Raw genomic sequence first — 143733 nt, forward strand, 5'->3', positions numbered from 1 at the left:
ACATTTTAAGAATTAGGTGTGAAAATGATTTGAGGAAAGGGAAGAATGTGGGGGGAGCGGGGAGCAGCGATTAGCCTCACTAATGACAACCCTCAACCCAGATCAATACTATTCAATGCCCTCAGGATAGCACTCTCCAGAATCAAATCGATGATATGGTTAACACAAGTTACATAGCTAAGGCTAGGCGTCGAGCCAACTACCCGTCGGGTATTCGGTACCCGGACCGACTCAGCTCGATAAGGTTTTTTTAATACATATTTTATTGATTTTTTAATATATAATTATAATATTTTATTACAATTAATTATATTTATATATTAATATATATATTTTTTAATTTAATCGAGCTCGAGCTCAAGTTTTAAGTGTTAGGATGGGTTCCGGTTTTAGGTGTCAGACCAGCCCCAGCTCGAGGCTTCAGGTGTCACACTTCGGAAAGTGGCCGGCGTTGAAACTTTCCACAAGCACAAGCGGATAAATTAGAGAAGGAGAGTAATTGTATTTAAACTGAAAGAAAATTTAAGAAAACTTTGTGATCAGTAGTGAGTTCTCCCAACTTGACTCAAAATAAAGTGGAGTCTTATGTAGTTTTTTGAGGAAGCGATAAAGTCTCTCAACTGAGGTGCAGTTTCCTATTTAATAATTAAATAGAAACAGAAAAACTTCCACCAGTAAAAGTATGACAAACCCTTCTCCTCCCCAATCAGGTACATATTAATATCCTGAAACAAATAAAAAGTTGGGTAATTAAATGAATATTCAATAAGTGGCTCATCTGATGGGGGGTGACTAAAAGAAAGTCAGCAAGTTGACTGTGTTTTATAAGTTCAAAACTCTCATGCAATTTTCTTTTTCTTGCAAGAAGGCTGAAGCTGGTTGCAGTTTTCAATGAAAATGAGAAAGTTTTTAGGGATTATGATAACCGATGGCGGAGCCTATAACAGCCTCACAAAGTTACTTTAATATTATGTTAATTTTTTCATATATTTGAATGATTATATATATATGTCCCACAAAAATTAAAGATATTGAATTAATGCCACACCAGAAAAAATTTCTGGCTAGTGATAATAACTATTTTTTACCACAAGATCGAAGCTGACTGTAATTTTTAGTAGAGAAAAGAAAAAACCAATTATATATGAAGAGCTTGTTAGCTTATCGTTGATGGTTATAGGATTTTCTCAGTCAAAGTCAGATCCAATAAGAACGTTTGAGTCAGACTACTATTCAAATTCAGATTCAGTATGTGGTTTCATAACCAAATCCAAAACTGAGTCCATTATCTAACTGAGATAGAATATAAGTCCAACTTCTGACTGCATAAGACCGGAGTTTATCCAGAGCTGGCCCAGCTGGAGTTTGACTCGACTTAAATAACTCGAGCTCAAGCTCTCCTCAAACTTGAGTCGAGCACTATATAACAGGCTCATGCTCGACTCGATTATACTACGTCAAGCACGAGCTTGACTTGTTCAACTCGTTTAACTTGTTTCTCTTAACATGTCTTGTTTTTGTAGCTCATTTAACTCTCAACCCCTCGAGCTAATTTAACTATGATCGAACCCGTTTAACTTAACTTTGACTGATTGAACACTTTAAGTATAAATTTAAACTTGAACTTCACTCGTTTATAAATGATATAAATGAGTTGTGCTCGAGTCAAGTTTAATTTTTTGAGCGAATTCAAGCCAAGCCCATGTTGGCTCAGGCTCATTGTGCAGCCTTCCTCCAACCTCATTACTTATAGCTGACAAATTTTGTACTATTTTGATCCATGTATAATTTTTAAAATAGAGTTTGAATCTGAATTCGACTACATAAAATCTACTTAAATCAAAATTTGGTAGATGTTGGATTAGACCAAATCCAAAGCATTTTCATCTCTCGACTAAATGGTTTGGCGAGAGAGAGAAAGAGATGACTAAGGGGGCGAAACCAAGGTAGGGGTCCCCATGAGCCTTGGCCCTACCTAAAAAAAAATTAAATTACATGTAAATTTTAAAAATTTCACTTGTTTTATATAAAAAATTTTGAAAAATAATATTTCGGGTCCTAGTTAACTCAGTATGCCTCATATGAAAATTCGGTATGCCTCATGAAAAATTTATTAAGGTGACTTAACCTCCAATGGCATAATGTGCCAACCTACCTGCCCGGTAACTAGACATCGTTTGAGGGAGAAACGGGTTGAACAGAGAAGAGTGACGGAAAAGGGAAGGTGGTGGGAAGGAAAGAAGCAAGGAAGGCACCTGTTTTTTAGTCGGCTGACGACGCCGTTCAAAGCATTTCTCCAACCTCTGCACTCTGGAATACAAAATTCTCCATAAGTGCTTCTGAACCAGGAATATTTTGGATTTGAGCCCCCTCCTGCACCAAGATAGCTCTTCCATTTGCTTTTCTCAAAGGCAACTCAGTTGGTGACTTGAAAAAGAAATGGTAAAATCCTTTTAAGAACTTTTAACAGGAATCCTAAATTATTAGCTATAACTTTTTTTCTTTTTTCTTTTTTTTGCTGCAACTCTGGAAGCCAACAGTGGTTGTGTGCTAAGAAATTAGTAGGAAATGTCATGCATGGTTGTCATTCATATGTAAGCAAGGAAAAAAGAGCTGCACAATGACTTTATATCAGCATTTTTTCTATGTATTCAAGATTCGAAAGTGCCTGTATTACATATGTGGAAAAAGAATACACCAAGATAAATCAAGGAACAACTCTGTTTCCTCTGACCTCTCCATTCTACGCAGCCTCTTCCTTTGGCAAAGCAATGAAAGTTCATAACCCATACAAAGGATAGTCCTGGACAGAGTACAAAACCCAAAATAGGGAAGACAGAACTTTCTAGTTAGCTGAAACCCTGGTGTAAAAAAGCGGCCCCATGACTGCGAAAAACCGGACCGCGGAAGCCCTCTTGGGAAAACTCAAAGGATCCGGAAAAAACGTCGAAAAACAGCCATGATCGAGCACCTCTGCCCGGAAAAAAAAGATGGCCAACCCAAAAATTCTTCAACTGGCTTCATTTTTTTGTGTATGCCTAGTCAACCACATGTATGTATCCAGATCATGATCTTTACAAGAGAGCCCCTTTGGCTCAATCATCTCCGTGGATGTACCAGCACAATAACATGGTGGCGCACTGCCGGAGAATGTAGAGCCTAGCCTTTTGCTCCTTCACCAGCCGGCTGCAGCGCCGGGTGAAACACCTGTGCTTTGCCGAGCTCGAACTCATCGCCATCTTCCTTGGTAGGACTTAGTCTTAATTAGAAGTAGAAAGGTCGGCTCTTTCTCTCTGTGAGCCCCTTAATTTGCAGGACTCTGGATCAGAAAGAGACGATTTGAGTGCCTCTGGTTGAGATCATCAGCCTTATATACATATGTATCATATGGAAGGGTGCATTCAAAGTTGATGGGCTTATTTTGAAAGAGGGTTCCTTGGAATAGTTTATGTCGTGGGTAAGCGGGGAGAGGCAGAAAGGGAGGTGAATGGAGTCTGGTTAGGGACTTGCGCTATCGCTTGGCTGCTTTCGAGAAAGTGGCGGTTGCGGCGTCTGTATTCCTACGGACTCCCTCGGTCTTTGTTGTTTTTTTTATAAAACTCATGCAATTTTTTATAAAATATATGCAATAAGATACCTGGAAGTACTATTCTAATTGCACAGGTGGCGGTGGAGGAAGAGAATCCCGAGGTGTTTGACACATTCTTCATCAGCCGACTGCAAGTTCCCTTCTCTGCGCGTTTGAGTTTTTCCTTTCCAAGCGTGTGTTGTTAATATATATGAATTCATTAGCTACTCGAATGCACCACAGATTTAGTGATGCCAAATGTCATGTTTTCTGAGTTGTTAATTTTATGTTTTAAAAAATATAACATTAATCTTCTACTTATGCAAAAAGCAATTTCAAATGTTCTGGTTTGATGTAACCAATTTGCTAAATTCTTCTACACCATACGCATACGCCAAGTAGCCTGCTGGTTCAGCAGATAGGGACGGAAGGAACAAGATTTTTTGTTCTTATATAATTTTCAAAGTTTTCTCTGGGGCTGAATAGGAACTTTTTAGAGTTTTATTTGGTGATTTTTTATTATTTTCCACTAACCCCATCGTAACTTGAATTGCTAAGCTGGTTAAGTATGTCATACTGGTGCATGCATGAATTTTTCGTATGGTTAATGTTGAAAATACTTTGATTAATGTAAAAATGTATTTTTTTAAGACAAAAAAGAAAATCGTAAAATAAAAAGATTAAAATTTTAAATAATTACCAAAATGTCTCCCCTTTTTTGGTCACGCAACTCACTCTCGTTGAGTCGATCCCTTATTTTCTCTCTTCCTCTCTACCAGTTTTCTCTCTCTCTCTCTCTCTCTCTAACTCACTTCCGGTTCTCCTTTTTTTTTTAATTTGACACACAAAGTTGAACATGAACTAATCCACGAGAAAATTGCTTTTAGTGCTGCACAAGAGTCAAAATCAAAAAAAACTCGAGTCATGTTTGTTTGGCTAGAACGTGTTCAAGCTCCGTAAAATAGGCTCGAGCCTCAATGATATAGTGTTGAGCTCGAGCTCCTTTCTGTTAACTTGTCATATTTCTTTTAACTTGTTGTTAACTTGTTTTAACTGATTTCTTTTAACAAATTTAACTATGAACAACCATTTAACCGAAATGTCAAAAAAAAATGCACATATTTTAAATCTAAATATCCACTAAAGAAAACATTATCAATAAAAAATCTCTCATTCATGACATATTTACATAGTCTAATAAAGGTTAAACAAGTCGAGCTCTTATAAATCAACACAAATTTAAACTTGAGCTTGACTCGTTTATCAATGAGTACAATTCGAGCGAGTTCAAGTTGGGGCAGAGTTGGTTCAGTTCCTTCTACAGCCTTAATGCTTGTTATTCCAAGAGGGACAAAAATATTAGAGCCTTGAATCCAGATTTCTTGGATTATTTAGCCAATTGAGTTCCGTGTGGGCATCATTCGAAAAAAAAAAAAAAGTAGCTGAAAGCAATGGAAATAAAATTTCTGGGCGGAAATTTGAGGCAACAACATTATCCACGTACCAACTTCACGATACAGGCAAATTAAGAACTTAAGTGTCATGTTATCGACGTCAAAGAAATCTATTGCTTTTAGTAAAGGAATGTTTGGAAGGCTCTCTTTAATGAAATCAGTCTTCAATATCATATCTATCATCAGGAGCAAAGCCAGGATTTTTTTTAGGAGCAGATGAAACAGTCCACTTCTGGATCCGGGTAGGGCCAAACTGAATTCGAATCTAAACAATACATGACGCAACTAAAAAAATTTTATTTTTTCAATGTCAATTTTTTTTTTCCAATTAGCTGGGGTGGGGCCATGGCTTGGGTGGCCCTCCTCCTCCCTATCCACCACTTCTATGGTAGATCAAGAAGATGAAGTTGGATCTAATGCCAACCATGAAGCACAAAGGGGCTTCTTCAATGGGGAATTTATTCACCAAAAGGAACATTTTAAGAATTAGAGGTAAATGGTTTGGCACATGGTGAAGTGGTTTCATTACAAGGCATGTGAAGACAAGTTTCTAATTTTGATTAGGATCCAACGCAACAAACAGGATGGGTTGGTAGGCGGCCAATTTCTATTTCAAACTTATGTTGAAGCATAGTAGGGATACTTTCATCTTGCAGTATCGAAAGTAGGGATGTGAATATATCCGATTTGAATCGAAAATCCAAACGATCCGATCCAAAAAAATCGGTTATAGATAAAAATTTAATATTCGATTAAAAAATCGGATCGGATTCGGATACGAATTCGAATCGGATTCATTTTTATACAAATACCCTCTATCTAATACTTGAAAAATGGCAAAATCCGGTTCAAAATTTGGATTCGGATTGTAAAATTGGATTTCGGATTCGGATTCGGATATGGCTTTGCTTTATTCGAATTCGAATCCGAATATATGAATATCCGAAAAAGTAGATATGATTAAAGATGCATCCGATCCGAAACCGATCCGTTGACATCCCTAATCGAAAGTGGTCTTGAACCCTGAAGGGATAGGGGCAAGAGGGAGACTTCGGCCTTCACTTGGACAGTGGGATTTCCTCCCAATCACCAGAATATGATTCAAAACTCGTGGAATAATCAAGTAAATAGACGTGTGCCTCATCCATCTCATGAGCAATCAATATATATATATATATATTTTTTTCCTAATAGATTCTCGTGTTCACAAAGTTTTATCTTTTCTGAGAGGAGAAGTTTCAAATGTTGGATTGAGTCTCCTCCATGAGGAGGCCCGATGTTAGCTATCAAAAACCTGATTGCATGAGAGTCCGCAGGAATGAGAGTTTAAACTTTGGACATAATCAAGTCCAATAATTTGTTGGTGAGAATGTTACAATTATATTCAATATAAATTGCATTATATTCACTTTGGATGGATGACAAAACTTGAGCACGAAGAAGGAAACTCTACAGCCCACTACTTAAAAGAATTTCAGGGGAAATACTTTAGAGTCTCACACTCACCACCTCTGCATCACATTAAATGATATCGTTATGTTTATGCATTTAATTAGTCAAAACCGGCATTTTTAATGAACATGTGAAAGGAAAACAGTAAAAGTGTTTTTGTATAGTCACGTATTTTGGCTATGGAAAATAAAAAAGAAATAATTAATTTAAGGGAAAGCATGTGAAAGATAAAAATTGAAACAAATTAAGGGCAAGATACAAGAATGTATGCCATCATTATGGGTAAAAAGGTAGATGGAAAAAAAATCCAATTGAATGAAAATACAAGCACAAAGAATAGGATGAAATGAATATTAAAATCGTGATTACAAGTCTGTGACTATTAGTCTATAATCACAGTTAATTTGGCAATCGATAATACAATTTGGATAAAAGGCAATAGTCACTTCTCTCCATCATATTTTAAAATTTTAGTACTTATACTGCATGTGATTTCATACCATTAAAAGTGAACAATGATGACTTGTCTCAAGTTGGTGCCTTGTGATGTGATTTGTAAAGCAACGGAAGAACCACATGTGACATGTGTTAAATATTATATGTATCTAAAATAAATTTAGGCTAGAAAGCTTGAAGAATTATACAATAAAACATTAGTGGATAGTGAAAGCTTACTAAAAGTACACCAGTTGTGTCTTTTTACAAACAAATGCAATATATGCGATGCAGTCTAAGTGGTCTAAACCACTTAGACTACATGAGAAGAGGACAACAATGTCTGTTCTAAATGGTAGTTTTTTTTTGGAAAAAAAAATGCCAAATGAAAAAAAAAACTCCAAAGAATGTAAAAAATGAATTTTTAGCATTTTTATCATTTTTTAACACTTTTTATTACGACATTTTATTTTTGCAATTTTCACATTTTACATTTAGGTTTTCTAAAATATTTTAAAAAAAATTTGCCAAAATTTTCTTTAAAAAATTCATTTTGTGAAGCTATAACAAGGGAAAACCCGCCGTCTATAACACATAAATGGCATTTCTGACAGTGGTTTGGAACTCAATTAAAAGTTTAGATAAGAACTCGAAGATGTGTCGATGAACTGGCATGGCTAAATGAACATGGTGCATGTTGAGGAGGGAGCGACATGAGACAAGGCAAATTAAGAATAGCTTATCTACAATAGGATTATGAGCTTGACAGATGGGAATGGCCTAAAATGGCTTTAATCTCGAAAACCAGACGAAGTACGTTTTGGAAATGGTGTTAATGAGCCAGAAGAATTTTCTAGAGGAGCACTCATTCCCATATTAGGTTATCAAATCTTAATGTCTAATTTGGCACAATGGACAGGGTGGAAGCTCTTAGGCAAGTAGTATTTGTTTCGAATTTTCGTGACATCAACTCTCTATGATGTAAAAGATGGTACCACCTATATATAAATTGAAACATGGCATAGGTGTCATTTTGAGACACCAAAAACTGACCTCATACCTTAGAGGGATAAGGGGAATGTTGGGAACTTTGGCTCCCAACTAGTGGTAAGATGAAATATCCTCCTGCACACCCGAAAACTAGAGACTGCCAAACAGGGACAGTAGTAGGTGTGAACTGCGTGGATCATATGCCCCACGGAGCCCACTCTAAAATCTTGTTTTTAATAACTGGATCAAGGCAGATTTGGGTCTAATTATATGGACCAGCCCCATGAGACCTGAGTCATCATGAGACCTGAGTCATTGCTCCAAGTCCAATTAAAAATTTGTTACCTATATATTTAATGCTCCATAGACAAACATTTTTATTCTGCCCCGGCTGCCAAACTAGATATCTACTAAAACTAACATTAATTACGGATGTAAAGAAGCAAAGCAACTTAAATAACAAGAAGCCCAAGCCCAAGCCCAGGTGCAGTTTCCTATTTAATAAGTAAACAGAAACAGAAAAACTTCCACCAGTAAAAGTGTGACAAACCATTCTCCTCCAAATATATATTAATATTCCCCGAACAACTTAAGAAGTTGGTAATTGAATTAATATATAATAAATGGCTCATGTGATGGGGGTGATTCAAAAGAAAGTCAGCAAGTTAGACTGTTTTATAAGTTCACGATGTTTTATAAGTTCAAAACTCACATTACAATTTTCTTTTTCTTTTGCAACAAGGCTGAAGCTGGGTTGCAGTTCTCAATAATAAAAAATAAAAAAATAAAAAAATGAAAGGAGAAAGTTGAAGTAAAAAACGTGCTTGGGGGTTAGGCCCCCTACCTTTATTCCAACAACATGGTTATATACATGGGAAGGTCCGAAAGGACCTTAGCGATAAGTACAAAGGATTGACCCAACCCTTCACCCAACAAAAAGAAGACAACCAAACCTACAAGCTATGCATATACATTTTCAAGTCAGCAAAACAATCATGTGTAGCATTGGTGTGATCCATGATCAGCCATCCTATGTCAACTGTCGCAGCACCCTGCTTCACAAAAATTCTTTTCTGCAATTGGTCTAGATACCTATTCCAGCTAGTAAGTGGTCTTCTACCTTCCAACCTTTGTCGCGTTTTCCTTACCCAATCTTTAATAGGGGAGACAATAATATAGTCACCTCCATAATCCTTGTGGAATCTGAGAATGTGTTCCAAGACTTCCATTTCACCTTCATGAATGCTACCACGAACATTGATAATCACCACACAACTCATCTGGCCATTGTCCGCATAGCTAAGACCAGCTATTTTCGGGCCATGCCTAGTAGACGCTCTAATAATGTTGATTAACATGCCATTTCTATTAGAGACAATGGAGTCCACACTATCAAGACCAGTCTCCATCCAAATTCCCAGCTTGAGTTCAATTTCAGCAGGCCACTTAACAGAGGAAAAACTGTCCAAACAACTCCTCCAAACATCTTTTTTGAACCTACTAACATGGGGTTGAAGGTTGTCGTGCAGACATCTATTTCTGAGCCACCACAAATTCCAGCAAACAATTAAAAAGGTCATCCTCCAACACGGACGTCGCCACTTTCCTGTTATCTTAGCTTGAATCCATCTCTTGAACGCATCTGCAATATCACCTCGGAGATAATTGACTCTATCGAATTTAGCGGCAATGTACTTCCAAACTTCCTTTGCTATTTTACAGTTCATTAAGACATGAGCATTTGTCTGCTCCTCAGCACAATAACAAAAAAAATCAGCGGTTAGCAAGTTGAACCCCAGTCTTCTGAATCCTATCAAGAGTGAGCAATCTGCCTTCGCAAGCGATGTAAGAGTACCAGCAGCTCTTGGCTGGGGCGTAGCTAGCCCAGATCTTCCTCCTCCACGACTCTTTAACACCCTGAATACGACATTTGTTGATAATCTCACCTGCCTTGAAGCTCGCCCTACCATCATCACTCCAAACTAGACTATCCTCAGCATCTCTAATCTTGATGTTAGTTGAAGACACACCAAGGTGCGCAGCCATGGCAAGGGTCGGACTCTCCTGGTTAGCACAAGTTACTTGACGAATACTGATATTAAGCTCATTGCTCAGCAGCACATATCCATTCCCATCAACCCTATTGATTAGAACTTGCCCCGACCAACGATCCTTCCAGAATCTGACTTGTTCTCCATTCCCAATTTTCCATTCAACTTTGTTTTGAAGCCAACTCCAACCCCAACGCAGTCCTTTCCAGCCCCAGCTTGGATTAGGGGATCTCTTGAGTATCCATAGACTGTGGGAGCTCAAATATTTCTCCTTGAAGATGTTAGCCCAGGGGTCTTTACTGGTCAGCAACCGACAACGTCTACTGGCTAGCATCGCTTTGTTGACATCCTCCAGCCTTCTTATACCTACTCCTCCTTCATCTAAGGGCAAACACAACCGCTCCCACTTGACTAGATGCATGTGTCTAGACCCTTCTTCCTCATTCCACAAGAATTTGATACAAGCTTGTTGGATTCTCTTTAAAACGGCCTTAGGCAATCTAAGCGCCATCATCGAATAGTAAGGCAAAGTCATTAACACATAGCGGATGAGGCAAAGCCGGCCCGCGTAGGACAACATCCGTGCCTTCCATCCAGCCAACCTCTTCTCCACCTTAGTGAGGAGTGGCAAACATAGATCTTCTGTGAGGTTGCCCAAGAAAAGTGGTAACCCGAGGTAGTCCGAAGGTAGGCTCCCACTAGACCATGGCAATATGCTCTGAATATCACCCATGTGACAATCAACCATAGTCCTAGCAAAAATCATAGACTTCTGCATATTCACCTTCATGCCAGCGAGACAATCAAAATCCTGCAAAATAACTTTGATGGTAGTCATAGTTTTCTTGGTAGCTTTGACTGCCATAATCACATCATCAGCGAAAAACATAGCACATCCATTAGGCGTCACTCGCCGGATTTTAGGAACAATGATGTTATTGCTAATAGTTTCCTGAATGAGTCGTCTATTGAACATTTCCATAACAATAAGAAATAGATAGGGGGATAAAGGGTCTCCTTGTCGCAGACCGCGCCTCCCATCAAATTTCTCTTCCATCCTACCATTTACCAGAACTGCATAAGACACAGAAGTAACACACTTCATGACTCTAGCAATCCATCTGGGATGAAATCTCAAGAACTGCATACTATTGGCTAAGAAAACCCAGGAGACTCTATCATAAGCTTTCATCAAATCAAGCTTAAGACAATATCCTCCTTTGTCCCAAAAGTCCTTAGAGTTAATGATCTTGTTCACCCAATTAATGTTGTCATGAATGTGTCTCCCTTTCGAAAAGATAGCTTGATTAACATTGATAATACGGCTGAAGATGCCTCGCATATGGTTCACAATAACCTTCGCAATGATCTTATACGTTGTGTTGCATAAAGAAATAGGTCTGAAATCTTCAACTTTTTTAGAATTATCCTTTTTAGGAATGAGGCAAATCATAGTTTCATTAACACTTCTCACTAATTGCCCATAAGAGAAGAAGTTTTGCACAGCATGCACTACTTCAGTTCTAACCATCTCCCAGCACTCCTGAAAGAAATAATTAGGAAATCCATCTGGGCCAGCTTCACTGTCCTTATCTAAGCTCGACACTGTTGTGGTCACCTCTTCCTTCGAGATGGGCTTTAAAAGTTGTACATTATCAGCATCAGGCTTCTGATCTTGCGTTTAGTTTGCCTAGATTTAGCTATCGCATGAAAGAAGGAAGTGTTTTTATCACCTTCAGCAAGCCATCGTATACGAGCCCTTTGCTTCCACATTACCTCTTCCATGAGAAGGGCCTGCGAAAGCTGCTGCCTAGCCGTGTGCTCATCATCAAGTGCACCCTCAGTACCTTGTTCCACACGCTGCAAACCTCCAATCTGCTTTGAAGATTTGCAATGTTTTCAGCAAGGTTGCCAAAAGAATTCTTATTCCAATATAAAACTGTCATTCTAACACGATTAAGTTTAACAAGGAGACGCATCATGGGGCACCCTCTGACATCGCCTCTCCACGCTTCCAACATAACATCCTTTCCTCTTTTGTCCATCAACCAAGGCTTAAAGAATCTAAATGGTTTCTTACCTTTGTGCTCATCTCTGGTCTCCCTGATTTGATAGATATGCGCACAGTGGTCCGAACTAGCATAAGTCCGAACCTTAAGGGTGCCCTCCCCTCCAAAACTAGCTTGCCACTCATCATTCACCAAGCACCAGTCCAACTTACATTGCACAGAATCTTGACCATGTCTATGATTCAACCATGTGAACCTCTTATGTCTGTCATCTACCTCCTTTAACCTGCAAGCATATATGAAGCGACTAAAGGATAAACAAGAACTAGCTGAAGGTGCAGATCCCGATTTGTTGTATCTATTCAACATGACATTAAAATCCCCAATCAGCAGTACCGGCCCTTCAACTCTAGACACAAGGGCCTCAAGTTGGTAAAAACTTTGTAGCCTTTCCCCAAACCTTGGTGGCAAATATACACCAAAAACAACAAAAGCTTTATTGTTCGATAATCTACGAAAAAAGACACCAATCCAGTCTTGATGAGCGACCACACGAGACGCTTCCATCTCCTCCTCATTCCACATACATAAAACTCTAACAACACCCCTTGGCATTAGTCACAAAATGGTAGGTGTGATATCTTTCCATGATCACCTGCATCCTGTGAGTGGTAATCATGAAATCCAGAATAAACCCTATAGAGGGTTTGAACTTGTTGAAGATAAGACGCAATTCGTGTTGCGCAGGTCTCTTAGCAAGACCTCTAATATTCCAACTAAAGATTTTCATAGATGAGAGATGACGGTACCTCACTAGCAGTACTCTCAGTCTCGAGGACCAGATCCTTTTCATTTCATTCACTTCCACCATCTTGGGGAAGTTCCATAATGGAAGGATGCATAGTTTCAGTCACTTTTTACCACAAGATCGAAGCTGGCTGTACTTTTTAGTAAAGAAAATAAAAAACCAATTATATATGAAGAGCTTGGTAGCTTATGCTTTAGTTAAGAGTTGGTAGCTAATTGTCTAGATGAGTCATCACATTAGGCAGAGGAAGCATGCGCCATACATTAGTCGGATCGATGCTTTGAATCAGATTACTATTCAATTTCAGATTTTGCATGTTGTTTCATAACCAAATCCAAAACCAAGTCCTACATCTGACTGAGAAAGAATAAAAGTTCAACATGACTTCTTATAACTTTCAAACTTCATTCTAGTTTGATTCAATTATGATTTTTAAAATTGAGTTTGAATCCAAATCCAATTACATAACAATTCACTTTAATCAATCCAAGCCCTTACGTAAATGCATGGCCCACGGAGGGAGAGAGAGAGAGAGTCGCTACCCGCCCAGTTACATTACACATCATTTGGCCAGAGGGAGAGAGAAAAACCTGCATGATTGGTGAAAGTTAGAAGAATGTAATTGAATATTTAGAGATATATTTTAAAATTTTCAAGTTGGTGGGTTTTTCCATAAGTAGGAATGCGTAAAGGGAAAAAAAATTTAAAATGAAAAGAACATAAAGAAGAGAGGAAAAGTGATGAACCTAGGAAGAGTGATTGGGAAGGAAAGGTGGAGCAAGGAAAGGGGAAGGAAATGATCTTCCCTCAAACTTGGTGTACTCAACCTAGTTTCCATGCTTACCGTTCAAAGCACTTCTCCAACCTCATACTTCAATCCAAATGCATAAATGAATTCGTATTAGCAAGTATGGGTGGAGATAGGTGTGGATTATCTGTGGGAAATTGCTCATATGGATGTCAAATTTTTATTTTATTTTCATATTAATATTATTTTTCAATAATTTTTTTGTTTACATACTAATTCTCCTTAAAATTTTAAAATCTTATAACTAGTGCTCCTTGTAGAAGTTCCACTCCTGATAGCAAGAATTCATCAAGGTGGTCTTCATTATATATCTACTTCTACACTATATATATTTTTCTTTAACAAACACTATTTTTTATTTAGTTTAGATTTTGAATTTAGGAATAACTGTAAAAAGATTGAATTGTAATAATCACGATGAATCATTTGGAATTTTGTGCCAGTCTGTGTCGTGGATTGGCGTTAGTAGCAGGCAGTTCGGCAACAAACTAAGGCCTCAGGGGAAAAAAAAACGTAAAAATATATTTTGCATTTTGATCATTTTTTCACATTTTATTACTATATTTTTAGTTTTGCATTTTGATTGTTTTATATTTACGCCAAAATTTAAAAAAAAAACAATTTTGTGAAAATATATCCAGGAAAAACCTTGATATTTAAAACACATAAATGACATTTGTAACAATGGTGTGAAGTCATTTAAAAGTTCAAAGAAGAATTAGGAGATGCTCAAGTGTGTTAACACGGTGCCTGTTGAGAGAGTGATATGTTGGCACAATTGACAATATGGGGGTTTATAGACACAGCCAGACCTCACTTCTATTTCATGTGGCATCAACTATCTCTGCCTCAAAAAGAGAGCATTGATATGTAAGTTGAAGCATAGAATGAGCGTTACCCCGAGACATCGAAAGCAAACTTGATACCATATGAGAAAAGGGGGAAGATTATTGGCTTTGGCTCTCAGCCAAGCAGTAAGTAGGAAGAAAAACTTCTATTGTTCATCCAAAAATCCTCATGCTGAAAACTAGAGACTGATAAACTAAATATCTACCAAAACTAACACTAATTAAAGATGTAAATAAGCAAAGCAGCTTAAATAATAAGGAAAGATAGTAAAACTTGTTTTTTTTTTCAATTTCATCAACCTCTATTATAAAATGCGTTACGTCCTCTTTATATATATAAGAGAAAAGAAATGACTCTTTGCCTGGGGCCATGGGAATGAAAGTTGGATCTTTTGGATCCATTTGCAGGATGGTTTGGATTTCCGGTGCCAAGTAATGGTCCAAAACATAACAAAATAATCAAAACGACCATAAGCAACTTTCTGGTATACAAATATTCTGTGTAACTGTTTCTGAGCCAGGAATATTTTGGACTTGAGCCCGCTCAAGCTTCAAGACCCCCCCTTCCATTTGTTTTTCTCAAAGCCAACTCAGTTGGTAACTTGAAAAAGAAATGGCAACTACCATGTACCTCTTAAAAATATTTAACTGGGAATCCCAAATTATTGGTTATAACAGAAAATTTTGATTGCAACTATGCAAGCCAACAATAGTTATATGCTAAGAAAGTAGGAAATATCATGTATAGTTGTCATTCATATGTAAGCAACGGAAAGAACCAGCCAATGACTTTATATCAGCATTTTTTTCTCTACATTCAAGATTCAAAAGTGTCTGTATTACATATGTGGAAAAAGAATACACCAAGATAAATCAAGGAACAACTCTGTTTCCTCTGACCTCTCCATTCTACGCAGCCTCTTCCTCTTGGCAAAGCAATGAAAGTTCATAACCCATACAAAGGATAGTCCTGGACAGAGTACAAAACCCAAAATAAGGAAGACAGAACTTTCTAGTTAGCTGAAACCCTGGTGTAAAAAAGCGGCCCCATGACTGCCAAAAACCGGACCGCGGAAGCCCGCTTGGAGGAGTTCAAATGATCCGGCAAAAACGTCGAAAAACAGCCATGGTCGAGCACCTCTGCCCGGAAAAAAAAGATGGCCAACCCAAAAATTCTTCAACTGGCTTCATTTTTTTGTGTATGCCTAGTCAACCACATGTATGTATCCAGATCATGATCTTTACAAGAGAGCCCCTTTGGCTCAGTCATCTCCGTGGATGTACCAGCACAATAACATGGTGGCGCACTGCCGGAGAATGTAGAGCCTAGCCTTTTGCTCCTTCACCAGCCGGCTGCAGCGCAGGGTGAAACACCTGTGCTTTGCCGAGCTCGAACTAATCGCCATCTTCCTTGGTAAGACTTAGTCTTAATTAGAACTAGAAAGGTAGGCCAAGATCTCGGTTCTTTTTCTCTGTCTCTGTCTCTCTCTGGTGAGCCCCTTAATTTGCAGGACTCTGGATTAGAAAGAGACGATTTGAGTTTCTCTGGTTCAGATCATCAGCCTTATATATGTACACATGGAAGGGTGAGTGCTTGCATTCCATGATGGCCTTATTTTAAAATTGGGTTTCCTGAAAAGGGTTTTTGGCGTGGGGAAGTGGGGAATGGGAGGAAGGGAGGTGAATGGAGTCAGGTTAGGGACTTGGGCTGAGGGTTGGCCGCTTTCGAAAAAGCGGTGGTTGGGTCGTGTGTATTCCTACGGAACCTTCGGTCTTCGTTGTTCTTTATAAAACCAATGCAGTTTTTTATAAAATATATGTGAGACTATTATTGTAATTGCCGGAGGCCGACTGCTAGCTCCATTTGAGTTTTTCCTTTGCTAACCTGTTCATGGGTAAGCTTAAGTGCATGCATGCTTATATATATATATATAAGAAAATTAAAATGGTGACTTTAGTTTTTTATAGACACCGAGCTATCTAATTAGAGTTGTTCAATATAACACGATAGACAGCTAAAAGGAAAATAAAAGAAAAAAATTGATGGGTATTTTTGTTCGATATAACACAATGAACCCCCGGCTCCGCCACTGCGAGCAGCGTTTCTCTGTCTTCGTGAGGCATGCACAAATCGGGGTTTAATTTGATTACTAGATATAGACTTTGATAACATTGGTTCCGCTCACCCCATTGCAACTAGTGGAATCGATCTCTCTATTCCTCCCTAGCACTTTCCTCTCATTCTTTCTCTAACTCACGTCCCTTTCCTTCTTTTCTCAATTAATACATAATTGAGCATTAACTAATCCACAACAACATTGTTTCCTTATGCTATTTAAATATGCCTCATAAAACGTGTTTATGGTACAAGTCATGGGGTATTGACCTCTACATTCAAATTATCAACGCGTATGATCCGCAAGATTGTAGCAAAATCAGTCTCCTCTTGGGTGATATAGCGTTAACTAGAAGAGGCCACCTTCTTGCTTGAGAAAACCTATGCTCGCTGCATGCATGTTCCAAGAGGGACAAAAGTAATGGATCGATCTTGCATGGGTTATTTAGCCAATTGAGTTCGCTGCGGGCATCATTCGAAAAAGGAAGCAGCCGCAAGCCAAAGGAAATTAAAAGTTCTAGCTCTAAAATCATGGTGGAGCTATGATTTTTTAACTGTGGGGCACTTGAATTGGTTACACAAACTTGGTGTGGGCACTCTATATAATTTTAAAGTCGTAACAATGTGATGTTGAGACATTATAATGGGATTTTGGCTGGTGTAGACTGTGGCCACCCAGCCAACAAGTAGCTCTGCTACTACTTGGAAATCGAGGCAATGACATTATCCACGTACCATCCTCACAATACGGGCAAATTAAGCACTTGAGCGTTATGTTATCGGGGTCAAAGAGATCCATTTGCTTTTAATTAAGGAATGATTGGAAATGGTAGATCAAGAAGATGAAGTCATCTAGGATCGAATACCTGGCTAAGTAGAAGGGGCTTCATTTGAGAATTTATTCACAAAGATTAACATTCTATGGATTAGAGGTAAATGGTTTGAAGGGAAAGGGAGAGAGAGAGAGGAGGGGCTAAGACCAAGCCACATTTTAGCCTCAAGAACAGCAACCTCAACCCAAATCAACACTCATCCAAAGGACAGAAATACGTGAGGGAGCCCACTTTCTGAAACCTTAATTTAGTGGTTGGACTTTGATGGACCTAGGTAGTTATATGAGGCAACTCCACGAGACCCAAGTCACTCTCCCACGTCTAATTGAAAATTTTTTAACTATATATTTAGTTCCCTATGGAAAAAAATTTCTAGTTCTTCCCTTGCACTCATCAATACTATTAGAATAACACCCTCCATAATCGAACTGAACTGAGGACATAGTAAATGCCATACAACCCGACTAACTGGGGTGGCTTCACAACAAGGCATATGAAGACATGTTTGTGATTTTGAATACTGACATAAAACATGTTTGATGAAATACTTGTGTGAGGAGATCAACTGTAGAGCTTGACTCCATCTCGCCTGTTGGTGTTTTACATGTGCTTTGCTTGAAATGCCATCCTTTGTCCTAAGCACATGAAAGAAACTATTGCCTAATATACCTGAGTCAAAGGTCCATTCTTCATGAACCTACTGCAGAAGGTGAACGATGATGTTTCTCATGTCACCATTTGTTGCTACTATAATAATGCCTAGATACAAAAAAGTACAAATATAATTGCTCTAGGCAATCTAACTCTCTCTCTCTCTCTCTCTCTTTATAAAAAATTCAAGATTTATGCTCTTTGCAGGGCAAGTGTGGGTAACATGTGGGAAATTGCCCACACACACCCACAAAAGTGTTTGTTTTTATATTGACACCTGATCTGTGCTGATGTGAGATCCTTGAGATCTCAAATCCATGGATTTAAGGTCGAAACCCCCCTCTCCGACCCATCTGACCTTCAATCCATGGTTTTTAACATATAGCATAGATTTAAAATCCTAAATCCATGCTACTGAGATCCTAATCTCCCAAAACACACCTTTTTATACTACCCGAAGCTATCAAATCCAACCTTAAGGGCCCGTTTGATGGGTGGGTGAAATGGCCTGGGGAGAGGTAAATCTGTACGAGCGGATGAAATTTCACCCGCCCGATTAAAAACCCATCAAACGTGGTGAATTTTCACCCGTTTAACTCAAAAGGGAGCGGGTGAAATTTCACCCGCTAGAAAGTCGGAGCTCGGATTTTCGAGCGGGTGAAATTTCACCCGTTTTTGGGCCTCCGCAGCTCATGCTCCCTCTTGCCTTCACCCGCTCGAGTTTCACCCGTTTTTGGCCCTCCGCAGCTCCTGTTCCCTCCTGCCTTCTCACCGTCTTACCACAGTACCACAGTAGAACGAGCTCGCCTCTCCGTTCCGCCGTCGCCTTTCTACTCCTCCGCTAGCATGCTTTCTCCCTTTCTCTCTCTGATGCCTTTCCTTTCTCTCTTGCCCTAAGTTCTTCTAGATTTGGGCGTTTCATTTGCTGAGGAGTCTCTGTATCCCTCTTTGCCGGCTTGATGTTTTGTTCTACATAAACATGAAATCTTCATGAGAAAAACTTGATTTGGGCGTTTCATTTGCTGCCCTCTCCACCGCCAGTTGCTCCTTACTCCTCCTCTTCCCGCTCTCTGTCTTTTTTTACCATGGAGCACGATGATCGGGGGTTTTTTTACCATGAAATCTGCTCAATATCTTTCTCGCTTCTCCTGCTTCTAGATTTGGGTGTTTCATTTGTTGCCTTGTCTCTGCGTCCCTCTTTGCCGGCTTGATTTTTTTTTGCATAAACATGAAATCTTGATGAGAAAAAGTTGATTTGCTGCCCTCTGTTACGCCCCATGATGTTTTTTCTCTGATTGCTTCTTTTTGTATTGATGGAACCGTGAAGAATTCCACCGCCAGTTGCTCCTTACTCCTCCTCTCTCGCTCTGTCTTTTTCTGCTTAAATCCGAGATACTTTGTGGATTTTGAGTTCCCGTTCAATCGATTGCCTGGTGGCTGCCGAAATGAGGAAAGCACCAAATCTCTTGCTCGTCTTATGAGCAAGCCTTCTTTTGTTCATATCAGTGATCAACTCTTGCATAGGTTGCTTACTTGCTTTACTGACCATAGCTTCATGGCGATGCAGCAGGCATGGCTGGCACTTGGGGACATGCCCAAGGAGCAAGCCAGGGAAGAGTTCATCAATCTCCTGACCTCTCTGTTGCCGGATTGGAGAGATTGGTTTGATAAGAATGTCTGCTTTGATGGAGACGGTGGAGAGGTGGGGAGGATCATGAAGAGGTTTCAGCAGCAAAGGTGTGCACTTTATGGCTAAGATGTAGAGTTTGGTCGTTGAATTTTTAGGGTTTGGGGGAGTTGGTACTCGTTAATACAGAGTTTGCTGTGGATATGCGTTCTATTCTGGTTTCATGGCCGACGATATGTTGTTATTTGGTAGTATTGTACACAATGAAATGAAGTGATAATTTATTGGTAAACATATGTTGGTAGTATCTTACTGAACCTTGGGTTTTATGAATGCATCAAGTTCTGAATCGCTCTATATTCAATGAAGGTTTTTGTTGATTATGCGTTCGTTCTGGATGTGTTTAACTAAATTAATGGTGCGATCGATCGATGAGATGGAAGAGGGGCTTTCTAAGGAACCTTGATGTATTGGTCTTGAATGGATTCTGAACTTTGATTTCGATAGTTTTATGTGTTGCATAATTGATTGCTTATTGTTGTTAAGTGGAATACCTTTTGTTGTGAATGGAAAAGGTGGATAGTGGGAGGCAAATTTTGAACTGTCTATATGATTTGATTTTGTGGAGGGCTTCTCATTATTCATATGCCTCGTTGTTAGTATCACTATTTTTTTGCACCAGTTTCATTTTAAATTTATGAGCATCGAGGTTGCACCAGTTTCATATCTAATATAATCGCTTTTTGGTGTTTTCTGGTGATTGCCCATGTGCGACTTTCAGTTGTTCGCTTTTTGTTCAATGGAAGGCTGATAATGGAATCGGGTTTTGTGGGTTTTAGGTGTTGTGCTAGAGCCTTAGACAATAGGCAATGATAATTCGGTTGTCTGCTTTCGTGCCTTGATTTCCTGAATGCCTAGACAAGAAAGAGCAACCTTTTGATGTCTTCCTTTGTCATCTCCCAAGTCAGATTTGGAGAGAAGAAGACAAAAAAAACAACATTTACCATGTTAATTTCTTCATGTGCATCAAACAGGGTTAAATTTACCACGGTAAATTATTCCCGCACATCAAACAGGGCCTCAGATTGAAAGAAGGAGAAATTCATCCTGTAAATTTTTCCAGAAAAATTTACCATGATAAATTTACCGCGTTAAATTTTACCCGCCCATCAAACGGACCCTAAGGTAGAAGATCCATTGTCACATACTACACGCGATTTCTATCAAAACCTATTATCATGATCCAACATTCCTGACGTTTTGCTCCACTACTGGCCACACCATACATATCGGAGTTGTGGCCAAATATATAAACTTCTGTATCATTCCACTCTCGATTTGCATCTATACATGGCTTTAAACATTTGAATAGGGTTTTGTTATAGAATGTAAAACATGTTTCGTTGTGGATGATATAAAAGGTCTTGTTGGCAATAACATGTTAATAACAGTCTACTTTAATAGCACATTGTTGCACTGGTAAAGTAACATTTGTTTCATGAATCTGTTTCATTAATAGAACGATATTTCATTTTTTGTATTATCAAATGATCAGCATTTATACTCGTTTACTAAAAAATTTTACTTCTACCCGAAAATTTTTTTATATACTTTCAAAGTGGTGCAATGACCTTTTATAGTTTGAACAACCCTTGAATTTTGAAAATTTCCAAAAGACTAATGTCCAATGTCTCCAATTTTTATCATTCATGCCCATCAAACACAAAAACTTGTTTCTAAAAATGCAAATCTGCAAAATTCAAACAAACTTGTTTTGGAAATTGGCGTTTTCTTTCTCATTTCTCCAATTCTAGAATTAAGATGATGGAATTAGCATTCATGAATCCTAATTCCATGAGAGCAAAGACTATCTAAGTGTCTACTATCAGAATGTACCATTATCTCTCCTCTCTTGCCAATCAAGGTACATTATGAAGCTAGTTTGGCAAAAGTTGCATAATCTAAATTCCTGTGGATGTTATTCTCCTATTGGTATTGAGAGTTTATTGGTTTGACCTCTTAACTTTATGTTAAAAAGTGTTTTAGACAAAATGAGCAACTCTTAATGTGTTTATAAACACTAATTTTATATAAATCATGCTTTAGTTCAATTTACTTTCATTAAAAAAATGATCTTTTCTACTATCAAAATTTTGATTTTATAAAATCCGTTAATTTTTTATTATTAAAAAATTATAAAATAAAAAATGGTTAATTTAATATATGCTTCTCATTAAATCACTTTTAAAATCATATTTATAAAGTTTTAATAAATTTTTAATGGATTTGGTTTCTGTCTCTTACTCAAATAGTTTATTTTTTACAAAATTTCATATATATATATATATATATATATATAAGAGAATTTGAACTTAGCCAGCTAACATTCAGTACCGGATGGGTAAATTTAAATTATACGAGCTAAAAAAGTGTTGCAACTGCTGCGTGTATTCTCCACAGAAATCTTTGGACATGGTTTTCAGTCTGACAGTTTTTAGCATAAAAAAAGTTAAATAACGAACGTCGGCCGCATATTTGGGGCAGGCGAAGACTCAGCCAATGTTCATCTTCACCATCGGATCTGCAATAGATCGAACAGTGCCTTTTAGACTTTTCCCCTAATTCATGCTGCCCTCCTTCCCTTCCACTTCCCCTTCCCCTGCCCGTCTCCCTTTCTTCTGCAAAAGAATACATCGCCCTTCGCTCACTGTCGCCTGGTGGAGGTCACCGGCTATCGGCTGCCGTCTTTCAACTGGTCCCAACACTGCAGACCGGTGCCGGTGATGCGAGACTGTGTTGTCCGGCGGAACAGCTGCCTAAGCATCCACTGCCCTCGTCTCAACTGGAGCCGATGCCGCATAAGCATCCACACCAATCCATCACCGTGTCCCGGTAACAGACATACTGGAGTCACCGAAGACTGAGTGTTTGTTCGCTATTCGAGCCACATCACGGCCCCCTGTATCGTTCGCGACAACCCAGGTAAGTCTCTCTGCCCTTTTTGCACATAAAAAATAATGAGAGAAACCGTGATGCGCACTTGCTGGATGTTGGTTCAGTCGCCAGAAGGTGTACCATCATTTTATAAGTCGAGAGAATTTCACTCACAAACTTTTTCTTGTGCATCCAAGCAATTGCCCTTTTATTACGATTTATGTTGTTTCCATATCAATCAGAGGTTCTATTTACCTTCTGCTCACTGAACTTCTTCAGACATAATTTTTGTGGTAGAAGATGCCAAGATGGCATAGTGTACTTATACTGGGGCACCCAATTGAAAAATTATGCATGACAAAAGAAATTTGGACTTTCTGATGCATTGCACATGGCAGCCATTCAGCATCACCACGTTAACTTTCTAGTTGGAGATTTAATAGCATTCTCTAAAAGTGATAAGAGATTGTACTTTATGATGAAATCTAAAATATAGATGCATGGTCATATATGAAAAGATTAAACTACCTTTTTCGTTAAATGGGATAACAGATCATGATAAAGATAAACGCGTTCATAGGAGAAGCTTTTTCTTTTATTAGGTGTATAATTAATACTAGAACATGCCATGTCTGTCTAATTTGAAATTACTTACATTACGACTATCTGATTGTTTTATGTGATTGTTGAACTGGTATTTGTCGTCATGTGTTTTCTATCTGAACAAAGATGTAAGTTGCTAATGCTCAATTTGTTGATTATTCATGTATACCAATGTTTAGATACTATGCTCCAGGTCTGGAATTTTTTATGTTTATTGTTGGAGTGATTTCAAGTGCAAAGGATTTCCTTGACGCAATCACAAGGGCAGCTGATATTGCAGCCAAGTAAAGCCTACTTGGTTACTTTTGGGACCGTGAGCGTCGGCATTTTCAATCTCCCAAGCCCCGGTGGAGTCATTTATCCTAATCTAGCTAGGCTATCTTAAGCTTCTGCATCTTAATTTGCTTAATGGCAATTTTGTTTCTTCTCAATCTCTTACAGCTATGCACTAATTTATCAACTCAGTAACCCATCTAAAGATTTAAAGTAAAAAACTTGTCTAAGTTTTCATGCGATGAGGACCTTGAAACCTGCAAAGTTCAGGTAGCCAATCTACTTACCTTGTATCTGTAGTTAGAGAATAACTTGTTTACCAGGTAGCCAATTTCTTGTTCTTTAGTTACTCTTAACCACCTATATCACTCAATAGTGCATCATTTAATTGCTTCTATGTATTTTATGGTACAACATGAACCTAATGTAGGAAGACCATTTTATGGGTGCAAGAACTATGTATGTATTTAGCTTTATGATGAACATGTACAATGTAGATATGCAAGATCGGTTGATTAGCCATTTCAGTTGAGGTGTTCGACACTAAGTGGGTGCAGTACATCCCCAAGCTCTGCTTCAATAGATTCCAACTGGTGCTGAAAGACGTTCATGAAGATCACCCAATCCCCATTCTCAGATGGGGTTGGTAGTGGCATAACATAGCCTACACAGCTATCATCTGGGAAGTAGATAGATCCAACAGCCGGTTTCCCCCAACCAAAGTCCAGTTTCTTCACGTGGAAAGGCCTTCCATGGGAAACTACCAAAGAGAGCCCATCTTTTCTGCCCCTACAGAATACCTTTGGCAAGACAGGGTAAGGCCTGCTGGCCTCGAACCAATCTATCAGCCCCAGAAAATATTCTTTGGTCGTTGTAGTTTCAAGAAACTCATGAATTCTGTCTGCAACCCAACTCAAAGGCCTCTTCCTCAGCTCATCCGCATCTAATTCTCCATGTGGGCAGGAAAGAACATTGCCAAAGTATCTGTCCATTGCGGCCCTTGATCCTCCATCCTGAATCAATGCTGATCTTCCATCGACGCTTATTCCCAATTTGCATGTATCCCCAGAACTGGCTGTCTTTGCTACTGCCTTCCACAGGCACCCACTCAGTGCTTCTAGTTTGCTCCTCCTGGCCCCATGGTAGCTAGCAAGAGCCTGAATCTTTTCCATGTCCTGCGCTCTCATGAGGTAAATCCGGCTAACTTGATTGCCAACTGACGGCACATGGGAAACAGCTGGCGGCAATGATGGTGGTAGAGCAACATAGGTCTCATGATCAATCAATTTGCTGGACAATCCGGGACGGCGGGGGCTAAGAAGTGAGCGCCGGAAACTCGGCATCACAGATATGGTGCCTGTTCTAGCCATCTCTGCCCATGCTTCAAGAAACATGTTGGTGGAGTATAAATCACAGATTCTGTGGTCTGTGGTGCAAGACATAACCACACCTCCGCATGTCAGCTCAGTCACCTGCTTCAAATTAAAAGTGAGATGTACCATGATGTATCAGCAATGGTGCCAAGACTCATTGAATGCATAAACGTTGTTGTTAAGATTGTTGTTCAGTTTTCATTAGTTTTCAAACTGTAAATGTGCAACAAGGCACAGCACACACACACACATATATGAGAGAATGACACTCATAGACTTACAGAGTTGGAATTTGACTTATGTAAGCAGATGGATGCTTAGAATGTTTGGTAGCGCAGAGTTGACAAGTGGATTTAGGTTCTCATTTCTCAGAATTTTCTGTTTTCTGAAAACTCAATCAAATGTACACTATTTTGTGGTTCCTTAATTAGATATGTTTTCGATCCATACATGGAATGATTTTCAGATCAGTGGTATAAAGAGAGTTCACCCTTTCCACACTAAAACCGACTGTGATGATTCTACCAGATGTATGATCACAAGTGGATTATTTTGCAATACAGAGAAACATAGTGTGTTATAAGCTATCCTGGATCAGGGTGAATCAGACTATAGACCTAACACAAAAATTGAAAAGGGAAAGCTAATTTGGAATATCAAAACAAGTAGAGAACAATCCAAATCTGCATCAGAATGCCTCATGGGGCTGATATCCACTAATATTAATAACAAATATTAGACAGATCAGGTGAACTACGAGTTTTTACCTGCAGGATCACAACTGCCCCTTCCATTGATGCAGGTGCTACTAGCTTTCCCTTCAATGATGCCCGTGGATCATGGAGATTGAGGTTGCAAAGCTTGACATCAGCATAAGCTTCAATGAATTCGATTCCACGGTGATTGCAGTGTAACTCGTTCTCCCCAACAGGATTGGTGACCATGACTCCAGCCAGTGGGTAGAACGCAGCAAGCAATTTGGACAAGGCTTTCTTCAGGGTGCTGATCATCGCAGCCAAGTCACAGTGGGGTTTTGTGTATACAAAGAAGTAGCTGGGATAAGCAGCAGGCACTGCCAAGTCTATATTTGATAAAGGAAGCCATAACTCTGGCAGTGGTATTGCTACTGTGACCAATTCTCTACTTCTTATTTGGACAGAGAAGTTACCATCACCATATTTGCTAGCCATGTCTCTGTGTGTGTGTGTGTGTGTCAGAGGGGGAGAGGGAGAGAGAGAGAGCAAAATTTGTCCGTCTTTTTTGTCTGAACTAATGGTGATCCCTAACGTCAAGCCTTACAAGTGCAACACCATGGAAAGACTGAAACAACAAATTTGTAGGGTTGAAATTTGATTGAAGAACTTGTGTGTGTGTGTGTGTGTGTTTTTTTTTTGGCTGGTGGATGGATGTAGCCGCTCCAGCAACCTTTTCATTTGGGGTGAAGGTGGAGCTGGGTAGTGCGATGCTCCCTTCAACAAAAACAAGAATGCATAACTGGTTCATTTTTCATAAGGCAGGTAGTATAATAGACTTCGGCTGTGCCTTGTGTCTCTTAAGTTCTTTGACCCACATTTTTTATTGGAGGGGATGCGTGGTGCGCGTGACAGTCCTCCCTTTTTTTGTTTTTGTGGGTGCCATGACTGCCGTGAACAGTCCCTCTCTCTCTCTTTTTTTTTTATATATATTAAAGAAAAAGAATGCCGTAGTTGGAGGCTGCATCTTCTTTCTGGTGGTTTAGAGACTGCTACAGCAGTCCCTTTCTTTCTTTCTTTATATAATAGCCTCATTTAATTGCAAGTTAACGGTAAGAGATGGTCATTTTCCTCTTTCTTTTTTTATGGTATGCGAATGTGAATGCATCTGATACCCTTTTTTTTTTTTGCATTATATGTCTGTTGTTGACATGCCAACATTTAATTTTGGTATTTATTTATTTTAAGGCATGTCATAATATTCTTTTTTGCCTACATCCTGCCATCATACTATATGCATTTCACTTTTTTTTTTCATTTCTTAAGTGTAGAAATTTATTGCCTTGCCTCTATGGATGTGAGCAATGGAATGACGAATTTTTTATTACTATATTGTGATTTACGTATGTGTGGTATGAGCAATGAACATTCTGTGATAGATAAAATATTCTGTGATTCGGTATCCATATGTTATCTTTTTTTATATTCATGGTGGTCATTCAAATGTAGTTTTCATATGGATTTCGGATCAGATCTTGACTGCTCATATGTATATATAGTTATGATACAAAAATTGGTATCATAGAGGATATCATTTTTTTTACCTTGTTTAAGCGCGTATTGCCATGAATTAATATGTATGATCTGTCAATGTTTAATTTTTCTTATGGCATATAGTAACAATGTCAGGCAGTATAGTTGGATCGTATAAAAGGGATGAGATCTCCAGCCCACGAGCGTCACTGCAGTCAGCAAACAACATCAGTGAGTCTAGTGCATCATATGATACATCTCCATCCGAGCAAGTGCTTGATGGTTTTTAAAAGTGTGCAATACATTCAATGTGTGATCATATTGCGATCATGGATGATAAAATTGGTCGCATGAGGGTGAAGAATGGGATCTTTTTGACCCCAAAGAACTAAGTGAATGCAATCTTGAATTCCCTTTCAAATGATTGAGCACAATTCAAAGAAAATTGTTTGCTAAGGCATGGAAAAAATATTACGCTTCGTAGCGTGTTGATTGACATTGAATATGAGGTTGAGAGCCGAATAAGAAAGTATTTTGGTGAACCCGATTCCAAGACAATCATATGGAATACTCCATTCTTTGGAATGGAAAAATGCGACACCTGGCTTCAAGTAATGATAGGGAGGCGCAGTTGATGCGGCATAAGTGAGAATTGCAAGTGATTCTAGCATTCGAGAGAGTATTTGAGTACTGGCAAACTTTTCATGAGACTCCCCCCGTCTGTGCGTAGAGTTATATGGTCGTGCCTTAGATAAAGTTATAATTGACTAGTTGTTTGTTATTGGCCTAAGTTTGATGATTATGGCTTGTTTTTTTGTTTTGTTTTTTGTCATTAAGGATAGACTTATCTTGTTTATGGACTTGATGTGAATAAGATTCATACATTTCTAGATGTGTGACATTTATTCATTTTCGTTTGTATTATCATGATTATCTATGACTGTTATGCTTCTTTTAAATCATTATATGATATGGATGCTATCATAAGTGAGGTTCAATAAGGTTTGAACTCACTATAATTGTGTATTAAAGTTAGTGTTTACTAATTAATTACATGGTTTAGATCATTAGAATAGTGGGTGATGATTTTGAATATAGTGACATTTCAATTTCACATCTTATGAAATAAATCATGTTTATAGTCATGTGACCCTAATGAAACATAGATATGTTATCTAATAGTGAACATGCTTGGACAACACATTAAGAACATTGATCATTTTTTTCTTTTTACAAGGAGATGGCTACACCAAGTAAGACCATATTAGGCTTAGCCCACATTTAAAAACTGAATGGAGACAATTATGACATTTGACATCGAAATATCCAATTTTCCTTAGAGAAGGCTGAAGCCCTTGACGCCGTGAGCCATGTTACGACTAGACCTAAGGGGAATGGTTAGCAAGTGCCTAGAGACATGGAAACTTATAATGCATGGAAATAAGTGACATTATTGCTTGTGTCACAATGTTATGCTCAATGCAAGATGACATAATGTGTCAATATGAACATTATGAGATTGCACCTCATATATAGATAGCTCTCATAGACAAGTTTGGAGGCACTTCGACTACTAAGCTTAGAAAGTTTGCTATCAAATTTGACTCATATAGAAAGCAACATCAACACACCATGAGTCAACGTCTTAGAGAGATGGCCAACATATTAGAGAGCTCAATTTTGTTGGACATGTTTTCATAGATGAACAAAAAGTTCAGGTAGTGATAAGATCATTGCCAAATAACTGGGAACACATGAAAACTAATGACTCATAATGAGAGCATAAAGACTTTTGGTGACATTGTTAGTCATCTGGAACTAGAAAATGGGTGTCTTGAGGTTACTAAATCTAGCAATCAAACCTACATGGCTGAAAATTCCAAGAATGTTCTTTGTCGTAAGCAAAAGCTAGGATTTGGTCCAAAGAGGTTCAGGGACAACCACAGTAAGGCATAGGGCAAGAAGATGTATGATGGAAAATTGAGACGCCATGAAAAGCGTGGCAGGAAAAAGGACAAGGTAAAAATAAAATGTTTTAATTATGGTCATCTTGGTCACTTCGCGAGAGAGTGTGGTGCACCTAAGAAGGTATGTGAACCAGAAGGTTTGCCTCTCAAAGATCCAGTCTACGTATTCTTTTGTTTCTAGTTTTACCATAAGTAACGCGTGATCGTAGTGCATTTGTTGAATATCGAAAAATCTCAACTGGAGGAAGATGGTTGTTCTTGGAGAATAACACTCGTGCAGAGGTTCGTGATATATGAACCTGTCAACTGTCTCTATATAATGGGCAAAGTCTTCTGCTGCACGATGTACTACATGTTCCTGATATTCGACGAAACCTTGCTTCAGTTTTCGCTTTACTGACTTTTGGTTATAGACTTGTTTCTGAACAATTTTATTGTGATAATGTTCAAAAACTGTATGATTTGTTTTTAGTGTTCTATCTAATGATTTTTTTGTGTTGGATGCTTGTTTTAATTTCTGTTATGTGAATGGTGAATGTTTTAGTACGCATACAAATGTGAATGTGTTAACTTGGCATGCTCGCTGGGTTATATTGGACAAAAGCGAATAGTAGACTCGCACGTGAGAGATTATTGGGGTCCGTCATGAAATTTGATTTGTCTGTCTGCGAATATTGCTTTGTAGGAAAGTTGACACAAAAACCATTGGGTAAGGTAATTAGGGAAAGTGCTCCATTGCAACTAATTCATTCAGACATATGTAGCCTTATGAGTGTAACTAGTGGCATGGTGCGTCATATTTTATTACATTTATTGATGACCACTCTCCATATGAATATGTATATCTTATCTCTCATAAATCTAAAGTGCTGGATTGTTTCAGATGCTTTATGAATTTGGTAGAGAATCAACTTGATCAAAGAATCAAAGCTATTAGAACAGACCGAGGTAGAGAATATTTGTAGAATGGTTTAAGGAACTATGTGATGAGAAAGGAATAGATAGACAATTGACCACTCTTCGTACTCCGCAACAGAATGAAGTTGCTGAAAGGAGAAATAGCACCTTAATGGAGATGGTCAAATCTATGATGGTGCGAGCACAATTGCCTATCTCTTTTTGGGGAGATTGTTTATTGATTGCGACACATGTCCTTAATCGTGTTCCTATTAAATCTGTTTCATACATTTCTTATGAACTATGGACAAGTAGATGACTGACCTTAGCTATTTAAGACATTAGGGTCAGCAGCATATGTTCATGATTTTTCTCATCCACAAGGGAAATTAGGTCGAAGAGGGAAAAAGGTGTATGTTTATCAGATACTCAGAGCACTACAAGGGATATGTATTCATAGGAGAATACAGTTATTGGAGTATTAGTGATATAGATTCTCGAGATGCCACATTCTTAGAGAATGAATTTATTAAAAAGGTGATATAGAGAGGAATATTCAATTATATGAATTAGACAGTCCTGAACAAGTAAATAATATTGTTCATGAAACTGTGGCATAACATGAGATGCGTTGGTCACTCTTAAATAGTGGGAGTGAACATTGTATAGAACAAGATGTTAGTGTTGTTGCAATGTTTTGTTACAGTACAAGGAAGAGAATTCCAAGACGCAGATTTGACGTAGAAGGAAAAGCTATGATGGTAGCTTTTCATGACATTGACCTTCCAAAATTTGTGCGAGAAGCTCTCTATAGCCCAGGAAAAGAAAACTGAAAAAATGCCATGGATGAAGAGATAACTCCATGAACACTAATAAAGTTTGGGAACTTGTTGATCTTCCTCCAGGGAGAAGAGATATTGGGAACAAATGGATTCTCAATATAAAGAGAAATGCTCAAGGGTCTATCGAAAGATTTAAAATTTGCCTAGTTGCAGAAGGATATACAAAAAAAGAAGGCATAGACTATGATAAAAAAATTTCTCCAGTAGCCAAACTGACTTATGATCGCCTCATACTAGCTATCTTCTCAAATATGAATATGAAATTACATTATGTGGATGTGAAGACAACATTTTTTAATGAAGAATTGGATGAAAAAATTTACATGGAACAACCCAAGCGTTATTTTACCAAAAACTATAGGCATAAAGTTTGCAAGCTCAAACAATCCATTTATGGGCTTGAGCAATCATTCAGTCAATGGTAGTTGAAATTTTATGATATTATCATATCGAACAGTTTTGACATGATTGATGCAAACCATTGTGTTTATATGAAATGACAAAAGGACAAGTTTGTTATTCTCTTATTGTATGTTGATGACATATTATTAGCTAATAATGATATGGAGTTATTGAAATCAATCAACAATTGGTTGTCCATTCATTTTGAAATGAAGGACACGAGTGAAGCAATATTTATTCTAGGCATTAAAATAAAAAGATTGCTCAAAAAAACTTTTGACTCTTTCATTTCATAGGAATCGTACATAAAGAAGCTCCTAAAGCGATTCAATATGCAAAGCTGTAAACTAGTTAGTACTCCAATAGGAAAAAATGATAATCTATCAATAAAAATGTGTCCACAAACATTAGAAGAGAAAACCCAAATGTCAAAGGTTCTATATTCCAATGCAGTTGGCAGTCTTATGTACCTAAATGTGTACATCGCCAGACATGTGTATTGTGGTCAGTATGATTAGTCGATATTAGTCAAATTCTAAAAGTGCTTATTGGAAAGCGGTTAAAAAAATTATGCGGTACTTGAAAGGCACTGAAGATTTGGCTCTATGCTATCATGGTGGTAGGAGATTTGCTTATAGAAAACTATATAGATGCATATTAGGAATCAGACCTCAATGAATGAAAATCCACATCAGAATGTGTTTTGGCTAAACTATGGTGCAATATCTGAGTATAGTAAGACAAACTTGTGTAGCCCTGTCGACCATGGAAGTAGAATTTGTAGCTAGATCTATGGCAATGCAAGAAAGTGTTTGGTTGATGTGACTATTTAAACATCTTGGTATTGCGAATGCAAATGTCCCAGTAACTATTTATTGTGATAATCAAATGGTGATCACGTATGTGAAGAATCCAAAGTTTTATAGTAAAACTAAATATGTTAAGTACTGCAAGATGTTGTTCAGAAAGGAAAAATGTTGTTGCATTATAATCATATTAGTGAAATGGCAATTGATCCATTGACTAAGCTAATTACTGTTGATGTATTCAAAAACATGTAATGTCGATGGGACTTACTAGTATATAAAGGTTGAACTTTTGTGTGATAATCTTTTTTTTTTAACATGCTACATATCTATGTTAGGTTGTGCAACTAAGTGTATATTGTTTACTCACATGAACTAATCGCCTTTGGCGCTATGCAAAAAATGAGTTGACATGAGTTGAATAATACCTAGGGTCACTTACCGATAAGCGAGACGGGTTTTGTGTCTTGAGATGTCAATGAATCTGAGACATAGTACATTTGTGGGATCTTGAACATATTTATACTAAAATATCGTATTGATTGAATCAAGATGAAGTCTTAAACTAAAGATCAATAAGACGAATATGATCTTATAAAATCATGTATACATGGTAACCAGATCTGAGGGCTCAGGTTATCTTAGTTGGACTGAGAGGGATATCTTTGAGGACTCGAGTCAACCTCTAGGAAAGGTTGGACTTTTAGTGATATGTACAGCAAAATTTAATTATTTAGTTGCACACACAAATCTCACAATGGTGAGCAACTTTATCGGAATATGTGAGACATACCACATATGTTAGCACTATTTAACAAAATCTACCATATATGAGAAATGAAGGATGATCCCTGCTCTTTCATTGTGTGTGTCATAGATATTGAATTTGATATTAACATATGTATCCAATTTACTGCCTTTATGGACTCATGATTGTATTTTGCAATGGTGAATTAGTGATGCTCTTTTAGCATGTTGCTTTAAGATTACGAATGATTCGGTTTGATAGGACATATCTGGGAAAAGAACTAGTTCTGATTTAATAAGTACATGTAAGAGAAAAAGATTATTTATCATTTCACATATACTTATTATTTACTATCGTCAAAATTGAATAACCTAAAGGATCAACTAGATTCAATAGTAAATATATAGGAGTATAAGAGGCCTCATCTAACATGTTCAACATTATCATATGCAATGGAATTATGTTAAGACTTGTGAAATTGAAATATGATTTAGGGCATAGCGAGTTATGTGTATAGCTAAAGCCATAATTTTTTTTTTACAGGTTGAGCCACTAAGTTACACTAACTGGTACGCAATTGGTTATTCATAGCCATGATCGCGGGTCGCATGACCTTATCGCTAGTATGTTGTTCAAGGATAAATTTTTATTTACTCTAAGATAGAATAGATAGTTTACCCATCATGTGCGAGGGAGAATGTTGGCTTTTAGATCTAGATCCACTCATGATGGGCTGGACCCAAAATCTATATTATAACCCAAAAGGAAGTTACATAATCGTCCGATTTTGTAGACCATATTCTTGGGTGGTTACTGAGAAAGATAAGGTATAAACAAAGAGAAAAAAAAAATGGGAAGAACGGATGGTGTCGTTGCGCAGTAAGGGTTGTGGACATTAGGATTTATTCCAGAACACTGAAAAAAACTTGTTCCTGTCAAGCACAAGAGAAGCACACGAGAGAGAAACTTCATCACCTGAAACAAGGTATGCATACATTGTTGTTTTAGTTTGGCTTCCAATTTTTTATCAATATCAATGGCCAAAAATATGTTTTACCGCTTGCAAATCATGTCCACCTAGATATCAACTTACAAAGCTATTAAAACGACTTATAGCTAGTCAACTTCCAATTTTCTTTTAGCTCACCATTTGTGAAGGTGGGTTATATATCCAATTGCCAATATCCAGGTCATGATATGTGAATTAATTTGCCTCCTGACATGTTATATTCAATAACAACATCAAAGTTTATTGAAGAACATAACTTCAAAAAATAATCATCATCATTCAAACATAATTACCAAGCTCTACCTTTATGACCTATCAAGGCCTGAGGAGTAGAGAGTTCCAGCTTACTTAGTTATTTGCATAACTGATCCACAATTGGTTTTCTGTGTCAAACTGTTTCATAAAAAATTATCCAGTAGATCAAATTGATCTTCAAAAGAATTATTAAATTCATAATTGAAGCCCAGTGCTTCTTTATAATAGGTAAGTTAGGTAAGCATAGCTTATGTCATGAAGGGCATAGTATCAGGTTGTTGGACGGATGAGAGCTTGATGAACAATTCTATTCATATAGACACTACTCTTTTGGACTGCAAACAGTAGCAATGAGACATTTTAGATGACAAATGCATTAGGGCTTCGGCCCTTCTTTGATGGCTTCTGCTCACCCGAACTTGGATACACTTAGCCATTTTTAATGTGTACAGACTATTATTCTTAGCCAGTGTTATCAATATGGTATCAACGCTTATTTCATATAATACATGGCTTACAGTAGAAAATATATGTTTTTTATTTTAAATCAATTTATCATATATTAAAACCCTTAGAAGCTGATAAGCGCTACCCGTAAGAGTGGGCAATGGGCTGGGCCCCCGATAGGTAATTGGGTACCCAACTGGTGAAGGGCTGGGTTTGGACTGGTTATTTGACACTTTGGTTAGTGTGCATATATATATATATATATAGTGATTGGTAGAAACCATACCAATAAGCAATGGACGAAAACTAGACCCATTAAATATGATATTTAAAGTGTTTTTTTTTTTAATCTAACCTTACCCATATGTTCTTAATGATGGGTTGATGCAAAACATATATTAATTTGATCATTTTTTAAGTTTTAATAGTGTTTTTATAATAAGCAAAAAATGAACGGCTCTCATAGCATCAACATTTTGATAATGAAAAATCAATATTTTTCGTAAAAACAACTTGATTGTATGTCAAAATAGTTTTTGTAAATATATTAAAATGTTTGTATGTTGTTTAAAATAACTTTTTTTTGCAAAAAGTTAAAGTGTTTGGGTTTTATCCTGGACCTAAGTGTCTGATTTTTATCAATTTTTCTTACATAAATAATTCATCTCTTTACATTTTTTATTTTGTTTTTTTTTTCTCTCTTTATATACATATATATATATATATATATCATCTCTCTACATTCTTTATTATCTTCTTAAGCATATGACACTAGCAATCGGCTCACTTAAAAACTATTGGTGCATCGCCAATAACTGTCTTAAAAATTGTTCATGTGTTGCTTATTAAAAACTCTTCATGAGTTGCTTATGACACTTTTAAAAACTTTTGATATGTTGCTAAGGTTTTTGAGATATTAAAATATAAAATATTACAAATTACATTGAATTGAATACCCGGTCAACATAAAGTTGATGGTTGAATTCGACCAGGTAACTAAACGAACTGAGTTTAACTGGAGCTCGACTATGTGGTGTTTGGGCCGGCCGACCGTATTATTGACCGATAATACGCTAGTGAAATAAGTTGATAGCGCTTGCAAGAAGGGGCGCAGCAGCCAATGTGAGAGAGATAAAAGTTGGATGGATGTTTCCATGGATTCTGATGTAATTTGGAAGAGATTATTCAACTAATCGTCACCTGTAATCTTCGCGAAAGTGATCACAACCTGTACATTCTTTACGGTTCTCCCCGTCTCTCCCTTATTCAATTCATGCATATCGTATTGAAGATAATCTCAAAACTCGCAATACGATTCTCTGTTTGATGATTTATCATTTGTCATTCACACTGTCCCCCGCCATCGTTGCAGTCTTCCTTTCAGTGGATTAGGAGCATTCACCGGAAACAGGCGACTGCAGGCTCTTTCTTTCTCACCTTCAAGAAGCAACCGTGATGGCAGGTTCTCTCTCTCTCTCTTTTTCTCTCTCTCTCTCTCACACACACACACGTCCAACACAGAAAAATATCAGGGAGGGAAAAGAGGGAGGCCGCAGCTGACCATCGAGCGCCCTTCTTTGTCTCTCGGCCAAATGGAAAACGAGTAAGGAAAACGGTCGGCGACGGCCCTTCCTTGTCTCTCGACCGTATGGGAAAGGAATAAGGAAAACGGGGCCCGCCGTATGTACTCCCTCTCTCTCTCTCTCTCTCTCTCTCTCTCTCTCTGTTTGGGACTCCGGGTGAAATGCTGGTGGCGACTCTTTTCCTCCTATTTCCTGAAGAACAATGCCTCGTTTTTTTTCTTTATTTCATCCATGATTTGTTTCTTCAAAAGTTGGTGAAAGAAATTTCTGATTTTTCTTTTCTATATAATGCGCTCGGTCGTGTCTGTCCCTCATAAAACCCCACACGTCTTTTGCATGCTCCAACGCTTGTTTTTCTTCATGACTAATGGCACCTCTATGTTAGGGGTGAAGAGGTGGGCATTTTCTCTCACTACCCATTTGCGCTCTCGCCGGATCCTCCCCATGGCTGCATTGAGCATCACTCCCCACGCTTTGTGTGGGAAGAGAGAAACTATAGTGTGTGGGACTGCAAGAATGATGAGTAATGTTCCCAAGGAATCTGTCTATGGAGGTCCTAAGCCCCAAAGTCCTTGGGAGCGAATCACCCTGAAGCACCTCAATCTCATGTATCTCAAAGGGAAGCCGATCACTATGGTCACTGCTTATGATTACCCATCTGCCGTCCATCTTGATGAAGCCGGTATCGATATTTGCTTGGTTGGTGACTCTGCAGGTGTGCTCCTTAGTCTCCTTAGTTTCTGTTTCTGATTTGTAATGAATTACTGATTTTTTGTTGCCTTCTAATTTGGGGTCTGAAGCCATGGTTGTTCATGGGCACGATACCACCTTGCCAATTACTATGGAGGAGATGTTGGTTCATTGCCGGGCAGTCGCTCGAGGCGCGAAAAGGCCACTTCTTGTCGGAGATTTGCCTTTTGGAAGCTATGAAACGAGTTCTAGTCAGGTAAGCTCATAAGTCCGAGTTCTATTTTTCTTTTATACAGTCAGCTGGACCCGCACTGAGATCTGGATAGATCCTGATTGTAAGTTGGTTAAACATGTACGCTTAGGTCGTCGTTAGGCGATTGTTATAAATGAAACAACAGGGGCCTGCTATTTTCCCTCTTTCTCCAGAAACATCCTTGGGAATATGACATCAGCTGACCTTTAAATTGTTTTAGTTTCCAGTTACAGTATAATGTAATTGTGGACACTGCGCAGGCCCATCTCATTGACAATGACAACAAAGTATATAATCATCTATATTTGAGAAAGCTTGCTGGAGACTTATTTTTTTAGCATTTAAACAAGAATCAACTGAATTCATTTGAATCTCCCTGTGGTAGGTATCGGGTAGTAGTGATGTTTTTATGGAAGCACGTCACGTGAGCATGAGGTTGTGACTATTGACAATTTGACATGATGAAGATGCTTAACACGTGCTCTAACATATCAGTGTCTTAAGGCTTATAATAAATTGATCATTTGATCAAACTTTTGAGTCGAAAAGAACGACAAAATTCATTTATTTTTTGGAAATTGTTCATCTTCTCTTTTATGGGAGCTTGTGTGTGCCTGTACTATAGCGGCTAGCTGCCATGTCAAAATGAAATGAAAGAAGGGAACCTTAATAAAAGCTTAGAAGTATCGTAAGGTTAATCTTAGTATCTTCTGCTCAGGTAATTGCAATATGAATTCTGGGCAGGCTGTGGAGTCTGCAGTAAGAATGCTCAAGGAAGGAGGCATGGATGCTATCAAATTGGAAGGTGGAGCTACATCTAGGATAGCTGCTGCAAAATCCATTGTAGAGGCAGGTATAGCTGTTATGGGGCATGTTGGTCTCACCCCTCAAGCGATTAGTGTTCTTGGCGGTTTCAGGCCACAGGGTAGAAACGTGGCTAGTGCACTTCAGGTCTGTAGTTCGGTTAATTTCATTCCTTTCAGTACGATACATTTTCCTGTAGCTTTATCTACAGTTCTTCCCTATTTACCATTCCTTTGCTACTATATGATTTCCTTTGTCTTTATTGTTTTCCACTTCAAAGAGAGAGTTGAATTTTTAAGGTGTTGAATTTGTTGATTTAATGGATTACAGGTTGTAGAAACTGCACTTGCACTCCAGGATGCTGGATGTTTTGCGGTGGTTTTGGAATGTGTACCATCTCCTGTTGCTGCAGCTGCGACTTCTGCCCTGAAAATCCCAACCATAGGCATTGGCGCTGGTCCGTTCTGCAGCGGTCAGGTTATCTTGCTAACCATTGCTAGGTTACTGTACAGAAAAGTTGCTTTGTTCAGTCTCTGAACTTATTTACCTACCTGTTACAGGACTTTTAACAAAGGTTACCAATATATGAACTTTTGGGAAAGTATGCGATGGTTCTGAGCCATGGTACCTTATGGTGGTCCATAGTCTTCTTATTTGCATGGATCTAGATATCAAATACCTAACTGTACTGAAGTTTTTGCTGTAATCTGTTTACTAAGTAGGTTTACTCATCTTCAGTGCAATGTAAGAATTAAATTTTGTTATAGAGAAAAATAAGCTACTCAAATTTTGTGTGGGCGCTTAACTGGTCCAAAAAATCCTGGAGGACTCAACTTTAAGACACCAGCTTAGGACACAAATTTTACAAGATTATTTTCAAGATTAATTCTTCTTATTGAAGGCCAGGTTTTTGTGAACTGAATCTCATAGCGAATTAAGCTTCAGGGAATATAATTATATGTCATGCCTTTAGTCTCATCTACTTCAATTTCTCTGGGCTGGCATCTTGTATCAGATGTATGTCAAGAACATCTTTTTCTAGATATTGATTTTACCAGAAGTTTTATGTGGATTATTAACTCCGCATATTTCACCGAGCTGGATTTTGCCATTTAGGAAGCCCCGAGTAGCTTGCTCCTCAAGCATGAGTTTGTTAGCTTTGTCATTGGTGTAATTTAATTTGGAGCACTTGTTCTGTTTCAGGATAGCAGCTTGTATACGCTTATTTATATATTTCATGTTCTTGGGAAATGCTATTGAATCATCCTGTGCTGTAAACTTGGAAGGTGCGAGTGATTTATCCTTTGCTGATTTGTAGGACAGCAAAAATACCCCTTCTTCAGATGAATGATTTTCTTCAGGTATAGAAATTTCATATGATATAGTAAAACAAAAACTAGGTAAAACAGTCACTTTTTCACGAAAAGTTTGGAAGAACAACAGTAAGCTAGTTGATTTTTGTTTTCTTTCCTCTAGATTGAGATGGTTCTTTACGCTTGATCTATGTTGTGTATCCATTGTCACTAATGTCAGTGACATTTTGGAAAAGTCGTGATATTGCTTCCAAAAATAAGAAAACTTTTTATCCAAAAATATCAATTTCAGAATATCGCAAAAAATAAATATTGTGATAATATCTTGATATGTCTCCTTTTAAAGGAACTCCTTTTGATGTGCACTTCTAAGCATACGTTTTCTTTGTCTCTAACAATTTTAGAACACTATTTTATATCCTTACCAATATTTTTTTAAAATTTTGTAGGGAATGCATTTTATCATTTGTTATTATTTTTTATATATTTTGAAATTTTTAACTTTCTTTGATTTTCCCTAGAAAACCAAAACTTTTAAAAAGGTTGCAGTACTAAAAACCTTCTTGTAAACTTTCCATGAAGGATGTTTGTGACAATTCTTTTATCTAATAACAGGATTAACTGCTTCTATTAAAGAACCAATGAAATTCTATTTCCCTTGTCAAATATCCCACTAACACAATTAAACTTATGACTTGAAATGGCAAATTTTGTTTTCTTGAGTGAGAGGAACTACTTCTAGTTGAATTTCAGGCTTCCACCAACCACTGTCTTGCATATGTAAGGTTTCCTATGGTTAAACCTATGAAGGTCTACTGCTTTGCTGGATGGTCTGTTTCCATTATCTTTTTCATATAAATCAGTACCCAGATTACTTTCAACTTCACTTCATTGGTTTAAGTCATTTTATAGGTGCTGGTTTACCATGACCTTCTGGGCATGTTGCAACACCCACATCATGCGAAGGTTGGTACTGAGACAGATGAATGTAGAGTATGGCTCATCTACTCAAAGAATATGAAAGTTTGATTTGCCTAACCTTGCAGGTCACTCCCAAGTTCTGTAAACAATATGGACAGGTGGGAGATTCCATCAACGAAGCACTTCTGCAGTACAGAGAAGATGTGGTGAATAGGTCATTCCCAGATGCTGCTCACACGCCTTACAGAATCAGCGCAAATGAGGTTGATGCCTTCCTCGGTGAACTGGGGAAAAGAGGCCTGAATGAAGCTGCATCAGCAGCAGCAGAAGCTGCTGAGAAGGATGCAAAAGCTGGAAAACCAAGGATTGAAACTCCTGCCGACTGAACAAGATGGAGCTATTCAATTTGTAGCTCAATAATTTCCTTTGAACGGGCTTCTAGATTATGGGAATAAAATAATATGGATATCCCCCTTCTCTTATGGCAAGAATGGCTTTAAATTAATTGAGCTAGACGTGAGGAAGTTTTTAAATAATGTTAGTGGAGCGGCCAGTATATTTGGGCAGTTTAATTGGAGGTGAAGTCCTTGGCTTTGCAGATTGGTATTTGTGTACGTTCTTTTCACTAATATCGAAGCTTTTTTGCGCACATTTATGCTTTTTTTAGTTCCTTTTGGTTGTCAAGGCTTCTGCTTCCAGCATCAGATCAGAAACGGCTTCATCATATAATAGCAGACTGCAACGATCACAATTTCATTGGTAAAAATGTTCATTTAAGGGCTAATCTTTCACGCCTAACTGCAAAAGAAGGCCCATGCTCATAAGTTTTTTGACGCAGACTACTGGTTATCACAACAGGTTGTATTCACCTGCAATGATGGAATGCACAAACCACAGATGAAAATTCTATGAAACTCCTGTTATTTATACTTCGTCTCCTCATCCTCCAGCTGGTTAAGTTGTCAGGTGGTTTGTACATTTGACTGTTCCTGTGGAATGTCATGACACCGTCACCAGTGATCAGAATTCACAAAGTACCAAAATGAAGAACTGGATAAATTTAGTCACATTGGGGAAAGGTTATTTCAACCGTATCATGTTTTCCTTGGAATCAACATTCGAATGTCATGACGATGAACAAGGTGAGGAACAATGTGAATATGAAAACCGTTTTGCATGTGGCACTTTGTAGGCTCTTAATCACGTTGAGGGTTATTAAGTTTAAATTACAGCTCACTTTTTCTCGAGTTTAGATGAATTTTTTATACAAGTTTATTAGTAAGAGTAAACCAAGAACAGACTCCAATCCATGGATTTCAGCGTTATCACGATTATGAGATCCACCGATTGTCAAACCTCAGGCTAAGGGCCGAGATAGGCGGGGGTCTCCGTGAGGCGTATGATGGAGCTCCATCTGAAACCTTAAATTTACATGTTGGACCTGGGTGAACCTAGGTTAGGTCCAGTCATATGGAGCAACCCCACGAGACTAGAGTGACTGTTTCAAGGTTAATTGAAAATTTGTTAAATATGTATTTAGTACCCCATGAAAAAAAGTTTCTCCGCCTCTTTCCCTCTTCCCATAGGGTCTAGAGCTGCTTCGTAATATGAGTGGTCTTAAAGTATACCCTTTAACTTGAGTGTCCGCATGCCACCGTTTGCAGTAGCACCTAACAAAATTGAATTGAGAACATGACGACAATGTGTCACTCATGCCGACTAACCATGCTACGACCCTCGGGGCAATTGGTTTTGTGTTCAGATTTAAATGTGGACCTTACTTTTGAAGCCAAATTTTGGTCCGACTACATAAGATCTGGCATTTGTATGTGAACGAGTTGGATTTTTATCAGATCTCAGCAGGATATCAAACTGGAGTTGATATTTGATTATCAGAACCCGATCTGGATCAGGTCTCACTAGGATATCGGACTGGAATTGATGTTTGATTATCACAACCCTTAATAAATCTCGATCTGTTTTAAAAGAAAACAAATGAATACATAACTCTACAGAGTGAACCATCGGAATAAAGCAGTCGATAGGTGGTGTAAAGAAAAGAGCGGAAGGATCGTGATAACATTTGTGGGTATGAGTCTCGGATCCAAGTTGTGCATGATAAAGACCAGCCAAGCCCCATAACCAGTGGCGGAGCCAAGATTTTTCATCAGTGGGGAAGGTGATACACAACTTTGGTGTGGGCACTGCATATAAATTTAAATCATAACAATGTAAGGTTAACACATTATAATAAAATTTTTGATGGGCTGGCGTGGGCTGTGGCCCACCCCAACCAACAAGTGGTTCCGCTACTGCCCATAACTCAATCTCTATATAACTTCATGTTTTCTTGTTCATCAACTTGTATTTCTGCAACTCTGCAACATTCCGTCAGATTTTAATCAGCACCAAAGCTTCCTAAAGGTTTAGAATGAAACAAATTACTATACTGGGACTGACATAAACATCAAGTAGTAGCAATTATGGGTGACTGCTATGTGTATGAAGGGGCAATAGTGACATTTAAAAAACCATAGGTGCACAAGAGAGAGAGTGTGTGTGTGTGTCTATATATATATATATGTGTGTATATATATATATATAGAGAGAGAGAGGTAGCCTATTCTCTAAAAGCTTAAATTAGTGGTTGAGCATGAGTGGATCTAAGTTCAATTAACCTAGCCCCACGAGCTCCATAACCAATTGAAAATTTCTTAACTATGTGCTTAGTGTTCCATGCAAAAAATAAAAAAATTCGGCTCCACCCGTGATATATAGAATGGGTTAGTGTTAGACCTTTAGGTAATAGACTAGTCAAGAAAAAATTGACCAATGAGAGCAAAGAAGAGAGAGAAAAAATGTAAATTAATACTATAGGATTAAATGTTTTATATTCCTTTTTCTCCTTATACTTCCAACCGCATGTAAACCTAAACAGTATTGGATCTATCACCTTAAGTGTTTGGCATTTTAGAGTGTCATCCAAAATGGCCCTAGAGTTTGGAGAGAAAGAGATAAAGGGCTCTACAGTTAGATCTAGTGGTCTTGGAAAATCAGCAGTGGTCATTTGTGTAGGAGAGCTCACTGTGATAAGCGAAGTAGGTGGCCCAAGTTTAGCATCTCATCCAGTGGTTGGGGATGCAGATGCCTTGGATCAAACAAAAAGTCACCCAAAGAAACGCAAACAAAAAGGTACAGGACACCGTTAGTGCTTATCGGGACATGACATGTCTAAAGATCTAGTGAAGGACCTACTTTGTCTGTACCATATGTTAATTGGTTAAATTTGCGGCAATTATACATATAGAGAGAGAAAGAGAAAAAAAAAATGAACAAAAAGAAAAACATATGAATTAATGCTAAATGACAAAAAATGTCACATCATTGTTTTTTTTGTTTTCACTCAATCAGTAATATGCAAATAAATACTTTATATAAGTGTATAACACCTATCTTTTCTTTCGTCTGGTAGGTGCTAAACGTTGAAATGCTAGAGCAATAAGAAACTCTCAGTCTTTGATCTTTTTCATATATGTGGTTGAGAAAAAAACTATGAGCAAAAGGTGATGAGACATTTTTATCCTTTAGTATTATGTTACACTTTTTTCTCACTGTTTTTCTTTCAATTTTCAATTTCGAAATGATCAGATTGTTTCTTCAAGGATCGTTTGGTAGCAAAGGCACTTTGCAGGTGTTTTCTAAATGTGTTAAAAGATTGTGGCAGGTTCATAAGATGCTAGAACTATTGTTTTATGAACTTGCTCACTCCTTAGAATATATTCGTGGGATACTCAAAAAATATTGTTGTTGCCAAACTACCCATAAGGACCGTTTGACAAACAAAACAACATATAATTGTTTTATAAATATTACTCAAGAATTGAGATAGATTCATGAAATACTTTAAAAAATGTTTTAAGAATATGCTTCAATGAAATAGTTACAAACTGTTTCATTTGTCAAACATGTCTTAACTGTTTAGTATCTAAGTGCGTAGCACCTATTAAATTATCTTTCTCTCAAATATATATATATAAGGACATAGAGTTGGTAAAACCAGGCCAATTATGTAGGAGACAAAACTAGACCTATGGAAATTAATTGTTAAAATATTTTTTGAAATGTAACCCTATAGATATGATCTTAAGAGTAATTTGATGAAAAACATATATTAACTTAGTTGTTTTGTTACTTAAATAATGTTTTTGTAGTAGTCAAACAATGAATGGCTCTTATACCATCAAAATTTTGGTAGTATAAAGATCAATTTTTTTTCACAGAAATGACTTGAACTAAAGTATGATTTGTATTAAATTAATTTTTATAAACATATTAGAAGGTCCATGCTTTGTTTAAAACAGTTTTTAATATGAATTTAAGAGGTCTGGTTTTCTTCCTCCACCTAAATGGTTTGGTACGTACCAATCACTTTATATATATATATTCAGGTATGTACTCATTTTGTTATAAAAGATATTTTACTCTTGCCGTCCTCCTTGAGTGAACCCTACTAACCAGGTAGCATTTTTTGTGTCATAAATGGGTATCATTTTGGATAACGTTCTGAAACTACTAGCAAATAACATAGATAAACAGTTCCACTTGTGAAATATTTCCGCCGTTGCACTTTTGATAATCTGACGAGTGATGAGTTGTTTGGTAATTGAAAGTGACGGACTGTTCTTTGAATCTACCTCACTTAAAAACTGAGGCAAGTTCACATAACATCATACCGTAATAATCTACTCAATCTTTGGTAGTTTTATATAACTAATTTTAAGAGCCTTTTTAAGTTTGTGGGCATGAATACTCTTGTTAACAAAGTTGATGCATGTTTTGTTGCATTCAATGCTGTTGGAATCAGTTTTTGAATCGAAAGAGTTGGTGCCAATAATTAAAGAATCAGCTGAATCAAATCATAATTGAAATAATTTGTGAAATAGATCAAATTAACATCTAAGTTTCGAATGTTAAAAACAAAAACCGAAAAAAGTAAAACATAAAAAAAATGTGTTTGTTAGCATTGGATCTGCGATTCTAGGGTTGAATCCAGCGTGTGATATCTTAAGGTTTTCTTTATTGATAAGAGCCGATCCATTTGGATCAATATTGTACTTGGTAAGAAGGACAAGCATGTGATTTTCTTTAGCAAAAAGGCTACATACGTCCTCAAGTAGAAATTAAAAAAGAATGGCCATCCGGGTCATTTCATAAGATATAAAAAAAAAAAAGTAAAAACCCATTTTTCAAGTGAAAGGGACAACCCTTACACAAAAAAATGTATTTCCTAAATGCACCAAAGGGCTAAAGAAAAATCCAAGTTTTACCTGCTTTGGTATATAAAAACCAAAAAACTACCAATAATTTGGTTAGACACTATTTGAAATTTTGATGGGTTATAAGGTTTAAAGAAGGGGTACTTCCATTACTTTCTAAAAACTGGATTTTTAAATTAAAAAATCGATAAGAAAAAAAAAACTTGAAAAGTTCCAAGTGCCACCAGTCACAACTTTCATTGTGAGGCTGATCTGCGTGTTAGGCAGTGAACACGACCACCACCATGTGCTGCTTTTAGCTTGGTTAATATTTTTTTAAAAAAAAAAATTGATTGTGCAAAAAAGTAACTTTTTTTTTTTTATTTTGCTTTCAGGGGGTTTTCCCTTTTCAACTACGAAGGCTGTTTGGGTAACTTTTGACCTCAACACATTGCCACTGACGTGACATTTTTTGAGGCATTTGACAATGAAAACGCTAATAAATTATTTATAAATCTAAAGATTAGAGTATTCATAAAATTTGTATCATAGTGCTATGATAGATTCATGAAACAGTTTGCTATTGTTTGTTTTATATACTTAATAATGGTACAATTATTCATTACTATATAATATATTATACAGGCAACAGTGAATAGCACTAGTTTTTTTAATCCTTTTTTTATCTACATGTTTTTTTTTTCATGCTTGCCCTTCTTTCTACCTTTAATTTTTTTGAATAAAAAAAGTTTTACAACAATCTTCTCTAATCCTAGTTTTATAAATTTTATGAAGAGAAAGAGACTTCAAAATTCAATCTACTAATATGTCATCAACAAAATTCAGTCTACTAATATTCACACCATTTGCCAAAATACACGGACCGAAGTACAGCCAAACACTCCTCAACCAATCAATTCAGGGGGTTTGCGGCTGGTACTAGGCAGTCATTGATTTAATTTTTGGAAGATGTTAAGTCTGTACACGAGTCGAGTCGAGCTCGAGTTAAGCCAGCTTAAACTTGACTCAATTAAAAAAACTTGAACTCTAGCTTGACGCTGTAGCTTGACACGACTGTACAATACAGCATCGAGCTCGATCCTTATTCACTTAACTCGTTTATGTTAACCTGTCACTTGATTGTCAACTTGTTTAACTAATTTAACTATAATCAATTGGTTTTATGTAGTCAAACCTAGCCGAGCTTAAACAAGTTGAGTTCTTATAACTTGAACTCAACTCATTTAACATTTTAAGTATAAATATAAACTTGAGCTCAACTCATTTCACAATTGGCATGGCCTAATGAGGACTTGGCTTTTTTTCGTATATACTATAAAAAACTAGTCATTAGTTGAAAACACTGGTATTTCATATTTATGAAACCTACTAAAGGGTTTCTTTCTTATTAAACAATAAAAATGGTGAAAAAAATGCAGCAACATCCACTTTACCTGGGCGTGAAATTCAAAACCAAATTCAATATGCTCGGTTAATTTGAACGCTTTTTTTCTTTTATAGAACTGTATGAATTGTGTAAAACAATCACCGCTTGTCTAAACACTATGACATGCATTTGTGCATCGAAAGTCTGTTTGGCTTTCAAATAATTCAAGTCAAATAACTCTTAAGATCAAATCAAAGATGGTAAAAAATTATCAGATAGATCTCAAAGAAAAAATAAAACTGACCTTTTAACTATAAGAAGCGCTGCAATAAACTGCAGACCTTTTTTTAAAAATTGTCTTTAGCTAACTGTGAAAAACTCATTATGTTTTTCTAGCAATATTATGGAAAAAAATACTGATTGGTTAATTTCAGCTAATTTGTATGTATGCAATATGCATGCATGTATATGTGTGTGTGGAGAGAGAGAGAGAGAGAGAGAGTTGCTTTGGAATTATGAATGCAAATCCATGAGAATTTAACTGCTCATAAAAATGAGTCTCTTTTCTGAACTGTCTGGGACATTTGAGTGGGGAGCCTTGACAATGATCTATTCTAATAAAAACTCCTTGGTAGATCCACCTAACATGGGATTGGCAATAAAAAAATCATGAAATAAAACCAACTTTCTAAAGGAAGTGCATTTCCACATTACCAATAATTGATCTAATTTAAGAATGCTAAAGAATTGAAAGGGTAGCATGATTGCATCCATACATGAACTACCTTGGAAAAAGAAAGCGCACACAGCCACATTGCTTCTTAACTACATCCTTTTCTCATAAACTGTTACGAGCTATGATCTGATAGTGAAGCATGAAGCAAACAATGCCTGCGTAGATGAATTTATTTGCTAGCTCAATGAACGATATACTCAGCCTCAGTCATGTCTAGTTAGTCATATTTGAAATTTGATTGGCTTCTGCAAATGTAAATGCATGTAAAAGTTTAGAACCCATAGCACTATTTTCCGTCTCAATCCGAATCAAGTCCAACAAGATGCAATTAAATTGATGTAAAAATGACTACATCTAATCTCAAACTCAAACATTGTTTGAACTTGATGCGGAAGGAATTTCTTTGTGCAAGATGTAGATGGGTTATTTCGAGATCCCATTACCAAAAAAAAAAAAGAAACCCTTTAGTGATGCAAAAAAATAACATTAGATTGGGTCTTTAGTGACATAAAATGACAATTATCATAAAAGATTTGTCTCCCCTAAAACGAGCTAGGAGAATGTCAATGAGAGTGCATTTTTTTACTGACATAGTCTCAAAAAATGTCACTGCCTCTTCAATGACGATGTTTCTCAAAATGTCATTGAAGGTCCAAGCCACATTCACCAACTCTATTGGACATTATCTTTATGCATCTTTAGTTCATATTTGAATACTGGTATCAGAGCAGAGTTCAGTCATTCAATTTCATTGCATCATGATTGTCATAAAGAAAGGAGAGATTGAAGAACACAAAGATAATTAGGAAATCCATGCATCCAAAGTTTAAGAACTAAAAATTTGAGCAACAAGGTCTGAGAACAAATTTTGGCATTACGGAATAGGGCAAGGCCATGTTTGCAACTAATTGTTTAATCAAAATTCAACAAATGATGCTAATGCTCGCATTTGTAGTCCATTATTTCACAGGAATGAATGGTACTTAGGAGACCATTGAAATTCTCTTACTAATCATACCTGTTAAGTAATATTAATTCTTCAAATGCATGTGTAGATGTAGCTAAAGTGTAATATTAACAAATGATTCACTTTTTCCTTTTATGGATTGATGATAAAATGATAGCTTATTAATTGTCAATTAATAATTTTATGATTTGATATATATATATATATATATATATATAACCTCTATGATGTTGCATACCTAATACTATGATTTGTCATTTTTTCTTCAAATAGATTGCTCAATCTTTCTAATTCTCACAACAATTCAAAGCACTTCAATGTTAGTACAAATGAATGAATGAAACGATTTGTAATATGCTCAATTCTTACATTATAACATCCTACATGAGTGAATGTGTGAGTATAAGTTTCCCTTAGTCAATCCCTTCAAAGCTAAAAGGGGATATCAATTCTTTTGTCTTTAAATTAGTAAGCTTTAAAAACGTCCATGCAAGTCCTTCTCTAAAGCCTTCTAAGTTATCCTGCAAATTAAGGTAGTGAGAAAAGACAAATAAATGTGAGAATGAGGTAAATAAAAGTGAGAATGTCTAAGGCATATACAATTACTTTTCAACAATGACATGAGAAAATATCAAAATATAGAGATATGAGATAAGAAGAGGTAAAAGTAAAACACAATGTCCATTTCATGTTTAAAATCAACAATCAAGAAGTGTACTTTAGCTACACAAAGTAAGTGGAAAATATATCTATGTGTCTTCAGTTCTATAAAAAATTAAGAATGTTTGATGCATGAAAATGTCATTAAAAGTACAAGAGGGCTTCCAAATCTTCAAGGATTTCTAATCACCAATAGAAATGGTAGAAGAAGGATGGATGAAGATGGTTTATCACTTAGGACAAAGAGAGAAAACTCGATACTATAAAGGGGTGGAAGCGAGTATGTAAGATTGATAGAATATCAATGTTAATGTATGAAAATGTCACCAAACATTGTGAAAATTTAGACATTTATATATGAAAATAGAAACCTAACACTGCACAAGTATAGATCCACTAGACATGTTTAGACGCAAGAAGTCTAAACTAGTTTCTTTCAAAAGAGCATTCTTGAGAACAGCCACCTTGATTCATGAGATTTTGCATACAATTTTTAAAGCAAAGTACAAAAAGCTAAAAGTCAAGCTGATAAAGAAGGTAACAATGATCATCATCATTTTGATAAAGGCAAGGGCATTGTTGGAGACAAAAACAACAATAATGATCAATATCAACATAATGAAAGCTATAACTTTGTGGGCAAATGTATTGGTGGTTATGGAAATGACAATAAACACTATGAAGGCAAAGATATAATGATGATTTATGTAAAGTAAGAGTAGTTACTTGCTTGAGAATAACTAAAAGCAACAACTACATAAAATATAGTGTAAAGATTTAGATGATGGAAGAGTTCCTACACATGACATCACATTTTTTCTATTGTGATTCCATTGAAAATGTTGTGTCATGGATATAGGTTCGATTTGAACCAAACTACATAAGATATTCTTCTCTTTGATTTTATATTTGTAAATGTACAAGAGCATGCATGGTTGTTGTCTAGTCCAGTCTAATCTTGTTTATCTCCTCATGGTGCCTTTATGTTATCATTAACTCTCCAATGTTTCAAAGTTCAAACTATGATGTTGAAGTTGAGTTTGAAAATTTATTGCTTTGTAGTTTATTGTTGTTGCATATATTGATGCCACTAGCTCTCAAAAGTTTGACCTCAACCTTACCTTCATTGCATGGATAAAGTATGATCAACTATTAAAAGGTCAAATTACTACTATTCTATATAGATTACTAGTGTTTTATCTAAGAGCATTCTCATCCTTGCTATGGATTTTGATATGATATTTTAAAAGCTCTCAACAAAGCCTTTGCTCAATAATGCAAGGGCATGATTTTCTTTTGATAAAAAAACTAACATCTTTGAAAAAGAATGATAAGGTTCTTGCTAAGAAAGTTAAAGTTTATATGTGATAATCGCTTGGCAAATGAATCTTGTTGATAATAGAGCTTATGCACTTGTTTTGGGACATTAATCGGAATATTTAAACCTTTCCTTCATCTAAACTTTGTGCATGAGTTGCATTTGGATGACCTTGAAGGTCATTTAGGGAAGGATTGAGACCTTGGCGAGTGGAGCAATATTCTTGGTCTTGCTTGTGTTCAACGGCTAGATTTGCCTATAGGATTGGTCTTTGACTCTTGGAGCCAGAATGGCACATGACCTAGCATCCAATTGGATAAAAAAATTCCATTTGGATTATGGGTATGGTTTTCTTATTATTATAAGCTTAATTGCATAGTGGTAGAGAACATTCCTGCATTTGGAGAGACCTAGTCCCATTGAATCTTGTTTGATTTTCATCATTCAGCATGTTTATCATTCTTTTCATTGTTATTAATGTCTTGTTAAGATCATTTTTTAGTGATTGATGTGAGTTCTTACTTTGCCCTTTGATGGGACATTGAATCAAAGTAAAAAAGAAAAAGGTTAAGGTGTAGGTTACATCACTTCAAGTGACTATGAAGTGCCTAGCCAACAACTGAAACTGATATAGTAATTTTGGTGCTAAAAATTATGATCTTCAAACATGAGAATTATTACATCACCATAGTCTTCTACTTACAAGCAGGCTACTCTAAAATGGTTCTTTCTTGTCTTCCCTTTAAATAGCTGTTTTCTATGTATATCTATGTATATCTGTATATCTGTGGCAGCTCTTGCTTTAATCTATGTGAGCGTTATTCCTCTAGACTGCAAAGAGTAGATGCACTGCACTCTAGTTGATGAGTGTCCCTCTTCTCGCCCAAGTCCTAAATGAGCTTTGGACCCAAGGGAAGGGCTTCGGCCTCTTCAATGTACTACCTCCATATCTCTTGCTTTAGTCTATGTATTTCTTGATTTTCTTAGGTGACTCTTTCCAAGACCCAAACCACCAAGATCCTAGCAATTACCCTGCTCCTATTAAGATCAGAGCAGGTATACCTTCTTTCTCAGTTTTCATCTTAATTTCAAGTTATTAGATTCGCTTGATTTAAGTTATCATCAACCAAATTGTTCATTTATACCTCATTGGACGTAGCATAGTTGGTCGGGGCGGGAAGGGTGTTGGTGGCATATCTCTACTTTGATTCTCATGGATGTTACTCTGTTGGGCCATGAAGGGGTGGGTCCGTCGAGCTGAAGGTGGCCGCTGCTCACCCTGGCTCCAACACAGCCCCTGGAGGCATGGGGAATGAGGGTGGTGGGGGGCCTTCAGCCTCTTTTCGAGCTGTGGGTTGGTAACCTATTGCTCACCTAGAACCAAATTGTTCATATATCACTAGATATCAAATTGTCTGCAGTCACCATAATGTAAACATGAAAGGCCAAACAGTTAAGTTTCAAAATGTTCTTTAATTTCCTGCATATTCGTTCCATACCCACCAACCAAACCCACGAACCACAACCAAAAACACAGTAGTTAAATGCGCTCCAACAAAGCCAGAGAGATCTATCGGTAAAGGAGACAATGACATGGCTGGCCACGGTTTATTTTATTTCCCAATGGTTGAGGAAAGGAAAGAGAAAAAAATAAAAATAAAAAGGTTTGATTTCATGGGACTTTGCATTTTCAAAAAGAGGCAAAGATTCATGGAGCTCTGCGAAATGGAGATTTGAGGGCGGATTGCAAGTACAGGGCGCACATGCAGGTCCATCCAAACTGTCCACAGCAGAGATGGACGGTCTAGACTCGAGGATCTTGAACAGTGGTCCCTAGATTCCATGTGGAACATGCTCTCTGAAACACAGACGCTGCTGCAGAATAAGCTTCCTTCGTATTAAAATTGTCTGCCGACCCGTCCATCTCTCTCTCTCTCTCTCTCTCTCTATATGTATGACTTGAACTAAAGCATGATTTATATTGAATTCATCACCAATCACTCATTATATATATATATATATATATATATATATATATATATATATATATATATATATATATATATATATATATATATAATGAGTGATTGGTGATGAATTCAATATAAATCATGCTTTAGTTCAAGTCATAATGTTATAAGTTCAAATTTTTATTATTGAAAAACACTATTTAAGTAAGAAAACTACTAATTTAATATACATTTCCCACCAAATCACTCTTAAGATCATAAGGTTAGACTACAAAAAAGTTATTTTAATAATTAACTTTAATGGTATGGTTTTTGTCTCTTACCCTAAATAGTCTGGCTTTTGCCAAATAGGATGAAATCCTCTGGCCATGGAAGCTCAGCCAATCATGCAATGCATTGGGCGGCCATGAATAAACACACCACCTAATGCAGTGCATTGGATAGTGGGTTCTGAGAGGCCAAAAAAATTCTCTGTCCTAACCCAAATAGAGAAATCCATAGCCTATATATATATATATGTGTGTGTGTGTGAGAGAGAGAGAGACAGAGAGAGAGAAAGAGAGAAACCGTTTGTGATAGATTATTTTGCCGAGCTTCAGACCGATTTTTGTCCAATCTAACTTCAGTGACTCAAATCTTTAGGATAAAAGAACCGAAATCTGACGCAAGTATTGAGTTTTTGGCACCCCAAATTGTCAGCTGGACTAAAACTAATAATTTTTCGCTCTCATAGTATTCGCTTCATGCATTAATGGGCTTCAACGTTTTTTATTGACCTTATAGATTTACATCGATCAAGCTCATTTGTGAAGTTAGATTTACAAAAATTGATCAATGAACACAGAGAGACAATTTGGTTGCCGGTATTTGCCAGACGTTTAGCCACCAAAATTTACATTTGGGGATGAGAGAGAGAGAAGAAGAAGCCACACTGCACAAGGTTTATAGGCTTGCTAGCATGACCTGGTCGTCGTCCGTCCTGCTCCATCTTAACTAAGTCATTTAAAAAAAAGAGACGTTGCTGTTTGGCGTGTGCTTGGGGATCGGATGCTTTTGAGAGAGAGAGAGAGAGATGGGAAGGGGAGGAGGCTTTGATACCTTAGCACACTTGTACATGTTAGGAGGAACGTCAACGTAGCTGGCAGGTAGCGATACGCAACCCCACAGCTTTGAATATCAGATACGCCTACCTTCTCCTCCCTCTGTCTCTCTCCCTCTCTCTTCTCTCTCTCAAATTCAATTTCCATATTGCTCAAATTCAACTTCCATATATTCTTTCTTCTTTCCTCCTGCATTCTTTTTTTTTTTTTACCGTTGCCAAGATGGCCAGGACAGGACAGGGATGATGAAATCCTCTCCAAAACCCGCCCCCCCTCTCCCCACCCCGTCAAGTTGCAGAAAAAGACAATACTTTTATATATTGCTTTCCAGCTATAGTCCCTCCATTTTCTTTACCAATTTCATTGCTACCTGCTTCTTCCTCAATCCCCCACCTCTCTCTCTCTCTCTCTCTCTCTCTCTCTCTCCCTCCCTCCCTTTCCCTCTCTCTCTTTCTCTCTCTCTCTGCATTTACTTACCTTTACATCTTCTTCTTGAAATTTGGTGGACTGAAAATTTTTCATGGTACTGGGTATTTAAGTTGGAATTCCTTTTCCCTTTTGGGTTAGTGGACGAAATCCTGAATTCCCCACGTCTGCATTGTGGTGCAACGATGTCGCTGTCGCCAGCATCGATGCGCCGACTGTTGGCATTGGCGATTTAGTGATGTTGAGCCCCTGAGGAGCAGGACTACCGCTGTAGCATGAGTTTGGTTTCCGAGTGTGGGAGCGATGGAGCAGACTTCCTCGAATGCCGGCGCATAGATCGATCGTCTGCGTCAGATCTGTCTTCCTTATTCGAGGGCAAGCAGTCACTAGGTATGAAAAATATGCTTGTGTTTGGGTAAAAACTGCTTCTTTAGCTTTTTCCATGGATAGTTTCGTGGATCATGGTACATTTTCTGTTGACTGCGCCGGCGGCGATGGTTCGATTCAAAATGCTTCCGTCATGGATGGATTCATGCAATTGAACTGGATATCCGTAAATTGCATGTTGGTTTCATTGCTTAAAATTTGTTGCCGGAATTTCTAGTATTTTCCCTTTTCTTCCTCCATAGAAAATGAAGCTGTAACCACTAGCAGGATGTTGTCGGTGTGTTCTTGACGGACTGTTTCTCGTCTGATCTCATACACTGTATTGATATGATAAAAATCATTAAAGAAGAGGACCTCAGACGGCCAAATTATGTAATGTATGATAAAATGTTTATTCACTGTGTGTCTAGATTCCAATTATATGGTGTATTTCTTGCTACATTGGGGGATTTCAAAGACCATCGGTTGGGTTGCAAAACAAAGAGAACATCTGTTAGGAATTGTCTTCGATTAATAATATGACCAAGGACACGATTTTGGCCAACTTATCTTTGAAAACACTGATTCAGAGGGCGGGTGACATTTTCTTCTGATGGTCTATCAAATAACCTAGTTGATTCAAATTTCATGCTTCAAAAGGTAAATGGACATCTTGATATTGGTGTTGGAGATATTCGACATCGCTGATAGGTTTAGGCTTTCGTGTCCTTTTTGGATGTTTCTGCTCTTTGTCAGTCGTCTGGTCTGTTGACTTAGTGGTATATGTTTTCTTCATTTTTCAGGTTCAATGTGCTGGAGTGCATATATTCTTATGCATTGAAATAGAACCCATACCAAATGTCAAGGCCACTTGCAGCAATAATCGGAGGTGCTGCAGGGGCCCTGGCATTGGTTGGGATTACAGTTGCAGTCATTTGGTACTATCTATTTCATAAAAGAAATAATTCGAGAACTTCAGAAAGCAGTTCTTCAGAGCCATCCGCTCAAGATGGTAAGCGTGACCAGGAAATTTCTATAAATTGGAGATTATTTTCTGTATTAATGACGACACTCTTAGGCTCTTTGTCGCTGTGCGTTGAAACATGAAATATGTTCTTACTCTTTGGGCTGTTTGGATCCATGCATTGAGGCACAAGATATAGTCTCCATGCCTGACATGGATGTCCAGTCTAGGCACCAGAATGGATTCCTTAAAAGCTATCTGCAGGTGGCAATTGAAACACACACCTGTTAAGGATCAGCATGCTCCCTATGTACTATTTTATGAAAATTGAGACTCAAACAGAACAGGAGTTATTTCAATTAATTCAGTTCCAATGGGATGCTCTCAGATGCTGCCTCAATGTAGTGTTAATTTAATTATCACTTTTTGACAGTTGGAAGAAGTACGAGTGAGTTATCCTTGATTGGTGGTACCCTATCATCTGCTTCAAGAGAAGCAAGGCACTTTTCATTACGGGAGTTGGAGTTAGCTACAAAGAATTTTAGTGACATCAACCTTATAGGTCAAGGAAGCTTTGGCCTGGTGTATAAAGGTTTACTTCAGGATGGGATGGTTGTAGCAATAAAAAAGCGCCATGGTGCTCCCAGGCAGGAATTTGTTGAAGAGGTATGTATGTTTGCAAGTCATCAATCATCATTGTGGAGGAAACTTGGTTACCTTAGGAAATTCCCTTCAATTAAATGGTGATTTATCCTATATATTAGAGTTCTATATTTGCAACCAACCATGCTCCAAGTAAAGAGAAATCAGATATTGGGCCACTTGACTTATGACTGCTCAATTTTGAATTTAATTGTTCAAATGAAATGCATGGTCTCTTGTTCTGCCTGTCACATTTAGCTGATGTTTTTATCTGTTTTCATCTGATTCTGCTTTCTCTTTTTTTCCTTTTAATTTTGTTTTCCTTTTATGCTTTTCTTACTTATTCTTTGCTCTTGGGGATGGATGGTGTCCAATGGCTGCAAATTCTTTTATATTCTTGATAGCTAGTCTGCGATAGCATGTCCAGATGTCCCTGAAGTTTTTCCAGGAATCAACACAAAGCTTCAAGTAAGCTCATGCCTCTTTTCAATTAGCATGAGCAGTAGCAGATTCTTTCTTGAGGCTAGATGCTCCCAGTTGCAACCACCGCTTTTACAAGATTACATTCAATTTAGATGGAATAGATTTTTTTTGAGAACCTATATGTTTGAAAGTTGCGAGACACGGGACTAATAATCCACCTACTGTAGCATAAACCTAGATGGCTTATGATTTAGTTGGTCCTTTAGTGATAAAAATATTTAGTTTTCTCCTATAAGCAATGTGCATATGCTTTCTTATGGAATATGTTGGAGTTCTGATGGTTTTCTTACCTGATTATTTTTTGTGTGCATCCACACCTAAGTCCTTTGGACTTGGTATTTGACTCTCAGTGGTTAGTGCCACCTAGCAAGGCCCTTTTTACATACCACTGGAGGGAAAATCAGAGATATATGGGTGGAGGAAAGATGTCATCCGAGAAAAGGAAATTTTGCAGTAAATGGAGAATTCTTAAGAGAAAAGGATGAAGGAGAAGGGTGGGACTTTCACAAGCGGACGATAGATTTAGGGCCTGGTTCCTAGGGAAAATGAACTTTAAAGAATTATTTCTATTGCTAGTTTCTCCATTGTTCCAAGTCATATGGTTATTGCAAAAAGTCTATCTATTGAAGAAATTGAAGTATCAACTTAGAAATATCCTTATTGGCATGACATGCATAATGTGCCTGTTTGCATGTTCTTCACTGCTCTTCACTGCTGCTTATGATATTCAAGTTATCATGAGCACTAATCCCTGAACTATGTTTATGTGCTTCTTTGCAAAGTAAAGAACCAAAACACTGAGGTTGTAACAACCCGTCCCACTCATGGGCTCGAGCCCCTGGTTCGACGGATCCCAACCAGCCCCCCTAGCAGCTTCGGCTCCAGCCTCAAAAAGGCTAGGAACCAGGACAATCATCTCATTAATGGCCTTCCTTTATAAGTTTTTGAAGATCCCTCACAATCTTTGATATATGACTAAACTTCTGGGGTGTTACAATCCACCCCCCTTAAGGCACACGCGTCTGCGCGTGTGGGACCCCAGGTCCGAGTGTTGAACCGGCTCTGATACCACTGGAACAACCCGTCCCACTCCTAGGCTCGAGCCCCTGGTTCGACGGATCCCAACCCGCCCCCTAGCAGCTTCGGCTCCAGCCTCAAAAAGGCTAGGAACCAGGACAATCATCTCTTTAATGGCCTTCCTTTATAAGTCCTTGAAGATCTCTCACAATCTTTGATACAGGATTAAACTTCTGGGGTGTTACAGAGGTAGCATATGGAATATGGAAAAAATGATCACAAAGTGAATAGAAACAAATGTAATAATGTTTCAAGATTTGTCCGGTGTTTGATTGCTAGGTGGAATTTGCTCACTTTGTGTGAAAGAAACAATCCTATGTATCTCAATCTCCAGAACACATCGAGCTAATTTTGTGCAACTATTTATTCGCTGCATATTATTTTCTTACAAAATGTTCATGAATATTAGTTTCGGAGAGTGCGTTGTCGGAACACTTAAGCCTTCACATGAACATCGTGCTAATAGTTAATGCAGTATGCTAATTTGCCACCTAATTTTGACGGAATTAATACATTCCTGAATGTTCATCTCTATATTACTCTTTCTGTTTTAGTAAGCATCTGTCTATGCGATATGAATTATGAACTGCATGCTAGATTCAGATGAAAAATCCTTTTTTTTCCCTGTTCCGCTTCTTCTTATTGTCCTTTTTTTTTCATTGTGAAGTCTTTAGATACTTTAGGGACATGTGGACATATACTTGAATGTACATAGTGCAACTGATATATTATTCTGAAACTTTTCCTACTCTTGCAAACTGCTTTTTTCCATTTTCCATCCAATGGCTACCTTTGCTTGATTGGATAAGTAGGTTTCTCTACCTAATATCTTTATTTTTATGATTCTTTGTTCTTCTTTTTCATTTTTACCATGCTTTTGTGTTGAAATATCTTTTCATACTAAATGATATTAATCTTTGTGATCTATGTTACTGTAAATGCAAAAAGTCCTTAACTGCCTCAGTGATGCTTCAAATATATTATGGAGATATCAGTCTGCCTTATACTCCTTTAAGCCTTTAAATATTAAATAATAGATCCGTAATATATACAAATTATCACATATCTGATTTGTTATTGCAACCTTCTTTCTTTGTGTCAAAGACCAGAAGCTACATGTGAATCCTCATTGGATCCAGGTGGTTATAAGTTTATAACTATATATATATATATATATATATAGAGAGAGAGAGAGAGAGCAATTATCAACATATGTATGTATACATGTGTTAGGGGAGTTCAATGTTGTTATGTTCTGGATGTTGCGGGATGGTTAAAATTTAAAAATTTGTCACTAAAAAGCAGTAACTAAATTAGCATTGGCCACAGTTTATGATGTGACGGTGTATGGTGGCTTTAGTGATAATATATTATACATTTAGCAATGAATTTCTAAATTTTAACCATCCGGCAACTATCCTTGCATTGGGCAGCATTGAATTTTCCTTATATGTATGTATATGTATGTGACTATATACATATATGAGGTATCAGTATCATTATTTAAGTTAGGACATTTTATTTGTAACGGCATGGCCATGGTTCCTTTTTTGTTTCTCCTTTCATAGACATCCTTGTGCAACTATGCTCATGCAGGTTCGATTTTTATCGTCTATACGGCACCGGAATCTTGTTACTCTTCATGGTTACTGCCAGGAAAATGATCAGCAAATGCTTATCTATGAGCATGTCCCAAATGGCAGTGTCTCCAATCATATATATGGTATTCTCAGTTTCTTGTCAACTACTGGCAATTAAAAAATTTCAGAATTTTAATCTTATGGAATTGTCACTTGTCAGGTCAGTATTCAACGACAAAGCTAGAGTTCAAAAATAGACTTCTGATAGCCATTGGAGCAGCCAAAGGTAACACATATGACATCAGTTAGTGTTGAAAGTTTCCTCTGCCTGTCTTTCGTCTAATGAAGTTAAAGTGTTAAACTTGAAAATCTTGAGCTTCAATGTTCAGTTTTACAGTTTTCCTGCTGTTGCTTCTGTTAGTTTTTAATTTCTGCTCCTTTTTTTGGGGAAGTACCAATTCGATGTTACCTGAAGGTGCAGACTTCTGCTATTCTGCTTTTGTAGGTTTGGCTCATTTGCATTCTCTGGCACCACCCCTGTTACATAAGGACTTCAAAACTGCAAATGTGCTTGTTGATGAAAACTTCATAGCTAAGGTTGCTGATGCAGGTCTCAGGAATTTGCTTGAGAGAATCATTAACGCAGGAACATCTTCTCAAATGATGGGCACCGTTGTTTTCCTCGATCCAGAGTATTGCTCTTTTCTTTTAAGTTACATTGAACAGTTTTTTCCCCCTTAAGCTAGGAAATTAGGTTGCCCTGTGGATTGGGCAACATTAGCTCTTACCATCAAGTGCTTACTTCAACTGTTGTTGGTGCACCTGGCGACATGTTTCTCTGTCACAAATTTGGTGAGCATCCAGTTTTCCACATCATTTTCCCTTATACATGTCACTTGTTTCTGTAGGTTCAGGGAATCAGGCAGGTTCTCAGAAAAGAGTGATGTATATAGTTTTGGAGTGTTTCTACTTGAATTGGTGAGTGGATGTTCAGCAGAGTCTGATGAAAGCATGATTAAATGGGTATGTGTCCTTAACACTTCAATGCTAAATACAGCATGAGAATTTCTTCTCCATGGCTTTTGATTCAATTTTTTTATCTATCTTGCTATAATTCAAATTCACTTGTTTGAATTTGAAATGAACACCTACTTAGAATACTCACCTTTTCAATTTGCTTTCTTGGAAATTGCTCCATAAAACCTTCTTGATGAATTTCATCACTTAATCTGGGAGTTTAAACATAGCGGTGAATTGAAGTTGCATCTCTAATCTATAGTCACAAAATGATGCCAGTTGTCATTGAGAAATTATTTGTGTTGCATACTCAGATAATTAAAAATGAACAAGGAATCATGTGGGGCTGCCACCCAGCCTTTTAACAATTTCCATATATATAAGGACTCTGTAAATGATGTGCTACGGCAAGAAACATGAGTAAAAAACAAATCTAAAATTGTGAGGGTAGCTATAAATGGACATCCCCCAACCTGGTGTTGAATGACCATTTCTCTAGCAGGATATGTCTGGGACCAATACAGCTTTTGGTTTCAGGAAGGTAGTTTTACAAGAAAGAATTTCTTGAATGTAACATTTTCTTCATGTGAGATCAATAACCTGTTTTATTCATACTTGATCTTTCATTTGTGCAAAGTTTGTTCACTGTGAAATCCTAAATATGCTTCAAATGCACTCGCTCTTTTAATGAATCTAAAGGTACACATTGTGCCAGGTAGCTTAAGCTTGTGCCGATATTATTAATGCCTCAGCCAATGAGCTGTGTGACATGTTACACGTGCACCTGGATGCTGGGTTTGAACTTAGTTAGGCTGTGTTCCATGCTGGCTACTGATGCACTGAGTCAATGTTATGATGGGCTAGGATTGTTTGCAGCTGTAGATTAATCAATTTCATAACTTCTTATCTGAAGGCCCAAAATCGCCCAGATTTGAGTGATGCTGCATCTATCATTGATGAGAAATTAGTTAGCAGTTTCACCAGCGAAGGAATGAAGAGGTTCATAGGTCTGGCAGTCTGGTGTATCCATTCATCTGGACAGAGACGACCAACAATGAACACAGTTGTGTTAGAACTGGAACGGATTCATGAAAGGGAAATCAGCATGACTACAATTGTAGGTGAAGGCACTCCAACCGTCACCCTTGCAAGCCAGTTATTTACAGCATAAGGGTGAGTACATTGTCATTCTTTGTTACATTTTCAAATGTACAAAGCTATGGTTTGTATGTAATCTTTTCTAAATGGCGGCTGTCAGTTGCTTGGCAAGTGTATAAAAAGAGCAGCTGTTCTATTCTTGGTTATTTGTTATCTCTGTTCTTTTATGTGAAAATCGTTGTGTACAATAATATTTGATGGCAATATTAATGAATCTTGGTTGTGCAGCGTGAACTTTATCACGCTACAAGATCAGTTGCCTGTTCTTGCTATTTTTTCCCCTGCTCTGTATTTTTGCATGAAATCATTACGTACAGTATCATTGGTATAGGAAACTGCCATTGATCTTATTTTGTGTATGAGAAAAGAAGGCATGCATAGACCTCAACAGAAAGTTTTTATTCTTTCCTTCTTGGCATTGAAGGGGTTGATGACTTCTCCTTGCGAATAGAACGACTGAGCAAGTAGTCAGATGCTAGGAACAGGACAGTGACAACGCACTACTGGAGCGGGGAAATTTAATCCATGGCGAGGGAACTTGGTGTGGTTTCCCTTTCTATTTCAGTCATGGCCCTTGACTGATGACACGATCAAAACGCGTGCATGGGTTCACCTTCACCACCTGCAATTTTCCTGCTTTTCCAGGCGTCATCCTGAGCTACAGTTACCACCATCGTTAAGACCATGTCAAGTTCTCTGTAGATCGTCGTCAAATGACACTAATACCTAGTTCTCTGTAGATCGTCGTCAAATGACACTAATACCTTCTCTGTTAGAATAAATCAACAAGTTTTCAACTGTTGAAGAGTATAGCCATAAGCCACCTTGAAAAGTTGCTAGCAAAGCAATATAAAGGCCTGAGTACATATCTGAAGCTTGAGTTTTTTCCCACCTTTCTCAGCATAGAGGCAGGAAGCATTTTTCCTGTGTAAAGGATCTCTCGAATTGTACATCGTACGACCAACAGAAGCAAGCGGAAAAGCCACTGATTCAATTCTAGTGCAAAGTAAGAAAGTATTTTTATGTAATTGAATGCCCATCCTGCACAAATCTGCGCATGCTTTTTGTGCCCACTGACTTAGTAAAAGTTGACTCACAAAGAATAGATTGAAGACTTAAACTCTTTCTTCATTATTTACCTGTCAGAACCATGGTTTTTCTTTTGGTAAACTTAGCCTTATTTGCCTCAAGGGGGCCTTAGGAGGCTTGGGCCAGTGACCTGTAGGGTGCCCACACATCTTGTGCCGATGGGGGTGGAAGTGATGCATTAGTTGAAGTGTAATGCGAGCTTCAAAGCAAATAGTTGCGACATGGCAAGCCGCTGGTTGCCCATATCTCTTGTGCCAGTGGGTTGGAAGTGATGCACAAGTTGACATATAATGCATCAACCAAAACACAAGAACAGCCCTAGACCTTGTGGGAACATTAAAATGAATTTTTATAGATGCAGTTGTAAGTCAAACTCATTACATGAATTACAATTAAGCAAATGAATGACTTGAATCTTATTCGTATGATACTTATTTGTGGTTACAATCATTAAAATAAATATTTATAGATGTAATTTCAGGTTAAATTCATTGAACAAGCTACAATTGAACAAAGAAATGATTTATCGATATGTACTTGCTATTAGAATCATTTAAATGAATCTATACAGATATAATTATAAGTTAAACTCATTGGATGAACTATAATGAGTAAATAAATTATTTAAATCTCATTTGTATGAATACATACGATTGAAACATCATCTTGTAATAACTTATTTAAGGTAGGATAAGTTAAGTTTTTATTTTTGAGGATAAAAACTTGTTAAGATGGTGGTGGCTGATAATTAAAACTGTTATCCCCGTCTTGCAAACAGCCTTTAAATTACGTTACTTCAGAAAACAGGGAATTAGCAAGTTTGATTGTTGGGGTAACACATCTCTTTATAGAGGAGAAATGTGCATTATACAACAGTTATTCAAACACGGTTATAAAACTCTTACATTACTTTTCCTTGCATAACTTTTCCAGATTTGATGCATTCAATGCCTATATTTTTTAAGATTCTTTGTTTGCTTTAAAGGGGTCGCGAATTAAAATCCAAACTTTTTCTTCTCCATTGCCCACATCCAAGCAACTAAACTTGCCCTTGTCTTTGTTCTGCCCTAAAAGAGGTGAAAATTTATCTAGAATTATTTGTCGCTTTGTAAGGCATGAGCGGATGAAAGGTCAAGAAAGTCAGAAACTAACAATTTCGCGGACGAGTCAAATCGGGTCAGAAGTTTACTTATGATTCGATCCATTCGAGGCACTCGGTCGATCCCGACGCGGGCCCCGCAAAGGGTACCTGGTTTGATGTCCGAAGGGATCGTATCGGACGGAACGAATCGTTAATAACCTGCCCGAAGTTGTGTTTTTGGCGGTTCCAAACTGAAGCCTGGAAAGCTTTCACCGACTCCACAGGACAGGGGTAGAAGGTCGGGAAAGTCAGACCGACTTTTTTTTTTATTTATGAACCGGTTCGATCCACGTATCGGTTTCTTAGTTAAACTTCGGATCAGCTGCGGTCGGAGCTCGGCAACATTTTCAGACTAACTAGTGACTCTTTCGTAATTATCTCGAAAAGCAACCCCTTTCTGCGCTCCCTACACTCGCCCACCATATTTCACTGCATTCCCGAAACTGCCCTTTTCTCTCTCGCGCGCGGAGACGCCAAGAAGCACGACGCAGAGGAGGAGGAAGAAGCAGCCCTCGTCGTCTTCTTCTCCCGAATCCCAAACCACTGTAACCTCTAACCGTAATTCCCTGCGGATGCGATTTTCTGTCATCTACGATCGCCGGCGATGATTCTCCCTACGGAATCCCTGGCTCGGCAGTCGCGCCATCTTGCCATGGCTGCCCCGCAGTTTCAATCCGTTGAGCTCTACTCCAATGGTGTCGATCCCTCTGGGAAGCCTTCCCCCTCTTCCTCTTCGTCGCGCACCTCCTCCAGGTTTTCCCCGTCCGCTTCCAGCTTCCTCTACAATGCCAGGGTCGCTATCGCCCTAGCTCCCTCCGCTTTGTTCCTCCTGTCGCTCGGCGGCATCCCCGTGGTCGCGACCCTAAGTCTGGGCCTCATCGTTGCCTACTTCCTGGACTCTTTCAACCTCAAGCACGCTGCGTTCTTTCTCGTCTGGTTCTCGCTTGTCGCCTCTCAGATCGCGCTCCTATTCTCTGGCGGACTCGCCGCTTTCCCCTCGTGGCCGCTCTTTCTTTTTGCTTTTGGTCTTTGCTCACTCGCCATCTTCCTGATTGGAGTGTGGGCCTCGATCCAGTTCCGGTGGATGATCCTTGAGAATGCCTCCGTCGTCACGGCGCTCGAGCGCTTGCTCTTCGCCTGCACGCCGATCGTGGCCTCGATCGTCTGGACGTGGGCGGCTGTCGCCTCCGTCGGGATGAACCACGCCGCTTACTACCTCATGTGTTTCTCTTGCCTATTCTACTGGCTCTTCTCCATTCCGCGGCGCTCGTCATTTAGATCACGGCTGGAGGGCCACTTCCATGGCGGTGAGATCCCTGATGATGCTCTCATTCTCGGCCAGCTAGAGGGCTGTATCCACACGCTCGTATTGCTCTTTCTACCGGTCCTTTTCAGGGTTGGATCGCATCATTCCGTGACTTTCTCGTCAGCCACGTTTATTTGCGATCTCCTTCTGCTGTTCTTCGTTCCCTTCTTGTTCCAATTGTATGCCTCGACAAATGGGGCCTTGTGGTGGATCACCAAGAACGTTAACGAGTTGCATAGGATCCGAATTGTTAATGGTGCAATTGGTCTTGTTGTGGTTGTGATCTGTTTGGAGGTGAGGGTGGTCTTCCACTCGTTCGGCAGGTACTTGCACGTGCCGCCGCCGTTGAATTACATTCTTGTGACGGTTGCCATGCTGGGAAGTGCTGCTGGTGCGGGTTCATTTGCCGTTGGGATGATTGGCGATGCATTCAGTTCGGCAGCTTTTTCAGTTCTAGCCGTCCTTGTGGGCATTGCTGGTGCCATAGTGGTCGGATTTCCTTTTCTGGTATAGACGATGATTACTTGGTACTCAATCTTTTTCTTAGATTTTCTCTGTTTCCTTAAGATGATGTGTCACATTATTTCTATTTCTTCTCCACCTTTCATCATCGGTTTTATCTTTGACTTATAAATTTTCCTGATGATGATCTTTGGGTTGTCACAAGGACAAGTTTACTATTGAGTGTTACTTTCTTGATGCATTCTATAGTTTCATGATTTCACGTAGATTGCTGATAGATGAAATAGGTTTAGTTGAAACTTCACTACAGGGAGCTTTCTTTTTATCCACTACTGGTAGGGTTCACAGTGAAAGTCGCTCATACATTTTGTGGGAAAAAGAAATGAAACTGCTGTGGCTATATAAGAACCTCTTTTCCTTTCCTGGAGAGAATATGAGGGCTCAGTTGTCAATTTGTGATAATACGGTGGTTATATTCATTCTAATTTAGTTGCACTCAAAATTGTCATACTCATCTGTGCAAGTGCATGCATTCATTCACATCCATCGATTGAAAAAACCTCTTTTATTGAAACCTTTTGAGTGACAAGTTTAGTTGTTAACATGTTTATTTGTGGTTAGCATTGTTATTCTTCTGTGTCACTTGAGCATCACTTTCATAAGTATGTTAGATTGTTTGTGCTTGCATTTTGTCATTGTCTTTCATCTTCAGCTAATTAATGAATAAATAGAAGGTATGCAACCAAAGACAAATAAAGTGCACATGTGAAAGTTGCTAATTAGCTGGTACACTGACCAAATATTTTCTGTTTTTTAAGTACATTAATAGGAATGAGTAATCGCCGATAGAGAAATGTAGTTCCATCTTAGATACTCTAGGTTTCTAAATGAGTTGATCCCTAGGATTTGGAAAGGTTTGGAAAAATTAAGACCTTCTTGCAAATGCTCCACATGGACACCATTTTCCGATTATCAAATTTATTTGCATTTATGGTTAGGTATATCTGGAGTAATATCATCTTCTAAGATACTCTCTTTGCTATTCCTCCACATGATTAAGGATGTGTTGGCAAATTCAGAGACACTATCTCAAATGGAGAACATAAGACTCGTTGTTGAAATATTACAGGGAATTGCCCTTGACAGATGGATTTACAAGTGTCCATTTGTGGTCAGTAACAACATTGGGAACTATGTTTATGTCAATATTGTTGTATTCAAATGAATGTAGGCGCTTCATTTGTGCTTAATGCAAAAGGGAACACTTTCCAACTATTATTACACATAAGTGACCTCTTTGTTCTTACACATACTTTGGCAAACGTCTTCAAAACTCACTTTTGTGACTACAATATGAATTTACGACTGCCTGATAAAGTTCTTCCTTATGGGCAATGACAATATTAGTTCAGTACTTTGATAATTTTGTAATAATCATATATGACATATTTTTCAGTATGGATATGTTGTATCATAGTATTGGTGATGAACCAACACAATGTATTATCCTCCATATGAAAACCAGATCACTTGTCCTAAAAATTTGTATGAAAATAGTCAATACATATGCGGTATACCTAGGTGGTAGGTCCTCCATCATGTGGGTGTGGGTGCAAAGCAATATCAAAATGCTTTGTGTGCTAAGCAGGGTAATTTGTAACATCTTTCATATGAAAATACCTTGAGAATAGCTTCATCTCTAAAAATTTGGAAGAGACAAGGTGAATACATGTACTTAGGTCCTATGTCATGTGGTTGCAGGTGCAAAGTAATTTCAAAAAGCTTTAGGTGTTAAATGGGGCAATTTCTAACATCTCCGCATGGGAATAGCTTGAGGATACTTTTCTAAAATTTGAAAGAAAACAAATGCATGTGTCTAGCTCTATGTCATGTGGGTAAAAATGCCAGGCAATTTCAAAAAGCTTTGGGCGGGAGAAAAGTGTAACTGAGCGTATGCGTGTGTGTATCTTTCATAGATATTTTGATATTGTTTGAAAATATAAAATTGAAAACTTTTTCAATTAAAAAAAATATTTATCTCATGTGATTCTTCATCCCTCAATCCATATATGTGTGTGTGTGTGTGTTTGTGTTTCAGTTTGATTCCTAACAATTTTGACAATTTGACTTCTTAATCTAATTCTCTTTGTAATCCTATTTTATCACATTTGAAGAGAAAAGAGGGCAAAGAGATAGACTATGAAGTCAGAGCTGTGTCACATGGGTATGGATATGGGTGCTGGTGTAAGTACAGATGCAGAGCATTTTTAGAAAACTTGGGTACGGGGACACGGTTGTACATATATATAGGTATATATATGTATAGATATAATAAAATTTTAAGCAAATAAACACATATTCATTGTTTGCATTTATAAAATGTATATTGCTGAAAAAAAATGCTAAAGTAGATCAAAAACATGTAAAAAATAGAAGAATGTACCAAAAAATTACAAAAATTAAATTTTCTGTGTCCAAAAAGTGTCCCATACTAGCACCAGTATTGTATCACGTTGACACAGATACTTCTACCTTTTAGAAGTGCCCGTGTTACATTGAGTCAGGGTTGTTAGAACTATGAAAAGTCAGTTAATAGTGTCCTTTTATTTATACTAAGTTGTCCAAAATTGGAAGTTACACACAGGTTGTGTAGGAGCCTAAAAAAATTAATCAAGATTAGTTAGGGCAAGAAGTTGTCTTTTGGATTGCAGTTGTCTATTAAAATATCGTCAAAGAATACCAGGATGAATTTTTTGAGATAAGGTCAAAAGATCTCATTCATGAGGGCCTGAATGTAGCTTGGGCATTTGTTAGCCCGAAGGGCATCACTCTTAATTCATAATGCCCCTTGTCTATCTGAAACACAGTTTTTGGGATATCTTGAGGAAGCCAACCTGGTTTGGTAATATCCAACCCTTTAATCTAAATTAGAAAATAGTTGAGCTCCATTCAAGTTGTCCAACAATTCCTCCATGGCTGGAACTGGGCAGCGGTTCTTCTCCATACTGGCATTTAAAGCCCTATAATCAACACAGGAACACCACAAGTGGTCCTTTTTTTGACTAGCAGTGCCAGTGAGAAGTAAGGACTCTTACTAGACTTTATGATCTCTTCAAGTAGCATCTCTCTAATTGATTTTTTGGTTTCCTGCTTCTGTGAGTGGTTGTATTGTACCTGTAAGCCCTCAACATTACAGGTTTAGCATTTGCTTTCACTTCACTCTGGTGGTCAACTTGTCTAGCAAGAGGTAAGCCCTTTGGACTTTCAGATACTTGCTGGAATTCAGCCAGCAAGGGTAGTAGCAAACTCCCTAGATTCAGCTGATTCCTTCTCGTTTTGAACTATCAACAACAACATATCTAATTCCTTAGGTCTGCCAGTCATCTTGGTGACCTGTGCCTTTTTGTTATGATTTTTGTCCATTGATCAATGGCTTCAAGTCTTTCTTCTCCTGCTACCCCTTTAAGTTTTATCTTCATGTTAACAAATCTTCTCTACACTGCTCGACTGCTTTAACTACTGTATTCCCAGTACTACATCGCAAGTGGGTGTAACTCTAGTAAAAATCGCTGCCCTTGTATTTCTCTAATTTCTTGAAGGCATTTGCCTCTGCATTGTAGAGAGCTGCCATTTCCAATGACTACCTTAAACCTTGGTTGCTCAATTACCATGCATCCACATTCCTTTGCTGTCTTCTCACAAATAAAATTGTGAGTTGAGCTTGTATCGACCAGGATGCTTATTTTCTGCCCTTTCCATGTCTTGTGGCCTGTGGGGTATTGTCTCCTGCCAATGCATGCAAGGAAATTTCTGGTGACTACTCCTGTGAATCCTCTTTTGGACATGATAATTGATCTAGTGTTACCTCCTGATCCATCTCTTCTTCTTGTTGCTCTTCTATCAGTCACATTGTCACATAAAACGCATATTATTTGAAAAAAATGCGTATAATACCCGAGAAATAAGTTAGTCGTATAAAATGGCAATTAGACGAGTCTTTTTTAAAAAAATGTCAAAAAATAAAAAACGTTTATTTTTTTATAATTTTTAAGATTTATTAAATGTTTTTAATTTTTTTAAAATTTGCCGAGATTTTCCTGAGATATTTCCGAGATATACAACTTTGCCGTATTATACCCGAGAAATTCCTCGCCGTATAATACCTGTACACGATATATGTGACAATACAGATATATGTGAAGCTTTTTACACATGTGACCTAGTGTCCATTTATCATCACAATAGAAGCAGAGTCCTTTGTTTCTTCTATCTTTAATCTGTGCAGGAGTTAATCGTTTCAGGACCACCTTCTTTTTCTCAGCTGAGGTCTTGTTTGGAACCAGGCTATCAGTTGCAAGGTTTCCCCCAAAACCAGCACTAGTACTTTGTTTGTTTTGCACCAGTTTGAGGGTTTGTCTATCTTTAACAGTCCACAATGCTCGCCTATTCTTCTCTTTTGCAAGACGAGCTGGCTCAAAACTTTTGAGCAGACTTTGAGGGCGTCCTGCCTGGATGTCAATGCGGATGTTCTTATGCGGACCTCCTATAAAAGCACCAATGAGGGCTTCTGTAAGCCAGCCTTTTACCATGTTACTTAACTATTCAAATTGTTCTTGATAGTCTATACTCGGCCCCTTTTGTTTAATCTTCCATAACTCAACATTGTAATGTAAATAGGCAAAAGGATTGAAGCTTACCATCAAAGCCTTGACGAATCTCTTCTGATCTGGATTCTCTTCTTGTGTCTCCAGCCACCTGTACCATCTGACTACCACCCCCTCCAAGTGCACTGCAGCGTGGCTTACTCTCATCTCTATAGGAATCGACTGGCAATCAAAATATTCCTCAGCCCTGAAGATCTAGCTCAATGAATCCTTTCCCCTAGAAAACCCCATTTTGGGGGTTTTAAAGGTGCTGACAGAATGATTGTTGTCTTGTGGAGGATTGAAAGAAGTCAGTGTAATAGGAGGATTCTGGGTTCCCAGCAAGGTTTGTGGTGTTGGGTAGGCGGTGGTTGCGTGTTGTGGTGAGAGGCATTTGTCACAGAGCTAGAGCATTTGCTCACCTTCTGAAGCATATCTCTGAGTAATGCAGTAACCGCCTGCTGCTCACTAAGAGAGATGGCGTACAAGTGTCCCCATCATGTAGGTGCTTCTCCGCTGTTTCCATTCTATGGAAGTACTGCCGATCATCCTCTGTTTGTTTCGATAGAGACTCCAAGGCCGCAAGAGCTTCACGGCTCGACATGGGATTCGATACGAACTGGTAGCACACTGCTACCACTACCGCCTTCCTAACTGCACACAACAATAGGGTTCCATACTCTAAAAATATCATCATTCTTCATTACTTTCCAAACTAATGGGCATCAAGTGTTTACATAACTTGTAAGCGGGTGTCATATTGACTGACCCGACCGGACTTATTACATATCCTTTGTGTATCCTATCCTGTGCTACCACAAATTGACTAGTTTCACCAACTAATATTGGTTTCAAACACAAGTCGTTGATAGCTGATGCAGTTGGCTACTCAGACTAGTCGATATTTTGACAACTATATAGATAGATAGCCATATAATTTCATGCATTAATAAACAACATGCTGTAGGTGCAAAGCAATCTTGAAAACTTTTTTGCACACACACCCACACACGTATATCGTATATGGAAATTAGATTTTCAAGTTTCACATTCCTGACAATTTGACAACTGACCATATCTGTCGTCATCGCTATTACTTGGTGAAAATTTCCAGTAAACAAAGACTTCCTACCATTTTACTAGATTTTGAGATGGGGGATAAACAACATGATTATGCAACAACCCATTCAACTATGAAAACAATCCAAAGATCCACGTAATTATGAAACAAAATACTACACACTTATGCAAAGAACTGAGGAAACAACCTGGACAAAGAATCAACCTCTGAACAATATGCAAAGAAAAAAATGTGAAACTTCAACTATTCAATCCATAATTCAATGATACAGATGAAACTCCTGAAAGAGAAAATTAGAAGTTGATGGGTGCTAAATTGAGAATACTTATTTGAGGAAAAGGGTTCATTGGTCGATGTTCTTCCTTCAAGAGAAGAAATCAGCTAAAATTTGTGGAATTACTCTGTGATTCCAGGATTTGATTTTCATGAGGCGCCTTCAATCTCCTTTTGATATTCTAGAGGAAGTCTCTGAGTCAAATCAGAAGTTTAGTGCATTCTCTTGTGAGAGGGAGAGAGGGAGTGTATCCTCATTAGAGTAACTCCAGTTTGCCTTCACCTCACAGTGGATGGATCTTATTGCCACTAGAAAACAATAAAAGGCATGAAAGCTTGGGGCAGAAATAGAGTTTTTGGTTTTTCCTTTTCACATTTGCGAAACTTTGTTTTATTGCCACTAGAAATCAATAAAAGGCCTATGTCACATGGGTGCTTCTAAAGAGCTTCCACACCCGCATCAACATGAGTTGCTGGTACAGTTTCGACATGGCATGTCGTTGCGATCTACCGAATTAAGCTAAAACTGATTATTTTAGATGTACACTTGCCTAACGACCCTGTACAAATGTCTATAATGACTAAAATGTAAATACAGACAATAAGGCTACAAAATAGTTAATTAACTATATAGTAGATTTTATTTACATATAAATCCTTGTTATATCTCCACCTAATTTAAAAAAAAAAAATTGCCGCATTTGCACCCGCACTAGCACCCAGCACCCATGTGACATAGTAAAAGGCATGAATGTTTGGGCTAGATATAGAGTTTTCGGTTTTCATTTTCACATTTAGGAAACTTAGTCTTCAATAAGTCAAAAAGGTTCCCACTTACTTTGTGATTCTACTACCAGATTGAAAATACAAAAGAGTGTAGGGCATATGCTTTTTGCTTCAAAGCGATCTAGCAACAAAGCATGTACCCTTTTTTGAAAAGGCAGATGCTTTTTGGACATTCTACTCATAACCTCACAAAATTTTCTTTTATTTTTATAGTTTATAAAAAAGCGTTGCCATTAAAAGCCTCAACTCAATATTTCTGACAATAATTTGAATAATAAAAAATGCCAGAGTGTCATACTACATCGGATCCTAGTCCTTTGCTTTTCTGAGTGCAAACTGCAAACTAAAGCTAGCGATTGGGATCTGGCAGACTGGACAAGTCAACTTCAAATTGAGTCATTACAGTTGCCATGTGAAACATTGGAACTGGTTTTCAAATGCGAGGATGTTTTTTCTTTAAGAGAGATGGATTGTAACAACTCAAGTGGGGAGATTGGCTTAAAAAGAATCTTATATCTAAAAGTTTCAGACGTTTTGATGGCCATATAAATATCCAAGTTTTTACCACCTCTCATGTTTAGTTCATAGCCTTCTTAAGGTGCAAGCAACCTGAGGGCAGCTACAAGGTCAGTTGGGATCTACTAAAAAGGAACTAAGATTAATGGAGAAAATTGTGACAAGCCTATTCAACGAGGGATTTCATAGGTTATGTAGATTGCTTTTTGTCTGCATTGCTAAGAGAGGTTCTCTGATTCTGTGTCCTTGATATGTGTTTACTTTGTTGGGAAATTAGTGGTATGTAAATGTGTTCTTATTACGTTTTTGCTCAACTTTTGTACTTTTTGGGAAATTTCTAAAGATGTATTTGAAATTGAATCCTGACCTTGTAGATGAGTCTGTGGTTGTACCATAGTCACAAAAAAACACATTTTTTAAAAAGCTTGCAAATGAGTCAGCCGAAAAAACCAGCAAAAGACACATTTTTTTGAAAAAAAAATTCACCAAACAAAAAAGTGAAAAAATTAAAAACATGTTTTTTTTTTTGCATTTTTTCACTCCTTTATTTTTTATTTTTCATGATTTTTTCATTTTTTCACGTATTTTTATATATTTTTTGTATTTTTCACATTTTTCATAATTTTTATTACCATATTTTTATTCTGAAATTTAACTTTTAATGTCTTCTTTTTTATTAATTATTTTAAAATTTGCCACTGTTTTTCCAAGAAAAACAACTATGCCATATTATACCTGATAAAAACCTTGCCGTTTATATAACCCATAAATGATATCTGTGACTATGATTATGCTATTAACTTCACTCTGTCACGTCTTATTTCATGGTTTTTTTTTTTTGTGTGTGTTGGAATACTGTCAATTATGCATTCATTCTTGTTATTGTAATATTTATGATTGAAACCCAGTTTTACGAATTTCCTGTTAAAATCTTGGAACTTTTCAACCTTATTTAAAGGAAAGGGGTTTTTGTTCACGAGCAAAGTTAACCATAGGGCTTTGCACAAAACCCTCACAAAAGTATGTTGCTTTTAATGTACTAGAACGCATAAAATTTGAAACAAAAAGGTTACAGATTTGTTTCATTACAACATAGGTCCATGTCATGAGAACTTTTTCTGTGGTTTTTATGATTTCAGAAAAGGAGGCAATCGTTACTTGAAAAGCTTGCTTTTTTTTATCTCCAGGGTTATTCTTATCTCATTGTTTTCCATTTTTAATTCTTTTTCTTATAAACTCTTAAAAAGGGTTCCTTATGCTCTTCTCTTTTTGATGTCCTACTGATGTCATGAGAACATAGCTGTTTTCATTTTTTCACTTAGTTGCCTGCATGTTTTTGGATATCTGAGCTTGTTATGTGAGTTTAAGGTTTATTCTTATCCTTTGATAGGCGGCAATAACTGTAGTAGACTATTGCTAAAATAGGCAGCTATTTGTACATTTGTTTGCACAGTTGACTTTGGCTATGCGTGGTTTTGCAGTATTAGGTGAAATGGAAGTATATTGTACTAACAATTCATGTACTCTAGTGACATTAGCAAGTATGGTCTGATTTTGTCCCCACTTTTCCACTCTAATAAAGTTTTAGTGAAGTGAAATACTAACGCTTCCTGCAACCGCCTCATTCTACTCAAGTATGAAAAAATATGTTAATACTGTCACTTTCTTTGAGCGATACAGAAGAGTACTACTCTTCCATAGTTATTAAGTTCGTAAAAAAAATAATAGTTGCGTTGCACCTAAGTCAAGGTTAATTATTGTTGATAAAGATCATTTGGCTGGTTCATGCAGGTTCTGTTTTTATTTCCTTTTCTGGCCTTGTGTTGTCTCATGTAACTATGAAATATGAATCTTATTTTGAAACTTAAAAGAATCTTTGAGTTCATAGAAAGCATGCTGATGCTGGTAATCTTTCCTGCTGATAACCTGGGAAAAATGCTAAAAAGGGTGATCTTATAATGTTAAAGTCCGGCCAGGTTGGAGCAGCTTTAAGGATACATCCCCCTGTTCATATGGAGCTGTGCAGATGCCTTTTCATCTGAGAAAAAATCACCCTTGTCATCCCTAACTTAATGGATCTCCTCCTCTGGATATGTAATCCATACAGTGTGGAGATATCATGTATGATGTCTAATTTTTGATAATTCTTATATATCTTTAACTGTTTTTAAGGAGCTTTTGATGGTAGAATATTTGTTTCTCTAGTTTTCATCTTTTTAGTTCATTATTGTTATTATTATTTTCAGTGGTTTTTGACGTGTGAACACCTTTAATTGTACTCTAACATTGTATTCAACTTCCTATTTGTGCAGCTTTTACCAATCCCTGCAATATCTGGCTTTTTCCTTGCTCAGTTTTTTACAAAGAAGAGCTTAACTTCATATTTTACATTTGTTCTCCTGGCTAGCTTCACTGTTACATGGTTTGTGAAGCATAACTTTTGGGGCCTTAGTATCTGGTTGGCTGGTATGTCACTTCAGTCCTTTTGTAAGCTGATAGTTGCTAGCATGGTCCTTGCCATGGCTGTTCCAGGATTTTCTCTTCTATCAGTGAGATTTCGTTTTGTGACTGAAGTTGGTCTTATTAGCCATGCAATTCTTTTGTGCTACATAGAGAACCAAATTTATAGTCATTCTAGCATGTACTATTTTGTTCTTGATGATGAAGTGATGTATCCCAGCTACATGGTTATTACAACAACTGTTTGTGGCCTGGCTTTGGTGAGGAGATTGTTTCTGGACCACAGAATTGGACCAAAGACTGTTTGGGTTTTGACATGTGTATATTCATCAAAACTAGTAATGCTTTTCATTTCCTCAACATCTGCTGTATGGGTTGCATTGGTCCTTCTCTTGGCCATCTCTCCTCCATTTCTTCTTTACAGGTACATAAGTTGTGCAGATTCTATCATCCATCTTCTGCATTGATCTTACTATATTTTCTTCCGTGGTAGTAGGCACAAGTTGGGTCTGTTCATGTGGCTAATCTTCTTTTTAAGTTTCTCTTTCTTTGATTTTCCTTTCTTGCAGAGACAAGTCAAAATCAGCTTCTAAGATGGCTGTATGGCAAGGTTTCATGCATGCTGGTGTTGTTGTTGTCTCTACGTGGTTATGTAGGGAAACAATTTTCGAAGCATTGCAGTGGTGGATGGGAAGGCCACCAACTGACGGTCTTCTGTTGGGTACATGTATTCTTCTAATGGGCTTGGGTTGCATACCAATTGTCTCCCTACACTTCTCTCATGTGCAGGTACAACTATTTATACCAAGCCATAGTATCTTTTCCTGTCGTTAATAATTCAATATTAGTTTCTTCTTGAGTATGGGGACAACAAAAGGTAAAAAGTGGATTACCTCAGGTTACTTTGCATCTTTCAAGCGTTTTCACCTCATCAAATTGAATCCTTTTAGGTTGTCCAGTATTGAATTAACCTGATGCTTTCAGAAAATAATATTAGACCGATGATTAATGTTATTGTCCGAACTTGTGAGGCTGCAAAACAAAAAAAGTTGTAATGAGCTCAGCTTGCATAAAACTTGTCTAGATATGTAAAGCACTAGCAACTAGCTTGTAATGTGTAAGAGTGGAACATCAAAAAGCAATTTCTGGTTTGAACCTGATTTCTGTTCCTTGTTATGTTCATGTGTGTCTTTGAGAGCAGAAGGTTGCTTCATGTGGCTGCATGCATGGATCCATGCACATGCATGAAATTCAGAAAAGATGTTGAAGACATTTTGATGTGAACCATGATTGGCTTGTATTGAACTTGGGGTTGCCTCTTCTCAGACAAGCTCCACAATTGTCAAATTCGTACTTTACCTTAGAGCATATGTTCTCTTGCATTATGGATAGTAGATTGATAGAATAATCAATAATGCCCCCCATATTGGTTTTATTGGGTATGTTGGTCTGTCATACAATATAAGTGTGTATTGTACAATGTTGTAAGAGTACCTTTTTAGAAAAGTTTTCCAGAACTTGGGATGGAGCTACTGGCCTATCTTTTTTCAGTTTTCAACCTTATGGCGATAGTAACAAAATACACAGTTGTATTGCTGCACAGAGCTGCTGAACTTATACTTGCTGCATGGTGCACCCTACGTACATCTGTGCACATCGTTTAAATTGCCATGCACAATGAGATCCCATGAATCTCTCATGCTTTCCAGCCAAAGTTACTGTCTATAATTTATTTCTGTAGAATTGTCGTCTTGTTTCATGTTGAGCTGATTCTTGTTACCATGAGGCCACATGGCTATCCTATTAAGTTCTGAAGTAGGATTTTTTTTTTCTCTATGTATTGGTAGACAATTTTTCTTTAGCTGTGATTTAATTGGTGCCTTAATTGTTTGGTAATGTATTACAATGCAGTCAGCAAAGCGGATTTTATTGTTAGTGGTGGCTCTTGGCCTGCTCTTCATGTTCATGCAGCCACCAATTCCATTCTCCCTAGCATTCAGATCAGAAATTATCAAAGCAGCTCATTTATCTGCTGATGACAGCTCAATCTACGGTTTTACAATGGTTAAGCCTTCATGGCCATCATGGTTGCTTATCTCCACTATCATGCTCACACTTGCAGCAGCTACTAACATCATTCCAATAAAGTACATCGTTGAGTTGAGGACATTTTATGCAGTTGGTGTGGGAATCACATTTGGCATCTATATCTGTGCAGAATATTTCCTTCAGGCTGTACTCTTGCACGTATTAATTGTTGCTACTGTTGTATGTACGTCTGTTTTTGTAGTCTTCACACACTTGCCGTCAGCATCAAGCCCTCGCATTTTACCATGGATTTTCGCTCTTGTGGTAGCCCTTTTCCCTGTAACATATTTGTTGGAGGGACAGCTGCGGGTGGTTAGTGAACTTGATGGTGAAGGGAAAAAGTTTGCTACCCTTTTGGCCATTGAAGGCGCCCGAGCATCTCTTTTGGGATTATATGCTGCCATATTTATGTTAATTGCCTTGGAGATCAAATTTGAATTAGCTTCACTTTTGCGAGAGAAAGCTCAAGAGAGAGGTCTTTTGCATAATCCTGCAAATCAGAGCAGTGGTTTCAATCCAAAATTCAGGCTCTTACAGCAACGGCGGGCTTCGGCTGCTCCATCTTTCACAGTGAAGAAGCTAGCAGCTGAGGGTGCATGGATGCCAGCTGTTGGTAATGCTGCTACAATTCTTTGTTTCACCACCTGCTTACTGTTGAGCATCTATTTGACAGGTGGATCAAACCGGTCAATATTCTTGTTGGCACCTATTTTGTTGCTTCTAAATCAGGATTCGGACTTCTTTACCGGATTTGGGGACAGGCAACGTTATTTTCCAGTGACTGTTGTGATATCCAGTTACTTGGTATTAAATGCTCTCTACAGGGTATGGGAAGAAATATGGCATGGAGATTCAGGATGGGGTTTAGAGATTGGTGGGCCAGGGTGGTTCTTTGCTGTGAAAAACGTAGCCCTTCTCATCCTTACGCTGCCTAATCACATCCTTTTCAACCGCTTCATGTGGGATTTTACCAAACAGACAGATGCAGTCCTGTTATTGACCATGCCCCTCAACCTGCCATCGATAGTAATCACTGACATAAGCACAGTGATGGTACTGGGGTTACTTGGGGTAATTTATTCCTTGGCGCAATATTTGACTGCAAGGCAAGTTAGGATTGCAGGCATGAAGTACATATGAGAGGCATGACAGTTACTGTTATATGAGGTATGCACTTGCTATTTGTTTCTAGTTGCTTCATTACTGTCATCTATTTGTCTTTAACATTTAGTTAATGGTCCTGTTGAGCATCAATGATCTCCCTTGTGTTGCATTTAAATGCGCCGGGAAAATTGTAGATATGTAGCTCCTGATATCTTCTGTTGTCAACCTTGCTAAAGTGCGTTCTGGTGGTTGGTCCAGGCTCTCTTAATTTCTAATTGTTGGCATTACTCTTGACATGATAAAGTGAAACTACTTTTTTTTTTTGGGTAGCATTCACTTATCAATTTCTGTTTATTTTATTCTATTTTTTCCCCTTTCCTCTTGATTGGAGTGAGAATAGCTGTCTTTGTGCATCTACTTCTTTTCTCTGTCTGCAATACCACTGTCTTCTTGCTGTTTGTAATGTAGGAACCTTTCCAAGTCCCGTCTCTGGAAGAAGATATGAGATGGGTGGCAACAACAAGAGCAAAATTTTTCTCATCAGCCGGAGGCAGGGTTTTACATTTCATGTACTTTTAAGCGGGACTTCGAGACCGGGTCAAAGGAGAAAAGCAAGTTATCGATTCCTGGACCTGAAATTTTGAACGTGCTTTTGTACAAAAAAATTTCTAGATATTGGGAGGATAAGTTTATGAGCCTGGAAATGTTCATTTTGCTAAGTTCAATCAGTTTCATTTGTCCAGTTCTTAGTTTCACCATTTTACTTGTGTCGAGTCGGGGGAACTGCCTAGTTTGTTGCAGGTTGCAATCTTTTAAGACCGGTATCTGGAAAATCAAATCGTACTACGGTTGCAAGGAATCGAGGTCCAGATTCTGGGAACAAAATGATTGTATACGCGTTGGTTGTGGGAACAAGATGTTTAACTATCTGTGTCCTATGCTTTTGAAATTTTTGGTAATGGGAATCATTCTGAGTCCTTTTGGATGAGGGTTTTGAGAGGCCTGCAAATCATGGTGCAGAAGAAGATTTTTTCTTTGCAATAGTGTACATGCCGAGCGACGTGATTATATGCGACCTGCTCACTTTCTCCCACTTGGCGGTGAATGAGCCTAAAGGGCCCAAGCTTTTTTACTTGCTAGGCATCTTTCTTGCATCCGGCCGGACCAACTGGCCTACCAGCCGGCAGCCCATCATTGGTGTAACAACCTGAGAACACCGATGCAGTAGCGCATCGTTACAAAAAATTGAAAGACAATGAAAGAGGCGAGGGCTTCTGGCTGGCGGCCCTTGTTGCAACAGAGAGAATAGGAGAGGCGATGCCTGCCTGATAAAGAGGGACAGTCATGCCTGCGTGATAAAAAGGGACAGTGAAAGAGCAGAGGATTTTCTGAGGGAAGCAACAAATTAGAAAGAGAGACTCGAGCCGAAACATGTAAGAAATACTATCGCATAAAAAATAAAAAAAACAAGTATTTTTAACATGGTTTGGGACACAAAAGTGTCTGAAGCGCTCGCTTCAGGCACCTAATGCATGAACGTCAGTGAGGTGAGCACACGCTCGCCTCATTAATGGACGCACTCACTGTGACGATACGCTTCGAGGCGTGAAGCATTGACGGGAATCCGGTGATTTCGTTCAGGGAACCCTAGACAGTTTAGTCCAAACTAAGTGGAACATTAATTAGCGGTTCACGATCTTAGAACATGATGGAGACGGTAATCGAAGACGACTCAGATTTTTCATAAACTAAAGTACAAAGACGACGCCATAGACACTAGCAAAACGCCTATCATCGTCAGTTGTCACCGATGCCGAAAATTGATGTGAAAAAAGTTCATGGGGGCACATGCACGTGACTATGGCAAGCAGGAGACACAAGCAAATCAGAGCGAAAACCAGGAAACATATCTATGGAAACCTGAGAACGACTGATAAATCCGAATATATCCATTTGAGATTTCCTTCATTTGTTGGACGAAATGAGCAATGAGACGGGCCATCTTTGCTTGCCAACTACTTCTTGTTCATATTACTAAACTTACAAAAATCCCTATTTCAGACAGTTTTACATAGAAAATGGGGAAAGCAAAAGGAATAAGATCTTGACATGTGTCTGAACTCTTGATTCGACTTTGTTCCTGATACATCTAAGACAAAAAAGGGATGGCATTGTGGTAGACCGGCGAGGATAAACCAGAACTTCTAAAAATCAAATCCCCTTAATCAGTTAAGTTTCCAGATGCCCAGGCAAAATTACAGCCTCCAATGCCTTCTCCATCACAAGAGCTGAATCAAAGAGATGCGCAATCGAAGTGGAAACATGAAAATAAAATTATTAGGTACCAAAGATTGAATCTTCAAGAGGTTCCAGGAAGGTATATCCTGTGTATGTTATTGGTCGATAGCTTCCGTCTGCAGGTTGGACATTTTTTCTGAAGATTGATGGCACTGGTAATGCAGGAATGACAGAAGATGTGTCCACATAGGGTTGATGTCTCTTCTTTCATTGTATCCATACAGATTGCACATGTCAGATTCACCTTCATGTCCATAGAACGACTGCTTGATCCAGCTGCACCTTTTTTCTGCCATAGGCAACAAAAATAAGATTATACACATGCACAAACAAGAAGCACCATGTGTCATGTCCAGTTCTAAGAAGGCCAAGATCATTGAGAAAATAACACCATAGAAGAGCAAAAAGATCCATGAACCCAAACTTAAACCACCATTTTGTGAATTCTTACTGCAGGCATGTAAAATTGATCCTTACCCTTAAAAAAGCAATCTCAACTAAGAAGTAAGAAGCTTGTCAATGCAAGAGTATAACTATCAACGATATGAACTCTCAATGTATTCCAACCATTTGATCAATCCTTCTTTTATAATCTACAGCCTAACTACCAGCTCTAAGTTATCAAATTTTCCTTGTTAGCTTGTTCTGCATTTTTGTAGAACTCCTAGGCGATCTTTTTTCTCAGTAGCAAGAGAAATTCTTCCCCTTTTCTCAAACAAAGAACCCATTATAGGGGTAGCTTTAGTTCAAATGAATGAACTTATCATAAGGTCAAAGTAGAATAAACAGCAAGTGTAATGTGCAGTTTCCCACTTGAACTGTGTAGATCCCATGACTTATTTTGGGCTATAACTGAAGCAAATCTTACTAGCATTTATACAGTAACACCACTTTGAGTATCTAGAAACCCAACTACGACATCTTTGCATCCACCTATTTAAAACAAATATATGTAACCAGATGATACAACAACAATTTACAAAATTGAAACAAATTTGACCTGTATGAGGTCCCACCAAATGAGAGATCAAATCAGAAATCTGGACATTTCAAGCAGCCTAATTCAGTGCCATGTATGTACATCACACACAATGTTTGGCAACTGGAGCCCCTAAATTTGACTTTTAGAATAGTGAAAGTCTTGAAGGAAAAGGGGCTTTTACTCAAAGAAATCAAATGCTGGCCTGGATGTTTATATAACAGCATTAAATTACTGACGTAATGAGGTTGCACCTTGTCAAATTGCCTTACACTTGCACCACCATCCTCTCCATCTTCAAATATATTTATCTTATTCTTTGGATATTCTGCATAGAAAAATTTATTTCTTAGAACAGTTGTAAAAATTGGTTTGGAAAACAAAAAAAGAGGCTGGAGATATATATCCACCAACGTCCATCAAACATTATACAGAAGGAAACTACAAGGCAGGAATACAAAGTGCACAAAAACTCCCCAATGACTATAACCAGGCAGACAGAAACAAACCTAAACTCTTTGAAACGAAGCTAACTTTTTTGAAATAACAAAACAAGCCCACACCTCTAAATCCGAGCCGAAGTTCCAAATCCTCTTCAGTGATAACTGGTGCCCAGGACCTACTATGAGAAAACATACCCCTCCCCTGCAAACATACAGCAAAGAAATAAAACCTTCTGCACTAAAAAAAGGAGGGGTATGTCAAAAGCCCAATAATGCACATGATGAAGCAGGTAGAAGAGTGACACTGAAGGGAGGGGAAAAAAAGTACAAACTGATAACGTACAATTACAAATGCAAAATGCCTAAATGTCATTTTAATGCATAAACAAGCTTGATCACATCAAATGCATAATGTTTTACAACTTTGCAAGTGTACAAAGGCAATACACCAGGAAGTCACAATCATCAGTGACCCTTGCACTTACCTCTATAAAGGACCTCGGGGAAAAGATCTGCACGTCGTCGTCATCATCATCTATGGTAATGGGCTCAGGAAACCTTAAAGCACAATTAGCAGTCATGGTACCACCTTTTGAAAATAAAGAATGACCTAGTCTTAACTCAAGATCTTCTTTTGGATGTCTCTTTGATCTCAATGACTGCACAGTATGCCAATCAATTTGTTCCATGCACCTAGCAAGCCAAAGCATGAACACATCAGCAATCCAAGTGCAAGATTTCAAAGATTCTCCTATCCCCAACAGTGCAAACCATCTAAAATTAAATTCCATGAAAAGGAAGAATGTGGTCAAAGATAGCAGGATTAAGAAACAAAAAAAAGAACAAAAAATGAAGTTAGTAGGATTCGGACAAGTTCTGAACCAAAGAAATAAAATCTTCTGAAAAATCCACAAGCATAGTTTTTCAAGAAAAAGGAAGTATAGAAAATAGTAGGTCTAAGAAACAAAAAAGGATAAAAGCAAAGTTATTAAAGCATGACAATGAAGGACCTGATCCAGAGGATTAAGACAGCAAAGTATGAAGTATGAACCAAACAAATAAAAATTTCTCAAAAGCCAAAAACATAGCTCAAATAGAAGAAAAAGGGAACACAGAAAATATACCGGAACAAAATCGGAACCAAACTTAATAGTCATCTTACAAGAAATCCAACTCTTTAGGTATCTCAAACCTTGATTAAGTTGTTTTTGTAAGTCAAATCACCAAATTCATCTGAGTATTAACCCATCCAGGAACGTGTTTTTTCCGAAAGAATCAAAGTAGTGGGACTGTTTGTACAAGGATTTCATAAACAGAAGCGTAACGAAGGACATGAAAAAGTCGAACATTATGGACTATTCGGTGGATTGAATTGGCTTTCATAAGTCAAAACAGCAATTCAAGTGAGCATCAACCCATGCTGTAACGTAGTCAGAAAGAACCGAAGCCGCAGCCATGTTACTGACTGGAACACCGACAACCATCATATCATCGCCGGTTAGCTTTACCAATAAAGGGAACAAAAAACAAGCCAAGAAACGGAGAGGAGAAATCCACGGTAACTATCGGCATGAAAAAGAATAGGAGCCTATACAATAGCTCCATATGTCGGAGATCAACAACCCTGTTCTCAAAGAAACATTCCTAAGCCCTCCCGACAATCTCCATCGTGCATGTGGCATAGTTGAGACATGTCACTAGTTTCCGAACATAAACAGTTTATGGGGATTATCCAAAACAAGGCTTTGGGTCTGCATTAAGAAGAGGCACTCTAGGAGATAACCTCCTTTGGGCTTCTTAGAAATCCCACCACGAGAAGACTCTTGTAATAAACTTTGTCTCCAAATCGATGCAAGCCAAACAAACTAAATTACTCAAATCCTCAACAGTGTCAATACCTTATTTATGTTTCCAACTAAACCAGTGCTAGATAAAAGACAGAACCAAGTCAACAAAATCTAATTTCCATAAACGACTGGCAACCAAAACCCCAATCCGTCCAGGGAAAATCCCAAACCAAAGAGCATGGTGCACAACGGTACTTGAAACAAAACGAAGCGAACACAAACGAGTCACCCAAAAATCAAGACAGAAACGCATGAAAATCTGTCAGAAATAAAACGAGACAATCGATGACAAAGCCATTGACGCGTTTAAAAGAGAACAAACGAAACCCTAGCTTCAATATCAACAAAAGAAAGGCCAAAAGTCATAAAAGAAAACCAAACCTTCCGCCTAAAGGGTAGAAATCGATCCTCCTCCTTCCAATCCAAATCAGAGTTTTCTCGTCGCAGGATCGATCGACAGGAGAGGGAGGCAAAGAGAGAGGGAAAGAGAGCAAGAACTAGCCCGGAGAGCGGGAATAAAAAATGTGAGCCTAAGAGAAAGCCCTTCGGTTTCCATGTTCTAACATCCGTTGCCTGCCTGTTCTAACGTGTTCTAACCCGTCATTCTGGCTCCGCTAAGGGTAACATGCGTCAAAATTCGTCCATCCAATGGCAGATGGCCACGTCAACGGTATCGGCCTTGGAAGTCAGAATCAAAATATGACGAAAATCTTCCCCTCGTTAACGGGCGTTTAATTAGGTGGATTAGTGGGTCGGATCTTTTAAGACCCGGTTTAATCAGAACCAAATCTCGCTTTCGATAAAAAAGAAATAACATCCAGTCCAAATAAGATGGGATTTCATCCCATGGCGTTCGACTAATGCATGTTCCTCCATCAGCACATTGCTTTTTCCGGAAGGTGTAGCGTAGTTGGTCGGACTGAATTGGTAGAGAGGCGAAGGTATGATTGCCAATGCGACGCTTAATTGACGGGTGTCCCACTCTTTACATAGCTCTCAAAATAACTTTAAACCTCGAAAACAGAGAGGAGCTTCAACCTCTTTAAGATATCTCATATTACTTGCACTCACACCTTGTTAGCCATTTAATTCATTCATTCTATGGATCTTGGAATCTTGAAGCACCTAGACTTAAAGCTGAAAGCAACTAATGCAATCACTACGAAGATCAAATGAAGCACCTACCTTCATTAAGGCCCCCGTTTGATGCACGTAAAGAAAAATCTACGGTAAAATTACCATTGTACGACATGGAGATTTTTTGGTGCAAAAAAGTCGGACCTCTCTAGGTCTTGACTTTTTTGCATGGGAATTTTTTCCCATTTCAAAGAAAAATACATGGTAAAATTTCTTCTGTTTGATGCTGCGGAGTAAACAGTACAAACTAAAAAAAAAATTTCAGCATCTTTTTCTTGTGCATCAAACGGGGCCTAAAGCAGCGAAGAAAAGGAAAAAGAGAGCGAGCAAGAACTGATAGGCTCTGTGTGAGGGGCTCAACCAATTCAGGAAGGGGAAGAAAGGAGGAAGGTTGTGAGAAGAATTTCATGGAATGTGGGAATGAGGGGACATTGGGTTCCCTAGCTAGGGAGAGAGGTGTAGATCCAACATGGATCCAAACCCAATCCACATGTTGGATTCGAGTCTCTTTTCTTCAATTCAATTCTTTTGAGAATGATTTGTTCTTCTAATTTACCAAAATCATGCCTTTTCCTGCATAAAACGTGATTTTCTTCACGATTTCTTCTCATGAAGGAAATACTTATCTAAGCAAGGGGATTTGTTTTACTTTGAATGTGTATGAGCGTAATCTTATGATCTGGATGTCACGTAATTTATAATCCATTAGCTACTCTTGCGTTTTGCTTCATATCCATTCCTACCATATAGTCAACAACCTTCTCCGCATCAGCATCACTAGAAGAGTACTTCTTTTTCATTTTTGTTCTATATTAGTAACGATCGTCCTTTTCTCTAGTTATTCTTGTTTTTTCCCCTCTTCTCAAGCTTATGTTCAAACTCATCAACCTTGGGTTTGCTCAGAGACGATTTCTGTTTCAGTGCATTGTTCTTATTGTGAGCATTCTCTCTCTACCCATCAAAATTTATTTATGCCTTTCATGGATTCTCTCAATGATTTTGCTTAATTAATTGACATAATATATCTCTATATGAATGGTTGTGAGTTCTTCATATACAGTTTTGCAGCTTGAACTTGTATGATTGATCACTCTTCACAATTGCACTCCCTGTCCCAGGAAGTGAGGAGAATCCTATAACTCATATTTCAAAATCCAACGGCAAGTGTAATAGAAATTCAAACTCTAATGGTAACAAGAACAAAAATTCAAAAATAATAAACAATTTTGCATTCATTTACCAAAAAGTTAGCATTATAATCAGATCATTCTCTTGCTGGGAGAACTTACACGTTCTTATATATGCCATGCAAAACATAATCAAAATGAAAATACACATATGTGATCTAACTACTGACAATAATGAAACCCAGATGGCTGATCGCATTGGCGCCCCCCTCGGGGTCCTATCATGTTCCACTGAAAAGAACACATAAACTATTAGTCTTAATGACCCAGTGAACAGTTCACAAAGGAACACGGACTCAAACACAAGCGCAGCATAATCTAAACGGGGATGGAACAAGTCTATATAGAAAAAAAAACAAACACGAAATGAATAAACTTGTATTATACTATCGACTTGATTCACAATCTCTCCCTGATATAAACCTTGGTAGCTTAGATTATCATTTCGTGTGGAATATTATAACGGCTCAAGAACAATTTTCTCTCCGTATGGCCTTGTCATTTTTGAAAGATACATTCCCTTGGGTAGTAGAATAGCTCACTTGGATGTGAACATTCATAACAAGTTCACCAAATGTTTGCTTATTTTTTGCTGAATTAAGATTGTAATAATCATTTGTTGGTTACTCTTTTATTTAATTGAATATGATGGTTGATGGACATAGCAAGTGAAAGCAAGTCATGGTAACAAAACAAGTCAATGGTCACCATTATTACTTGTGCCGTGCTCCACATTGAATAATCAAATAATCAGTGCGATGTTCTCTCAAATATCACATTCTATTGAACCTCTTGAAAGCAAGTCTATAACTTGGAGGGTATGGAAATTTGACTAAGTGTCCTTGGCATGAGTTTGAGAAGCTTTTGAAATGTCATAAATATTAAATTGCTCATTCTTTTTAAAAGTCCTTAAAGAAAAGTTTTTCTCTAACAAAAACTATTTTTGAGTGAGGATCTGGATGACGTTCCATAATCTGGATTGTTTGTTTTCATCTTCTTTTTTGCGACCCTATTAATCAGTATGATATTGATTAGCCCCGAGATGTCTAGAATAGTTGGTTAGATTAGTGGGCCGATCGAAGACGAATCGTCGGTTCGATTCTCTTGGACGCTAATCATCTCAACTGCAAATAGTGGATGCACAACACTCTAGTTGACGAGTGCATCGCTAGCTACCCAGGTCCTGAAGCATCTTATCACAAAAACAAAAAATTATTTGGAAAATCAAGCTCAATGAGTAATTTCGACTATGCAAATCATGGAACATTTTCTAAATTTCACACAACTACTTGGGTAGGGCTTGATTTGTATGTCATGTCACTCCTCAGGATACAGATTGTTGGGACCCAAAGTTCCTTGAGACAACCCTCTCGGTTCGGGCTTGCTCATTTGTATCGAAGGCGCAACTCTTCTTCTTCTTTGGAGAAGGTGTTGTTTGCGCTGTGATTTTTTTTCCTAGATTAAGAAACTATGTAGTCACTATTTTACCCATTTTTGTGGGCATGAACAAGGCCTTCTCATTTGCATTTCTTTTGATTCAGAAGTTTGTCCCTTTGCAAATAACTCCTTTTTCATAGTTTGCTTCCTCGAGGAGAGAAAAGTAGCTTCCCAAGAGTGCATACTTTTTTAAAGGACAACCAAAGTCCAGCCATCCTCTTCTTCATGTAGGTGAAAGGGAACTTCAGTCTTCTCATGTTTTGAGAAGGAGAAAAATATTTCATCATCTTCACTTCAACGTCATCCTTTGCCATATTAATATCTGGCAAAACAAGGAGGCCTTTAGTACCCTTTTATTTGGAAGATGTAAATGAGCCTTTTAGCTTTTTTTTTTTTATATGGTTTATAAGTAGAAGAGACCTCAACATCTATTTTTGGTGAACTAGAGCCATTTGACATCAATGGCAGAGCCCCGCCCTGCCTCTGCCATTGATGAGCGTACATTTCCACGTTGCTTGGTTCACAAAGTTTCATTCTCCTCCAAAGCTTGTTGGAGATGCCTTCTCTCTTAGCAGCAATTTCACTGCTCAGTACACATGAACATGAACTCTTTCTACAATTCTTAATATGACCTGCCATTTTGGTGTCGATGGTGCAACAAAAATCTATGATTCCACCAAGATGGATAGGTTGCACTTTATGGGGCTTGGAGTTTCCTCAACACCCTTAGGCAGCATTGAAAAACTATGATTTGCCAACTTTGATGTGCAATCTTGCGACAATTATTGAGTGCGTGTGGCCACATATGATATCTAGCTATGAGGGGCATTGCATAGCTGGTCAGACCTATAAAAGTCTAGCCATAAGTCCGATTCCCATGGTTGCTGCTTTTTTAGACTGCAAACAATGAATGTCTGACACTCTAGTAGTTGATGGGTATACTGCTCCCCACCTTGGTCTCAAAGTAACCTTAGACTCTGGGTGTAAGAGTACGAAGGGTGTTGGGGCTTTGTCCTCTTCAAGGTATATCCACCCTCCATATATGATATCTAAAAAGTTTATAATCACAAGCAGCATCAGCATGAAAAAACAGGCAACAATGGTTTGAACCGATCCAAGCCGAACTGATTTAAATTGAACATTTTTCCTGCCTACGCTCATGCGAAGAACAACAAACCAAACCGATCAATATGACCAAGAATCAGGTTGTATTGCCTTGACAAAGATTACTCCTTGTAAACTAGTCACTCTCAACTACAACCTCTGTCAAAATGTAGCAAAGAGCTGCATGATGGAATCTTGAAATGGTGTTAGCTGGCCATCGGGCCAGCCTGACACCCGAAACTCGAGCCAGAGCCCGTCTTGGCTTGGCCGGTTAAAATAAAAAACATTTTTTAAATATAAAAATAAATTTTTAGTATAAATATATTTTAATAATAAAATATATAAATTGAAATAAAATAATATTAAAAGTATATCAAGCCCTGTCAAACCGATGCCCAGCCCTAGTTACAGGTTGGTCCATGCTTTTGTTATTATTAGATGTTATAAGAGAGTCGTCAACCACATCTTATAGCTCTCTCACACTCTAACATGCAATTGAATTCGGGAAGGAACATAGTCAGACTCCAAATGCAGTAAAACACAGAAATTTAAGATCTATCCATCACAGTTCATTTAATTCAATGGAGGTGAATTTCAGGTGAATCTAGGGGAGTAGATAAGGATTTCACAAGCAAATTACTCTTAAAATCCCCCTGCCACCTCAAGATCAGTAACTACAACAAGATCTCCAAATCTTCTAGCAGGTTGATCAAAGCACCACTCTAATGATTGAGAATCGGATATGGAAACAGCCTCAGGACAATGGTCCCAAAATATGAAGACTGATAGTTAAATGCCATTCATTTTAAATCTCATTCAAACACTAGTAGGATGATGAAACTCTAGCTAGCAGTCAAGGTGTGGGCTACGTGTGGGCCGGCAATTAGCTACATCGACCCCAAAAAACTTATTGTTTTTAAATTTATATTTCTGAGCAATTTTTCTCATTTATATATTGATGCCTCTTAAAAATTTGAAATTTGATGTCTGGTGCCCTACGCCAGAATTTTCTAGTTTCGCCCTTGCGTTGATCTCTCCAATGCATAATTTACAAACTTTTAGAAAATTTGGGGAAGGGGCCGTGGCCCCTTAGACACCAGCTCTGCTTCCAGCATGAATATTATATAATATTGTCTTGTTTGACATGGCACAAGCAAACTATGTTCATGACTCATGAACAAGAAGCAGAGCCATGATAGTTGCACTCCATTAGGGGAGTTTATTAACAGAACACTGCATTAATGTTCCATAAATTTGTCTCAAAGATTAGTGCAGATTTATGGAATATTATTTCTCATGGAAAATTGGAACAATGTTTCAAGAATCTATCCTCAATCTTTACGGCAGATTCATGCATGAAATACTAGCACAATGTTTTCATTATCAAATGCCCCTATTGGTAGTGGTGCTTCTTGATTGAGTATGAGCCGGAGTCCAATTGCATGGCGTCCGATTAAATAGAATTACATAAACGTGATATATCCTACCATAATATGAACTGTTTATATGTGCACCGAAGAGTGTAACTGAACATTCTTAGAGAGAAACATGCGATCGAAAGGCACTATTTACTTGAGATTGTTATCACGAATTAGTAACCTCTCCCAATTTAAAAATACAAGATTTACTTGTAGTTCTACTGTCTTTTCCTCATACAAATGAAAGATTATATTTCAAATTGAAGATCCACTTACACAAAGGCAACCTCCTTTAGCGACAGTTTTCATGAAACATCCACCCTTACATAGTGAAAAATGCAGGACTCATAATTGGTCAAATTTGTTACAAGTCCATTTGTTGGATGTATGCCTACTGTAATAAAATTGGCTCCTTTAAAAGGCATTTGGCAACATGAACACTAATACATTGTTGTACTAAGTTAAGCTAATCTTTGAGACAAAATTCAAAGAATATCGTGTTAGTATTTTTTTTTTTTGCCAAACACCCACTTATGAATGCTGCTTCTCCGAATTTATATTTCCTTCCCCACATTTGAAAACAATTAATGGCCTAAAACTGTTAACATTTTAACTAAATTAGAAATCCACCGAGAAAAATGAACATCAAACTTCTCCAGTAGTACTTTTGAAAAGACCAAAATGTCCTGTTACCTAAGGAGAGAGGGAGATCCGCCAAAGCCCCAACCTCTTTCCTCTTGCCGTAGGGTTGAAGGCTGCTTCAGGACATTGGCGGTAGGGTATCCGCCAAAGCCCCAACTAGAGTATCACACATTCATCATCTAAAGTTCAGAAGAGTAGTGTCTTAAAAAATCAAACTAACAAACAGACTTTCATCCACCCACCAATCCAACCAGTTACGCCTACCTCCCAGCAGATTCGCACATGCTAGAAACCAACTGGCTTTCAGATGCAATCTAAGAAGGCCCTTGATTGAAAATGAAACTTATCTTGGATAAATTTCTCAATTAGATAATGGGAGCTATTATTGTGAATAAAACCTGTTTAATTGGCTTCAACTTTCATATATTCTGGCTTAATTTTGTTAAACATGGTAGACAGGGAGAGAAACTATAGAGAGAGAGAGAGAGAGAGAGAGAGAGAGAGAGAGAGAGAGGGGAAAAAAAAGATGCGTAAAATAGAAAAATCACTAAACAAAAAACAAAAGCAAAAAACCAGAGTAGGGAGAGAACAAGTAGAAAGCAAAAATCATCCTCCAACCGATTGGGGAGGGCGAGATGGACGTCTGCCTTTGACAATGCATCCGACTGCAGTTCCTTGTTTTGGGAGAATGTTGTGATTTTTGCTAGGCTTATCCCTCGACAGCAATGCAAACACTGTTTTGTTCTAACGAGAGAGAATATATAACACTCGATGTATGGTGGTCTGGCAATGGAGACCTACCATTAATAATATTTTTTGTCATTTCCTACCTCTAATATACAAGATGGTGCAAAAGTGATTCAGCAGAATTTAAGCAAAAAAATTTCTTGGTTTTTGATTTGGGCTCATAGTCATGAAAGATCGCTGCGTCTCTGACTAACTTCTTCCTGGTCAAGTAAAACGAGCAGGCTCAACAGTTGTAAGCGTAAACTTTTAAAACTTCGGATCCCTTTTAAGAGCAGCGATACCACGTGATCACTGACGTCCCTTCTACCGGTCAAAAGACGCAGTCGCCTTCGCCGGAAAAGTGCAGCGAAGCTGGAACTCTAAGCGACCGGCCGGTGGCTCTCCATTTATTTCCAGATGGCGAAAGCAGCGTGATGTCAATCGAAAGTTAACGCAACTTCGGTCCTCCTTCATCGCCGCCATGATGGTTGTTTTGAAGAGTTGCAGGTTCATTTTCAAAGCAGAAGAGAGAGAAAGAAAGATTCTTGTCTGTGAAATTTTGCCTTTACATGCTCGGAGGAGTCGCTTGTCACACGTCCATTAATGAGGGAGCGTGACAGTGCATCTCTGGCAGCTCACATGAGAGAGAGAGAGAGAGAGCGGAAAGCGCGTCCACTTTTGCCAATGCGCGTGGTAAGCGTTTGCACGTTGCTGCTACCTTGTCGATAGAGTGTCGCCTCTTCTCCTCTCCGCCACAGATTTGGCCCAAAGCAAGCAACATTCCAGAATTCTTAAGTTCTGTCCCATCCACTTGTTATCTCAATCTTAAAACCCCAATGTTTGGGGCTTGTAATTGATTACCCAAATGTTCTTTTTCAGTGCAAATTATTTTAAAAAGAAAAAAAAACCAGTCTAATATACCGGTAGGTGTTTTGGCTGCAATGGTTCAAGGAGTATAGCGTAGCTGGTCGAGTATCTAGTTTGATTTTTATAAGTGTTATGCTCTTGTGTCTTAAGGTGATAAGGTATGACATGTAAGTTTAATGGTGCATTATTCTATCGTTGACACCGACGCAGTTCAAGACCTCAGAAGCAAGGGGTGGGTGTTCGGGCCCCGCTTCGAGCGGTGGGATGACCCTCTCGCTCACCAAAAAGTGTTTTGGCCAGAACACCACCATACCTTGAGAGTCTGAGAAGGATATAGTAATAAGAACTTTTTTTTTTTTTACTCAGTTTAAAGATTCAAGGCATTCATAAACACTCGGAACACTATAGTGTTTGGGTTACCAAATGATCTTTTAATTAGTCTTACTACCTCACTAATGACAGCTTTAGGAAAAGTTATATTGGGTGTTGCTTGCATCCGACCCAAAACTCTTATAATTGTTCGTCTAAAAGTTTCTAGCGCCTTTAGCATCATATGTATGGTTTTTATTTCCATTAGAAACTTGAAACATCATGATATATAGGGGCACGTTGCTGAGAAAAGAGACGGACAAGAAACAAGGAAAAGAAAGAAAAAGACAAACTCATCGGTAATTAATAAATCAAACCCTATTTAGATTCAGGAAGTGACACCCGATTATATTTGAATTTAAATAAATATCTCAAATGAGTTTGGGTAAAATTTAGTTTTAAATAAATATCCTAGATCAAATTTAGATTTGGATGATAATTTTTAAAAGTCAGATTCAGATTTTGACTTCGAATTCAGAACCAAGTAAGGTATAGACTTTTCTTCATTGGCATTTGAATCCAAATACATCTCATTGGCATTCAAATCCAAATACATCAGCACCGGAAGAAGTAGACATGGTTAAGAGGACATCAAATTGAAATCCATTAACATCCCTATCTTTTCCTCTAACAATATTAGTAAAATCAAACGTTGTTTAAGTTAATGAACATTATTACATTCAAATATCAAACTATATGGGGATGAATCAGCCGATGTGACTTGAATCGGCCTCATGTCGGCCAATATTTAGAAACCACTTAATCAGCCAGTACATCCCTCCACTATATATATCTACATATATATATATTGAATGGTAACTCTATTTTTTAGAGTCACGAGTCCCCTAATATGCATAGTCTGATTTAACATGACACATGGTTAAGAAAAAAAAAATAAAAAGAAAAATGTAATAGGTATTTTTTGTCATTTAATATTAGTTTACAACTTTTTCTCATTGTTTTTTTCTCAACCATCTATTTACTTTTTATGGACAGCCTTGATTAAATGAATGAGTGACTCTATTTAACGAGAATCATCGTTATATATATATATATATATATATATATATATATATGTCATTTTCATACTTAAGCGTGGCCTTTGAGTACTTCTTCAACTTACATTGTTAAAACATTTTTCATTCTTGGATGTGATTATTAATTAATACAACGAAGACTAACTGTCTTACATCACACTACAAGTTTGATGGTCAAAATTAAAATTTCTTATGAACTCTAACCAAAGCAAGGCCTGACTCGTTATACTACTAGATCGAGCTTTTGACATTACAAGATAATTTCGAATTTAAAAAGTTCAATAATATTTAATTATTAATCTTTATATGCGTTGACATTGGACGCCCACTGGTGGATTAAATAAACGATAAGCTTCTTATATTGGCCTAAGCAATGGATATCAATTGCCAGCTGATGTGATTAAATTTTATATTCGAGGAAAACAGTTAAACAAAAAAAATCTATTTAACTGTTTTTTTTTTGTAATTAAGAGCAAAAAAAAAAAAGGTAGCTTTCGCTTCTTAAGATTAAAATTACAAGTCTTGTTTTCTTTTTCCAACTTCTAAAATATATCTATGTGCTTACCATATAGATGTGTCTAGTACGACATATTGACCATAAAAATTATTTTTAAAAATATGCTTGACTCGATTTTATTCCATAGAAAGTGTAAATGGGTTTTTTATTAAAATATACTTTGAAGATTGCTTTCCCTTTGGATGCCAAGTTTCTAATATTTATATATGAGCCAAATAGGGTACCACCATAAGATATGAAGATAGAGCATGTATATAAAAGTAAAGAACTTGACTTTTTCTTTTTTAATTTTTTAAAGATCGAAAAGGCCTCCCATTATATTAGGAACTGTATGGCATGCCATAAAGGGAGATGAAAGAGAGTCCATTTTTTTTTTTTTAATTTCTTGTGGATTAACGTGGTCTCAACCTCACGTCGTCTCAGTTTGGTCTAACAGAGAAAAGACGCAGAAGGAAGAAAAAAGAAGGGTTCCATAGAAGAAAAAGTATTGGAAAAGAAGAGAAAAGAAAAGAGTTAACACCAACGCTAAAAAAGACATTCTTGGCACTAAGTAGCCCCCCCCAAAACAAATATGATGCCTCCTTTCTATCATTTCTTTATTCACTAAGTAGCCCCCCATCTACCATTCTTGCATTTGCGAAACTTGAATAAGTTATGAGATAAAATTGGAACGATACAGATAAGATTACCATGACCCCTTTGCAAGGATGATCAAGAAGTTTCAATACTAGAAAAAACCAGTTGGAACAAGGAAGCACATAGTTGGTATGAAGAAAAAATATTTTCCTTAGGTTGTGTTTGTTTCACCGCAGATCTCGAGTCCATAGTGGTCTGAGATCTCAAAATATCAAATTCATGGTTTTAAGGTCGGAACCGTCCAACTAACCTTAAATCTATAGTCTTTAACATGTAGTATGGATTTAAAATTCATGCTACGGAGATCGTTAGTTTGTTTAAACTGAAGATTTTCCAAAGCACACCTTTTAGTGCATACTAGAATCTTAGATCGAAGGCAATCAAATGCAACATTACAGTGTTCATTGAATTTTAGAAAAATAAAAAAGATTATTATATCTATAGTGGGGGCAACACATTGCCAGTAGAGTAGACTGGTGGGTCACAGCCTTCCTAGTATCAACTGGACCACTCTGGGTATTAGATCTAGTTTAGGAGTACAACCGGTTTGGATCTGGAGTTCGAGTTACCCGTTTTACTTTTTTCTTTTGTGATCTTCCTTTGTTGCATTTGGATTTGATTTTTCTGACCCGATACAAATCCGATCCATTTTCACTATTTGTTTAGTTGGAAGCCGATTAAATTTATTTGGTTGTGTTTGTCATAAGGCATGGATCCATGGAGCCTTCTCATGTGATCAACCTTTAGCTGCGGGCGTCTTCTCTGCCTAAAATCAAGTTTGGAAGCCACAGTAGACACATAGTTGGTCATAAAATAATGATCCATCGTTTAAAATATAGCGTGTGTTTGTGAAGATTATCAGTTTAAAGCAAGTTCCTATGAGGAATCTCTCCTAGTTACTCTCAAAGGACCACAGAAGCAACCTGTTTTCTTTCTTTCCCGTAATTGAGTCTGATATATCTACACATTTTCTAACGTCAATTTCTGCACCAGCGGTAGAGAGAGAAAAAGGGTTCAAGAAGACATATTTTCAAAGAAACAAAGAAATTTGAGCAAAAAAATTCAATGGTTTTACCGATTAAAGAGAAAACAAGAGCACCAAGTTGGTGTTGATCATAATTGATCATTGAAAATTAAGACAATGATTATAAGATTATGTCCGACACTTAATATCATTGAATAATTTCCTGTTCCAAAACAGTTACTAGATATATATTGTGCTTTAGAGTCTTAAGCATTATCTAAGTCACATCGGTACTTCAATAAAATCTTTGTACTTGTTATTGTGGCATCCAAAATGGATACTTCAACATACTTAGGTACTTTTTAGATAGATACTAATCCAAGCCGCTTAATTTTATGATTTAATTTTTTTAACTCAGCTTTTAGAGTTATTGTTCAACATATAATGCTTTTATTTATACCACCTGTTCATTTAATTGTTGCTTGATTTTGATTTTTGTTTTTGTGTTATATATGTATATATATGTATATATATATATCATGTAGCATTCCGGACTCATATTTTCTAAAGTGGCCCTGTCCATTAGTACTGGTGCATGTGTTCATGTGACTTAATGTAATACGCTTAAAGAGGGAAAGAAATCTAAAGTTTAAGAAAGTGGAGTTTTCAAGCACCAACCACTAATGGTAGGTACACCACCCAAAGACTATCTTGGGGTAGAGAGAGAGAGAACTTAAAAAAAAAAAATGCAGTTGAACGAACGCAGAGGGAAGAGGGCGTAAGCAACGCAGGGCGATCCCACTATCATTTTCCACGAAGAACACTTGTTGCCGTGGCTACCATGCAGACAATTCAACTGCTACTGGCCCTCCATTTTCAGCAGATAAGGGGAGGGGAGTGGCAGACTCGGCCATTACAAGAGAAAGTTGAATGAAGATGATGACGAAGGTGGTGACGACGACGAAGATGACACAGCAGCCTGTGCTTTTTATACACAGAGCCAGCAGCACCTACAGGAGAATGAAAAGGCCACACCCACATATAGATAGATATAGCTGATGCTGTCACCGTCGCTACTGCCTAGCACGACTCTCCCCAAATACACCTCTCTTTCTCCCTCTAGAATTTTTCTTTTCTCTTCCTCTCTCTTCTTCTCTTTTATCTCTGAGAGTCTCAGAAAACAAAAAGACAGAGAAAAGGTCACATGCAGTAAGAAGTAAGAAACATGGGCTCCTGTGACACAATCGACAACACTGCTACTGAGGATGCATCAATCAATGCACCTCAAAAATATCACACTAATTTATAAACAAGAGATAAAAAAACCCCATCAATCAATGTACCAAACAAAACCGCCCTTCCCCACTAAATTTCTGCAAGAAAAAAAAAGGAATAAAGAATTCATGGGACCATCTTTTCTTAGTAATTTAAATTATAAGTCTCACCTCCCTGGTTTTCCTGGTACAGCCCTGAGTTCCATTGACAGTTTGTTAAATGAGGGCTTGGCTTTAACGCATACCTTTTCATTGTAGCGTCCTACACATGGAAATGAACATAATATCTCTAATTTTGAAGGGATTTATTTGGATGGAAAGGAAAGAGAAAAGAATGTCCCAACTTTTTTTTTTTTTAAGGGAATTGGATTTACATTGACCTTTCATTTTTCTTTTCCTTCATTTTCTGTCCTTCTCCTTGCATTTAAGTAGGTTTTTTTGTTTCCATTTCCTTACTAGAGACATAGATGACCACACATTTTCGCTCTCTTTACCTTCATTTTCCTCCATCCAAATAGACAAATAGAGCGTTATTTGATTTGTTGATTTGAGATGATTGAGGATTTCATATTTAAAGATTTGAAGTAAGAAACCTCCCCGCCCCCAATCAAACCTCACATCCGAGGTTTTGGCCACATATTGAAGATCTCAAATCCTCATTTTTCTTCAAATCAGAAATCCTGTGTTTGTTTAACTTGTAGGCTCCACTTAAAAGGAATTTCAAACCAGGAGACTATCAAACACAGATTAACTGTCAAAACTCAAGGTAGTTTTCCTCAGGTAAAATGAAAGAGAAGATTGCATTAGCAATAAGGTTTGAAATATGAAGAAAAGCATGAGCCCATAAATGAAAATCTTCCAAAAAAAACTCAAGTTTAAATTTAGAGGGAGGGAAGGACGGAGTAAAAAAAAAAAGGAAAAAAAAAGAAGAAGATCCGTATTTCAGTATCAATTGGTCCCATCTCAAGAATTGGTTGGCGTTTTCTTATTCTTGTGAATCTCAAATTAAAATTTGAAAAGTGAATTCAAATAAAATATTTGGAAAGGTTTTGTCTTCAAGGAAATTGTTGGTTTAAAAGACCTGGATCCTCTCTTGGATGCGGTGGTGGTGCCCTGTTTTTTTCTTATTATTTTCGTGGACGACCTCGCCATGTGAATGGGGCAGTCCTTCCCGGAATGCGAGCACTTCGCCGGGAATTGGTTTTTCGGCCGGCGGAAACCACGTCGATTGCGATGCTTCCTCAAGAGAATCTCTGTTGGCGGCGGATTCAATGAACTGTAGCCCCCGAGAAGAGGGAAGAAGGAAGGAAAGAGAGGAGTTGGGGGAGAGGAACATCAGAAAACTGTGAAGACTGAAGCTATTCGCTTCTCCCGCTTTCCCTCCCATGACAATGCTCCACCTCCGCCTATTTCCAGCTTTTTTTCTGGCTGCCATCTTCCTTTTGTTGCTTGGGTTTTCCGACTCTCTGTCTCCCGACGGCCTTGCCCTGCTGGGATTCAAGGAATCGGTCGCCAGCGACCCGTTGAAGTTGCTTTCCGGCTGGAATCCGGCCGACGAGTCTCCGTGCAGTTGGTATGGCGTCTCATGTGATGGTGTCTCTGGGAGGGTCACGGCATTGAACATCACTGGACTGTCCCGGTCTCCCAGTCGGTTTCCTTTTCTTTTGCCTCCTGACTCCGGTGACAACTCGTCTGTTCTTGCTGGAACTCTGTCGGCTTCTATAGGGAACCTCACGAGTCTGCAGGTGTTGTCACTTCCGCACAATGCGTTCTCGGGCAGGATTCCGGAGGAGATCGGTCGCCTTCGAGCCCTGGAGTTCCTGGAGCTGCAGGGAAACAGCTTCTCCGGTTCGATTCCCGACCAGATAAGTTACCTTCCTTACCTCAGAGTGCTTAATCTTGCTTACAACTCGCTTTCCGGAGAGATTCCAGGGAGAATCGTCAAATGTGCTAGATTGAGATGGCTGAATTTGGAAGGGAACTTTCTGAATGGGAGCTTGCCGGAGAATCTGATTGGGTTCGCCGGGCTCGAGTCGATCGATTTGTCCTATAATCAACTATCTGGAAAGATAGCCAGGAAGCATTTTGGTCAATGTGGGTCACTTCAGCGCCTTCATATCTCCTGTAATTCATTCATCAGCTCCATTCCCCGGGAGGTAGGAAATTGCTCAAAACTCCGGTCGCTCATTCTGTCCGGAAACGTCTTTGAGGGCGCTATTCCTCCGGAGATAGGCCTGCTCTCAGAGCTCCAGATTGTGGACGTCTCTAGGAATAGCCTCACTGGTAGGATCCCCAGGGAGCTAGCCAATTGTCGGAAGCTATCTGTTCTCGTTCTCACCAATTTGGTAGATATATCTTCGTTCTGCAGAAAACTGTCTTACTACAGCCTTTCTTCGAGTTTCAGAGAAGAATTCAATGCCTTCGCTGGTGGGATCCCTTATGAGGTTCTAGTGCTTCCAAATATTAGGATCTTTTGGGCTCCTAGAGCCAATCTCAACGGCAGATTGCCCTATTACTGGGGCACCTCGTGTCAACTTCGAATCCTCAATCTGGGTCTTAATTATATTGATGGAATCATACCTGATGGACTGGGCATGTGCAAGAATTTAACATTTCTTGATCTTAGTTCGAACAGTTTGAATGGGCAGCTTCCAGCAAGTTTACCAGTTAGGTGCATGGTTTACTTTAATGTCAGTCGAAATTCATTGTCCGGTTCTATGCTTGAATTTGAAGGAGCGAGTTGCAGTGGTACTATAGAAATGCCATCCGTTGCTTCTGATGGTCGACATATCTACTCAGTGAGCTCAGAGGAACTAGATCAAAGTCTTGAATACATGTACTCTGATCTTCTTTCCGAGTCTGTGAATCTGACTAATCCTTTCTACTCATTCTCAACTAATAGCTCAGTAATTCTACATGACCTTAGCTGGAACAACTTCATTGGTCCGCTGAATTTCTCTTCCATTGGTAATGGCCTGTTGGTTGGTAGTCCATCCTATGGATTGTTACTCAACAATAATCAGTTTTATGGGTCTCTTACTGTCTCCATTAATCCGACGTGCCAACCTTTGCGAGGATTTGTTCTTGATATCAGTTTCAATCAAATCTCTGGTGCGATACCTCGGGAATTTTTCCAGAGCTGTCCTCATATGGTGGATTTTGTGGCGGCATATAATCAGCTAAGCGGGCCAATCCCTACTGACATCAGCAATTTGTCCTCGCTTTCCAATCTGAACTTGGCAGGAAACAAACTTAATGGGACCATTCCTGATCAGTTGGTGAATTTAAAGAACCTTCAGTCAGTTCTTCTAGGTGAAAACAGATTGTCGGGAGAAATGCCCGCACAGTTGGGCCAATCTAGTTCTCTTGTGATCCTTAATCTTTCCCACAACTCCCTCGTTGGTACAATCCCTGAAACATTGGGAAATGCTTCGAACATCCGAGTTTTGCTGCTTGATCATAACATGCTTTCAGGAGAGATTCCCTCATCATTCTCACGGCTGGCCAATCTCCTTGAACTTGATGTTTCTTACAATAATCTTTCTGGGTACGTACCAGCTCTTCAGCATCAGATTAACTGTGATAGCTTCCGGGGTAATGTCTATTTGCACCAATGCACATATCATTCTTCACCCACACCAATTGAACCTCCAATTATTCCTCCGGATAAAAGAGGTCTACATCCAATACTGGGCTTGGGAGCTATAATAGCGGTTGCTTCATCTTCAGCTATAGTATTAACTCTCCTAGTCCTGCTCTTGGTCCTCTACTGTGGCAAGAAGGGATATATCAAACTTCCAAATCAGAAAAGAAAGCTAGTCGTCACATTTACCAGCAATTCTGTCGGCCTGGATTATGAGAATGTTGTAAGAGCAACAGGGATCTTCAGCGTTGCTAATTTGATTGGAACAGGAGGATTTGGGGCAACATATAAGGCTGAAGTAGCTCCTGGTTTTCTAGTTGCAGTAAAGAGGCTTTCATTTGGCAGGTTTCAGGGTCTGAAACAGTTTGATGCAGAGATTAGAACTCTTGGAAGAATTCGACATGAAAATCTTGTTACTCTAATTGGGTACCACATGGGGGATAAGGAGACTTTCTTGATCTACAATTACCTATCAGGAGGCAATCTAGACAGCTTCATTCACAAGAGGTCAAAGAAGAACCTCCGCTGGCCTTTAATTCGCAAGATAGCTCTTGACATTGCAAATGCATTGGTATATCTTCACTATGATTGTGTTCCCCGCATTGTTCATCGTGATGTCAAACCAAGTAACATCTTGCTTGATAATGAGTTGAATGCATATTTATCTGATTTTGGTCTTGCAAGGCTGCTTGAAGTATCAGAAACCCATGCTACCACTGACGTTGCTGGCACATTCGGATATGTAGCACCTGAATATGCAACTACATGTAGGGTCTCAGATAAGGCTGATGTTTATAGCTTCGGGGTGGTACTGTTGGAAATGCTATCAGGAAAGAGGTCATTGGATCCTTCATTTTCGGAATATGGAAATGGTTTTAACATAGTTGCATGGGGGAACATGCTACTAAAGGAAGAGCGTCCATCAGAGTTCTTCTGTCAAGGGCTCTGGGAAACAGGGCCGCAGCAGAAATTGATGGGGATGCTTAAGGTTGCAAATATGTGCTCGGTCGAGCTACTTACAGTCAGGCCGTCAATGAAACAGGTCCTAGAAAAATTAAGGCAGTTGTAGCTGCTACCATTTGATATGCCTTGAATGCTGCAGCCCGTGTGCTTGAGCAAAGAGTGCAAATGTATGCTCAGACTTCAGAAGGAGGTCGGTGTTGCTCTTCCAAACTTCCTTTATTTATAATTAGGAATTTCTTTACTTTCTTTTTCTTTTTCCTGATAACGTCGATGAGATCTGTTTCTTCTTTCTTTCAAGTCGCTTCAAGTGCAGCAATGGCGGAGCCCAATTTACTCACTGATAACATGAGGTTTTGGCTTTTACCTTCTAAGCTTGCGCTTGGTGGGGATCTGGTAAAAAATAAAAACTGTGACTTTTGGCTTCGTTTTCACGTTTCGATATTTATGGTGTATGGGACTGATTAGTTTTGGCTCTTTTTGCAGATGCCATATTCTACCTGGCAATCTCAACAAAACATGCTGCTGCTTTCGTTGGCTTCATCCATGTGAGTACCATCTGTTGCACCGTACAAATGTGCCCTCACTGTCTTGTCCTCTTGCAGCAATAGTTTTCTGTGGGTCCATACCTGCTTTAAGCTTTATTTGAGAGAAAGCAGTAATTTTACAGTGGGTCCATATCTCATTTGATCTTTGTTTGAGAGGGCGAGAGAGATGCATGATTGGGGCTAAAATTCGTGTACCATATAATAGCAGCTTTAGTTAGAAATTGAAGAATTTTTCTTCATCTCAGTGAGAAGTTTATGTAAATATCTCCGCCTTTTGTAAGTTCAATTTTGTCCACTCCAGGGATCCTGTGATGGTGCATTCAGATAATTAATCTTTGGCAGATGAACATTGTCTTCATTCATCAAGTGCTGAAGCGAATACGAAGCCAGCATTATCGTTTTACTCTTTCGTTCCTTCTTGTTTAGATTTACAACTTGGGGCGCCTAAAATTTAACCTTCACATCTCAAGTTGTCAACAATCTCCCGCTTTATTAGTTTATTGGATTTTAATCTTGCCTCTTTCTGACATCTTAAATAGCTGTTCGAACGCCTTACTATCATAAAAATTATATATCTTTTACCTTCCCCCTTCGAGAACCCATTATTTTCTTATATAAGAATATCTGCTTTAATCTTTGTTTGTAATCTATAGGTCTGTCCTCGTCAACCTTCTGGTTCTTCCAAACATCTTATAATTTTGAGCTGATCTATACACACACACACACAGAGAAAGAGAGAGAGAGAGAGCGTTTTTGAATTATATAAACGTTTGACAGATAAACATTTGATAGATGACAGATGACAATGTTTTGACTTTGAAATATGACTTTGTGTGTGACGCTATTAACTCATTCGAATTCTGGAGCAGCTGCAGAGCTAAAAATTTTAGATGGCAGATTTAAACTCAGCACCTGTAACTTAAAGTTGACATGAAAAATACTATTCATGTCAACAAAATCAAAACTTAAGGTCTTCGGTTGAGACTAAAAGGAAAAGTTTAGCTTTGCTTTAAGCCGAATTTTTCCTTGAGGCTTACACCTGTGGAGTCGCTTGATGGAGCCAACGCAACTAGCGGACATAGATGGGTTTGTGAGATCTGATTATCATCTCAACATTAGATTCATCCAATCGAACTCGAAAGGCAAAAGGACCCCAAAACTGCAATAATATCCATATTTGGTAAATGGTTTGGATATTTGAATCTGAATTCGAGTTTGAAATCTGATATAAATCCAACATTATGGCGAAGAATTCGATTAAATCTGATAAACGATAAATCCGACCCGAGTCCGAACTGTTCGCAGCCCCAATCCCATCCACACGTTACCAACTTACCGAAAGGCTAAGCAGTCTTCGAGGCTTCTCCCCCATAGCAACTCTCTCTCTCTTATCTATCTCTCTTCTGCCAACCATGGCTGCTAGGAGCATCGGAACAAGAGCTACAGCCCTCTCCCTCACCCTCCTCTTCTTCATATTACAAGCAGAAGCACAGCAGCCGACTCCAACGCCATGGCCCGAGCAATTCCACTCCGTGCTTTATATGAACTCCACCGGCAAACTCCAAATCGTGGACCTCTGGTACGATTGGCCCAAAGGGAGGAACTTCAACATCATCCAGAACCAGCTTGGCAAGCTCCTCTACGACCTGGAGTGGACCAATGGCACATCCTTCTACTACACTTTGGATGCCAACAAGGAGTGCAGGACCATGCATTTCGAGGTGGGGATCCTCCCACCCAACTGGCTCCATGGTGCAAATTATTTAGGGCAAGAACGGGTCGACGGGTTCCTGTGCAATGTCTGGGAGAAGGTGGATTTCATTTGGTATTATGAGGATGTTGTCACCAAGAGGCCTGTTCACTGGCTCTTCTTCACTGGTACCAATCTTTCATAATTCTTCTCTTCTTTCTGTTCTTCCTTTCTCTTTTTGTTTTCTTCCCAGATTTAGTGCTTTCTGACTGTTGGGGTGTTGTGATTTTCCTTTTCTCTTGGAAATTGGTGGTGTGGGTGTAACTCCTCTCAGGGATGTCTGTTCATGTGATGACTTTCGAGGTCGGGGCTGCTCTGGAAGATGAAGCGTGGCAGGCGCCGGTTTATTGCTTTGATAATGAGAAGGAGAAGGAGAAGGAGAAAACGGGAGGAGGTGCAGACATGGTTTCTGCAGTGGATGGAGTTTCTGTGAAGAATTTGGCACAGAAAAGCGGCTTCGAAGGCCTACTGAGTTCCTCTGTTCTGTAAATGTAATGCTTATCCTCTGCGGGTTTATTGCGTCCAGGCCTTGTTTTCTTTAACCTGAACTTTTTGCGGGCGAAATGCAAATCCATCTTTTGCTTACCTCTCCGTGCCTGTGGATGTGGAGTCTTAGAACAGGCCTCTTGCCTGCCGGGTCTTGATAGATTGAGCCGATGTAAATTTTGGGGTTTTGCTGGGAGGCCGGCGTGAATCTAGTGAACTGAAATCTTCCACCTTTTGGTGAAGTCTTGATGGGTTTTATCATGGTTGCGAAATTTATCGACCGGGCCGGAGATGACCCTGTCAGTGCCAGAATTGAGGTTTCCGGAGAGGGGTTGGAAAGCGAAACCTAGAAACGAAGCCCGAAGCATCACTAAAACCCTTTAAACAACTGCAAAACCCCATCAGCATTGATTTGTCATGGACAAGTTACACACCAAATTCGTCTTGCCGAAGTGGAACCAATGAGAGTTGAACTGACCCTTGATCGCTGCTTCATAATTCCTGAACGAGCTACAACTGCGTCAACCGAGATTACACATAATTTTGTCATGTACTTCCGATCATGTTAGATTTTCATGGTTGTCACTTTTCACATAGAACAAATTGCCAGAATTTGAGCTGATTGGTCGTTTTTTAGGACTCATCGGGTGATTCTAAGTCATGTGGGGAACTTGGTTTCCGCATCAAAAAGAGGTGTTTTTGACCTTGTTTCTAGCACAGCCTTAGCATCATCGATCGAAATGGGTGATTAATAAAATCAATGCCAGATCCTACATCTCGCAAAAGTTCTAGCCATTCTATACTTGGTTGCAGTAGCCATTTTTAAGGGGAAAAAGAAATTGAATGCGTATCTGGTACTGATAATCGGAATTAAAAGTTAAAGATTCCAGTTGAATATGAGATTGATTTCGTTCACTGATTCGATTTTTTTAGACAGACGATTCTCTCTCTCTCTGCCTGCATGGATATGGTCTTGATGGTTTGATTGTTTCAAATTAAAAGCTGCCCTTAATGCTGCAGTTGAAGTTTTGTCAAAGAGGCCAAAGCCCCTCCTCTTTTTCTCCTGTAGAGGACCTAGGTGAAAATGTGGCACCTGTCAACTAATCATACATACACAGCTACTATTTGTAGTGTAGAAGAATAGTGCACACAAGAATTGAACTAGTGACCAGATTTTTTTCGGGTCAGCAAAAAACGAACTAATACCAGATTTTCTTGGGTCAGTCACTCCGACCAACTATACTAAGCTCCTCGAGGTAATCTGCTTTAACGTAAGAGGCAGCTAAGCATCTCCGCAATTGTTTTTGATGTGGAAATGTCAGGAAACCCCGAACTTCGACTCTGCATTCACTGAAACAGTTAGGGGAAATTTGGAATAGAAAATTGACGCTTGGACGGAGGGGGACCGATTAGCTTTCGCTTTCTTGCAAATTTGGCATTGAACCTTTTCCTCTTTTTAGGGAGGGATCTGTAGATTCACACCGCAAATTGGAATGACTTACGCCCTACATGGTTGCTGCAGCCGGAATTCTGCCAGACTGCTTGCCTTTTCAGCAACTGCTTCCTGCTCCTTCGTATCAAATGTTAGGCATAAAGCATCGTTTATCGGATCATTGTTATCTGGTAAGTTCAATCCTCTATGGCATATATAATCTTCCTAGGCAGCACGCAGCTGGTTGCAACTTACAGGTTTAAGGCTCGCTGTCACTCATGTAAAACAAAACCCCGCCCTACCACCTCTTTCGATAATGATTCTTGCCTTTCTCGGAGTTACAAGCGTTTCTAACTTAGAGCTTCACACTATTTAGAAATGCAGCCATAGATATGGCAATTGGATCTGGGCAACCATGCCACCCATCCCAAAACTACTCTATGCTATGAAGGAAACAGCCAATCTTTCGGTTCGGTTCTTCGGGTGAACAGGACTGCTCAAGGAAGATCCAGATGAGCAAGAAGTTAACAACCCACTACTCAAAGAAGACCCAAAGAACTAAAATGAGGTTATTATGATCCATTACAAAAGTTACATGTTCATACATGTCAGACATAAGTACGAGTATTTTACCAACTCTAATATCAATTGCCATAACCTGGCTCCTAACAGCTTGGCTTGTAGCCCAAAAAGAGAGAGAGAGAGAGAGAGAGAAAAGGAAATCAGTTTATGGTTTATGGTATATAGTATAGGCCAATACACTTCATGTCGGTCTGTCATTAAAGTGATATTTCGATACAATTTCCAGAAGGTAGGTGTTCTCACTTTTTGATTATTTAGATTACTTTCCATTTATTCTTTAATAGATAAAGTAGGCAATATGCCAATGAGACATATACGGTGCCTTACCAATATTGACATCACCCAAGAGAACACTGCTATTATAGCTTTGTTGGTCAAAAGTCTTATATCTGACCGTGCATACGGTCTAAAGACCAGCCTATATTGGGACCCAGACGACTCATTTGCTCCCTCATGAAAAAATCAACGGGTTACATTGTGGGCAGATGAACAGAGATTTTACAGGTCTTACCTTCGAAACTAAATTTGAACAAGAGAAGAAAAGAGTGTGCAAGAAGGGATGGATGATGGCCTCCAAACGCGAGATCTCTTTGCACATGTTATTCACCGAGAGCAATCAGCTCTGAGTAGCTTATAATGGCATTCTCAATTACAGATATAAGTTTCAAGATCGTGATCCATGAAATAATCCATAGTGGTAGTAATCTGTTCCGAACAGATCAATAAAAAGGATATATGTACATAAAGACATGCATACATACATTTGCTCATGTCAGGAACATGCCATAGACAAATAAATAAACGAATTGTAAAAGAAATAAAAAAAAAAAAAACGCCACCTCGTATTTGGCAGAAGATTAAACGCCATAGACCTGTCAAGCTCTTTGAAACTATGCCTGCAAATTGGTCTTTAGTTAATAAGTTCCAACTGAGAAGATTCTGTGAAAAGCAGTCAAGAAATGAAAATACCACTTGAAGAAATCTACCTTTTGTGGTGACGAGGACGTGACCTGTCTCGCTTTCAACACCAGTTCTTCCGTTGTCGTTCCAATGACGTCATTTGCACGCTGAAGACTAACGCAGAAAATTTTTCCAGCGGAGTCCTGAATTTTGCAGTTTGCAGAAATTTCAGCAGTAAAAAGCAAGACAGATGGCTCCATATTGGCTAATCATAGTAAAAGAAAAACTATCAAATGTCAGATGATTGAGTTCCACAGCAAGAAAAGGACGAGGACAAAGAAGCAAAATTGATTCCATGACTTTGCTGAATTGTGCTACTGATCCACAAAGAAACAGTTGTTCATGTGACCACGAGCCCCAATCAGCCTTCTGCTTACTCAAGTTGTCAAATGATAACATCTGAAGAATGTAGGTACTGCGCACGCAGATAGAGTAACAGCAGCATATTTGGCTAAGCGGTAGGGGTTTCAGGTGATAAGGCGTTCAAAAAATTCTAGCAGCCTGTGTCACAGAACTTTGTAGCCCAAATCAAAGGACACTAATCAATAAAAGAAATGATCCTCGTCAGAACTACAGAAAGGCTGCTGCATGGAAATTCAAGGCAGAAAAGTTCTGAAGCTGGATGTTGGTCCTGAGTCCTGACAAATGCTTCTATTCTGCCTAAGCTTAGGTGAGAGATTTGCAGAAAATGAAATACAAGTATGCCGATTTTGATTCAACATATTATATGTAATTATTATTGATAAAGGGTAAGGCCCATCAGTTTCGACCCTTGACCCCAAGTTGCACCGCTTTGCACCCACTACTCCAATAATCGCTACTCTGAATGGCAATAAAGGAAAGGAATAACCTAAATTTTTGGAGCTTTCAGGGATTGTTACATGCAAACATCAGTAACTACTGCAAAAGGGGAACACCTGAGCATACAGCTACAGACGAAAGGTCTATATAAAATGCCATCTTGAACTTTGCATATAGATCTAACTATGGCGAGGCAGTTACATGGATTAAAATAGTACAAACTTGAGGAGCTGAGGATATATGCACATTTGTTGCTTGAGGATCAGTCAGAAGAATTCAGAAAATAATTATGTCAGCTTAAAACGCTGCTCTTTTTCTTTCTTCATAAAGTGCTAATCTGAAACTCACCCGCCCAATAATCCCAAGCTTCTCCAATTTCTGCACCGCATCATCCACTTCAAAGTCACACTTAAGTCCAAATTCTGACTCCATGAGTTCTTCGCATCGCTTATCAAGCTCCTATAAATGTGTCAAGAAAATCCATAAGAGAACAGCAATATGGGGAGATATGGCAGACTGAAAGAAAATATTATCATTAGCATGAAGTACCTGTTTCGTTGCTTTACCCTGTTCCATCAAAACATAGAATGCTATAATCACCTCCTTCACCTAATTAACCATCAGGAAAAAAAAAAAATTAAAAATCTGATCTCTCTATGTATTAAAGAAAAAGTGATTACATAATGCAACAGAGCATTTTAATATTAGTGCCAAGTCTCTTTCTTACTTCCTGCTGTATAACATCATCACACAAATGAAGAAGGGTTCCTCTCCCACTGTCCAACTGTTTGTCATACATTGATTTTGTAATCAAATTCTGGTACGTTGCCATATTCTGTTGGAACCTGAAACGGTATACAGAATCTCAATATGTCCAGGAAAAAGCAGACACGCCCAACATAAAACGAACTTCAAAGAGAGAGAGAGAGGCATCTTAACATATCATTGCATGAGAGGAATTGCTCATGGCTATACTCTGACCTATAATATGGCAAAACAACAATTCGAGTGATCTGTCATGCCCCTGGATCTCTAAAATGAAAAAGGCATGGACATGTTACCATTTTGACAAGAACTATCAAGAAAAAAAAAGTTTTGGAGCTCCTTAATGATTAGTTTTAGACTTTTAGCATGGATATGTCAGTTCGTGCATCTGGTTCCACAGGATACATGATAATTGATGATATTGGAAAGTCGGTATGCATGTACGTTTTTCAGTATGCCCAAACATCAAGAGTTAGAAAGTCTCACATCTAGACATATTCAGTCAGAATCAGGTTCTGAACATGACAAACTTCGATGTTGGATAGCAAAATAAGAGCAGAAGCGATGCAAATATCAACTTGACTGTAAGAATTAAGGAAAATCCTTTGCTCGACAAGAAGCTGAAGCCATGTTCAAGACCTAGTCCATCATTAGGACAACTTACGTGAAGTATGTCTTGGCACAGTAACCGACAAGCCCAGAGAGGATGGCTATTATAACCCAAATATCAGCTTTGGGCTTTTCAAGTGAGCTAACAAGTGTAACCTGAAGAAAGCAGCAATTTTGGGAACAGTAAGAAATTCAAGGAGAAAAATTGAAGAAAAAAAGATGGAGCAGACAGTATGACAAATATTGAGTGACTGACCAGACCCACAACAGCAGAAATAATAAATGTGACCCAGTCCATTGGGGTTAGACTTGGATTTTTCTTCTCTGGCTGCAAAAAGGATTATACTTGTTTACAGATAGAATCAGATATAAACGTGCAATGCTATGAGCACAGCAGTCTTCTTTTCATCAAATCATGTGCCCAAGCTCACCAGAACCAGCTCCATATCAGCCATAGGGATGTTTTTAAAATGCTTGATGTAAATTCCATGATCATCCTGCTCTTTGCTACTTGCGCGCCTAATAACAAAAACATTAGGAATATGTGAACTTGATGTATAACTATCATACAATGGTCTAGTGAGGCACATATGGGAGCAGGAATTATACAGCATGGAAAAAAGATATAGATTACATAGTTCGTGGTTGGAAAGGAACCAATGAGATAAAGAACAATTACCTATAGACTACTATCATCCTTTCAAAAGTTGGCTCTTGAATCATGATCTTGCCAAGCAAGTTTTTCAAGCTGCAAATCATGAAACAGAGTTCGAATAAGTGAATGAAATATGAGTTTCTTACTTTCTTATATATACATGCTGGACTAAGAAATTAAAAACTTGATAGCACAAATCAACAAAACCTGCAGAGTACTATCAAAATCACACCTCAGTTCCATGTTCTCAATCCGAATTCGATCATACATGTCACCATTTTCTGAGTGCTTACATATTTCATCAGTTTTCTTTGAATTTGCTTGTGAACTTTGACTATGCCTTTTAGATAGCAATGTTTGCAATCTACAAACATGGCACAAATAGCGAATAGTATGAAACATCAGACTCTCTGTTCAAGACAAGCACTAAATCGACCTTACAGAGTCCTGGCTAATAAATGTATTACCCAGTAACACTGATGAACCAAGCCCATGCACGCGAAATGATCATGTCCAGCTTCTCCATGAAAAAGTAATCACTTGTTTTGTCAATCCCAACTCCACGATGGAAAATTATATACTTCAAATACAAACATAAAAACAGTAAGAAAAATTACAACCATCAAAATCAGATTATTAGTGCAGCATCCATGTCATCTAGATGTGGCCGATGACTAGAGAAAAATAACCAATGAGGTACAGAAAAATGGTAAAAGAATAGAAAACCAGCAAATTTGACAACATGAATGAGCTTTAAAAAATACTTTGCAAATAAATACAATATTTTTATATTAAACACAGGAATAATGTATCAAGTGTACCTTGCTATATACCCAAAAAGAAAATTGATCACAGCAACTCTGAATTGGAATGAGAAAAGAAGCAAAAACTCTAAACCACTGGATATGAAAAATTTCTACCTTTTTCGCAAACTCCGGAAGGTTCTCATGGGGATGATCACAAAAAAACCTTGATAAAAGCTTGCTGTCTAGCTGCACATCCAAAACAAAAGCAATGTCTCAGCATTGAGGAAAGGGAAGTTACAAAAACAACAAATACAAAGAAAGAAGTCATGGAATAATTATATATAGAAAGTTAAACTGACAGGAAGCTTGAACCTTTGATTCATCAACTGAAATGGGAAGATTCAGAAGGTATTGCCCACTGCGAGCAACCTCAATTTCTTGATCAGTAACTATCTTGAAATTGCTCTTCTCCATTACCTAACAAAACAAAACCTTTAAGTTTCAAAAACACTCCATATTGTCATTGTCATGAAAAATCATAAATATAAATCAGACATTGCTTCAAACTTTTATCAACACAGATATAGTGAGTACACCTTTAGATTTGATAAATGAAAAATTCTGGACTCTAAATAAATGGAAATGCTGAGTATGTAGATTGACTTACTCTAAGTAACCTAAGAAGCCAGTTCAACCATACCAAAAAACTCAGTTATACGACATCTAGGGCTTGCTCAAAAAAAAAAAAAAAAAAGAAAAGAAAAGAAAACAGTTTGATTAAAGGTTAAGGTTTGACATCTTAGTTAGTCAATTGAAGATGTAGACTCAGAAAGTTTCTAATGATTAAACTTTGTACAAGAGGGCCTTATTGAGTCTACAACATCTGGAGGCCACAGAACAGAACGAATCATGTTGTGAGTTCTATGACAAGGGAAACTTTATTATGAACAAAAACCCAAATGACAGACACTAACTTCAAGTTCCTAATCAATGTACCTTAGGCAAAATTTTACCAAATAAAAAATAAGTTCATAAGTTCAGTAGTCTAAATTTAATAGTGACAGACACTAACCCTCATATTAACATTTTGCTCTGCAGATTCCATGAAATGTCAAAGATACCACCATACATGCAAAGCAAACCGTACACCAAGCAGGCATAGCAGTAATCTAATCAAATTTCATTAATTGCATTTGTGGTTTTGCTTGATTCGAGTAAGTTTGGAAACATCACGAAAACATGCGGTCAACCTGAAATAAATAGTTCAAAAATTTCTGTTCGAGTTCGTCAATCTCTCTGCTGGACAAATGCTGTTGCTGCAATTTCTCAGCTCCGTCGATGGGACTAAAAAGAGAGTACAATTGCTGCAAGAAGAACAACCCAGATCACCATCTCAGCTGAAAAACATACTCCTCATAAACACAACCACCGGCACTGCACAACCCCGAAACAAAACAGAGAAAACAAAAGGCATAGAAAACGAAGGTGGTCACCATCAGGTCCTCAAATTGCAGAAAATACCAAGCACGAATCATATACTCGACCCTTTTGCACAGTTTCAGGAATTCCGTGCGATCCCCGGAACGTTCTACAATAAAAACCACAATATGATCGAAAAAAAAGGTTCATCATTCAACGTAAGTAGGAGAAACCACAGAAAGCATCGACTAACTTCAGTTCTTGAAAAAGACAACCGAAAAGAAAACATCCGTCGTATAGGAGGCAAAGAACTAAGCTGATAATGCGAAGGAGAAAGTACCCAAGAGATTAGCCAACGTCATGACCAGCTTCGGCTTGAGAATCGGGACGACGGATTCCCGCTCGATACGGATGCTGTCTCTCTTGCTGCTCGCCATGAGATCGAACCAGGAAACACCTCAGCTCCTCACGCCAAATAAAAGGAAGAAAAATAAGAAATGGAGGAAAGAATCGGAGGAATTTGCATGCGGGGAGGGAATAGAAGCGTTTGCTTTCGCTGCGGAAGAGGCCATCTGGCGTTATTCTGTCTCTTAACATTCCTTGTCGTGTGCAGGTTGCTCTTCAACGGCCGTTTGAAAGGTAACGTCCTGGCGGAGAGGGAAAGACGGGTCCGTGCGGCCCATATATGTGGGTCCGACTTTATTTGGATCTGGATCAGGCTTTCATTCCACTTCGGTTAGGAAACTGAATAGCAAACCCAAGCTTGATTAACAATTGGAACCAGCTTCATTTGCTAAATCTAACTAAACATCTTCTCCCACATAAAAATCATTTTTTTAACATTTACTTAGGAGAAATCTCCTTCAATGTAAAACCCCGGATGTCATACCTTTAGGCCTTTAAAATTATGATTTGCTTTCGAAGTCTAGGTGGACCTACAATATATCCTTCAACCAGGTTTAAGTTGGAAGGAAAGATGATCATTAAAACTGATTTTCAACCATGCAAATCGACCCATCCTAATATATATATATATATATATATATAACTTTAACCACAATATGTGGCTGAGCATGGGCATTGGACCGGCCTGGATCGATAAGGAGTCAGACTCAAGTCGGCCTGACACCCGAAACCTGGGTTTGGGCCCGGCTCGACAAGCAAAACCTGAGCTCGAGCCCAACCTGATTAAATTCAAAAATATATATTTTTAATATAAAATAATATACAAAAATAATTAATCGTAAAAAATATTATCATTATATATAAAAATCAATAAAATATATATTAAAAAATATTATCTCACCCACCTAGGCTTAATCGGGTCAGTTCGGTACCCTTTTTTTTGGAGCCCAAGCCCATGCTCCAGCCTGGCCGAGCACCAGGTACCCAGCCTTATTGAGCACCGATAGGAATCAACTTTACTAAACCCCACAAAATGAAAGGGGCTTTCGGACCTCTTTTCCAAACAGTGAATTATTGGCCACTTGAAATCCAGATCCTGACGATGATGCATTGCTACTTTTGTAAGAATTACTGCATCAAAGTGCCATTTTTATCAGCTGCTATTATGCGGCGATTATGAAGTTGGTATGACTAAGAGTAAATGCATTATGAAGCTCATATCTTGGCTGCCCTTGCACATTTGTGCCCTTTGAGATATGAAGCTGCTGCATCCATAAGAACCAGCATCCAATTAGCACATTTTCACTTATCAGCTTCTAATTATTCATGGGGAAGATTAATCCTAATCATAGTGATAAATATCGTTCTCAGATTTTTATCAACAAGTTTCTCTAAGGTATTAATCTTTATTTTATAAGAAAAATCTTGCGAATTTAAGAATTTTTAAATACATAAAATAATTGAGGAAATTAAGAATTATAAGTTTTTTACTAATTGTTTATAAAAACATCGATAAAAATTTAAATAGTTGCTGAAATGCTAAGAGACACCTAAGAAACTTTAAGATATATTAAAATATTTTCGGACAATATTTTGCAAAATATTGCAAAATTTTCCCTTCTCTTCCTCTTACTTTTGGGGCTTCTATTGGAATATTTTGTAAAGATCCCTGATATTGTTCACTGGCATGCAAATCAAACAATTTCCCAACAAGGCAAAAACAATTCTTCATGATGTTGAAAGAAGAAATTTAATGAGCTTGGAGATTTACAGTGAGCCTAACCAAAGGGTGGTGTTATTCAACGCAAACAATTGAAAGATATACCAGAATAGGTGATTGAAGAGTTCAGTTACTATTCAGATTCAGATTAAGCATAATTGAACCTAGATTTGGATATATTGTGAACTTATAGTGACATTATGAGATTCATGAGACACTCACAAGGTGCCCTTGCTGCCAAATGACTCCTTCGGGTGCATGTACATTGTGAAAGAATAACTTACTACCAACCTGCCAGATCATATGTGTGCAGTTATACAATTGCATGTATAGAGAGAGAGAGAGAGAGAGAGAATCTGGTAAATTCTAGTCTACTTTGGTAAGAGATAAAAACCAAACCCACTAAACATAATAACTAAAGTGTTTTTTTTTTTTTTATTGATAATCTAACGTTATAGATATGACCTTAAGAGTGATTTGATGAGAAACATGTATTAGGTTAGTCATTTTTTTTAACTTTAGTAATGTTTTTTTAATAATCAGAAAATGAACAACTCTTATAGCATCATAATTGTGATAGTAAAAAAACCAAATTTTTTACAAAAAGCAACTTGAACTAAAACATGATTTATATTAAATTGGTGTTTATGAACATAATAGGATGTTCACATTTTGTTTAACAAGTACCATGATAATGCCCTTTTGATAATGTGTGGCCCCATACATGGAGTTGCTAGTACGGAATACAGATGTTAATATATCTGATTTGAATCGGATATCCTCAATCAAACCAATCCCAAATTGGATATGAAAAGAAATATCCTATTAAGGAATCGAGTCAGATTCAGATTTAAGCAACGACATCTGATCAGATTCAGATATACATAAATATTTGATCAGATTCAGATACGGATTCAGATTGGATCTATTTTTAGGCAAGTAACCTATGTCTAATGCTATTACATTTTGAAAATTGGCAAATTCTAGTTCCAAATTCAGATTCGGATATGCATATAAAAATCGAATTTGGATCGGATTGTAAAATCAAGTTCAGATTCAGATATGGCTTTACCTTATTTGCATTCGAATCCAAATATGTGAATATTCAAAAAACAGATATGATGAAGGGTATATCCGATTTGAATCCGATCTGTTCACGTCCCTGAGTTCCTAAGATCCTATGGTCATACCAGGCCCCACGTGAATATTCAAAAAACAGATATGATGAAGGGTGTATCCGATCTGAATCTGATCTGTTGATGTCCCTGAATTCCTAACATCATATGGTCATACCAGGCCCCACCTGGAGGTCTTAGCGTAGGAGCCCACCCAGGGAGGTCCGGCAATGGGTTGGTATAGTTGATCGGTCTGTCATTACAAGGCTCATCGGCGAGACACACTCTAGTGGAAACATATGTGGGTTAGTGTAGGCAATTGCCCACAGCAGTTTATTTTTATGTTCATACTTCATTTTTTTTTATTTCCTTATTTGCTACTCTTTAAAAGTTCCGAGTTAAAGCGTTAGTGCTTTTCATTCAAATATTTCTGGCTTCGCCACTGTCAAGGAGGACCCTGCCTTTCCATGATACAATATGTCTATAGTTTGAATGTAACTCGATATTTTGTTTTAGTTCGAATTTAAGTAGTTGGGTTTGATAAAAAAAATAAAATCCATATTTAACTTGGAGTTGGGTATAAATGTGAAATTAGGGTGGGTTTGATGGTCTATGATCTCATATCACAGGCTGATTATAAATCTACTCACCGTTTGAACAAATAATCGATTTCGATACCATTGACTCAAACCCTCGATCTCAAATCAAAGAGGTAAATGGCCATAGCTTATAGCTCTTCTTAACAAATGCAAATGCCTAATTTTTACAAACATTTGAATTTGGCGATACGTAAAAATTCAAATAGTTTTGTTTTGTTTTTTTTTTTATGTTTTAGTTGAAATTTGTTTCCAAGAAATCATTATCCATATAATTGGATATCCTAGTAGATACATTGGATCCAGATATGATCCATTGACATCACTGGGATCCAGTAGGCAAGAAGGAACTAAGAAGTTAAGGAAGCATTTATTGTAATTACTTATTAGCATGTAAGATACATAAATATACCATTATCAAACCACACATTTATTTTCAACTTTTGTACTATTTTAATACAAAGGGATTGTATTGCATTGGACGGCTCTGTCCACCTCAAAAAGATCGTTGTTGTTGTCATGACCCAGTGCTCTCTTTTCGAAAAATGTAACAGGTCACAAAGCAAGCTCTATGAGGACACAAAGAAGAGACAGTGGCTCGGACACAAAGAAGAGACAGTGGCTCCTTCAAGGTGGTGCAATTTTTGCAATATTTTAATTGACTAAAAAGTAATAAAGTTAAAAAACAGTTTTTTTTTTTCTTTCACTTTAGCGGGCATAGCTAACTGCTGCTGTTCAAATGTTAGATGAAATCTTTTCCATAAAATTTTTTCCCTTGGAATTTCGATAAAATAATAATGTCCCTTAAAATTTAGTAAAAAGAAAAAAAGACAACAGTTCCCCCTTTATAAATTTCTGGCTTCATTTATTTTGTGCTTTAACGCTGCTCAGAAATTCCCTACTAGGAATGCAGTAAAGAGAATACGCATGTTCATATTTGCAGAAAATCTTGCTTACTGTTTTTCTAACTAATCTTTCGCTTTCGCTTTCTTCTGTTTGAATGACACTTGTGTCATTTAATTTCAATAAGAAGGCTGCTCAGCAACCAAATTTAATTGCAGGAACAAATCTTCGAGGAAAAAAAGTTTGGTAGAGAAATTTTTGAAGCTACGAAATTTTAGTAGTCCAAATAAATCATGTTATAAGTTTTTATTATTTCAAAAATTATATTTGTCTTTAGACGAAGTTCGTACATACCGTGCATATGTCTTTTGATAGCCCTTTCATTATATATATATATATATATATATATATATATATATATATATGGAAATCACGAATATACTTCATTGAATTCATGGACACTTTGTTATTATATTCTTTTTGGGCTAGATTATAGACTGCAAGAATATTTTACATTAAAAATTATTATTTTGTTTTTAAAAATGCAACCAAATAAAATTAAATTAGTTACCTCCTTTTAAGATGAGTATGCTTAACCCCTAACTAAAAATCCAAGATCAAAACTCAGTGCAAAGATTTAAAAAACTTTGCAGCAGTAGCCATTCACTTAACCGGGGTTCACTCTGATGTTTCTGCAAAAACCATTGACAGAGGAAGAGAGTGGCGATAAATTTCTGGTTGAGATGATGCTTGCAGCTTTTACATGGTAGTGGTAGGATCCTCTTCGGTATTATAAACTGCAACTTCAACTTATGCAGATGTTTATGTTCAAATATCATTATAAACTGAAGAATTTAATTTATGCAAATGTATATATTCAGATATCACAGTAAACTGCAAATTCAATTATAAAAATATGCTTCAAATAAATCAATTGCATTAGCCTTCTTACTGGGAGATACAGCATATGCTCTTTGGAGATTTACATACGACACCAAATTCGACCTTCCACACCCAAATGACCAGCACCATTAAAACGATCAAACGCCTACCTGTTGTCATCTACAGATGACCGTCATCTAGTATGCTCCCACGTAACATTTTCAGGACCTTCTACTGCCCATTCACTTCAAATTTTTCTGACTCCAGCTCCGGCCGGTATCTGTATTTGTATTTCTTGGCCGCATATAGGAAAACACCAAAATTAATCAGGCTAAGAACAGTAAGCAACCAGTAAAAGTAGTCGAACCTTCCCAAGTTTATATTTCGACTTAGCCATTGAGAGGATCCCAGCTTTGGAGAAACAGCTTCAACAATGTTGTTTATTATAGTGGCTACAAAACAGCCTAAGCCCCCAGCTACAGCTGCATATGCAGAAGCGATGCTTCTCATGGCATCAGGGGCCTCCTGGTAGAGAAATTCAAGCAGCCCAACAATGCAAAACACTTCAGCTAAGCCTATAAGGCAATATTGGATCAACAACCAATATGCACTCATATGAGGCATCGGTTTCAAGAAATTGAACTCGAATCCGTGCTCGACTGCATAGTTCCTCCTGTACCTCTCGAAAATTCCAGCCCATAACACAGACAGGATTGAGAGCACCAGACCTATTCCAACCCTTTGGAGCTGTGAAAGCCCTCGAGGATGACCTGTGATTCTGCGGCACATCGGAACAATGGCTGTGTAGTAAAGAGATAGAAGAGCAAAGATGCTTAAACCAGGAAAAACAGGCATGCAAGTGACTGGAAGCTTCAGACTTCCCAAGTAAGTATTCATTGTGTATGCTTGCTGGACTGACAAGGTGAGGAACTCTGTTAGGACAGCACCGAGCATTATGGTGCAGGATGGTACTGGGAGGATCTTAATTAGTATCTTAACCTCTTCTACTTGAGTAACAGTGCAGAGCCTCCAAGGATTTGGATCTTTCCCATCTTCCTTTGTCTTGAGAGCTGCCTTGTCCAGAAACCTGGCATCCAAAAGACCAAAAAAATGAATTGAGATGTAACAGAGAACTGTCTAATCTGGGAACTGCCACTAGAAATCATGAGAAAACTTTATACTGAAAGCACCAATTCTGCCCAAATAGTGACCAAATCCAGGTGGACAAAGAAATCCAAGATGCCGTTCATCAAATAAAAAAGCGATTACCTGAAGTCATCAGTATGAGCTATTTTGGAACTTCCCTTGACAGCAGAATGATTACCAGTAACTTCATATAGACCAACCAATTCGCTGTTGGAGAATGGTACATTTCTCTTGTGAAAGGCAGCCACTAACACTTGCGCAACACGTGTCAAAGGGCTTCCTCCTGGTACTCTATGTCTGTATAGAGGTGTGCCTATGAAAAAAACCACATTTGAAATTCCCATAGCTATTGCAAGCACACCAAATGCAGCTCCCCAGCCATGGTGCATTTGAATGTAGACAACCAATGTAAATGCAGCTACAGCTCCAAATGTTACAGAAAGGTAGAAGAAGTTGAAGAATCGATCCAGGTGCCTTTTGTAGTTCTTACTCCTTTCATCAAACTGATCAGCTCCAAATGACGAAACACATGGTCTTATTCCAGCTGCACCAAAGGCAGTTATGTACAAGACTGTGTAAAGATAAACAAGCTGCCAGCGTTTTGGAGATTCACAGACGCCTAAAAGCAGTGACAGCTGATCGCAGTGAGTCTCGCTAGGTGTAAATACGGGCATTGTGGCACATAAAGTTATTGCAGTCAGGCCCTGCATGTGTAATTCAGATTCCAATGAGTGTGATGCATATAATGAAAAAGAAATGCAAGCAAAGATGTGAATTATGGTCACAGATATGGTATCAAGGATCGTATGCTTGTTTACTAAACCAGTTGCAGGTCATCATTTCACACACACAGTGAGACATTTCAAGGCTTAGTCCAAAGTATCAGGACAAAACTACATCATAAGAGGTAGCTAAGCTTTATACAGCCGCTTGGTACCAAGACTTCCAAGGAAATATCTGAGAGGAGAGGAAGCGAGAGAGGGATCATGATGTACCGGCACATAGGTGCAATCTAAACAGTTAATTATTCTACAGACTAAAAATAAACTACCTTTCTCAAGAACTCAGTCGAAATGATATATCATATATGCAAAAAATAAAGCTAGAACAGGTGATCAGCTGCTGCATATAACCTCACTGAACCACTCATACAAGACTTTAAAACAAGAAGTAACTAAATTTTTTGAATATTGCCTAAAGTGAGAAGCTAGATAATGGAAGAGGTTTGAAAATAAACATCAGTGGGATCAACAATGATGGATTATTGGATCAACGATGATGGGTTACAGTTAGGGAAGGGTCAAAGTTGATGACCAGATCTAATTCCTATAAATCAAAGAGCATCATAATTTTCTTTTGAAGTTACAGTTCTTTATTGTTCAAGCTTTGCAGCTATACGGATTCCTGACGAACATAGTTCTGTTCTGCTGATAGCACTCTTTTGTTGGCTAGATGATAGTGCTTGCACAATCCAAGGACTATAAGAAGTGCTAAGAATATGGTCATGAAATTTTCAGTCCATTAACAAACAAAACCATCTTTGTCCATTCAACCTTGGGCTACTATTGATAACAATAATACAATACCAATTGTACTTCAAATATGATGAAAAAGAAAGGAAAACAAACGCAGAGTATATCCTATGATTGCCATAGTTCCAAATAAGACCCTGACAAAGAGTTTGAGATTAAAATCCTGTACCTTCCACAGAAAAGAGAAAAACAGCTCCCAACGGTTGCCATTTAAACAGATGAATGTTCAGAGCACAGAAGTGCTGTTTTTTGTTAATAAAAAGCCTGTTTTTGTGCAGAGCGGAGAAGAGCTGTTTTTGTTAACAGAATTAGTGTGCATATTCTGGAATATTATATGTTCACTAGAAAGTATGTTCTAAACGAAGAGATACATGAACAGGATAATGCTTCATCACAACAACGTCCCCATCAGGGGGTACTACTCATCACTTCATTCCTGATGATGAAGAGGGTGGCAATGAAATCATTTTAAGTCTCGACACATAAGCAGCAGATTATGGTATCTAAGGTTCACAAATATCTGTTCAGACAGACTGTTTCTGCATTCCTATATGCATTTCAGTTGAATGCTATTGTACGTTTCTACAAGTTCAAGCTTGTAATTTCCCAAATAAACATACAAAATCACATCCAAGAAAATTATAACCGTTCTCTATTTCTTTCATCTCTCAAGAACGTTTCGTTTATTTCAAACCGCAATAAAGTTTTTCCCTTTTCATGGAACCAACTAAAATAAATGCTCAAGGTTCAAGAGCTAAAACTCAAAATACTTTTTATCAGATATTAAAAGCCACCAAGGCGTGCCAACTTGTCCGGATCACAGGATGTTTTTGAGAAACCATATTCCCCAGCTACCCTGTCCAACATATCTTGAATTTACCAGTAAGAGTTCTGTCCACCTTGCAAAGGGCTTAAGATCCTTTAATTGAAAAAGATAAAGAGTTCACACGCAGGTGGTTCTGCTTCGGATCCCGTCTTGTAATAAAAGAGAGAAAAGTAAGCGTGTCCGGAAACAAGTTCAGTAAGACGGTGAAGGACTAAAAAATATGATGACTCCTATAATTAAACGCATTAATCACCCAAAGCATCATCTTTCTCTGACATCAGAAAATTTTACTCAAGAAGACTTATCTACTCACCTACCTACCGACACTTCATTTACATTCTTGATGTCATCATGCACTGATCGTGCTATATCAGAACGGACACTTACATATCATTTATCATTCTTGGACGCGTTTGAATTCCCCAGAACTTGAATATCTGAACCGGATTCCTAAATGCTTATATGTTGACCAGGAATCCTCCAAGAAATCCAGAAATCAGACCACCCAAACTCCGGAGAGCTCAAAGTCCTGAGCTGCAGGAAACAAACAACACCGGAATCCGAGTACAAGAAGTAGAATCACCCAAGTAAAGCAGAATCAACGTCAGTTTTATTACACAAAGCAGTGTGGTCATCCATATGATACCCCACATATATATTCTGGAAGCCTCTAGGCTCTATGGTTATAGACTTAGCATTTACGATTTTAATGAGTTCCCAAATCCGAATTAATAGCAATGGCTCAAGAACATAAAAAATGCACGATTCACTCTATCAGCAGCGAAGAAATCTCGATGAATACAAAGCCACACCACGAAGTGTAAAAACAGAGAACTATAGAGGCAGACACCGACCAATCACGGACAGAAGCGAGGTAGCTACGGAAGGAAAACTTACAGTGAGATATAAAGTGGTGAAGATGGCGATCGTCCAATATCGGCCGAGGTACGCGTCGGCGATGAACCCGCCGATGAGCGACGAAGCCTGGGAGATTCCCAGAAAGTTGTTCACGACGTTCGCCGAGGTCGTGAACGGCTGGTGCATCACCTTGAATAGGAAGAGCACCACGTTCACCGCCAGACCAAAGTACGCCATCCTCTCCGTCATCTCGTTACCTGAAACAATCCAGACAGAGCCACAACTAAAATCAAAACGGCCACTCACGAACGGAGGCCACCAGGAAACCAACTGAATTATTGAAAAAGCTGGTACCAAAGATGAAGAACGCGGCAATCCACCCGCCGGTCTTGGACAGGTCCGCGATTGGCCTGCCGTGGACGTCCACCGGCGTCGTCCCCCCGACTGACCCACCTCCGAAGGTCCTTTGATCGCTCTCCGCGAAGTACCTCTCGAGCTTCTTCCTCCTCTCTTCCTCCGTTTCCGGCGTGGTCGCCGGAAGAGCCGGTTCGGGCTTGGAACTGGGAGAAGACGAGCCACCCAATTCCATGCTCCCCATCCTCAACCAGAACACAGACAGAGCCGCCTCTTAAAACTTCAGCTTCCTCTCCCTCTCTCCCTTCTCGGTACTATAAGCAAAATGCGAAAAAGAGACCGAGAGAATACACCAAATTAAGAGTTCAACCAACTCGGAAATGTATCACAACCGCGAGAGCGACCGAAATGAATGGCATTGAATGCTTCTCAGCTGCAGCCGAAGACGTCGATGTAATCTCTCTCTCTCTCTCTCTCTTTTCCTCTGAAGTGAAAATTGGAAACTGTGATTTTTTGTGTTGATGGGCAGTCGGGAATTCGTGTCGATTGTTCTCTGCTCTGCCACAGAGTGAGACACAAGAGAGAGAGAGAGAGAGAGAGAGAGAGAGAGAGACTTCACCGTGATGGCCGGTGGAAGGGAAGAAGCACGCGATGCAGACGTTGGTGCGAGTGCTGATTTATTCTGTAGGGAGTGAGGCCTCTGTCTTCCTCTCTGTGGGGCCGCGGTAATGGTGGCGGCAAGGGCAGCGTCGGTTGGTGATGCACAACCCGATTTACTGGTTGATTTTCACTTTCAGTCCTTGAGAATTTAAAAGAAAAACGATATATATAATGCTCCTGATTAGAAAAAGAATCAAAGATTCAAAAAGAAGCTTCTTCTGAGTATGTAGAGAAATCTTTCACGGCATTAAAAAGGGAGGACTTCGCATTGAAAGCTCATTTATTAATGGATTGGTTCCTCGTTTGCAGATCTATTTGTTAACTTGCTTGACAGCGTCGTCGATTTGCTAAGGTGGGCGCTAAAAGTACCAGACTACAAAGATATAAAAGCAAGTCGCAGAGTTTAGATCAAGACGTTAACCATTTAATTTCTCATCTGATAAGAGGAGGAAAGGTTTAACATAAGAGGGAGGGGGGCGTACTCATCCCCAATGGTACTGGCTTAAGAAATTCTGCATTTTTTAAAATTATTTTAAAGTACATCTTTACTATTTTAAACATTTACTTCTTACTTTCTCACATGTTCGGAACATGCAATTGTAATTCTGCCACAATTACTTTGATCTTTTAACTGTTTTTTTTCATTTGTAGTCAATTGACAAGGGAACTAGTACTATTTTAATTGACGGGAGGTCCATTCAAATCTGATAACAGGTCTAAACCCGAGCAACAAAAGGAATCAAAGGGAATGAAGGGAAGCTTTCTCGCCCTAGTGGTGGGGTACCCTCCAAGTCAAATCTGGCTGCCACGATGTTTTGCTTGAAGTTTTTGGCTTGATTTGAACTCAGACCTATTAGGTACCATGAAGAACAAGTATGGTGAGAGTCTGTTTGGACCTTTATTTTTGGGCATATCAGCTCCCAATTGGTTCTGGACTATTCTGGCCCAATGCCGGCCCCAGGTTCAAAGCTGGTTATATGCATAGGCTCGTGCACAATGCAAAGATATACAAGTTTACGTGCATGACAAATTTTTATGAGTGGAACAAAGACCCAATGAAAGTGGGTCAGGGGGACAAATGTAGTGCACAAAAGGCTATGCACGGTGTACACTCAAACACGTAACCATGTCTCTTAAGGTCCCTCAAGAGGTTGATTTTGTATATGGAAGTTAAGCACAAGGATTTATGGTCATCACTATAACCAGATTCAACTATTTATCAAACTATCGCAAAATTATCACAAGTAAAGCATAGATCTAGATCTAGCAGATCTAGGTTGTGGGGTGTATATGTAATTGTTTGTGCCGACCCTCATGATTTATTTTATTTACATATTGGTTACTCCATAATTTAATTTATTACATATTGGTTACTTTCAAAAATAAGATAGTGCCCTTCGACCACAAATTTCTAACTCTATCCTTGAGATGAATTTTCTAAAATGTCAACATGGGTGAAAAGGACATGTTTTCTGTTGTAATAAACTCTAGAGATGTAATCATGACTAAGGTGTATATCAATAAAAGCTAACATTAAGAGCTAGTGCCCATCATTAAGAGCTAGTGCTCATGGAACTCGGTCCCGCCACATGTGGTGCCCATACCGGACATGCGTGGATGACTCAAGTGTCCCTCAACTAAAGAATATTGGCTCCAGCACTGTTGTAGTGAGAAGAAAAGTTGAGTGGCAGTATCTTTGGATTATTCATAACATTTCTTCGGGTCGGGGTGAGCAAGAGGACTAATCCCACTATCCGAGTAAGAAAAGTTTGCCTCCTTTCTTTTCCTTGCGCTTAAGGTCTTGAGTTATATGATACTAGAAATGAAATCTTCATGTGCTTCTTCAACTTCGTGTTTGCGCTGTGGCCGTCGGAGCCATGTTTGCCAACACTTCCTACAAAAGCTCTGGTGCCAACAGTGGGCAAAGAACAAAGTTTTGACTCAATGGCGGCGAATCCAAAGCACAATATTCCAATTTCCAATCTTTATCTTTCCATTGACACTTGTTAGATACGATATAAATCAAAGATCTGGCTGGCTGCATATAATGCGTCTGCAACGCTAGGTCGCTTCGAGGCATTGACTACTCTGCAGTTATCACGATTTTTATCACGTTATTAACGTGTTTCCCCTTTTTTTTAAATTTATTTATGAAAATATCCCCCGAGCCTTGGCTGGTAGTGAAATGAGTCGCGTCAGCACGCGGCTTCGGCCCAGGCGGCGGCATTGACCCGCCGGCTTCGCGTTCCCACGAACAAAACGAGGCCTCCGATTGTAACGGGAAAAAAAGTTGGAAGAACAAAAAAGAAAAACTTTAAACAACCTAGCTGTACTTCGTCCGCGTGATGCCAATTTATCGGCACGCTGGTACTTTTCAAAGTATCGTGCAGGCCCCTGAATGCCTTTTTCCAAAGGTAAGTTGAGGTGGGGTTCATATCATTCCGGTAGGTTGGCTGACCTTGCATTAAATACCCATTTAAGTCCCGCTGTGAATCTAACGAATAAATAAATATATATATGGAGGCACCCGTGGCCGGCTAGATATTTATAAGAAGAATTGGTTTCATACAAGCCAAGTTTTTCAATAAGTTTTGAAAATTAGGTTTGTCGTTTGGAGTAATATACATAAAACTTAGTTTTGTTATAAGTTATAAATGACTTAAAAGGGATAAAAACAAGTTTTGTCAATAACTACATTTTTCTCAAATTCCACTTTTTGATGGGCACCCAAAAATTCAACCTGTCATGTCTAATCTACCACGATGAATGAATGCTTAAAACAAAAACAAGAAAAAAAATATTTTAATATTTTTTTTAACCATCCATTTGCATTAGATGGATGATCTGATTAAATGGGTAGGTGACTTTATAATATATATATATATATATATATATATATATATATATATAAAAAGAGAGAGAGAGAGAGAGGAAGTATCAACATGTAACACTTAAGTCGGCCTGTGTCCCTTATAAGCACTACTAGGTCCTACCCTAGCTCAAATGTTTGGAAACACTCAACTATTGCTAAAAGCTTGCACTATAAATGAAGTTGGTAATGCAACGCCATCTTGAAAGGGATACATTTCTCCATGGGGCAAACAGGAGTGTAAAAGAGACGGAAATGATGGACAATATGACTATTTATTATGGCTTCACTGCATTCTTGAAAGAGAACAGAGATAGTCAATTCAGCTTTCCCTTTTGGCACAACTTAAGTTTTGATGTGTTCAGAAATTCTAAGCAATTGGTAAGCGCAGCTTTTGTGAATGAAAACATTTAAATACACCAAAAAGCATGATTCTTATTTTTTTTTCAGCTGTTCACACAATTTCACATATTTCAGACTCTCTTTCTACTCATTTTCTTTATAATCACACTTTAAAAAAGAAAAGAAATTGCAAAAGAGGTCAATCCCAAAGGCTAACGTGTAAAAGTCGCTATTTAAAAGTATTTTTTTATTAACTGTGAGATTTGAATTTGAAATATATTTGACGCTTTTCTAGTTATAAATGTGAACTGTTTTATAAAAATTCAGCGTTTAACCTATCTTTCTAAATATCAGTTAGGAATGCTTCAAAACTGTAAGGTTCTTTTATAATTATTAAAAAATAAATACAATTTTTTTACTTTCTCTCATTTAAAATTAGTTTTGCATAATTGAGGAAGGCAAAGGCACGTAGTTTTTCAAAGTATCCAATGGACACTGGTAACGTTGCTTTCTTCCCCTTGTGCAGTAAATAGAGTTAATGTTATCCTGTTCATGAGAACCAAAATATAACCATCTGTTCAAAAGTTGCGACAGGTTAGACCAAAACAACCCTTTTTGTGTACGCAAGTGATGGACAGAGGACAACTCTCTCAATAGGGGTAGTGTAGTTGGTAGGGCTGCCACTAGAACTCGCTCGAAAAAACTCAGCTCGTGCTCGACTCGTTTATAAACGAGCCAAATTCAAGCTTATAAAGATACTCAAAACGATAAACAAGTCAGGTTCAAATTTCAGGAATTCGACTCATTTATACTTGACTCGACTCACAAACTGGTATTTCATATAATATTTGCCAAAATTGGTTCCACGAGTTAAATGATTTACACGAGTTAACGCCTAAACGAGTCGATTTCGAGCTCGATTTTGTATAGTCGAGTCGAGCTTACTATAAGGAGCTTGAGTCGAGTTCAAGCCAAGTTCAAGCTCAAACTAGCCAAACTCGGGCTCGACTCGGTTTGTGTGCAGCACCAGTAGTTGGAGAGACCATTAGAACGGTCTTGGTCAATTCAATTCTTGTGGGAAGCGTTAGGTGAGAAATGCTTAATTAATTTACAGGGTGTCCCATTTCTTACCCACAATGGGCGTACCCAGTTCCACTTATTATTGAAACCCCGTGCAATGGCGGACCCAAGATTTTTTAGTCATGGGGCACTTGCATTGGTGACACAAATTTGGTGTAGGTATTGCATATAATTTTAGAGTCATAACAATGTAGGGTTGATATATTATAATGTGATTTTTAATGGGCTCATGCGGGCAGTGGCCCACCCTAGCCAACAAGTAGCTCTAACCGGGTGAAACCTTTTTGCTATAATTTCATATACTATGGCAAAAATATGGACCCGTAAATGAAAACTTTCCAAAAGCCGTCGGCAAAGGTTACAACTTTTCAATTAAAATCAACCCGGATTTTGCAATTTATGGAATGAAGATTTCCCTAGAAACTGTGGCATCTCAAGTTTAAAAATCTTACCAGTTTCCGGTTGTTCATTTTCTAAACCTACCAAATGCATACTTCAATATCATTGATAAACTGCCACGAAATAATGTCCGCGCAACGAATCTACGAGACTCATACTAGGTACGCTTGAAGCGCCTTATCACTAGTAGCTAGAAAAGATACGTATCGAGCGGTTCAGACCAACTCTATCTTTTATATAACTAAACATATATAATAATCATGTCTCAAAACTTAGGCCCATGGAAATGATATACAAATTATGTGTTTTTTTTAGGTACCAAGATGCGGCTTGATTTGAAAAAAAAAGAAACTCATTAAACTCTTAAACCTTCACAAAAGATACTAAATACGACTCTTAAACTCCATCTTTTACTATAACTCTTAAACTCTTAATAATACGAAAATCACAAAAATAAGTTTCTTCAAGGAGTAAAAAAATGTAGTCTTGATGTTGAATGACTTATAGTTAATGCACATATATGTGCATAATTTTAAAGCTGAACTTTTTTTGTTTCTTTTTCACTTGTGACCGTGTGGCTTGGTCAATCAATGTGAAGAGGGGAGCGTTGCGCCGCTTTAAACTTGGGACGTGGTGGCACAACCAGTGGCTGTCATAATGAAAGCAATGCAGCATTGGCACCGCCACGACGTTGACATTAGCAAATGGAATATTACGTCCGCCTTCGCCCTTCCTTTTTATCTTCCCTTCTTTCCATCATCGGCTGCACATCAGCGAGTGGACTCCGAGCTCAACTCGTTTTAAAATACTCAACCTCTACCTCGGCTCAAACTCTTCTTATGCAAACTCGAGGTTGACTCAACTACACAAAATCGAGCTCCAGCTCGAACTCGATTCGTTTAACCCATTTAGCTCGCTCATTTAGATGTTAACTCGTGTAAGCATTAATTCATGTGTAACTCGATTAGCTCGTGTAACTTGTGAAAATTTGTTTTTACCCTAAAAATTTAAAACCGATGATTTGGTGAACTGGTTTTGGCAATATTATATAAAGTACCAGTTTGCGAGTCGAGTTGAGTTTCTGAAACTCGAACTCGACTCGTTTATCGTTTCGAGTATCTTTGTAAGCGCAAACTCAAACGAGCAGAGTTTTTTCAAGCGAGTTCGAGTTCGAGTGGGCACGAGTTGGTTTGACTGGTTGTGCAGCACTACACATTAGAAAATGTCTCAAATTTTCTAACCCCTTCAATTTTTTGAAAATTTGAACAGCCTCGTTTTGGATAGGAAAACATTACATTTATCTTAAGTCGTCTTTCCCTTACCTCTACCAAGTGGTAGATAGCATAACCGGTTCAGTTGAGTAAAATGTTATAGCTATGTCTTTGGTTTCCCTCTCACTTTCCTCCATCTCTTATCCTCCTCTTTCGCTTGCCTTAGGGTTTAGTGCGTGGCTCAGTTAAAGCCTATGTTGCATGAGATGGGGCTAGGGTGCGCTTGAACCCTAGCCCCATCTCAATTTTTTTTAAAAAATTTTACATGCAAGTTATAGAGAATTTCACTTGTTTTATATAATGATATTTCGGCCCTAGTCAAAATTTTAAAACTTTAATTCGCATCCTCCACCACGAAAAATTTCTGGCTCTGCCCCTGCCAACAGCTAGCAAAAGTTCAAAAACTTTCACATTGACAATGAAAGCGTCAACCTCAAGATTTTATGCTGTCTGCTAAGTGATAAATTTTTTCTTGTAAATGAACTTATAATATAAAAGTAAGCTTAATATTTTGTTCATTCTCATAATAAATTCTCCTCATGAAAATTTTCTGTCGTTTGAATGAACTTCAACCACTTGGAAACCCAAGAATTAGTAAAACTAGGTGGCGGACTTCACCAATGGACAAAATTCATTTCTTACCACAGTGGCCGAAGCAGGTGCGCCAAACCCCTTTGAGTTTTTGCGTCAAAGAAACTTTTCTAGAAGTTCTCCACATTCAAACTGACAGAATATATATATATATATATATATATATATATATATATATATATATATATATATATATATATATTAGGCTACTTTATGTTGTTTTCCAACATGTTAGGGTTAGGCAAGTTTGCCAACATTTTTATCTTAATTCATGGTCAACAACTAAAAGTTGTTTACCATTTTTCTGGGGGCACATGAGCAGAATCCTTATTTTTTAAAGAGATTTTGGCTTTCTGAATTGAAACTTTTTGATAGACTGATCCCCAGTTGGCTACACCTGCCCCTATGTATCTCCGCCACTGTCATTAAGAGAACCTGCCCTTGTGTATCTCCGCCACTGTCATTAAGTGATTGAGAGGGATTTTTCACAGAAAAACGCCGTTCTAAGCGCATCAACACTTAATTTGAGAGGGATACTTTGTGGGTTCATATTCACCCAAAAAAAAAGGAAGTGTTGCTTTCTTGTTGGTTGTAAAATTGTCTGCACCTGCAGAACTCTTAAACTTTGACGATCGGATAAGCAATCTCCATCAAGACAACAACTTTAAGAATCGTTTTTCGTTTGGACATCTTGTGAGGAGGGCGCATTTAATTCAACCAAAGGCGTAAGAGATGCTGCGACAACTGCATTGCCGTCAGTCTCGCCAGAAAAGAATTAAAGCATTAAGACACTCGTCCAGATCTGGCCTACCAACTTGAAGCTGCTTTCTCAATTGCATCAAACGGTAAACAAATGTTCTAGAATCTCCAAGAGTCTATACGTATATCCACCGTTTGATTTCATTGGAACCAACGGTCCAAACGATTCCTACGAACGACAGTCTGATACCTATATATATATAACTTAGATGGGCATCATCTACCTTGTCGATTTCAAGTTGTTTTTTTCTAAATTCTGAAGTCTCCTTCGAAAAAGACATGGGGTTTAGTTTTAAGAAAACTCATTTTCCCTCTCTCACATCCCTTCTTTGAATGGCAGTTTGGCCTCTTTAAAAAATAGTTCAACATTTCTTAATTTTCTCAACCTAATTTCCTTGCATTCGATGGCCCAAATGATTCCTATGAAAGTTGGTATATAAGGGTCTGATAGCTATTTTTGTGTGTATATATATATATAAAACTCTAATATATGAGGATCAACTAGCTATCAATATATAGAAATTAATAGGTGCTAGACACTTATATACCTAACTGATAATGAACAATCCCAACCCTTGATCTTTTTTATATTGGTAGCAGAAAAAAATCCAAACACAAAAAAACTTGAATTAATATTAGATAATGAAAATGTATTGCCACCTTTGTTTTCTTTGTTTTTCTCTTCAGTGCAGATCTAGGAAAGATCAATGGTTGATACTATTGCCTATCTATCTATGATCTAATAGTCTAACATACAACATATGTTAGATTTTGATGGGAAATATCTAAGCCATCAACTTTAACATGCCAAGTAGTGCACAATACATCACAAACGTTCAAGTCAAGTTATTTTTTCAAGACCCTGAAATAACCCTTTACAAGAAACATGGGGTTTAGTTTAAGAAGTCTGGGTTCTTTTCATCCTTCCTTCTTTGAAGGGCATTTGGGACTCTTTAAAAGATAGTTTGGCTTATACATTAATAATTTAATTTCCACAATCTAATTTTATTAAATAGAATGACCCAGATGATTCCCATGAATGCTTAGTATATAAGGATCTAGTAGCTACCTTTTATATATATATATATATATATATATATATATATATATATATATATATATATATATATATATATATATATATAGTAGATACTAAACACATAAAGAATAATAATATTTGTAAGATGGCGGTTGAAAGAAAAAACAAGGAAAAAAAAAGGTTCTTTTATTAGTTAATAACTTAATACATTGTTATTTTTCTTTCAAACTACCAATTATGAAAAGTTGAAGGACTGATATTGCTTATTATCTGTGTTTAGCAGCGCTCATTTCCATGGTTTAGTATTAGTATTATATTTTTCTCTTTTTATTTCTCTCGCCACCCACTGAAGAGATGAGGACAGATATTTTTTTTGTCTATTATGCAGGTGTCTAGCAGCTACCGCTCTTTCCCTGGCGCACACACACACACACACACACACACAAACATTTGCAGACATTTTTTTTCTGTTTGAGATACACGCGCACACACATATATTTGTTTCTTTATTAATTACATGTGCGTGTGTGGAAAATTAAATAATGGCAAGTACCAATTGTGTGTGAATGTGTGAAAATTAACTCGACAACACATATATAATATGAGTTGTAGATCTGGCGAATCTCTGTTTTATATTAGTTTGGTGCTGACCACTCAATTCCGCCGTATTCATTCAGAATTATCTGATTTGACTATTGATGAGTTCAGGCGACCCACACTTATAACTATATATTCCAGAAACCATATTTTTATCTCATCCATTAGTTAGGTGATTGAAGCACGTTCGGTCCCATTCGGACTTGATTTTTTCATCAAGTGGAGTTATTATTGGACATTTGATAGGCTGATTTAGTAGTAATTGGAGAAGCTGTTTTCCTGCCGTCCGGATGCTCCAGCCTCTCACGCCCCCAGATACACTTAAATTGAGCTTGCAGAAAGAAAGGTTAGGAATCACAATGAAAATTAGAAATGTCAATGAATCATCAGATTCGAATTACATATATGTTTTACCGCATTCACTTTTTTGGATATCTATATGGTTGAATTCCATTTCATATTCAAATTCATGTGAAGAAAATTTTCCGCCATGTCTTAATATGAAATCTGAATCCCTAATCCAAATTCGATCGTATCTGAATTTTAAATTAACATCCGAATCCAAATCTGATTTTTAAGCCAAATCAAACCATATTATAGATATTGACTATAGGATATTTATTTAAAATTATATCTGCTCCGAATCAAAATCTGAATGCGATTGGATGTCACTTTTTATATCAGAATCCGATCCAAATTCTTAATCGAATTTCAAATTTTTTTTTCCATATCCAACTCTTTGTATGCGGTTCGATTGGATATCAGTTTTAAATCAAATTTGTTGACATCCCTAATGAAGACTTCCCTAATTTTTATCAGAATATATAAATAGCTTAAGAAGGAAGCAGCCTAGAGACCAAAAAGAGCTGAAGATGGGTCTTCAACTGCCCAAATCCAAAGGTGCTAAAAATACACATATTGGGAATCATGCATGTAACTTGTTCGCTTTTGGCGATGGGAACCAGGGCCGCGGAGATACCTGGGGTCTCTAGTGCTACTTCTTTGAAACTTTAAACTTAGGGCCTGTTTGATGGGCATGATATTTCTTGTACACTGAAATTAAAATTAAAATTTATTAAATTTTTTCTTCCCCATCAAACTTGGAACTTGGGATGAAAAAAGTAACCGTTGAGTTGGTTTTCAAAATTTTTTTTCAGAAAATTTTTTCCATCCTTTGGGTGGAAAAAAATTTTCAGGATGAAAAAAAGTAACCATTGGGTTTTCAAACATTCCTTAATCGAATCCAACGATTTTCTTTTTTCATCTTTCATTCATTTATATCAAACTGAGAAATTTATTTCTTGGAACATACACCCAAGTCCAGCAAAGACAATGTGGTTTTGAAAATCTGGATTTTGTTTTCATTTCTTCAATTCCTGAAATAAGTTTATGAAAACTTCTTTCCAACTCCATATTTTCAATGGATCAAACGGTCCTTATAGTTGGATTTAGGTAGACTTGAGTCCAGTTATATGCGGTGGCCCCATGGATCTATGTAAGTATATATTTAATGCTCATCGAAAAAATTTTCTGACCCTACCCTTAAAGGGAACATCACAAACTCCAAATATTTCACACTAAACAACTGTAGTTGTAGTTGGAAAGTACACCTAAGTGTGAACTACTAGAAATTTGATAGGAAAAAAATAAGAAAAAAATCACATAATAATACAATAGGTGGCTCTCAATTTGGCCTTATCTACAGTGGGAAAAAACAAAGAAGCTATTGATGGGTAGGTATCTGTCGAAGAGTTGGGGGCGGATTTGAATATTAATGTGATTTGGGGTTGGGAAGTTGGCAGCATTCGTTTGTTGGTGGACGTCGTGGTCAACAAACTGGACTGGACCAAGTTGGTGGGGGATCCATCGGATCTCTTCTTTTGTCTCATCAACCATCAACCAATTGAATCCACAACTTAAAAGTGGACCAACTTTATTCTTAAACATAGAAACTCCAACACTGTAAGGTCTGGATCATATCATCACTCTCTCACCAACCCAATTGAAAGTAGGCTCCACAAATGGTAGTTATAGGTAGGGGTGAACATCGAGCCGAGTAGCTTGGACTCAACTCGGTAAAGCTCATTTCGAGCCCAAGTTTAAGCCGGGTCTTTCAACAAACGAGTCCAGCTTGAGTTTATTGGAATCTAAAAACCGAGGCCGGCATCGAATTTTAAACAATGGTCTTCAAACTCGAATGGAGATGATGACTCAAGGAGTAAACCACTTTCCCATCCCCCCACCATTTACATATGACCTCTACGGCTGCCCGACTCGGCTCGTGGTCAGGCCTACTTATGTACCATAAGTTTCGGAGACGAGGGCCATTAATATGTAACTTTTAATGAAAGAAGAACATTAATATATAAAAATATGTTTGTTTATACAATTTTTTGAGAAGTTAAGAGGGGGCATGTGCCCTCCCTCTCTCTTGTATGTGGCACCATTACAAGTTGCAGCAGAAGTTGGTTATGATCTCGATGCACATCTAATAAAAAAATGCAAGTGTTCGAGTCAGAGGCAAAGCCATGATTTCTTTTTTTTTTTTTTTTTTTTTGTGTATAGGACACTAAATATCTAGTTCCCAGGACGGTGGCTTGGGTCTCCACCCAAATCCAAATACTAAATTAAGGTTTTAGAATGGGTTCCTTTGACCCCACTTATCTCCACCCATAGCTCAGGTGCTTGAAAAGGCAAAAAATATCTTAAAATTCTTTAAACAAAGTCTTCAGGTGACTCAGAGGTTCATCTCATCGCCCAAAACGAGGTCCGAAGGCCACAACGTTGCACCCTTCAATTTGGATGCCGTGCCTTACCACCCTAAAACACAGGAACATAATGCTTATGAGAATAGAATTAGAGAATGGAGTTCCTTGTGCAAGGACAAAAATGGAGAGAGTAAAAAAAAAATATGCCTCTTTAATATTTCAAGAGAGAATTGAGGTTTACTCCTAACATACACCACCCTCTCCTTGTTCTTATGTGATTCTGTGTACATCCAATCAGCTTGATTTTTGTTTCTTGAAGCTTTTACATATATATTTGCTGTCTTAATTAAACAAACAACTTCCAGGACATGACCTTCTGATTTATTTAACGGAAAAAATATCGTAAAGTAAGAGATTCATACCCACTAATAAGTTATCTTGTTAAGTCCAGCGGTTGATGGAACCAAAGAAGTTTGCGTGAATCAAATGGTTCGCTTTCAGCTTTAATGAGGTAAACAGAAACTGGACATTTCCTGTTACATCATGTTATCTACCAAGAATCTTGCCTGCCCTTTGCTTCAAGTAAGTGGCAAAGCAATGTATTTATGTTTGAGCAACCATCGATCCACTACCTTCCACACATGGAGATCAGCAAGTGGGAATAGCACAGCACAGCACAGTTAGGATTAGGGCTGCACACGGGCCAGCTCGAGCTCCTTATAGCAAGCTTGAGCTCGACTCGACTACACAAAATCAAGATCGAGTTCGACTCGTTTAATCTATTTAACTTGTTTAGACGTTAACTCGTATAGACATTTAATTTATTTAACTCATGTAAGCGTTAACTCATTTAACTTGTGGTAATTTTTTTTCTACCGTAAAAAGTTAAAACCGGTGAACCGGTTTTGGCAGTATTATATAGAGTACTGGTTTGCGAGTCAAGTCGAGTGTAAACGAGTCGAGTTCTTGAAACTCGAACTCGACTCGTTTATCATTTCGAGTGTCTCTATAAGCTCCAACTCGTCTCGTTTATCATTTCGAGCTTTTTCGATTGAGTTCGAGTCAAGCCCGAGTTGGCTTGGTTCATGGTGCAGCTCTGAGACTACAACCAGCTTGTGACTATGTTCATGAAAGATAAAAAAAGAAAAAGCTAAGGGAATTTGATAGCCCTGAATTGAAATCTTGAGGATTTGAGAACTTTGGAGTTAAGATCAGATCCATCTTCCCTCCTATCTTAAATCCAACCCGTTTCCAATGCAAAGAAGTAAAGTAAATACCTTAAAAATGCCTGATGAACCATGGGTCTTTTACCACATCAGCAAAAATATGTCATGTCGGTTCTAGATCCATAGATTTCAAATCCAGAATAATCAAGCCGCACCTAAAGTTTTTCTTTTTTTCATAAGAAAACGTGGTGTTAAGTTTTAAAACTTATCTAAAATGTTGAGTAATCCAAATCCACAATTGTTCAAATGGCAATTGATAATTAGATAAATCCAAAGCTGTCCAGATCCTTAGCTGGCTGGTGAGTAAATAGGATTGATTAGTCGCCACCATGGTGGACCCAACTAAAAGGGGCTCAAAATTTCACGTTTTCCCATGAAAACCCTAAGCAAAAATAATTAAACAGTTTAAATACTTTTTACTTTTAAGGTATTTCCCTTTCGCCCTTTTGACAAAATTTTCAATGACACTTCAAAACCTGATTTTGATTCTAGGGCATAAAAACAGGTTAGAGGAGGATGTCATTCAAAGGTCCTCAAAAGTTTTTTTTTTTTTAGGATTTGTAGGAAATAAAAAAAAAATATGATGTTCCTATATTTGAAGTTATAGACTAGGCCTAGGCATCGGGCCGGCCCGATGCCCGAAGCCTGAGTTTGAGTTTGGCCCGATTAAAATAAAAAATATTTCTTAAATAATTTTTTTTGAATATAAAATATATTTTAATAATAAAATATATATTATTAATAAAATAAAAATAATATTAAAAATTTATGAAACTGACCCGATTTGGTTTTTTCAAGCCTAGAACCGATCGGGCCTGGTACCAGGTTAAGCCCAGCTCGAAAAAAGTAGGGTTGGGCATCGGGCCGGCCGAGTCAACCCAGCTCGAAAAAAGTGAAAAAGTTAAGCCCATTAAGGCTATTGGGCGAACCTCCTCATTAAATGAGGGTTTGTAAGCGGCTATGAATGCCGCAGCTAGTGAGGTAAAACCGAGGAACGTCAGTTGTTTGGCTGAAACCAGTAAATATGGGATGACAGAAACCGACGTTTGATATGAAGGAAAACTTTTTCTAAGTGTGACAAGATCTCGAGGCATAATGCAAGTTTTGAACCCGTCGAGCATGTCTTCCCTACAAGGTCCAAACAGGTTGTTGTTTGTCACTATAGGCATTAAAGACAATAAGCAAACAAGGGAAAAAAGGCTTTTCAGTGATTGTCAAGAGTAGAGTCCAATCAGTATAATAACAAGTTGAACAAAATTGAACACATAATTTCTGTTTCTCGATGATCATCCAAAAGATCAGTGGCTTGATGTCAATTCTAAGAACGGTATTATTAACTTAGAGGTTCAAATCTTCCGGCATAGAAAGTATCGATATTTTGCTCAAGGGAAATGAACAGACCTACATCTAATGGAATTAATTGTGTTTTTGTCTTAATTTTGCATTTAAACTAAGTAACCAACTTTTAATTTTTTTTTCGCTTCCCGTAAATAGTAATTATATTGACCCCCTTCTATGAGGCTATGCAAGGACTATTTTAGACTGGGTCTTCGCATTGAGTTTGGCTCCGAACCCGCTGTGGTTGACCGAAGATTTAAGCAAATTTGGATTTGGTTAAGGGTGTCAATGGATCAGATTTGAATCAGATGCACTCTTAATTGTATCTGCTTTTTGGGATGTTCAAATATTGGAATTCGATTTGGATTTGAATATGAGTAAAAGAAAAAGTCAAATCTAAATCCAAATCTGCTTTTCACAATCTGAATCGTATTTTTCAAAGTTAAATCCGAATCCAAATCAGAATTTTAAACTGATTTGAACCATATTCCCATATGTTGAGAACAGACCTTCAGGACACTAAATATCAGACGTTTATCTAAAACTAGATCCAATTAGAATCAGAATCAAAATCAAAATCCGATTCAATATTTATTGAAATCAAAATATGAATCCGAATCCAATCAAATGGCATTTCTTATATCCGAACTTGATTAATTGGATGTTAATTTTTTTTTTCTTTCATACCTGATTTTCAGGAAACAGTTCAATCGGATATCAGACCCCTATCAGATTTATGGACATTTCCAATTCTGAGACCAATCTTAGACTCAATCCCAGGCGAATGATCTGGTTCCTGCTTAAACCACCATCCTATATTACACTATGTAGATCCAATCCTCATTCCTGAAAACAAGGGAATTGTGGAAAACTGTTTCCTGATGTGTAATAAGATCCTGAAAAAGCTTCTCGTCATGTGAAGACAGAAGCCTATTATTAAACACCAGCTTTTTTGTGCAACTGGGCAAGCATTCATGTTCAATGTTTACGGGAAGGCAGAGATCTACATGTTTAGGTGTGAGTACATAAACTACTGAGCTGTTCAGATCTGGTTATGTTATGTGAGCCTCAGTCATTTCGATCTTACCGGAAATTTAATTTTAAAAACGGGATTAATACTCAACAAATGTATATATATATACATATATATGTATATGTAAATGTATATATTATGTCCTTCAATAAGAATCAGATTTGAATTCCAACAAATCTGCTTGGTTCTCGGCCACTTGTTAAAGTCTGTAAGTTCTGTGCTGATGCAATGTTGGTAGAAAATCCGAAGCACTGACTGTCAGTTTGAACAACGAACCGAGCAACTCGAGCTCAAACTGTCTTTTTTAGCAAACCAATAGAACTTCAACTTAAATTTAAGTTCTAGCTTCTACACGAGTCGACTTCGAGTTGTCTCGATTCGACCTGATTAAACTCAACTAGATTTAATGTGTACAATTACGATTTTGTTTTAATATTCAGTAGATTCGGTTAAACAAGCCCAATTAAAAAGTTGGTCATTTAAACTAATTGAGCTCGAGCTTTGACTTGGCCAACAAAGTTGAGTTCGAGCTGACATTTCCAAACTCGATTTGAGTTCGAGCCTAGTAATCCAGCAAGTCAGAGTCAAGCTTGAGATGGCCGAGGTGACTCTGTTCATGTTGAGCACTACCAGCAGAGTGCCCGTCCCTGATCCAAACCCCCATCAGGATATATATCTAAGCCCCGAACATGGGATTCGGTCATGAAGGCTGGAAAAAATGAAAATACTCTTGTATGTTGATGAAAAGGCACATTCCTAAGGACCAAAACAAAGGGAATTTTTTTTTTTTGAAAAAAAAAAATCATAGTGCATAGCATAGCCGGTCGGGCTGATGATGAGGAAACAAAATTCATAAAGCATTGATGCATCCCTACAACTATGGAACTATAAAGATGAAGATACACAGTATTCTCTTCACCAAGCATTCATGCATCCCTGGAACTATGGAAGTATAAAGATGAAGATACACTGTATTCTCTTCACCAAGCATTGAAGCATCCCTAGAACTATGGAACTATAAAGATGAAGATACACTGTATTCTCTTCACCAAGCATTGATGCATCTCTAGAACTGGAAAGGGGTTTTGGCTTTTATCCAGGCAATGGGCTTCCTCTTAGTCCCGAAAATAAGCCTTTTTGGAAGACAATAATAGCCCTCGCAGGATCTTGTATGAGGAGTTGAAGACATGGTTTTGGCCCTCATCAAAACCCGTCTAAGTAGAAGTGCTAGAAGTCGGTTTATGCGTAGAGATGTCAATGGATCATATTCAAATAGGATGTGCCATTAGCACTATCTGTTTGTTTTTTTCGAATACTTAAGTTTGGATTCAAATATGAATAAAGAGAAGTCATATTTGTAGCTGAATCTGAAATCCAATTTCATAATTCGAATCCAATCCGAATTTGATTTTCACATTCATATCCGAATTCAAATCAAAATTTTGATCTGTTTCGCTGATTTTCGAAATGTAAGAGCATTGGACATAAGGTATTTATTTTAAAAATAAATTTGACCCAAATCTGAATATGATTGGATGTCGTTTCTTAAAACTGAATTCGTTCCCATTTGTTAATTGAATATTAATTTTTTTTCATATTCAAAATTTTCAGAATGGTTCGGACGAATATTTAATCTAAATCGAATCAATATACTGACATCCATACTCATATGCACGAACTCATTGTAAGATCTGTCATGCATTAGGGTGTGAAATGACTAGATTGGGCCTTTTCTCAAATGGAAAGAGCTCCATAAGGACAAAAAAAAAATGGAAATTGGCCAAAACTAAAATTTTCAAACTCCATTTAAAAAAAAAGATTAAAATGTCCCTTAATGTGTTTGTTGCATATTTGTTGCATGCATTGGTAGTGTACATAAAGAAAAAATCTCCATCTTTTATGAAAATATTTTCATTGGTTTATCGATTTTCATATTTTCTTACCCCCTGCACAAGCAAATTTGATTATTTTAGTAATGTATTTGAGTTGCCGTTTTCCCTTTTTCTTCTTCTTCTTCTTTTTTTTTTTTGGAGTTTGTGTTTTGCTTCTATTCTAACTCAAATGAATATTTTGTTACAAAAATAAGCCCCGTTTAAAAATTCAGCCGAACCGCTCAATCATAGCAAACAAAAGATATGGGGATATAAATTTTCTAAAAAAAAATTGAAAGATAACAAGAAAACTACAATTATTCAAAAACAATTGAAATGATAACAGCCCATGAATTGAATGAATTTTCACCAAATTTGATCTCAATCGATCAATTTAAGCTGATTTCTACGGTAACTGTATCTTTGTCCATCGGGGGCAGCAGGGCTGCATATTCAAAGGGATAGTCTTACAGCAGGAAGATTAACATACTGATTTATGTATCTATCCTAAAAAATTGGACAGACTCTCAATCTACCTAAATCTTTAAAGCAGATATATACAAATGGCCTCCAGAACCAGAACTTATTGTTTTCTGAAGGTGAATACATCAATCAAGCTTGATCAGCCATTAGGTGGTTTTTCGTACTGTAGAACTAAGCCACGGTGCACCAACTTTCCGCTGATTTTCTTCTAAATCTGCAGTGTCAGTTTGAGCGTCACCTCATCGCCGACGTTGAACTTCGAGAATCTCTTGTGCTGGCCGGCCATTTTTTCGTGTCATGAACGGCCTTGGTCAGATAGGCTTTGTCATTCTCGAGCCAGTCTTGCTGCTCCTGCATGAACAAGTTGCCGTTGGGCACTCGTCCTCCCCGACTATTGCTAAGTCCGCAGGAGTTAAGGGTTGCTGAGCATATTATTGCCAATGTTTTATGATTCTACCTTTTTTTTGGGGCAGATATATTTATCATAAGCCTCTATTGGCATTACCAAACAAGACAGTATGGAGGATTATTAATTTGATATACACAAAAAGGTTGGGAAACTTTAAAAAAAAATGAATATTTTGAAAATTTTTAAACTTTCCAACTTTCGCATCATTAATTTAAATTAGATTTATGGGATAACATAACCAAAATGTCTTTGATGTAAGCAAATGGTCAGTGGACTAGGTTATATTATAACTATATCAAAATTATTTATTTTTCATTCGCATCAAAATTAGTTAGGTGATTTTTCCGGTTAATGCCAAAACACTATGTGAAAAAAGACTTTAAGTGCATTTCCAAAAATCAGACAATTGATCGCATTCTCGTTTTAAGGTAAAATAATAAACTGCCACTAAATTAATTAATAATCTATTTGTTTAAGGGTAAAATATAGACTTGAGGGTTTTCTTTAAATAACAATGTAAAAAGACATTCATCAATAAAAAAGGTCACATCAATTTTTCACAATCCCCTAGTTTTGGGTGTCCGTTTTGTTCTCAAATTTTTTCCCTTGAAAGTAGGGAATGCTTCTAGAACCCAACCTCCTAATGGCCTAGCGATTAGGGACAAAAACTTGAGGGTCAGTTTGAATACATGAAGCTCCACTGTAGAGTTGGAATTTTAGTTCAAATTCAGTAGAAAGTTTTATGAAACTTCACTGTAAAGTTAGAACTTTAGTTCAAATTCGATGGAAAGTTTCAACTGTAGACAAACATAAAACTTTAGTGCCAAAAGTCTTAAGCCATTATTGCCCATCATCCGTGCTTTATTAATTAGTAACATGATGTTACATGAATGGACCGTAATAAAAATGTTATGGACTTTATAAAGGATGAAACGGACAATTGATTAGTGTTTGAATCAGAAAGTGGTTGAAATATCAAAACCTTGTGGTCAAAATTTAATAGCAGACAGCTACTTCAAAAGGCTAGCTACCAGCTCTTCAAACTGATGGTAGGTGAGGTCGTCTCCTTTTCTGCATCTGTTAATTTGGCTCCTACAACCATCTGCCATTCCAGTACCTCCATTGACCAGCAAAGCTTCTCACAGACTGAACTCATGCCTGTAGTTTTGAATACCGTGCACTGCACCAGTCTCCTGTCTCTCTCCTTCATCATTTCTCTGAAAGGGACTCTGGCTTGTGATCTTGCCAATGACTCAGACGATTTTGTGCTTTCTCGACCTAAAACAAGGGAATTCGCGAGAGAGAAAATGAAAAGAAAGTGAGGAACGGAAAAAAAAAATTCCCTTCAATATAATTCATGACATGAGAAACGAAGCATGCAGAATCCATAACAAGCCCCATCTACATGTTTAGCAAGCAAACAACATAAAATATAGCATATGTTCAAAAGGGTAGTCACCACAAATCTATCTTAAGTATTACAAATCACAAACCAAAAAAAACATCGTTTTATTAGATCTAGATCCAACACTGAATTAACGAATTTATTTAGAACTAAACCCATTGCTAGTTGGATCTCAATCTTGATCCATTATTAAAACAATATTTGGATCACATGTTCCCAAATTGATAAGTCAGTTTGGGTTCCCACGTAAACAGAGATGCATTGACTAATTTTTAGAAGGAAGTGTAGTAGAGTTTGAAGTGTACCTCCTTGTTCCAGTCTGTTCGATAAGTCACCCACATTAGAATGAGGGTCTGCATTACAGTGCCTCCCAGCATACCAGACCATATTCCCTGCATCACATGCCCATGTCATGATTCACAGGCTAGAGCACCATCAATACGACTAGGGGTGGGCATCAGGCCAGTACCCAACAGGGAGGGCCAAGCCTCAAGAGGCAGCAGGCATGGGCTACAGCCCAGCTCAAGCCTGACTTCTTATGGGGTAGGGCTGGGCATCAGGTATGAAGGCCCTGGTATAAGTTGCCCCTACTTATTAACTTGCATTTGCAGTACCCGTGAATTGAATATTGAACATGGAAAAGAAGCAAGAACGTGACAGTGAACTTGAAAGAAACATTGAACATTCAACAACATAAAATTTTAAGTAAAAGTGATATCAAAATAATGACCGGTGTCCGACTCCTCTCACCTTAGCGCCTAGATCGAATTTGAAGCCGAGCAATGCACCCAATGGGATGCCTACGACGTAGTAGCACCCAACGTTCACGTAAGCCACAAATGCTTGCCACCCGCAGCCGACGGCAACCCCTATTATACGCTCATGTAGGCAATCAAGTAGAAATGGAAGAAAGACATCCAAGAAAAGTACTGGAAATAATGGAATCGTATTGTAACAAGCAAAGATTGTAAATTGTATTAAGTCTTAGAACTATTGCGTGAGTGGGAGGAGATCCACTTTGTTGAACAAAGCGAAGGGGACGCACTGACTCGAACCAGCAACCGACCACCTACCATCCAGATTTCATT

The 143733-nt window shown here is 37.9% G+C and overlaps 10 protein-coding genes and 1 non-coding gene across 18 annotated transcripts in view; 6 read left to right on the top strand and 5 right to left on the bottom strand.

The window, feature by feature from the left end:
- The first annotated feature begins 22163 nt into the window (after positions 1-22163).
- On the top strand, positions 22164-40644 carry LOC116247319 (3-methyl-2-oxobutanoate hydroxymethyltransferase 1, mitochondrial-like). Of its 4 annotated transcripts, none has more exons than XM_031619439.2 (8): positions 22164-22632; positions 35804-35893; positions 36400-36729; positions 36815-36960; positions 37702-37908; positions 38092-38238; positions 39987-40040; positions 40121-40644. In XM_031619439.2, the coding sequence occupies exons 2-8, from the start codon at positions 35887-35889 to the stop codon at positions 40379-40381; spliced, it is 1152 nt and encodes a 383-aa protein (XP_031475299.1). In that variant the 5' UTR covers positions 22164-22632; positions 35804-35886; the 3' UTR covers positions 40382-40644. The 4 variants fall into 4 exon arrangements, with proteins under 4 accessions (XP_031475299.1, XP_031475298.1, XP_031475296.1 ...); XM_031619438.1 differs by lacking the exon at positions 22164-22632 and adding an exon at positions 25823-25950; XM_031619436.2 differs by lacking the exon at positions 22164-22632 and adding an exon at positions 35464-35675.
- LOC116247321 (coniferyl alcohol acyltransferase-like) lies at positions 22629-25589 on the bottom strand. Its single transcript, XM_031619444.2, has one exon. It carries the CDS (start codon positions 24960-24962, stop codon positions 23985-23987), a length of 978 nt encoding a protein of 325 aa, XP_031475304.1. The 5' UTR covers positions 24963-25589; the 3' UTR covers positions 22629-23984.
- Positions 40645-53491: 12847 nt separating the features above from the next.
- On the top strand, positions 53492-61373 carry LOC116249148 (putative serine/threonine-protein kinase). Of its 3 annotated transcripts, none has more exons than XM_031622321.2 (8): positions 53493-54204; positions 54984-55192; positions 55578-55810; positions 58943-59069; positions 59147-59212; positions 59537-59618; positions 59835-59949; positions 60857-61373. In XM_031622321.2, the coding sequence occupies exons 2-8, from the start codon at positions 55039-55041 to the stop codon at positions 61112-61114; spliced, it is 1035 nt and encodes a 344-aa protein (XP_031478181.1). In that variant the 5' UTR covers positions 53493-54204; positions 54984-55038; the 3' UTR covers positions 61115-61373. The 3 variants fall into 3 exon arrangements, with proteins under 3 accessions (XP_031478180.1, XP_031478181.1, XP_031478179.1); XM_031622319.2 differs by having other exon boundaries at positions 53496-54204; positions 59432-59618; XM_031622320.2 differs by lacking the exon at positions 54984-55192 and having other exon boundaries at positions 53492-54204; positions 59432-59618.
- A 2402-nt stretch (positions 61374-63775) lies between these two features.
- Positions 63776-78792, top strand: LOC116247335 (uncharacterized). Its single transcript, XM_031619467.2, has 5 exons — positions 63776-65144; positions 74711-75282; positions 75428-75647; positions 76770-78113; positions 78519-78792. The coding sequence occupies exons 1-4, from the start codon at positions 63936-63938 to the stop codon at positions 78084-78086; spliced, it is 3318 nt and encodes a 1105-aa protein (XP_031475327.1). The 5' UTR covers positions 63776-63935; the 3' UTR covers positions 78087-78113; positions 78519-78792.
- A 1261-nt stretch (positions 78793-80053) lies between these two features.
- LOC116246713 (E3 ubiquitin-protein ligase CIP8-like) lies at positions 80054-84156 on the bottom strand. The gene is made up of 5 exons (XM_031618542.2): positions 83999-84156; positions 82256-82463; positions 81891-81972; positions 81582-81655; positions 80054-80637 (listed from the first exon to the last, which is right to left on the bottom strand). Exons 2-5 carry the CDS (start codon positions 82457-82459, stop codon positions 80410-80412), a joined length of 588 nt encoding a protein of 195 aa, XP_031474402.1. The 5' UTR covers positions 82460-82463; positions 83999-84156; the 3' UTR covers positions 80054-80409.
- A 10542-nt stretch (positions 84157-94698) lies between these two features.
- Positions 94699-94801, top strand: LOC116249420 (U6 spliceosomal RNA). The gene has a single exon (XR_004171185.1). It is a non-coding gene; the product is annotated as a U6 spliceosomal RNA (small nuclear RNA).
- A 3216-nt stretch (positions 94802-98017) lies between these two features.
- On the top strand, positions 98018-102489 carry LOC116247773 (LRR receptor-like serine/threonine-protein kinase RPK2). Of its 2 annotated transcripts, XM_031620084.2 has the most exons (4): positions 98018-101728; positions 101837-101931; positions 102022-102083; positions 102385-102489. In XM_031620084.2, the coding sequence occupies exon 1, from the start codon at positions 98318-98320 to the stop codon at positions 101642-101644; it is 3327 nt and encodes a 1108-aa protein (XP_031475944.1). In that variant the 5' UTR covers positions 98018-98317; the 3' UTR covers positions 101645-101728; positions 101837-101931; positions 102022-102083; positions 102385-102489. The 2 variants fall into 2 exon arrangements, with proteins under 2 accessions (XP_031475944.1, XP_031475943.1); XM_031620083.2 differs by lacking the exon at positions 102385-102489 and having other exon boundaries at positions 102022-102378.
- Positions 102490-102804: 315 nt separating this feature from the next.
- Positions 102805-104561, top strand: LOC116247774 (uncharacterized protein At4g14100-like). Its single transcript, XM_031620085.2, has 2 exons — positions 102805-103961; positions 104108-104561. The coding sequence occupies exons 1-2, from the start codon at positions 103496-103498 to the stop codon at positions 104320-104322; spliced, it is 681 nt and encodes a 226-aa protein (XP_031475945.1). The 5' UTR covers positions 102805-103495; the 3' UTR covers positions 104323-104561.
- A 2430-nt stretch (positions 104562-106991) lies between these two features.
- LOC116248657 (uncharacterized) lies at positions 106992-112860 on the bottom strand. Of its 2 annotated transcripts, none has more exons than XM_031621575.2 (16): positions 112629-112860; positions 112363-112457; positions 112120-112233; positions 111242-111346; positions 111044-111115; positions 110591-110640; positions 110356-110487; positions 110148-110216; positions 109900-109987; positions 109725-109796; positions 109524-109624; positions 108822-108939; positions 108644-108703; positions 108443-108553; positions 107320-107436; positions 106992-107229 (listed from the first exon to the last, which is right to left on the bottom strand). In XM_031621575.2, the coding sequence occupies exons 1-16, from the start codon at positions 112723-112725 to the stop codon at positions 107224-107226; spliced, it is 1407 nt and encodes a 468-aa protein (XP_031477435.1). In that variant the 5' UTR covers positions 112726-112860; the 3' UTR covers positions 106992-107223. The 2 variants fall into 2 exon arrangements, with proteins under 2 accessions (XP_031477435.1, XP_031477434.1); XM_031621574.2 differs by having other exon boundaries at positions 110591-110703.
- Positions 112861-117873: 5013 nt separating this feature from the next.
- LOC116248161 (protein NRT1/ PTR FAMILY 6.1) lies at positions 117874-123213 on the bottom strand. The gene is made up of 4 exons (XM_031620796.2): positions 122566-123213; positions 122251-122468; positions 119119-119699; positions 117874-118936 (listed from the first exon to the last, which is right to left on the bottom strand). The coding sequence occupies exons 1-4, from the start codon at positions 122807-122809 to the stop codon at positions 118081-118083; spliced, it is 1899 nt and encodes a 632-aa protein (XP_031476656.1). The 5' UTR covers positions 122810-123213; the 3' UTR covers positions 117874-118080.
- A 17485-nt stretch (positions 123214-140698) lies between these two features.
- Positions 140699-143733, bottom strand: part of LOC116249002 (protein DETOXIFICATION 40-like) — a 9137-nt gene continuing 6102 nt past the window's right edge. The window contains exons 5-7 of the mRNA XM_031622086.2: positions 143396-143514; positions 142951-143037; positions 140699-142518 (exon numbers count right to left, since the gene is read on the bottom strand). Of these exons, the coding sequence (XP_031477946.1) occupies positions 142450-142518; positions 142951-143037; positions 143396-143514 (275 nt within the window). The 3' untranslated portion in view covers positions 140699-142449. The remainder of the gene's footprint in view (positions 142519-142950; positions 143038-143395; positions 143515-143733) is intronic.

The sequence above is a fragment of the Nymphaea colorata genome, chromosome 2, assembly GCF_008831285.2.
Source record: "Nymphaea colorata isolate Beijing-Zhang1983 chromosome 2, ASM883128v2, whole genome shotgun sequence".
NCBI lineage: Eukaryota > Viridiplantae > Streptophyta > Magnoliopsida > Nymphaeales > Nymphaeaceae > Nymphaea > Nymphaea colorata.

Coding starts and splice junctions, on each gene's coding strand:
- LOC116247321 (XM_031619444.2), bottom strand. CDS start 24,962: ATGGTACATCTCACTTTTAATTTGAAGCAGGTGACTGAGCTGACATGC.
- LOC116247319 (XM_031619439.2), top strand. Junction 36,961..37,701: donor ATGAAACGAGTTCTAGTCAG/GTAAGCTCATAA, acceptor AATTCTGGGCAG/GCTGTGGAGTCTGCAGTAAG. Junction 40,041..40,120: donor AACACCCACATCATGCGAAG/GTTGGTACTGAG, acceptor CTAACCTTGCAG/GTCACTCCCAAGTTCTGTAA.
- LOC116249148 (XM_031622319.2), top strand. CDS start 55,039: ATGTCAAGGCCACTTGCAGCAATAATCGGAGGTGCTGCAGGGGCCCTG. Junction 59,070..59,146: donor TGTCTCCAATCATATATATG/GTATTCTCAGTT, acceptor GTCACTTGTCAG/GTCAGTATTCAACGACAAAG. Junction 59,213..59,431: donor AGCCATTGGAGCAGCCAAAG/GTAACACATATG, acceptor CTGCTTTTGTAG/GTTTGGCTCATTTGCATTCT.
- LOC116247335 (XM_031619467.2), top strand. CDS start 63,936: ATGATTCTCCCTACGGAATCCCTGGCTCGGCAGTCGCGCCATCTTGCC. Junction 75,283..75,427: donor CCTCCATTTCTTCTTTACAG/GTACATAAGTTG, acceptor CCTTTCTTGCAG/AGACAAGTCAAAATCAGCTT. Junction 75,648..76,769: donor TACACTTCTCTCATGTGCAG/GTACAACTATTT, acceptor ATTACAATGCAG/TCAGCAAAGCGGATTTTATT.
- LOC116246713 (XM_031618542.2), bottom strand. CDS start 82,459: ATGGAACAAATTGATTGGCATACTGTGCAGTCATTGAGATCAAAGAGA. Junction 81,656..81,890: donor ACTTCGGCTCGGATTTAGAG/GTGTGGGCTTGT, acceptor TTTTCTATGCAG/AATATCCAAAGAATAAGATA. Junction 80,638..81,581: donor GTGTAAGGCAATTTGACAAG/GTGCAACCTCAT, acceptor TGCCTATGGCAG/AAAAAAGGTGCAGCTGGATC.
- LOC116247773 (XM_031620084.2), top strand. CDS start 98,318: ATGACAATGCTCCACCTCCGCCTATTTCCAGCTTTTTTTCTGGCTGCC.
- LOC116247774 (XM_031620085.2), top strand. CDS start 103,496: ATGGCTGCTAGGAGCATCGGAACAAGAGCTACAGCCCTCTCCCTCACC. Junction 103,962..104,107: donor TCACTGGCTCTTCTTCACTG/GTACCAATCTTT, acceptor AACTCCTCTCAG/GGATGTCTGTTCATGTGATG.
- LOC116248657 (XM_031621574.2), bottom strand. CDS start 112,725: ATGGCGAGCAGCAAGAGAGACAGCATCCGTATCGAGCGGGAATCCGTC. Junction 112,458..112,628: donor GACGTTGGCTAATCTCTTGG/GTACTTTCTCCT, acceptor TTTTTATTGTAG/AACGTTCCGGGGATCGCACG. Junction 109,797..109,899: donor CTGATATGGAGCTGGTTCTG/GTGAGCTTGGGC, acceptor TCCTTTTTGCAG/CCAGAGAAGAAAAATCCAAG.
- LOC116248161 (XM_031620796.2), bottom strand. CDS start 122,809: ATGGGGAGCATGGAATTGGGTGGCTCGTCTTCTCCCAGTTCCAAGCCC. Junction 122,469..122,565: donor TGCCGCGTTCTTCATCTTTG/GTACCAGCTTTT, acceptor GGATTGTTTCAG/GTAACGAGATGACGGAGAGG. Junction 118,937..119,118: donor GCTCATACTGATGACTTCAG/GTAATCGCTTTT, acceptor TTTGGATGCCAG/GTTTCTGGACAAGGCAGCTC.